Source organism: Rhododendron vialii, chromosome 8a, assembly GCF_030253575.1.
Source record: "Rhododendron vialii isolate Sample 1 chromosome 8a, ASM3025357v1".
Classification (NCBI taxonomy): Eukaryota; Viridiplantae; Streptophyta; class Magnoliopsida; order Ericales; family Ericaceae; genus Rhododendron; species Rhododendron vialii.
Genome location: NC_080564.1, coordinates 13,588,543 through 13,732,325, shown reverse-complemented (window position 1 = coordinate 13,732,325; position 143,783 = coordinate 13,588,543). Strand labels below are relative to the sequence as shown.

At 38.0% G+C, this 143,783-nt stretch overlaps 9 protein-coding genes and 2 long non-coding RNA genes across 22 annotated transcripts; 5 read left to right on the top strand and 6 right to left on the bottom strand.

Moving 5' to 3' along the window:
* The first annotated feature begins 7,671 nt into the window (after window positions 1–7,671).
* Window positions 7,672–13,403, top strand: LOC131297900 (pentatricopeptide repeat-containing protein At1g01970-like). Its single transcript, XM_058323097.1, has 2 exons — window positions 7,672–10,081; window positions 12,231–13,403. The coding sequence occupies exons 1-2, from the start codon at window positions 9,623–9,625 to the stop codon at window positions 13,008–13,010; spliced, it is 1,239 nt and encodes a 412-aa protein (XP_058179080.1). The 5' UTR covers window positions 7,672–9,622; the 3' UTR covers window positions 13,011–13,403.
* Window positions 13,404–17,479: 4,076 nt separating this feature from the next.
* Window positions 17,480–23,992, bottom strand: LOC131297899 (uncharacterized). Its single transcript, XM_058323096.1, has 4 exons — window positions 23,227–23,992; window positions 18,428–18,517; window positions 18,245–18,315; window positions 17,480–17,832 (listed from the first exon to the last, which is right to left on the bottom strand). The coding sequence occupies exons 1-4, from the start codon at window positions 23,869–23,871 to the stop codon at window positions 17,694–17,696; spliced, it is 945 nt and encodes a 314-aa protein (XP_058179079.1). The 5' UTR covers window positions 23,872–23,992; the 3' UTR covers window positions 17,480–17,693.
* Window positions 23,993–50,149: 26,157 nt separating this feature from the next.
* Window positions 50,150–56,854, bottom strand: LOC131297898 (uncharacterized). The gene is made up of 4 exons (XR_009190391.1): window positions 54,080–56,854; window positions 53,027–53,065; window positions 51,188–51,270; window positions 50,150–50,342 (listed from the first exon to the last, which is right to left on the bottom strand). It is a non-coding gene; the product is annotated as an uncharacterized LOC131297898 (long non-coding RNA).
* Window positions 56,855–62,162: 5,308 nt separating this feature from the next.
* Window positions 62,163–89,979, top strand: LOC131297895 (ADP-ribosylation factor-like protein 2). 4 transcript variants are annotated; one of them, XM_058323095.1, is made up of 7 exons: window positions 79,702–79,759; window positions 79,948–80,006; window positions 80,680–80,763; window positions 80,854–80,964; window positions 81,909–82,071; window positions 88,446–88,526; window positions 89,602–89,979. In XM_058323095.1, exons 3-7 carry the CDS (start codon window positions 80,699–80,701, stop codon window positions 89,737–89,739), a joined length of 558 nt encoding a protein of 185 aa, XP_058179078.1. In that variant the 5' UTR covers window positions 79,702–79,759; window positions 79,948–80,006; window positions 80,680–80,698; the 3' UTR covers window positions 89,740–89,979. The 4 variants fall into 4 exon arrangements, with proteins under 4 accessions (XP_058179077.1, XP_058179075.1, XP_058179078.1 ...); XM_058323094.1 differs by lacking the exons at window positions 79,702–79,759; window positions 79,948–80,006 and adding an exon at window positions 62,163–62,344 and having other exon boundaries at window positions 80,537–80,763; XM_058323092.1 differs by lacking the exons at window positions 79,702–79,759; window positions 79,948–80,006 and adding an exon at window positions 62,163–62,348 and having other exon boundaries at window positions 80,537–80,763.
* Window positions 64,534–66,412, bottom strand: LOC131297897 (uncharacterized). The gene is made up of 3 exons (XR_009190390.1): window positions 65,990–66,412; window positions 65,111–65,916; window positions 64,534–65,002 (listed from the first exon to the last, which is right to left on the bottom strand). It is a non-coding gene; the product is annotated as an uncharacterized LOC131297897 (long non-coding RNA).
* Window positions 75,451–79,639, bottom strand: LOC131297894 (uncharacterized protein At2g29880-like). The gene is made up of 3 exons (XM_058323091.1): window positions 79,309–79,639; window positions 76,374–76,726; window positions 75,451–76,303 (listed from the first exon to the last, which is right to left on the bottom strand). Exons 2-3 carry the CDS (start codon window positions 76,722–76,724, stop codon window positions 75,719–75,721), a joined length of 936 nt encoding a protein of 311 aa, XP_058179074.1. The 5' UTR covers window positions 76,725–76,726; window positions 79,309–79,639; the 3' UTR covers window positions 75,451–75,718.
* LOC131297893 (protein ALP1-like) lies at window positions 76,918–78,486 on the bottom strand. Its single transcript, XM_058323090.1, has 3 exons — window positions 77,829–78,486; window positions 77,502–77,727; window positions 76,918–77,413 (listed from the first exon to the last, which is right to left on the bottom strand). The coding sequence occupies exons 1-3, from the start codon at window positions 78,348–78,350 to the stop codon at window positions 76,935–76,937; spliced, it is 1,227 nt and encodes a 408-aa protein (XP_058179073.1). The 5' UTR covers window positions 78,351–78,486; the 3' UTR covers window positions 76,918–76,934.
* Window positions 89,980–91,605: 1,626 nt separating the features above from the next.
* LOC131297892 (large ribosomal subunit protein uL6m-like) lies at window positions 91,606–96,840 on the top strand. 6 transcript variants are annotated; one of them, XM_058323084.1, is made up of 3 exons: window positions 91,606–91,824; window positions 92,703–92,777; window positions 96,344–96,840. In XM_058323084.1, the coding sequence occupies exons 2-3, from the start codon at window positions 92,703–92,705 to the stop codon at window positions 96,662–96,664; spliced, it is 396 nt and encodes a 131-aa protein (XP_058179067.1). In that variant the 5' UTR covers window positions 91,606–91,824; the 3' UTR covers window positions 96,665–96,840. The 6 variants fall into 6 exon arrangements, with proteins under 6 accessions (XP_058179067.1, XP_058179071.1, XP_058179069.1 ...); XM_058323088.1 differs by lacking the exon at window positions 92,703–92,777 and adding an exon at window positions 94,784–95,398 and having other exon boundaries at window positions 91,610–91,824; XM_058323086.1 differs by lacking the exon at window positions 92,703–92,777 and adding an exon at window positions 94,679–95,398 and having other exon boundaries at window positions 91,610–91,824.
* Window positions 96,841–100,940: 4,100 nt separating this feature from the next.
* Window positions 100,941–108,082, top strand: LOC131297891 (uncharacterized). 2 transcript variants are annotated; one of them, XM_058323082.1, is made up of 5 exons: window positions 100,941–101,414; window positions 104,274–104,383; window positions 104,486–104,857; window positions 105,481–106,195; window positions 107,510–108,082. In XM_058323082.1, the coding sequence occupies exons 1-5, from the start codon at window positions 101,153–101,155 to the stop codon at window positions 107,593–107,595; spliced, it is 1,545 nt and encodes a 514-aa protein (XP_058179065.1). In that variant the 5' UTR covers window positions 100,941–101,152; the 3' UTR covers window positions 107,596–108,082. The 2 variants fall into 2 exon arrangements, with proteins under 2 accessions (XP_058179065.1, XP_058179066.1); XM_058323083.1 differs by having other exon boundaries at window positions 104,274–104,387; window positions 104,490–104,857.
* A 2,292-nt stretch (window positions 108,083–110,374) lies between these two features.
* Window positions 110,375–116,414, bottom strand: LOC131297889 (uncharacterized). 3 transcript variants are annotated; one of them, XM_058323081.1, is made up of 9 exons: window positions 116,295–116,414; window positions 116,064–116,135; window positions 115,712–115,786; window positions 115,002–115,085; window positions 113,292–113,361; window positions 113,120–113,211; window positions 111,083–111,124; window positions 110,929–111,009; window positions 110,375–110,648 (listed from the first exon to the last, which is right to left on the bottom strand). In XM_058323081.1, the coding sequence occupies exons 1-9, from the start codon at window positions 116,319–116,321 to the stop codon at window positions 110,577–110,579; spliced, it is 615 nt and encodes a 204-aa protein (XP_058179064.1). In that variant the 5' UTR covers window positions 116,322–116,414; the 3' UTR covers window positions 110,375–110,576. The 3 variants fall into 3 exon arrangements, 1 of the variants encoding a protein (XP_058179064.1); XR_009190389.1 differs by lacking the exon at window positions 113,120–113,211 and having other exon boundaries at window positions 110,505–110,648; XR_009190388.1 differs by lacking the exon at window positions 110,375–110,648 and having other exon boundaries at window positions 110,926–111,009; window positions 112,965–113,211.
* Window positions 116,415–125,155: 8,741 nt separating this feature from the next.
* On the top strand, window positions 125,156–126,408 carry LOC131297888 (uncharacterized). Its single transcript, XM_058323080.1, has one exon. It carries the CDS (start codon window positions 125,235–125,237, stop codon window positions 126,078–126,080), a length of 846 nt encoding a protein of 281 aa, XP_058179063.1. The 5' UTR covers window positions 125,156–125,234; the 3' UTR covers window positions 126,081–126,408.
* Window positions 126,409–143,783: the final 17,375 nt, after the last annotated feature.

The window sequence follows — 143,783 nt, the reverse complement described above, 5'->3', positions numbered from 1 at the left end:
ATTCTTGGATCCGTCAGTGCATATAGCCATCCTCATGCTTTGATAATTCAATTCGCTTGCAGCTCTTTCCTTTCGCTGGGCGAATTCAAACATGTAATTAAAGATAACATAAATAAATGGACAGAATCCCACTAAAAATCATTAAGTAGTACTAATAAACTTATATGGAGCTTATATGGAGTACTAGTGTAATAATTAATTAATGCAGGGTATGGGGCTAGATCGCCTGTAGCTTTCGTCTTCTTTTGTCTCATTGCGTGACTTGTTTATTTGCCAAATTAGGAAACAGTAATCTTAAGATTAGTGTCTTAATTAACAAACTTACACTCCTATTTACTCAACTCTTCTTGGGAATTAAAGTTGTGGTGGGGTAAGGCGTTAATAGAATAAAACAGTCTGCAGAGAACACGACAGATATTTATTCAGTTGAGTATAAAATGGGGTATCTTATCTTATAATAATAATAATTGGTCTGATCACCATGCCAGGACCTTGCCTGATTGAGGGGCCAATTACGTAGGTAGGCTACTGCTTGATCAATTGAAAAATCCTACTGATTAATCTAATCGGACAAGACATCCTCTTCTTCTTTTTTATAAATCGGGGCTGTCTGAGCCAATTTACGCAAATTTTGACTAATTTCGAATTTTAAAGTTGACAACTGAGCAAACCATTTAATGGCCCTAAGCTTTGGAATGGGTGCTCTTCGTGATATTTGAACGTGCGATCTCATTGAGAGCACGTACTTATTACTTGAGAGCACGTACTTATTACTTGTTTTCTCGTGTCCACTTAACCAAATTGTTTCGTTAACAAGACAAACTTCATTGCTGTGAACTTGTTGTGTGGATAGAACCACGTTGCTTAAGCCCAGCCATGTTCTATGTGTGTATTCTTTAAATTTTTTATTCTCTTAAATTTGGTGTCATTTTTTTTTTTTTTTTAATGAAAATTAAGTATAGTTCAAATTGAAAGGATCCAAATGCAGAGCATCACTGATTACTTTATCGAGCTTTGTTAATGCTTGGTTTCGAAATTTTGGAAGGTGAGATAGCAAAGTGGAAAAGTCCCGTTTACTCGATTTACGGCATTGTTTTTGGAAGTTGGTGCCTTCGGGACAAGCTTGTTTGTGTCTTCTCTCCCATTCATTTTAGTTATTATCTTGTAAAAAAAATAAATTTCATTTTATCTAAATTCTTTTGAAATTGGGGTTTTCACCTCGTTTTTTATTTTTTATTTTGTCTCGATGATGATACAATGTAAGTAGCGAATCCAGAGACAAATTTCATTATAAACGATAAATTAAAATACCGAATTCAAGAACTGTTACAAAATATGAGTGAATTAATTGTAATAATGATACAGATTAGTAAATTTCTTAATTAATGCATTTTTGCCGATAAGATAAAAAAATATGATGATTACACATGTAAGCTAAGTTTCGCTAAGATTTTTGAGTTTTTTCTTGTTTTGTCCCTATTTGAATTTTTTTTTTTTCGTTTTTGTGGATTATTGATTCGTCTGGTCGGAAAAGTAAAAAATTATGACTCCCCAAGTTTTTATGAAAATATCTAAGATAAAGCCCAAAAGCCGGCTTTTTGGGTTTCGGGGCCTTAATCTTGGATATTTTCATAAATATTAAAATTAAAATTTTCTACTTTTTCGATTTGTTTTGATGAGACAAATCAATAACCGGAAAAGTTAGGAACAAAACTAACAAATGCAAAAAAATATTTGAATAAAGACAAAAAAAGAGACTTAAAAATCAAAAAAAGTCCTTAGTGGAACTTGGCCTAATTTTATCTTATAATTAACAGAAAAGGCTGTGTTTGCATAGAAAGATGGTGTGAAAATTTCGCTGTCTAAAAATAAATCAAACAAATAAAATGTAGAGTACTTTTATTCGAACACTATCATAAAATATAGACTATAATTGAAATATTTAAGAATATTAATGTAATTTTAAAAAATTGAGTGGGGGCCATGCCCCCACGAGACCCCATTTGGGTCCGTCCATGATCACTTCATCGTTGTTGCTCAAACCTTCGTCCTAGTCCTACTTGCTTCCCCAGTAAAACCTTAAGAGCATCTCCAACTAACCCTTCATTTCTTTGAACCATTTTTCAAATCTAGTTCGTTCAAGATTAACATTTTTGTAAGTGATTCAAATTTCTTTAACCTCATTAAGTTTGAGCTGTCTCGATAAACATAAATATTCGTTGATACACAGAGATAACCGTATATATATTATATAAAATCAAGCTAATTCGAGCTCAACTGATGATAAAGTTGATAGAATAGGTGTAGTTTTTCAAAAGTGCTAGTAAAATACTAAAACACTTTTTTCATCACTAAATGGGCTTTTTTTCCTTCGCAAAAAACAAGGAAAAAAAAAAGCCTTTAGCACTTGTTGCACTTTTGAAAAACTGAGTTTAATTTAAATCGACATTGGGGTATATCTCTCTTTAATGAAGCATTAATTTATGGCCATTTGAAAATCAACGACAGATCCACGCTCAACTCATTTTGGTAAATATACTATTCCAATTCCTTCCCAATTTATTTGTTCACTTTTAGGATAAGTAAGGCCAACCATAGTGGTATAATCAAAAATGAATAACCAAAAGTTGACACATCAGCTTTTGATTATCCATTTAAGAGGTTGTTAAGCTTAACAATGTTGAGATCCACAATGGTCATTTCTAGTCCATAACCAAAATTAGAGGTCCACTACAATTTCACTCTATTCTTATGTTTTCCACCATTGATCACTTCCTTCCATTATGGTTTTTTTTTCGGGCAAAAATATATCGTTTACGTACCTTCCTTAATTTTGGGGAGAATTGGTGACTTCTATATATTCCTCATATTATGAATTTGGAAAAAAAAAAAATCATGTACTCAAAAAAAAAAAATTCAGATGTGTTCTTGAATTTGGAAAAGAATGCAAGGTTCTTCATGTATTCAATCACAAGGAGAGGAACGAAAAAAGAATAAAATAGAAACGGAAAAAAAAAGTGAAATACCTTAATCCGGCGACAATTAATTGAATTGTAGATGAACAAAAGATATGAGCTTTACTTTTGGAGGGAAAGAAAGAGAAACAGTTTGTGGGTAAAGAGAATGAGATATAGAGCAGGCGAAGAATAAAATACCATTTGAAACATGCGTGTATACAATTTTGGAACCAATTAACTTATATGGTGTGAGATCCACAAATTTTAATTATTGAAAAATGTTGCTAGTTTTGGTTATCCAAAGCCCAAAATTTGATTATTTCTAAGAATGTTGCTAAGTTTGATTATACCATTGTGAGCCATTTTTTACACCAACATTGTTAACTTTAAAAATAATTTGCTTTTGATTATACCACTGTGGATGGCAAGGGATCACAAAGATTATAGTTACAAAGTTTTGACTTTTCAAAAGTAGGAAAATTTTCAAAATACCCCCCAACCTTTACTCTAAATTTCAATTAGACTTCCAATCTTTTAAAAAAATTAATTTTACTCACAACGTCATCTTCCGTTAATCAAAACGCCCCCTTTCGTCCAAATGACTAATGGATTTCGTTAAAGGCTTCGCTAAATAGTGTATCGATTGAATTTTGTTGATCCGAACCGCTCAATGTGATTAGAATGTGATTTTAAGGGGAGGTGCAGATTGAAGCAAAATCCGGACGTCCTAACTTGAACAAAATCCGGATTGGTTCGCACCTCCCCTTTCCCAATAGAATTTCGATGATTCAAGCCGCTCAATGTGATTAGAACGTGACTTTAAGGATACTTGCAAGAAATCAATAAAAAAAAATTGATCGGGAAGAGCTTGATTTTAGTAGTTTTTTTTATTGAACTATTCAATAAAAAACTGTTCGGATGAAGCTTTTTCTGGTCATTTTTTTTGATGATTTCTAAAGCGTATTCTTCAAATCACGTTCTGAACACATTGAGAGGCTCAGATCATCAAAATTCGATTAGAAAATGGGAAGTGCGGACCGAAGCAAAATCCGGATGTCCTGACTTGAACAAAATCTGGATCGGTCCGCACCTCCCTTTTCCCGATCAAATTTGGATGATCCGAGCCGCTCAATGTGTTCAGAACGTGATTTCAAGGGAAATTACAAGAAATTAACAAAAGCAATGACCAGAAAGGGCTTGATTTGAGCAGTTTTTTATTGAACTGTTCGGATGAAGCCCTTCCTGATCATTATTTTTGTTAATTTCAAGCAGGAATTCTTAAAATCATGTTTTGAATACATTGAGCGGCTCAGATCATCCAAATTCGATCGTGATGCTATTTAACAGAGCCTTTAACGAAATCTGTTAGTCATTCGGACGGAAATGAGCGTTTTGATTAACGAAAGATAACGTTTGAAGTAAAATTGATTTTTTTAAAAGGTTGGGAGTCTAATTGAAATTTAGAGTAAATGTTGAGGGTATTTTGAAATTTTCCCTCAAGAATATTACCCCTAACATTTTAATAATGAATAGAGCGCACATATTGCAATGCATAAGTTTATAAAACAGTGGATATTAACGGAACTTTACTTGTATGTGATCACCCTGGAGGTCCTCTAACTAAAAGTCTAAAGAAAGGGTTTCGTTTAAAGTTACGAGAAACGTACACGTGTTAACACTATCGTATTACACTAATAGAGATAAACTTGTTTAGTATGGATTTTGAAGGAGGATTTTGGAATAATGAGCGAAGAGATAAATAGAATGATGAGAGTAATAAGTGAAGAAAAACTTATTGAAAAACTATGCACAACGGGAGTGTTTTTGAGACCCCGAGTAAACCAAGCTAATTTTTCGAAGCACCGAAAAAAGAAAAAGAGAGAACCTAGAAAATCTCCAACAGAAGTAACAAAAGCTAGTTTCAAAATTGTATTTTGCAACCGATCTATAAATTTGAAGAGTGCTTTGATTGACCTTCACTCCAACACAATCTACAAATTTAATTATCAGTATAATTTTATTAGGATTATTGTTAAATTTGAATATAATTTTAAATATTATAATACTCATCATATATTAACCATTTATTTTATTATTATATTAACTTAAATACATTTAAAGTTCATACATATTATTTAGATATTGATAGTATATACATATTATTTGATTATGTATGTGTTTGTATATGTGTGTGTGTGTGTATATAGAACAAAATACTATAGAATATTTTATTATAAATATTTTTATAATATATTATTATAATTCATATAGTATAGTAAACAATTTCTACATGTTTTTTTTTTTTTTGCGATAGTATATGTGTTTATAGATAAATAATAATATTAAAAATATAGATATATATACATAAAAAAAAAAACTACATAAATACAATGTAAATGATCATTGGTATATGCATGTTTATTAACGAGCAAGCATGATAATTCTTTTTCCCATCACTTTAAGAGTGCTTATCATTTCTATTTCTTTTAAGGGTAAAGAATCAATAACATATTATACTTTAGTATTTAAAGGTTGGTACCCATGTAGCAACTTTGTAGAGAGGGAATGAATTTGAAGGTTGAATTATTTTAGTTTGATATTTGCTACTTCTATTGAAGCACTTAAAAATCTATCAGAAGTAACAAATTTTAATTTGACGATTATATTAATTTGTCTTTTTTACTTCTGTTGGAGATGCACCAAGGAAAGAAGCAAGAGTCAATACGGTAGGCAAATGACCAAGAGTAGATCAGTTGAAGTGCGCAGAGGGATATTGGGTGTTTTTTTTTTAAATGGATAGACTAGTTTATACGCATTTCCACTGGTTCCCTCACTGATTTGATAAAAGGCCACGCCGAAATTATGAAATTTACAAAAAATTGGATGTTAAGAGTATATAGACAGGGTGCATTTAGATGCTTCCCAAATAGTACTCCCTCCGTCCCGCAATGTTTGGCACTTTTGTGCTTTTTCTTGTCTCATAATATTTGGCCGCTTTGAAAAGTCAATAGCAAAATTAGGTGAATTTTTCATTTTACCCTTTTTTTCTCACTCTAAACAACAATCTATTCAAAATTCAAAGAAACAAAAGTACGCTTTTCAATTTGAGAGCCACAATTGCCGCCAAAATTTTTTGGTATCCGGCCCAAATTTGAAAATTTTTAAATAGTGTTGAAATTACATAAGGGTAAAATTGGAAAGTTAGCTCATCAATTGTACATCAAAATTTTTCTCTTAAAAGTGAGAATTTACAAAAGTGCCAAATATTGCGGGACGGAAGGAGTACTAGTTTTGTTAGTGCATCGGAATTTCCCAAAAACTAAAGTCAAGACAAAGAAATATTGATGAGGTTATGGCAATGTCACATCCCATCCGCACGCGTACTGTTATTGATTTGTTGGTGGGGCGGGCATTTATGCAATTGGGATCTAACTACAAGCTACTCCCCCTCGTACCGTTGTGTGTTATTTTTAATTATGTATATCTCTTAATATGTACTTCATTCGTCTTAATTTATTTATCCTAATTTTATTTTGACTGGATAAAAAAATTAGTTATATTTTTAAATTGGTAATGAATTTTATATACAATATGGATATTGTTTGATAGATCTCAATTTGTTCTATAATACAATGTTTTCGAAATCACCTAAAATATTATAAATTATAAGATATAATCAATTGAAAAATAACACGAACTTCCAAAAAGGACAATAAAATTAGAATGGATGAAGTATTAATAAAAAATATAATATTGATCTGTAGACACTTCAATTTGGACCCTCTAAAATAACTTTAAATTTTCCCAATTATGATAAAAGGGCAAAACAGTCTTTGCACAGCTAGAACATTGCTTCCTTTGAATTTTAAAACACTCAAACAAAACCTTTACAAAAACTAGGGTTGGACACTCAGAACACTAACCTAGCGCTCAGGAGTGTGGTTGACCTGAGCGCTTAAGATCAGTTCTTGAGCGCTCAAGTTCTTTGTAGAGCACCCAAAAGTGTTTCCTTAAGCCTCCTAGTCATCAATACCAATATTTGACATTTTGGTTGGAGGTGCTGCGAATTTCAATTCTTCAACTTGGAATGTTATGTCGAATTTGACATTTATGATTGGAGATGCTTTAAAAAAAAAAAAATTGGAATCTATGTAACAAGGATTTAGAAATAAACGTAGGATGTGGTCTCCAATTTTAACGAAGAGGGACAAAACAATGAACTGCGAACATTTCCAACAAAATTGATCAAAAACAACAATGGACAGGCATGGCCCCGTCAATTTTTTTTTTTTTTAAGACAAAAAATTTCATTGATCATTGAAATTTCATTGAAGTTGTTACAATAACAATAAGAACAAAGAAAACGTCACATCATATTGCTAAAACTAAGTTAAAAACAATCATGTGTCTAGTATTCCGAGACCCTAACTCTCGATTGGTAAGATGCCAACCAAGAAACCCCAAAGGGTTCGATAGGCATAAGAGCACTAACCTAAGCTTTTGTGCATGCATGCACTGTCCCCTCATTATCGAAACCATTCAAAAACAGTTGTTTTCAACCTAGAAAGGCGATAGCGCTAGCTGCTGAAGGCGTGGCCGAATACCACTAACAATAGTGCAGGACATGCAGCTCACATGTCACTGTCCAACAAACCATTAAAACCTCTCTCTTTTCTTTTTCTTTTGCGGAAGGGAGCCCCTAATCGTTTCGTCTCCTGCTGCTCAACCTACCTGTGGCAGTATGGCCTATGGGGCGTGTTTGATAACCCTCTTGGAGGGTGGGATAGGGACTAAGAAGGTGGTGGGGCAATATTTTTGTTGTTTGGTTCGATTTTCGTTGATAGGATTATTAGTCCAAGGGGATTACGAATCTCCCAATTCAGTGGGATTATTCAGGGGGAGGTGTTACTAGCAATCCTATCCGGAGGGATTGGGAGTTGAAAGACACAAATACCCTCTCTTTTTGGCAATCCAGTCTACGTTGAGGGAGAAAAAGGAAAAGATAGATGGGGCATTCCTTCTTTGACCCGGACGGCACTCTCTCTCCTCCTCCTCTTCTTCCTCTTCCATAATTGATATACCCACTTCATTGCCTCTCAATTGGAACCCTCAAGATCCCAATCTCACACACAGTAATTCTCTCTTTCTATCTCTAGTGGGTATCTTCTTGTGATTTACTCCCTACGTCCAATTTTGTTTGTATTTTTTTGATATTCGTGTCTGTTTTTAACCGTTTATATCTTTTAATATGAATCTTCAAAAATATGCAATATGGATCTTGTTGATAGTTCTCGATTAGGTCTATAATACAAATTTTTTGAAATTATGAAACATATTATAGGTTGAGACATATAAACGTTTAAAAAATGACATGAATAACAAAAATAGACAAACAAAATGAGACATAGTGAGTAGTAGATTTTACTTGGACTTAGTTTATTTTTTGAATTAAAGGTGATATATAATGAGAGAATGATTGTCTTGTAAAGTAGGAAATAAGTAAGTACTTGTATAAAAAATTTAGCGAAACGGGCCTTAAACCTAGCCTACTGGCCACATCTTGTGCCTCTATTGACATCCGATAAAAATTCATATCAATTATGCAGTAAGGCTCTATTTGAAACCTAAGGAAAAGCAAAAGAAGGAAAGAAAAAGAAATAGATGAAAAATTTACTGTTCATTAAATTTAATTTTTTATTTTCTTCCCCCTTTCTCTTCTAACCAAGCAATAGAAGGGAAAATTAATTTTTTTTAATTTTCTTTTCTTTAAGTAAGTATTGACTTCTGGCTGAAAAGTCGGTTTAAATCAGTTCGGTTTTTCCAGTTCAGCCCAAAACATATGAACCGAACCGGTTCATATGCCCATTAACGGTCCCAGGAAAAAATAGGGTAAAATATTTCTCTATTGGCAAGAAAATTTTTTAGAGAATTACGCAAAGAAAAATGTATTTTGGCCCATTCTAGATTCCACAAAAATTTAAAAAAATATCAATAAGTTTTTGAAAATTATTTTATGGGGCCGTATAAAAAATCAGCTCCAACGGACATCGATAAATATTATTTTTAGATTCATACAGACGAACTGAACAGTTTCGCCGTACGAATCCAAAAAGTATATTTATCGATGCACGTTGTAACTGATTTTTTATAATATCCTATAAAATAATATTAAATATTTATAAATATTTTTTTCAATAATTGTAAGACCCGAAATGAATCCAAACGCAATTTTTTTTTTTCCAGTGATACCCTTCGAATCTTCATTGGCAGTAGAATTTCCGTTTCTCCTGCTACTCTTTATCATCAACAAAAGACGTCACGACTCTCTCTCGCTGTTTCAATTCCTTCACCAGTCACACCTAAAGAAGGTAGGTCGAAAGCGTTCTTCTTCATCTTGATTTCAAGTTTCAACCTTCAACTCGATTAGCCATTTTCTGTCCTAATGGTCCCTAGTTTGATTTTCTGTTCAAATTTAATCTGTGATGAGCCCTAATATATTTTCAGTGTTTTGTGTATCGTTAGTTTTTCTTCAATGAGAGTTTTCTAAACCTTCTCGAGATTAGGGCTTTCAAAAATTAGCCCCTAATTTTGTTTCTCTCGAAAATTAAATTTGCTTCTCATACTTTCTGTAGTCTATTTCTCTGTCAAACGAGCTCTGGTATTTAATGGGTTTCTTTGCTTCCAACATGAGCTCTTGTTCCACCTCAATTTCTCCATTTACATATGAAATCACAAGAACCTATTACTACCCTTTACATCCAAACTCCTTGCCATTACCGACAAATTTCGGATTTCGAAATTTCCATTTTGGACCAATATTAGTGTCTATGAACGTGGAGAAGACAGAAAAGGTTGAAATTGAGGAAGAAAAGAAACCTAGGTTTACGTGGGTTGAGGTAGGACCTAATATTACAGAAACCCAGAAACAGGCCATATCTCAACTCCCATATAAGATGACTAAAAGATGTAAGGCCCTCATGAGGCAGATTATCTGTTTTCCCCCTGAAAAGACTAGTTTGCCCCTGTTGTTGGCTGCTTGGGTGAGGATTATGAAGCCCAGGAGAGCTGATTGGCTTTCTGTTCTCAAGGAATTGGAAAGGTTGGATCATCCTATGTTACTTGAGGTATCAAATCTTTCCTTGAACTTCAAATCCTATTTTTATTTTCTTTCTTTTCCCACATGCTATTGTCTTCATAGTTCTTATCGAGATTCCAGGGATTTAATGTCACCAATTTTATTTATGTCCACTGTCAACAGGCTGTTGATTGTCGTTCTTTCTAGATAGCGATTCTCAGGGTTGCGCCGTATTGTTCTTGTTGCTATCTAACGACCCTCTTTTGTTATATTTGATCTTTCAATTACTAATTGGGGACAGCTTTTGTCCACTTTCATCATGTTTACTTAACTCATTGTTCCATTGAGTTCTGATCTCTCTCACAAGAAGTTATGAGCTCTGACTCTGAGAAATTCTTGTTTGCGAAGGGAATCGGGTGGGGTGGGCTAGGGATAGCAAGCAGCATGTAAGTATATTTGAATTGCCCAATGTAAACTAACAGTAATCCTTCACAAGTATTTTTGGATCTTAGATTTATGAAGGAAATTGTGCGCGGGTGGTGGTGTTTGTGGGACGAGAGGGGTTTGCGAAGCAAATGTTTTTGTTCTTTTCCAATTGCTTTTCTTTTGCCACTGCAGATCTCCACAAATTTGAGATTGAACCCTTAATCTAGAAGTCTGGAAGATGGGAGTTCTATACACATAGTTACTTTGTGGTTGCTGAAAACTCTTGTGGTTGTGTGCTGTTGTGACTGGCTAGTACTGCTACTTGGTAGCATATTGAATTGTAAAATACTATTTGCACCTAGTGGCTGCTTGCTGAGGTTCTTTAACGACATTTTCTATTACTTATTCGACAATTCGCTCTGCTAATCTTTATAACTGCAGCTCAAGTTCTTTAACAACATTTTCTGTCCAAAGTTTGACTTCTGTTTGTGGATCTACCTAGGTCAGGTTATAGAATTTCACATTGTTACGTCAGAATTAAGCTTATGCTTATAGCTAGTGGTGCTCCATGTTTCTTGTAACTGATGTCATAACCTGCACACTTTGGGAACTTTATCTTGGGTGGGCAGAGAATTTTGTCAAGAAGAATATTTGTGGCTAAATTTTTATGTTGGCACTCTCTTGTCAGTAGAGGAGGGGTTCTCTACCATGAATTTTTATTCATGTCTTTTTGTGTATAGAATCCAAATGGAAATGAGGGAACATCTTGTGAAAGCACAGGCCTTGTTTGCACGTTAGTTTCCACTACATTGAAGTATTAGTGCATTACCCACATTGCCTGAGGCTATTTTTTTGACTTACAAAAAAAGAATCTATTTCTTTTGAATGAACAGTTTGATATTTGGGTGCCCATGATATATTTCCTTCAATGTGATGTATTTTTCAATGAAATGATGGCGAAGAACTTAAGTGGGTCAGTTGAGCTCAGTCCACGAAATCATTGCCCCAAGCAGTCAGTCCAATGCCTGCGTTTAGGTAATTGCACCACTAGTGCATAGAGGAGGGCAATCTAAACTGTGCTTCTCTCGTCAAACTAACGCGTGGGTGCTTCCATGGTAAAAATAGCAAGGATAGGGAGAGAGAGGTGGTTGAATGACAGGTTAAATTGATGTTATAAATGTTAGTTTTTGTTTTTGCGTCATGCTACAAATGTTAAAGGGAGAGTTCGAGATACTCTCAATAGGCAAGTACTTGAAAAGTTACGACTCCAAACTTTTGCTCTCACTAGTCACCAGGTACCTCTTGGCCCACTCAAGAATTTCCTATTGCATACCTCCATTTTCTATGATAAAATTGATTGCATGACCGAAAAATATCTTAGCGGATATAACTTGGTTGATTACCCAATAAAGAACTGAATAGGGTACTATGTAACTAACAGAAAGAAACCATGTGTAGCTTGCCTGGGATTGATGTATCAGCATTGCTCTTATGTGAAAGTGGTCTGCTTATTCCTTGAGTTCCCTTTCAGGTAGAGTAGCTAATAACTAGAAACATTCTTTTGATGGTTCTATGTTATGCTTGAAATAGCACTCATAGATGTTTGATAGACCTACCCAAAATCGTTGAATGCATACTTCTATTTGAACTAGTTTCTCACATAGTAATGTGCATGCACCAGAGCAAATCAAATTATATGTTTGCTAAAGTTTCCTGGGATGCGGTGTGTTTGCCATTGCTAAAGAATTCTTTGGTCATTGCATTCCTCGTAGGTAGCCGAACTTGCTCTTCTAGAAGAATCATTTGAAGCCAATGTCCGTGACTATACCAAGCTAATTAATGGCTATGGAAAGCAGAACAGGCTGCATGATGCTGAAAACACTCTATTGGCCATGAAGACAAGAGGATTGCCTTGTGACCAGGTGATCCTAACTGCTTTAATTCACATGTATAGTAAGGCCGGCAATCTTAAACTGGCCGAATACACTTATGGAGAAATGAAGCTGCTAGGGGTCCCGCTGGATAACAGATCTTATGGAGCTATGGTTATGGCTTATGTAAGGGCTGGAATGCTTGACCAAGGAGAGTTTTTACTTAGAGAAATGGCAACTCAGTACATATATGCCAGAAGAGAAGTTTACAAAGCATTGCTAAGAGCATATTCCATGATTGGCGATAGTGAAGGAGCTCAAAGAGTGTTTGATGCAATTCAATTCGCAGGGATCATTCCCGATGTCAAGCTGTTTGGTCTCCTTATAAATGCTTATCTTGTGGCAGGTGAAAGTCAAAAGGCTTATCTCGCATTTGAAAGTCTGAGACGGGCTGGTTTTGAACCCAGTGATAAATGCGTGTCTTTGATTTTGACTGCTTATGAAACGGAAAACAAGCTTAACAAGGCGCTGGACCTTCTGATGGAGCTGGAGAGAGAAGGTATTGTAGTTGGGAAAGAAGCTTCGGAAGTACTAGTTAGGTGGTTTCGGAAGTTGGGGGTGGTGGAAGAAGTCGAGCTTGTGCTGAGAGAATATGCCTCAAAGCAAGTCAATTCCACATGACCTACCTTAGTAGTAGGGGGAGCTCCTAAAATGGTGCCGCTCCCACCCTGGGAGCCCACTTTTGCGCTCCCAACTAAGGAGATTGACGGGAGCTCGTTTCCATTGAGATGGGAGCTTTGGTAGGATCCTTGTACAGAAAAACAGGGATTCATCTTCATCTTCATCTGCAATTGCAACTAGTGCCTGTATCACAAACCAAAAATGCCAATTCTTGTGCCAGTTCCATGAGCAAGGAAAAAAAAACTGACAGTCCAACAAGAAGTCAGCTGTCAAAAAAAATGTACTCCCTCCGTCCCAATTTACTTGTCCCAGTTCTATTCTAACTGGATTAAAAAATTAGTTATATCTTTAAATTGGTAATGAATTTTATATCCAATATGGATCTTGTTTGATAGATCTCGATTTGTTCTATAATACTATGTTTTCAAAATCACCTAAAACATTATAACTTACAAGATATAATCAATTAAAAAGTGACACGAACTTCAAAAAGTGACAACTAAATTGGGACGGATGGAGTACTAACTAAATGCTGAAATCTGAATAGTCATAATCATTTGTTAAACAGCTCTGAGTGCAGACCATAGACGGGAACTTTTTCATGTGTTTTAAACCTCCAAGAACGTCATCCCTTGACACAATAACCATCGTAAATGCTCATGTGCATTTACTGAGCATTTACCGAAGCAACATGGGAAAATGAAATTTGATCCTTGGTTCCATTACATTAAGTACACCCGAGGAAATACCAACCTTGATGGCATCTATATTTTTCTGTTTGATGTCTGTGGGCGAGGGGAGGGAAGTAAACTTTGCAAGCGAGGTTACAAAACAGTTGTGCTACAGGTACAGTAACCCACGTACAGTAGTCGTGTACAGATTTATTTTGCGTCCATCTCGAGTCTCACAAAGATGATCGGAGCCGTTTATTTTGTTCTTAATATATTGATTATGGTCTGTAAAAAATTATCTCAATCTAATACCGGTAAAGGCGTTTAAGAATCATCCAACTTTGCTTCAGAAATTCAGGCCAAATTCAGGCCAAATTCTGAAGCAAAGTTGTATGATTCGTAAGCGCCCTTACCGGTATCGGATTGAGATAAAATTTTACAGGGACCCTAAACGATATATATTGAACAAAATGAGCAGCTCCGATCATCTTTATAAGATCCGAGACGGGCGCAAAATAGATCTGTACGCGATTGCTGTACGGGATTTGTTGTACCCTTAGCATTTCTGGTTACAAAAGCATCTCTTATGAGTCTTCATAACGTCACTGCAGTAGCATATCGGAAGCCTTGCGTACATTGGGATATTATTAATTCATTGTCACTTTGGTCGAGAGGAACGCTAAGAGCAGCCGACATAGGAGCACAGCACGCTTCAATCATGAATTTAAGGATGACAACATCTGTCGCTGCATAATATACTGACTTGCAATTGAGCAACGCAATTCAACATCAAGAACAAACAAACATTGGAGCACAGCACGCTTTTTCTTTGAATTGTTCTTCCATGTGTCTCATGAGATCGATCATCACTGGTCACAATATCCTTGTCTTCCCTTCGTTTACGGATCACAATATTCAATATATTATCTACTCCCAAAATTCTGTTCGAATTTGTTATCCACTTCTAATTCCAAAATATAGTATTTTTTTCGTTGCCAAAAGCGTAACAAAGGAGACGAAATTACCATTTGGCGACGAAATATTTTTTTTGCCACCAAATGGTTATCTTTGGCGACGAAATATTTTTCTCATCCCCAAATGGTTATCTTTCACGATGAAAAATAATTTCGTCTCATTTTTTACTCTTTCAACAACGAAAAATATATTTCTTCACTAAATTGGCATAATGAAGTTGTCTAAATAATGACGAATAGACTTAATCTCTCATCGCTCACCCAATCTTGGTTAATAAAATCTAGAGGCCACTCCACCTATTGCCAATTGGTTTTAAGTTGGAACCTCAAAGAAATCTAACATGGTATCAAAGTTAAGATTTGGGTGACCTCACCTTGCATGGTCAAGTCTCCGTCGCCCGAGTCAATCGCCTCACCTCATCAATTCATAACTCCACCTGCATTCGAGCTACACAAGAGGGGTCGCCCGAGTCAAATCTCTTGATTTCCTCAATTTGTACCTCCACGTGCATCCGGACTGCACGTGAGGGGAAGTGTTAGACTTAATCCCATATCGCTCATCTAACTCCACCTAAGCTTGGTTAATAAAATCTAAAGGCCACTCCACCTATTGTCAATTGATTTTAGGTTAGAACCTTCTAAGAAATCTAACATTTTCGTTGTCAGTATACTTTTTCTTGTAGTGACACATGCAAATGTCCCAGTTAAAGGTCTAAACTAGAATTTCGAAAGGCAATTTGAGCATAAACATCAGCTTTGAAATTAAAGTTACAAAAACCGGCCAAGGCCCCCATCACCCAACTGCCTCCAATAGAAAGACGTAGCGAAGAAGAAAATTTTAACTCAACGAGTTATTATATACTGGTTACTCCAAACTGCATTGAGTTATCAAATCTTTCCACGAACTTCACATCCTATTTTTATTTTCTTTTCTAGCATGCTATTATTGTCTTCATAGTTCATATCGAGATTCCAAGGATTTAATGTCACCAATTTTATTTATGTCCACGATCAACAGGTTGTTGATTGTCATTCTTTCTGGATAGCGATTCTCGGGGTTGCGACATATTGTTCTTGTAGCTATGTAACGACCCTCTTTTGTTATAATCGATCTTTCAATTGCTAATAAAATTGGTGACATAAATCCCTCGAATCTCGATATTGACTTAGTGAGGATATAGAGATAGTCAGATAAACCAAATTTTTAACCAAATCGGTTGTTATCTCAATCGAAGCTGCAGCGATGGCCGACGAAGAAATTTTGACAATTGCAAAAAGTTCCTCAATATATAGAAGGGAGTCTGGCGGCGTTGATATAAATCTTGAAGCAACTATCTTCGCTCTTGTGACTAGTACTCGTTTTATTTTTGGCAAAATCTGTTAAGATTACGTTGGTTTTTTAACATGGTTACTTTGCCTCAGCCTTATGCCTTGGGCAACCATCCTAAATGCCTTTCTTATGAGTTTCCACATATTCTAGCGCAGAAATTATTTTGATCTTTTATTAAAAAAGAAAATTCCTATTCTATCCTAACCTTGGGAGAAGAAGCACTGGCATGGTTACATGCGTTGAAAGTCTTTTGATTTTGACTGAATATCAGTCGGATTTTGAGTTTAAAAGTGAGTGAAACAGGTTTTTTTTTTGTACGAAGTTAAGCTTCGAGTTCTAGGCTCCATTTGTTTGGACGAAAAATATTTTTAAGTAAAATGTTTTACCCATTTTCCGTTATTTGGATAGAAAAAGAAGAGGAGAAAATATTTTCAAGGTAAAACATTTTACACCAACCGGGTGGAAATGTTTTAGTTTTGGCTGTAAATCATTTTTGCTTTTCACTCCCGATGGTCCGATATTTTTCAAAACCGCTTATTCCTATCCATTCTTCTCCCAAATCAGAGAGAGAGAGAGAGAGAGAGAGAGAGAGAGAGAGAGAGAGAGAGAGAGAGAGAGAGAGAGAGAGAGAGAGAGAGAGAGCTTACTTGATTAAAATATTTCAGAACCTACAATCTGTCATTGTTTTAAAAAATATGCCAACCAAACATTGAAAAATAAAATTTTAAAATTTATTTTCTGAAATAATATTTTACATCGAAACAAATGGAGCCCTAATTTGTGCCCTCCTGGCGAGGTCCGATCATGGTTGTGATGGTGGAGTTTGTCTACGTTTCTCCCACCGGTTTTTCTATTGGGTTTGACCGATTCTTGCTTAACGTCGTGTGGAGTCTCGCCGAGGGGAGGCCATCACAACTGGGGGCTTGTGGTTGGCAGGGGGCTGGTGCGGCTCTGGCGGTTATAGGGTTTGTGGCTGTTAGGTGCCACTTTGGGCTTCATTGTTTGGGTTTGTCCTAACATATGGGCTTTTAGGTCCTTTACTGTTTGAGTTTATTGTTTTATCTGGGTTTTTAGGCATTGGTGTAGGCTTTTTCCCAATAGATGTTTCCCATGTTTGGCTTCTCTTGCCAAACTTGGGATATTGGGTCTTAGATGAGTATATGATTATTCTTAACGTTGTATAATCGGTTGGGTCTCGGGTTAGGAATTTGATACCATCACTCCTCGTTCCTATTAATTTTTATAACAATTTCAGAGATTAATAAAAAAAAATTGCCTTCCAAGAAGAAATTGCGTCCTCCCGTCCCCATTTGATCCATTGTCACACGAGTAAAAACTAAAAAAAAGTGAAGAATAAAATACGTATCTCTCAACAGTGGCTTTAACGTTGCCGATCAGAAAGAAAGAAAAGAAACAGTGGCTTTTAACGCGCATATGTATCTAGCTAGCTAGCTATACTGTTTACTGCAAAATAGGGAAAGCCAAGAAAGAGTATATGAAAAATAGCTAGCTTCATTCAAGTTCCTTAAACCACTTCTTCGAGCTCCATATAAGCATTTATATTTAGAGAACAAACAAACAAACAAAGCACAAAAGGCTGGAAATAATTTGCAATACAAACGATTAATTAATTAGCATGCATGCGAGACCTATATATATATGCTGCTGCAAACAAGATTATATATGGCTGGCCGGGGGATGAATTTGGTCAGTTTTGGGCTTCATGAGCAGCATGCAAAGAAGCCAAGAATCGCTTGAGGCACCTGTTATAGGCGCAGGGCCGTTCCAGATGAACCAAGTGGCCTGCCTTCTTTATCCCTTCCAATGTTGCCTTTTCTCCTAGTTCCCTGCAGTATCGAAACGGATCAAAACGGCAAGCAAAAACAAGTACGTTGATTAATTATGTGCATAATTGATCGTACTATATATAGAGGAATCCAACCCGATCGATTATTAGGCCGGCGGAGCCAGGATGGTAAGGCAATAGCTTCAAATATTTTTTTAAGTAATAATAGGTAGTAAATCAAACCAATGGCAAGTCTTGGAAATTTCGGAATTTCAATGAGGCCTTTTGGACAATGTTTTAATACACGTGGGTGTCAAATTCATGAAATATAGTTAAAACGTACATACGAGCATATTTGAAGAATATTGAAAGGGTCAGTGACCCCATTTGCCATCATGCATGTGGCTCGGCATTTTTTCAAGAACTTAAAACTCTTACAAAACTCGAAAATTAAGGAGAAATATTGCACTTACTCTTTCATGTTCTTGGCAAGCTCCAACTTGAAAATCTGATCATTCTCGCCCCAAAGAAGATGTATTCTCTCCTGAAAATGAAGAAGAAAAATAACCATTAAATTAAGAGTGAAAAATATAATTTTTTTTCATGGAATTAATGTAGTAGAAAGCTAGAAGAAGGATAAATAAGCTCAAATTTACCTGTTGAAAATTGGGGATGGTGGCATCTTTGTTGCTGACCACCAAACCTTCTAGTAGCTCACCTCTCTCCTTTCTATTGGTGAAACTCACCTAGTAAATTCATTATCATCAATCAGTTCAGTTTGATTAGATCTAACACATGTTAGGGTTGGAACTTGGAAGAACAACTAATGATTACGATATCAATTGAACATGAGAAAGATAATACTTCCATTTTCCCAAAATAATCCGTCCATTATCACTATCTGGGACGTCTCAGAATATTGTATATATATTATATTTATAATACTTTACATATAAAATGAATCTTGTTTGGAAAATCTTAATTAGTTCTATTATACAAAGATTTCGAAATCATGGAGTAACTCTTTTTTTTAATAAATTGAAACTTATAGCGAATTCTATAAATGATCACATATGCAGCTGCACAAAAGGGACCATTATCTTGGGATGGAAGGAGTAGAAAAGCTCAAAGAACCATGTTGTACATGTTGGTTAAGGTATACATATCAGCACCGTGGAAGATGTACGATAAGTGTATGCGAAAGAATTACTCCACATATTTATGTTTGTCTACTTAATTGAAGTCCCTATCTAACTCATGCATGCTGAGTACTGTACAGAACACTCCCAGTTCGATTACCATAGAGTTAGACAAGTTCCAACTTCAAAGCGCGCAGGCAAAAATCAACACATATTTTTAGAGCGCGGCTCACGAGCTAGCGCTCGATCTCATTTTCTATCTGTAACATTTTATTTTTTGTTGTTTTCCCATATATACTGCTATTCAGCTAGCGTTGATCCTTCCAATCGCAAATTGCTTAAATTTCCAGTAATTAATGAAGTATCTAAATGATTATCTGCATGATAAATGGGGATCAATAAATGCATTATATATATATATATCTTTTGATTTCACATGCACATTGAAAAGTTGTATATCATAATGCTATAATGAGTCTATCATGCAACAATATCAAATTATGAAAATTCACCAAAGACCATATATAAACTTATTATATGTTTTTCAATTTTTTCGGTCGAACTATTATTAATTACAAGTGTATTAGAACGATGTTCGTATACTATTTGCTATTAGAGTTAGTAGTAGGGTTCAAATTTTTTGATGAGAAGATGTTTGTGTACGCTAGCTAATTACTTTTATCAAAGCTTAATTATGATCATGAAGCATGCATTCACACAAGTGTATCCATATGGTCGTTATTTGCAAGTGAAGTAGCTAGCTAGCTATCGTGTACCCAATACATTTGATAAAGAGTTCAAATTTCATTTAACTAGCTATAGTTAACACTGCTTGACTTAATTTCCCAGAGGAAAAAAGATTGTCGTTATTAATTTGTTGGAGTCTCTAGCTATATATGTCCATTAGGAAAAGTGACAAACAACTCATATATAGGTCCAGGTGGAAGTAAAATAGCATCGCATATCCCTATGGGCACATTAATTAATTAATTAGGTCTAGTTGGGTAAGCGAATAAGTGGAATAGTTTTGCAAATTGCGAAGATCACCTTGGAAAAAATTAATACTACATCTTACACACGTTACCCAATCCCTCTTAATAATGTACATATATAATCCACTCTTCCAAGACCACCCTGAGAATGCTGCTGTGCGGGGTGATTGACGTATTGTGCACCATTCGAGCCGTTTGTTCGACAATTCAATAATTCAGATTTTATCTCGGCATAATACCATCCCCCAATTCAAATGAACTGGCCTGGCATGGCCCATGGCCTTGCACGTTGCAAAAGACGAATCCAAATATAAGATGCCATGAATGTGTACATTGTGTAGTCTTGTTACTTATGAATCCATTTATTTAACTGGGTATGAGCTTTAGATTGGAATACATGTTTTACGTGTTTAAACATACATACACACATACATACGGTGTTTTGTTTAAAAAAACTTTATGACCCGATTCACTTGAAGTGCGTACACACATACCTCGGATATATAATATCGAAAAGCATAAAATATAGAATATATACAACGGCGAGTGTGGTATTAATATTAATCCAAACACTAGCTATCAATCTTGTAGAATTGTGTATCTGGCCGAAATGTACATATTAGTCCGCCTGTACTGGTCCTTAATTATAACGCTAGAAAAACTTAGGCTTCACCATCAATGCTAGCTATAAATTAAGCATGAGAGTTCATTGTTATTGTTCATCAAATGACCACATTTTGTCATGACTGTTTTTGCCTCCAAACTTTCCCTCTTTGACAATTAATTAAAGTACGTGGAGGTGTCATATATTCTAATTGCAAAAATTACTTACTATCTTTTATATTTTGTTGATATCCAATACTACCACTAATTAAGTACTTTTGAGCAAAGCTAATTAACATCTCAAATCTGTATTTTTGATATTAACGAATCAAATTAAGGATGAGCTGAAGTTTTCGTGAAGTTTGTTGTTTCAAGCTTCACAACTAACTAATGTCCATAATCTAATCTTCATGTAAGGAAAAGTTTTTTTAAGTTTTCATTGGTACGTACGTATGGAGAATCGATCACTCATTGATGCCATGTCAAATCATTCGGTTAAACATTGAGTGATATATATATATATATATATATATATATATATATATATATATATATATATATCAGTAATTTTCAGGTCCACTCGCCCGGATTTTCTTATGGTCGGATTTTCCCTTTCCCGATCGATTTGTGATGATCCGAGCCGCTCAATGTGTTCAGAATGTGATTTTAAGGGTACTCGTAAGAAATCAGCAAAAAAAATGATCGGGAAGGGCTTGATTCGAGCAGTTTTTTACTGAACCGTTCAATAAAAAACTGTTCGGATCAAGCCCTTCCCGATCATTTTTTTTGCTGATTTCTCGCGAGTATCCTTAAAATCACGTTCTGATAACTTTGAGCGGCTCGGATCATCAAAATTTGATCGGAAAATGCAAGGTCCGGACGGTCCGGACCATAAGGCGTCCGGACCTGAAAAGAACTCATATATATATATATATATATATATATAGCAACTATACTATTTAAACATCTTTCGGAAATAGAAATAAATAAATAAAAAAGTTAAATCAGAATTTCAAACTCTTGGTGATTATGTTTGTCTTGCTAATTATTCGATCTATTGTTTTGTTATCAACTAGCTAGCTAGCAGTAAGACTCATGGGCCAAGGCTTGTGGCCGGGCAAGACCCCCAGCCACCTCACTACTACTAGTATACTAGTAACATTAATTTATAGATAGGTAACCTACCGCATATTAAAATTAATACGTGAGTTAGACATAGTCTATACTAATTAATTATAAAAAAAAAATTGATTTAATTTAGAGAGACGACAATGGTTGATGGGGGACCGGCCAGCTGCATTACTTGTGTTTTGACTAAAGTAAAGCTTATTGACATGTAGGTGTGGTTGTACGTAGGTCATTTTCGAATCTAATGAAAACATTTCAATGCTTTTTTTTAACGTACACTCCAATTTATAGTGACGGGCCAGGCTGTTTCAACATTATAGAGAGAAATTGATGACAGAGATCACCATCTGTTCCAAATTTTGGGTTTTAACTCTTTTTCTTCTTTCTTAAGGGCAATGTATTTAGGTCTCATTCTCCCTAGATTTTTCGTGTTTTTGGTTTTGGTATTTCTATTCGTTTTTTCTAAATTTTTGTTAGATTCACATTATTTTTTTTTCCATTTATCATCTGTCTCGACGAGAATAGTCTAGAAAGTAAAAAACGATAAAATAAAAAAAATTTACAAAAGATGAAAAAAAATACCGAACTGTTGATATTTTTTTTAATATTTTTTCATTTTATATGAATTTTTTCAACTTTGTTCCACATTTTTATATATGTTCTTTTCTAATTCCTTTCATTTTTTAGATTGTCTTAAGTTATTCTCTTTTAGTTGGTTTATTTTTGTAATTAGAAAATTTTCAAACTTATGTGAAAATATTTGACTTTCCGTAGTCATCTCCATGGGAGAAATAAGAAAAGTAAAAAAAGATAAAGTTGAATTTAAAAAAAGTCCAGGCGAGAAAAAATAACCGAAAATTAAACTGTATGCTTAATTTGAATTATTTTTAGTATGGTGAATTTTTTTTTTACTTTAGGGTCCTAATTGTTTACTTTTATGATTCCTCTCATCAAGATCGATCAACAAATAATTCATTAAAGAACTTAACCCAAAACAAACAAAAGTTTAAAAAAGAAAACACAAGCGAAATTAAATATGGAGTGGTGGGATGTTAAATGGGTCTGCCCCTTTTGTGCTCACCATATGGAAACACCTAAACATTTGTTTCTACATTGTCAATTTTCATGGGCTGTGGCCTGTGTGGTCTTTAATTATGGAGTGGTGGCATGTTAAATGGGTCTACCCCTCATCGGTAGAGGCTCTTGCTAGTTGGTGGTTTGTAAACAGGCTTCAAAATTTGGAAAAAAAACATATGGGAATCATGTTTTTTTTGCAACTATATGGTTGATTTGGTTTGTGAGGAATGACTACATCTTCAATAATGCATCGACGCAAGTTTTGGAAGTGACGGATCTTATCAAAACCAGGATGGCTATGTGGATGAAGACCAAGCATGACCTCAAGCTATATATATACGGTGGAGGATTTTAAAGGCTATCTTGATAGGATTCGTAAGGTATGATTATAGTTCTCTTATGAGGTGTTCCTCATTCAACTTTTGTTGGATGAAGTTTTTCGTTTCTTTTATTTTATGTTCCATCTCGTTTTATCCCTCGATGTACCCTTTGAGATTAATAAAATTTCGTACGTACCTCAAGGAAATCCTTGTGGAGTTTATTAGGGAACCAAAGCTTTTTGTGAGCAGCAACAGATAAAAGTGCCTTGAGACCCTTAACTGAAGTAGGCAACAAAAGCTCGGAAGAAGAAGAAAACCCAAGACCGTGAAGCGTGGTACTACTTATCGAGTCAGTCATAGCCAGGATCGAACCCGATATCACCATGGCCTGAACCAGGTCCGGACACATCTCGGCCAACTTGAAAGCCACCATCCCACCATAACTGAACCCAACCACCGTGCATTTCTCCACACCCAGTTTCTTCAGCCCCTTGCTCAGGCACTCAGCCTGGAACCTCGGTGACCGGTCAGGGCTGTCGGTCATGGACCCGCCGAAGAAGAGGAGGTCAGGCACGTACACCGCATACTTCTTCGTCAGGGAGCCAATCTGGAACTGCCACGTGACGATGCCCTCCGCCGCGAAGCCGTGGACGAGCACGACCACTGGCTTGTTTTGTTTGGGCTTTTCTTTGGATTGTTTGGGCTTGGTGTTGATGGTTTCTTTGGGAACCCAAAAGTTCATGGTAGTGCCTGGCTCGATCTCCACTGTGTGGGGTACTACCCCGGCCATTTTCATTAGGCCGATTAACATTGGCCTCTGTGCTGCTACGAGGTTCACCATGGTCTCTCCGTGTGAGTGTGTGCCTGAGAGAGAGAGAGAGAGAGAGAGGTGTTTTGTGGGTGTTAATTGAAGGATCACGTTTTTAAACTAATCTGAAAGACAAGGTTGGTGATGGGTTGTTATTTGGTGTATATATTCAATAGGGGCGTTATATACAATTGACAAGATTTTATAATGGGCACCGTGGCACTTTTTAGGGAAGTTAGAATAAATTAGTCGAGGAGGTGTGTAGTAACTAGCTAGTCCAGACATTCGGTTATAAATAAAAAAAAATAAAAAATCGACATGCGTAGCTTCAGACATCCCTCTTAAACCCAAAACTTAATAAAGTGAGTTCCATGTCATATTTCGACAATATTTTAAACTATTTTTTTTATCAGACTAGCTCGATATACACATTATTCATGCAAAAAATAAGGTGAATCGAACATTGACAGCAACATTAAAAAAGTATATTTTCCAATTGAAAAACGAATCGTTAAATTCTTCTCATTAATGAATAGATTTGAATCAGGCGCTTAACAATATCTGGTCTATCATGTATTTTTGCATGAGTGACTAGAAACACGTCTATAGCTACAAAAGTTGTGGGACCCTATGCTACAAGGGTGCATGGTATATACGTTGGAGAGGTGTGTTCGAAGTAATGTGTACGAGACTCTAAGGGGCTGTTTGATAAAACTGAAAACTGAAACTGAAAGCTGAAAAATTAAGTACTGGAAACTGAATGCTGAAATTTTTAAGCTGAAAAGCTGTTTGATAAATATATTAAGTACTGAATTAAAAAAATGATGAATTAATTTTGTTCCAATTCTATCTTAATTTACTAACGGTCACAATATACTTTTGGTAATGGTGGTGGAGTGGTGGAGGTAGTAGGAGTGCTGGTAGTGGTGGTGGTGGTGGAGTAGTGATGGTAGTGGTGGTGGAGTGGCGGTGGTGGTAATGGTGGTGGAGTGGTGGAGGTGGTGGTAGGAGCGGTGGTGTGTGGTGGTGTAATGATGGTAGTCGTGGAGTGGTGGTGGTGGTGGTGATGTGGTGGTGGTGGAGTGGTGGAGCTGGTGGTGGTGGTGGTGGAGGAGTGGTGGTGGTGGTGGTGTAGTAGTGGTGGTGGTGGGGGAGTGGCGGCGGTGGTGATGGTGGTGGAGTGGTGGAGCGGTGGTGGTGGTGGTAGGAGCGGTGGTGGTGGTGGTGGTGGAGCTGGTGGAGCTGGTGGTGGTGGAGCTGGTGGTGGTGATGTGGTGGTGGTGGTGGTAGTGGAGGGAGTGGTGGTGGTGGTGATGTGGTGGAGGAGGAGTGGTGGTAGTGGAGGTGGTGGTGGTGGTGGTGGAGTGGTGGAGGTGGTGGTGGTGGAGTGGTGGAGGTGGTGGTAGTGGTGGTGGTGGTGGTGGTGGAGTGGTGGAGGTGTTGGTGGAAGTGGTTGTGGTGGTGGTATGACGGTTGAATGTAAGTACACAAAAATTCAGCCAGAATTAAGTAGCTCAAAGCTACTTAATTTTTTTCAACTTTTTAGCTTATATTTTAAGTGGTACTTAATTTGTTAAGTAATATGAAATGTGGTTATCAAACCTACTGAATCACTTATTACTTAATTGATTCAGTATTAAGTGTTGAATTTAGGTTATCAAACAAGCCCTAAGTCTAGGGTTATAGTATATATAGGGCGTTTAGACCACAATGACATCAGTTAATTTGTTTTTATATTTATTATTAAAAGTGTTTACAAATTAACAAGCTATGAAAGGAAGGGGGATTAAATTCGGAATAACTAGGGGTCTGTAGTCCGGCCATCATGCTCTAGAGCGTAGCGCAGGACAATATTCCGTTAAATTAAAATAAGAAAACGTGTAGTATTACTAAATTGATGGAACTTCTCACAAATGCCAAAAAGAAAATAGTAAAAAAGACACGTAGCTATATATATATATATATATATATATATATATATATATATATATATATAGGTTCCTCAATAAAATACTACGAAATTCCATTCCTTCTTTGAAAACGTCCGTACGTATATAACGTTGGCAGTAGCTCTTCTTAGAGTTTATGTTAAATTGTTAATGATAGATTAATTTGTCTTTTTATTTGAAGGGTAAATTATTAAGCAGTAGTACTCCTAAAACTAGCTATCCTTGAGTTTGCATTCATATATAATTAACATCATCATTGATTAACTTCTCATAAATTCGAAATTATATGAAGGTCCAATTTTACCCTTATTTAATTTGTACATGTGGATTGTATTTTTAAAATATGGGATGGAATGAGCCCTGCTCTGGTATCATATGTGAAAACTGTATATGCAATTCAAAGCCAATTGAAATTGAGTGGAGTACGTTGTCTCATCATTAATTAATATTAAGTGATCACTCATTTCATTTCTAAACAATGTGAGACTATATTTTCTTAACACCCATCGGGTCTAGGCTCCCTACGCCATTGGTCGCATCCCGTCAATCACATGCCCCACTTGGGTCCGGAGAAATAACAAAACACTACGTACTACGAGGTTGGCAAGATGCCAATTAACCAAAGCTTGCACTAATTAATCAGTTCCAACCAAAAACCATCAACTGGCCACCTAATAATACGGACTAACGACACATGAACCAAAAAAACGTACTCTGGCTGGCGTACGTACGTACGTATTTTTCTATGGAATTTGTTGCGGTGTTAAAAATCAGCTTTAAGGGTATTGATGATGAACTACTCCTCAAGATCTATCTTTTACTGCAATTTACTTGGTATTTCTTGCTTTCCAGCTGATCAATTTTCCTGAAATAAAAGGATAGATTTGTCCAAACTTTTATTAATTTCAATGGCATTTCCATTATACACAACCAAATTTTAGGACACTAAAATGGGACTTGAGAGAATGTCACAACGAATTCAATCATGAGTCACGCTCATGCACTTTTAATAGATTCAAAACTTGACTTAAAAGTTTATTTGATATCTCTGGAAAGAACCTTTTCGATACGAGTAATAGATAATTATCAATTTTTGTAATTAACATTTCTCTTCAAGTGTATATGGTGTGCACCATTTTGAAGTCACCTTAAATCTATAGTATTTGTATGGGAATTACAATAGTTATATAAAACTTCACAACATTTGGATAAAAAATTCACCGATCAAAATTTCTTATTGGGATAAAACATTCATAACATGAAGAGCAAAACTCCTAATATATATACAAATATGAGTTTAAGGTTGATCTTAGTGATTTATGAGCAAATATTACAGATCTTTATCAAAATATCGTGAATTTTTATATAGTTCAAGGGGGCAATATCATGCACACTCAAATATAGTACTTTTTATAATTTAATTAGAAGTTGTTGCAGTGTTTCAAAAATTTGTAAAAGAAATTAAGATTAGGCAATGACATAGTGTTTGAGACTATAATCATTAAATTGCTTCTCACTATTATTGGACCGATATGTCCCTCCTTCGTTACTCATCATTATATTTATGTTTGTATTATCCACTATCTGGATCTAACGCTCTGTTGTTGACTAACATGAAAAATAACCAAAATAATCTCACTTATGCAAAACGTGAAATACTTTGAAAAACATTTTCCACCAAAAATCTACTACTCGGAGTACTACTTTTTTGTCAACCATAAAAGACAGTTTCCTCGACTTTGTTTTCCGTCGCACAAAAAATGAAAAACATATATTTGAGATTTTATAATTAACTGTAGGTTCTAAGTTTTGGACTTATTTCTCTCTGAGTTTTTTCATTTATTATACCACTTGACTAGTTGACTGGTACACTGCAAACAGGCATTATTATGGGATAAATTTGCATTTTGTATTTTCCCCCCAAAGCATCATCTAATTTTCCAGAAATACAAAAGTCATAAATTCTAGTACTTCCAACTACTCATCTTTCCTTGATTTCTGTCAATTACACACAAGGCTAAGGCTTTTATTTCGTAGGATTACCAATTGAATATGTCGTCTTAATTAGGATTAATTACCAATTACCCAGAAGGCTTTGAACCTCGTGGAAGCTTCGGAGGGTAATTACTGGAGTAATTAATTAGCAACGGAGATACGCCCACCGCACACTTTCAATTCATCGCACCCCCCAATCTTACCGTTTGTCTCGGTAATCAATGGTTGAGATCGTTTTTAAACTTTGACCATTAATAAATAACTCTTACCGGGAATAATTTATTTTTAATCCGAGCCGTCCAAAATATTTTTGAATGACAAGATTAGTGCGGTGACCCATATGCAGTGGGCGTATCATTTTTGATTAATTAGAGTGTATGCACTTAGAAAGCGACCTCAACAGGGGATGGCCTTCTTGGTTGAATGGTTTCTTGCACGGAATCTTCTTTTGTTTTTCTCACGTAGTAGTTAGTACTCCATGTTTTAAAAATAAAAAAAGGAAGGTTGTTCGAATCTTTTGTTTCTCTTTTTCTTTTTTATTATTATTATGGGGTAAGTAGAGGTTGTTTGAATTTTTTTTTTTTTTTGATAATTTTTTTGGTAAGTAAAGGTTTGTTTGAATCTTGATCAACTGCACTGCCTACTCTTGACTCAGTCTTGTCTGTCGTGGAATTTGTGTTATATCGTACTAGGAATATATATGTTCGTGGAATCAAATTGAGGCATGTTCAACTCTGGCACAAACAATTAAAAGGAAAGTGAAAAACAATGTAAAATCGCCCAGGAGGTTTAGAATACAGGAAGCATCAATTGAGAAAGTTCAACCAAAACATTAGGAAAGGAGACAGTAGGTTATTCGTGTTTTTTCGTCTTTAATGATTTTATATCATTTTACTTTTTACGTTTTGGATGCATGTAGCATACAGAATTCAAGAAGAATTTATTAGAAAAACTAACTAAAAATGAAAAAATACATAAACTTATACAACTTTTTTTTTATCTCAAAACTGACAACCTGCAAATAAGGTGATTATTTCTTCAATTATGCTAGAATCACAAACACATTTGTACAAACAAATGCACAAACACTCACAATTAATTAATGGGTGTGGAACCACAAACACATTTGCACAAACAAATTCACAAACACTCACAATGGGTGCCACCCCCATTGTTATTGTTTGTGCAAATGTGTTTGTAGTCGTAGAGTTTTCCTTGTTCGCAATTTAGTGATTTTTTACCCTCCTTTAATTTGGTTTTAGTAAAGTTATGGAAAGGAGAAGAACCTATGAACAAGTATGGAGCCAGATGAGAACAAGTGGTGATGCTATAACTATATTGAAAAAAAAATATTATTCCCCCAGATTATATAGGCCCATCATCACTAAATTTTTTCATTATTTTATCTTATATAGGAGGTATTCAATCTCCTAGTTTTTTTTTTTTCAAGAAAGAAAGCCAATAAAATAGTCCAAAATCAAATTCGCTGGGTCAAGTAAAATGTTACACATAAGGTCTAGATTAAGAAAAAATAAACTTCACACTGAGTTTTTATGCAAATTCTGTGGGAAAAGATAGAATAGGAAAAAACTTAAAAATAAACAAATAGAAAGCAACATATCTTTAATTGGTTGTGATTGAGCAACGTCGAGATTTGTGAAGAAACATTCTTCAAAGTCGAGAAAGACACATACATTGAGAAGGGTACATCGCTAGAATTTTTTATGTTGATTCTATCATTGATGTTTTGTATTGACATGAAATAGCGTCACCAATTCAAGATGACTCACTTTAGTAGATAGATTAAATTAAAATTACTTTCTTGGCACTGTACGTGCATATAGCAAATGTTACTCTCTCCGTCCCTAAGTGTGCGGCCCTGTAAATCTAAGCCTTTAAAAAGATGCAGTTTTTCATAAATAAAAAATCAAATTTTTTTCACAAATCATTAGTAGATATCATTGAGTTCTTTTTGGGTTAATTTTTTTAAAAGTAAGGATGAAAACTTAACCCCAAAAAATGACCGAGATAATAACTTGTGTGAGATGAGATTTAAAAATTTCTATTTTTAAAGGCTAAGGTTGCGGGCTGAACACTTATTTACGACCAGAGAGAGTATTCATTATAGCTTTTATGTCATTTTAATTTTTTCCCAATTTTTTTAATGTTTATAATACTTAATGTTCGCCACAAATAAACTAACATCCTGCACCATCTCTGCCTACGAGGTTGTTGAAGAACAGAAGAACATTGGCAATAGGGGTGATTTTTAAAACCAGGAAACCGGCCCAGATGATTTTTTCGGTTTTCAACTTGAACCGGACTGGTCCAATTTGATAGAATTTAAAATATTTAATCCGGTCTTGTTTTCGGTTTGAGAGAAGTAGACGCCGGACCAAACCGGATTTATGCAAGTAGTTAAAAATTGCTAGAGTTAGGGCTCGAGCTCGAACTTGAGAACCACAGTGTGACAGTAGTCGCAGTACCCAGCTGCAGCACGTTTCCACTTGGCCACCAGCTGCAACACGTTTCCACTTGGCCACCATGCCCGTTGTGCTTTTTGAGTGAATTAAAAATATTTAATACATACATTTGTTATTAGATATATATATAAATACAAAGTTACAAACTCTAAAATAAAATCCAGATCTCATCCTCAAAATCCTCATACGCCGACTCATTTCTTCCTCAGCGATGGCGATTTGTGAGTGACTCTCTCTCTCCCTCTCCCTCTGAACCACCGCGGAACTCTACTCCACCACCGCAGCAACTCCGCCGCCGTCCCTTCATCCGCTACCTCCAAAGCCGCCTAATCAACGATCGGAAACTCCGGCAATATAAGAATACATCCACTGGTTGGATAGTTACATTCATGGTTCTTTTAACTGTCTTGAAGCATAAGCAATTTACCTTCCCACGCTGCATCAACGCGCATCCCAAACCCTAGTGTGAAACATTACTATAGCTAACAAAATCTCTCGCACTGAAGGGATGGTCAAAACTGGTGTTGTCACCAATCTAGCCTTCAACTCTTGGAAACCTTTTTTTACAAGCATTTGTCCACCCAAATTTCACTGCTTTTTGAGAAATCTTTAATAAATCGACGATAATATCCCGCCATACCCAAGAAACTTCAGATCTCAAAGACATTTGTTGGGCATTCCCATTTTACTACAGCTTCTACCTTCATAGAATCAACACAAATTCCATCTCCAGATATCACAAGCCCCAAGAAAATCACCCTATCCAACTAGAACTCACATTTGCTTAACTTTGCAAACAATCATTTTCTCGTAGTCTGTCATGCAATGCGTAGATGAATTACATGTTCCTCCCAGCTTCGAGAGTATATCAAGATATCATCAATAATGAACGAGTCAAGATAAGGCTGAAATACCCGATTCATTAAGTCCATAAACAAGGCTGGAGCATTAGTCAACCCAAAAGGCATAACTAGAAACTTATAAAGCCCGTATTTGGTATGAAAAGCAATCTTTGAAACATCACTATCTTTCACATTTATTTGGTGATACCCCAATCATAAATCAATTTTTTTAAAAACCATAGAACCCTGCAACTGATCAAATAAATCATCAATCTGAGGTAAGGGATACTTGTTGCGCATTGTTACATTATTGAGCTGACGGTAATCAATACACAATCTCAATGTGCCATCCTTCTTCTTAACAAATAATATTGGAGCTCCCCAAGGCAACACACTAGATTGGATAAAACTTTGGTCAAGCAAATCTTGTAGCTGAATTTTTAATTCTTTCAACTCTGTAGGAGCCATTCGGTACGGTGCAATAGATATAGGGGCAGTCTCTAGCAATAATTCAACCGAAAACTCTACCTCTCTATCCGGCACAATCCCCGGTAACTCCTCTGAAAACACATCTTTAAATTCTTGCACAATTGGAATGTCCTCCAATTTAATTTCCATTTTTGTTGTATCTATCACATGTGCCAAATACCCTTCACAACCCTTACTAAGCAATTTCCTGGCTTCAATTGCTTATATAAGACAATTATGAGTAACATTTCGCTCGTCACAAAATTTAACCTCTATGACTCATTTGGAACCCGAAATATTTCCTCATTCTAGAAACAATCTATAGAAGCATGATATGATGCCAACCAATCCACGCCCAATATTATATCAAAATCGTGTATGTTAAGAGGCACTAAATTCATAAGTAATTCTTTTTCACCTACACGTACCACACAACCCCTATATGTCTACCAACACCACCTCCCCCCAATAGGAGTAGACACAGATAAACAATGATCTAATAATACAAGGGGTTGATTTAAATGCATGCCAAATGATAGGGACACATACGAATGAGTAGAACCAGGATCAATTAAAATATGTGCATCCCTACCAGAAACATTAAGTTTACCTATAACAACATCAGGTTTCGCCTGTCGGGTCATAGTAAATACTCTGGCCTGAGTGCGAGGTCCACTAGAAGATCCTCCACCTTAGACGAAGCTGTACTACCACCAGCCAAACTACCCACCGATGGAGAAACAACAAATGTCACAAGACAATCACGAATCTTGTGCCCAGGTTGGTTTCAAAGATAACATTTCTTCTGTTGTTTTCCTTTACAATCTCGTGCCATATGCCCACTCGCTCCACAACCGTAACAAATAATATCTCGTGTACCACTACCTGAGAAAGCACTGGTTTGCTGACTAGGTTGTTTCTATGAACTCTGGCCTTTGTAACCTCCAGTTGGAACATTCTGTTGTGCCTTACCCCGAACTTTGCTTAATTGAGATCCCTGAAATCTCTGTCTAGATGATACAGCCTCAAACTGACCCCTCCTATACTATGCTTGACTTTCTTTCCTCTCATTGTCACTATTTTCCACAATCTTTGATTTGTGTATCAAGTCAGAATATCTCTTTTCTTCATGGGTAGCAACTCCAGCTTGAATGTCGAGATCTAAGCCATATTGAAATCTTCTACACCTAGCAACAGACATATTACCTTGCCTCAAACTAGAAAACCTACATTTTGATAGTCCTTGAGCAAAAGAAATAAGATAAATAAAAAGGAAAACAAATTTACTAACGACCCTTTTTCGAAGGAGTCCAATTGCATTTAGCGTATGCAACAGGTCTTTAAACCCCTAGGCCACAAAATTTCCAAAATGTTGATACTCAATCAGAACCCCATACATACTTAATGGCCTCTCCAAGTAACTAGTGTGAGTATAACGCAAGTTAGAGGCAAGATATTTCATTCATTAATAAAGTTAAACAAGTGAACATTCTAATCCGAATTAGCACAAAAACGGCTCCTCTCACATATATCTAGATAGAAAGAAATCACATGGCATGCGTGTAAGTGAAAAATCACACAAAGATGTTCATTAATCTCGAAAACAATACACACACCTTCAATGCCTCAATACTCATCAAAATGCTCATATAAAATTATAGCCCTTCCCTTTATTCATTTTTTTTTCTTTTTTTTTGCTCTATTTTTTTTCTTGTGGTCATGCAATGCCATGGTCCCTTAAGCTTTCTAATTGACCCTAGTAGCGAGCTTTAGGCCAGTGACACCCAAACGGTCTTAGGGCACTAGATGTAGAGAAAATCCCAACGGACTTAATCACTCGAGTAAAAAAGGCTACGAACGCAAGCTAACCACACATGACAATCGCGGAACTCTCCACCGTGAAAAGCCCGAAAAAGCATGCATTTTATTCATGACTTTTTTTTCTCTTCTTGTTTTCATTTTTTTATGGGAAGAGGGCATTAAACATTTTATTAAGACATTTGATTCATACTAAGGCACCAAAAATGTATGTATGGTATTCGAGGTCAAATCCAACTCTAAGTGTGACGGTGCTCGTGCAAAGGCATGTACACAAGTGATTAATCGCTATCTAAACATAGGTGATACGAACCAACTAAGTGCCTCTCATCAATACCTATGTTCACAAGTTTAACTCTGTCAATAAAATCATATCAAGACTCCAACTTGGGCAACAATCAAACTAGCAGTAATCAAAAACCAACAACCATGTCGGAAGTCCAACTCAGCATGTACACAACTTTCAATTTTTTTGAATTTGACATAAAAAAAATGCAGTAAAAAATAATAATAAAACCATAATTGCAGTAGACACAATTTTTCAAGAATAATAGTCTCTCCCCCAAACCTAAATGATGTATTGTCCTCAATGTAGCAAATAGAGATAAAAACATAAAAAGTTCAGAGAGTTACCTCACATGAAGAACAATTGTTACTAGTATTTCCTGCAATTGGTTAACGGCCCACAAGGAAAATATAATAATAAAACAAAGAACGAGATGAAGAGGGAAAAAAAATGATCGAGAAGATTTAAAACACTAATAGCATCACCCGAAAAGAACAATTACGTCATTTGCATAGCAAATGTGTCATGTACATAGCAAAAACAAAGACAAGATCATCATCATACCATGGGAATGCATGTTTGAAAATCAATGTTTTTAAACAAAACTTACGAGTAGAAGGTAAGAGATCAATTCTGAATACAAAATCCCACTCAATTCCATCGATGCCATCCCTATTGTTGTCAACTATCATTTCTTCTTTCGTATTATCACCATGTGAAGGAAAGAAATTGCGGTTGACCTTTATCAGCACTAAAAGCTCAACGCTAACATCGGGTGGTAGAGGTTTCAACTCACAATTTAAGTGACTACACATGGGAGCTCCCCATTCGATATCCATTCCTCAATACTTGACCAAGGGGCAGAGTCTACCAAAGTAACTGCTTGCTTAGTCTCATTAATATCAAAATTGCAATCAAAGTGAGCTAAGTAAGACTTTAGAGGATCTTTACAATAAAATTGGCTGAGCATAGTGTTGGCAGGACTATTTATGATACAAACAACACTTACATTTTCCTCTAAAGATTTTTCGCCTGTGTCAAAGATAGTAAGTTCAAAAGTAACATTCCTAAATGACATTTTCATCACCCCATTCCTACAATTAATTTGAGCATTGGACGTGTCTAAGAAAGGACGTCCTAAGATTACAGGAATTTGTCCACGTGAATGATGAACAAGCTGAGTATCTAAAACTATGAGGTCCGCTGGAAAATAAAATTTATCAACCTTAATTAGCACATCCTCAATGACTCCTTTTAGTATTTTAAGAGACCCATCAGCTAATTGCAGTCTTACAGAAGTGGGTTTTAGTTCCCCCAATCCTAATTGCTGGTACACTCAAAATGGCAATAGGTTGACACTGGCTCCTAAATCTAGCAAAGCTCGCTCGAGGTGATGATTACCTATTGTGCACGAAATTGTAGGACAACCAGGATCCTTATACTTGATAGGAATTTTGTGTTGAATGATGGAGCTAACTTGTTCAGTCAACAATACTTCCTTAGGGGTGTTGGTCTTTCTTTTTATGGAGACTAGGTCTTTCAAAAAATTTGCATAAGAAGGTCCCTATCGAATAGCATCTAAGAGTGGAATGTTGATCCTTACTTGCTTAAATGTCTCTAGAATATCTCCATGGTCTACACCTTTCTTAGAGGCTACTAGTCGTTCAGGATATGGAGCTTTAGGGATGAAACTCCTAGGTTTGGGTTCTTTAGGAGGTTGAGGCGAACTAGATTTCTGGGCTTTTGTGGGACTACTTTGCCTTTCTTCTTTCTCAAACTCCCCTAAGTTCTTCTCTTTTGGCATAGTTACTTGATTGTCAACCTGTTTTCCTGATCTAAGAGTGATAATGGATTGAACCTGCTCATGCTCATAGGTAGACTTAGGGGTTACTAACAACAAATTGCCCTTTCGGATTTTGTATCGGCTGACTAGGGAGCTTTCCCTTCTCTATCTCTACCAGTGATAAACCACACCTAAGAACCCAAAACATGTGTATACAGATTTGGAAATATGGAGGCCATAGATTTTCAAACATGTAAATCCCAACTCTCCATTGATATCATTTTGAGTTATTTTTTTGTCAGAGAAAGACCCGATGACCAGGAAGAACAGAAAAACTTTGTTTTGTGTACTGACATCATCATGCGCATACGTACGGAGAATTAATCTGCAAAAGGAAATCCAACTAAGTTGAACATGCTTATGATGAATGTTGAGTGGAAAATCACAAGAAAATAAGAAAACAATCAACTGAGCCAGAGCTCATGATATGGCGTATAGCTCTCCAAAAGCATGGCGAAAGTATCTGTGCATATAAGAAAGTTACTTTGGTACACAAGTGGAAAGATATGCAGGCAGGACTTAAGCCTTTTAAACACAAGGATTTTCTCGAATTCAATCATATTAGCGCGAATTCAATCCTTAACCATGATGTTGGGAACGGGGAGCAGTGCAACTAGAAAACAAATTCTAGGAGTTAAATGTTTTTTGGGTTTAAAGGACATTATCATCTAATTTAGCTACCCTTTCTCCTCTTTCTTCTACTCTTTTTTTCCTACTATCTTTCATGGAAGAAGAGAATGATTATCTATCTAGGACTTAAGCAAACTGCAAAAGGTTGATTCTCATTAGAAAGGTTATTACTTATAACTTGCCGACAAATTACAGTCCACGAAACTTGAGGCATGTAAAATTATATATATATCAATACTCACCATTTTTTATCACCGAATTTGCACCACTCTGGCTCATACCATTGAAGGGTCCTGAAGAAATTAGGAAATGCTTAGAAAACAAATGGGAAAACACCATGCCAATTTTTTAATTCACAAAACAAGAGAATTGATAGTAGACAAGACTCACTGTTCAGAGAAAACTTTGCCAGATTTCATGCACCCAATATAGACACGAGTTTTATCCAAATGATTAGAAAGCGATGCTCCAAGGGCATCTGCGTAACAGAAGACTATAATATCCAAGATATCTAAAACAACCTAGGAAAACAAAGTGTTACTTAGACTATTCTTTCTTACACATCGGAATCGGCTGCATAAATAACTTGAAAAGAAAAACATATTATACCACACATGCTAAACCATAACCACTTCGACAAAAGTTAAGGTGTTCCTAAATTTTTGTTAATTCTAAGCTCTTTTTCAATAGGCCATGTCCAATCATCAGAACCTCTGTGGCAATGACCAGCCTAGTAATGAAATAAACCAAGACAAGGAAACGATAATAGGTGTAGAAGAACACACAACCAATCTACAGATTCATATTAGGAACCCAAATCATTGGTACATTAGAATGGTAGTAACCACAACAAAAGATACTGCTATTACTTCATTTGTCTATTAGCTTGGGACGAATGTAGTTCAACTAAGTTAGTACCGTTGTGAAGAAATGCTTCAATACATTTTCTATATTCATCAGGATTTCAAGCAACAAAAGTGCAGAATAGTAGGAACATCAAATTAATGGACTACAATAGATTTCTCATCAAATGCGAACTGCCACAAAACACAAGATGCATTCATGACAAAAGACTAGGGTAAAGGCACGTGCTTCGCACGAAACTGTCATGCCCGTTAGTTTATTTTTGGTAATTTTTTCTCTTTTATATAATCTATACTTTGTATAGATTTGAATTTAAAGTTGAATGTGTACGGTTATTTCAGCCATCAAACAGTAGTCATTGGTTTTTTAGGTACTGGAATGCTTCTCATGCATAGAGATATACTCTAATTCGATGCCCAAACTTAACATTATTATCAAATCCAGAACTGACCTCAATCATGATTAAGTCTGGCATTCTTTGAGGTGGGTAGATTGATAATTATGTAAACAGAAAGCTAAAGATTCCAAAGTACACAAATTAAGTCACAAACATTAAGTCTGACATATTAACCAGCAAAGAAGTTACTTCAATTATCTACCATTGCCCCTGTCATCTTGTTCCTCTTCAGAAGCTTCAACGTCGCCTTCCTTCCCGAATCCAATTTCGGACATGCTTCACTTTGCCATCAAGTTCCTTCAAACAGCAATTTAAAATGGTTAGTGTAGCACCAAAGAACTTCTTCTCTATTAATAGGGCCTGCCACTGTTAGATACTAATTCATCCTTCCTATTTAAAATAGTCCATTGACACTGAACTTTGAAGCTAACAACCAGTCACATAACTTCGTTAAGGTATACATAAATCCAACTTCAAGGTATATACGTGTATGCCAGAACTAAGTCGCAAGAAAGGGATCACAAATCAAACCGAGAGATAACACAACGAAATCAAACTGAGAGATAACGCAAGAAAATCTAACTTTCTATCATAAGTTCAAACCCCAAGAATAGGTGACAATAATAGAACCAGGAAAACACCTCAAGCCATACGATTTCCAATAGGATACCCAGTGCAAGCATTTGGAGAGAAGAAAATCATGTTTATTTAATAAAAAGCAAATTGAGTGAAGAATGAACTCTTATATTCCTGATAAAGAGCAAGACTTCCAAAACTTACTCATTCTCCTTTAAAAGCTAGACCAGCACGAGTGCATCTATTTTAACAACCATACCAATCAGATTACGATCAGATGTCAATTGTAAACCATTCCTTAGAGCCCAGCACTCCACTGCAATGCTAGATTGAGCCAAGGTGATTTTCCTATGGAAACTTACCCATTCTCCCTTACTATCACGTATAAGGCGACCTGCAATTCCTGTCTCCAAATTCCAATCAAAGGCTCCATGCGTATTGAATTTGAAACCACTTGCCTTAGCATGGATTGAAATGCAATCAGAGGTCACCTCTATTGCTTTCTTAATTGGTTTGTTTGATAAGTCCACTCCAACAACATAGCGCTCGGGGCATGCAATTTCAATGATGTCATAACGCCATCACAAATAAAATTCATAGCTAAGCCCAAGACAATGGCAAAAACAGTTATGGAACGGAAAAAATTACCATTGGCAACCATGAGTAGGGGATGGAAAATAGAGACGGTCAAGGGATGGTGATATTCTAGCATATGTGAACACACGTTTACATAAATTTCCAAGACGTAGATATATTTTACAATTTATGTAGATACTGATTAAAAGAGTGGACCGGGTAAGCAAATTTGTAACTTATGATCAATTATCAATTACTGAGCATGCACATTGCTCCGTACCTTTATCTGTTGTCATGTGTAAGGGTTATACTATTTTGCAAAGAGCCAGATACGTGCTATTTCGTTCCTACTGGGAATTACTACCCTTTATCGGCTGTGGCTCTTATAAAGGTCATAAAAGTCTTCGGTCCCCATATCTTGTTGATGTCTCTCTCCATTAGGCATATTCTACAATAGCAATTCATGAGCAAGAAGACAAGTCATAATGCAGCAAAATGGTGAAAGAACATATGCTGCCATATCTAGGGACCAAAGTTCTGCCTTCGGGAAGAGCACCTGTCTAGTGAACTGGGGTTGGCTGCCCAAAATCGCACGGGGTCAACTTGTTCCCAACATTTCTCCTAGCCACCTGAGAGAGAATTAATGAATTATATAACCACTAACATTGACTAATGTAGAAAGTGCTGAATTTGCTCATTTTTCTCGTATCAGACCAAATTGTACATAAACTAAATCTTTCTTTGCTATTCTGCCTTTGCTTTTCTCAAAATATTTATTCAAGAATTTATTATCTTCAAAAAATGACCAAAATTCTTTACGTTTTCCCATTAAAAACATTAGATTTCTCTGTCCACACAACTCTCTGTATTTGAAGTAACCAAAATAGAACACTTAATTCTCTACTACGCCTAACAGATTAAAAAATTCAGAAACAAGCAAATTGTAATGTTTCGTCTATTTCTGGTTATCACATGATGATGCCTTAAAGTGGATTATCATCCATGTTCCCCTATTATCAACTTTAGACCAAACATAACCCAAGCTTAAACAAATGTAATCTACTTTATTCTTTCTCCTATGCTGGATTAGTTGATCTATGGGGAATGGATTAATCAGCTTTTTCCTCAAGGTGTTCGAAGAAACTTGTTTATCTAATAGTAATTTAAAAAATCCTAAGCTTGTAGTAGGTTTTTTTTTTGTTGCCTCCCAGTCCTTTTCTCCTCTTACAATATATCTTCCATGGGATTTACCTGATCTGAGATGGGATGGCTGGAAATTTTGGTTGACTATAACTGGGTACATTCCTTTAGAATATATAATCTTTATTTATATTAAACAATAACTCCTTACAAGGCTTAGCTAATCAATTTGGGACAACGTCAAAGACTAACGATATTCTAGCAAAAATTATTTTATTTCTTGTGTTGTACATGCCACTTCAACAAAATAGAGCTAAAGTTGCACTTAGTACTTTCTATTTGAAAATAAACGCTAAATTAAAAGTTTGTTTACCAAAAAGCACAAAAACTACCTACAACCCGAAATGAAAGATCAAATGGACCGATTTTCTTTCTTCTAACCTTTGCCGTTCTTCTTTGAATCCACTTTGGTACATAAGTCCTCCTCAAACTCTTCAATGACTTGGTGGATCAGCTCCAGGTAACTCGTGCGACATGGAATCTTATGTAATCGAGAATCGGAGGTTTATGAATACCCAAATTCTAGCAATTTTCCTTTCTTCGGTGATTGACGATGAAGAGGAACACGGTTTTGGCTGAGCAAAAATGCTACACAAATTATGAGCCAAATAAAATGTAACTAAATAATCGGTAAAAGTTACACTAAAGATATGCCTCTTGAAAAACAAAAGATGTCAAGAAACAAGTATCTGGGAACATGTCAAAGTGATGCAGACTTGATTGCATGTGCATACATAGATCAGCATGAGAGACAAAAGGCAAAGTAGTAATAAGATTTCGGTGGATTTTTCTAGAATTGGAATATTCTTGAAATCCTCTAAATCTTCATATATTGTCCATGATAAGAAGGATCTAATTTGCTAGTATCTTTTATTTCCATGATAGGAAGGATTTGATTTGCTAATATCTTTTAATTAGGAAGTTTCTTATTTCTGGTAATTGTTTTGTTTGGTTAGGAAGTATTAACCTTTTCTTAATTTCCTAATATGTTTAGGTTCTAGTAGCCTATAAATAAACACTGTAAGACTTAGGTTCTAGTATCTTTTGTTCTTTAGGTTGTTCTTTATTGTGTGAGTTTATTCTTTGTTTTTACGCTGCGTCAGTTGGTATCAGAGCGTAGGTTTGCTTCCTGATCCATCACCAATGCCGCCAAAAGGAGGAGGTCGAGGTGCTGGTGGTCGACATGGCGCTGCCGAGGCGTATGAGCGCAATTATGCCGCGCTTGAAGCTCAACTAGAGGCTTGCTTAGCACAACTCTTTGACGACAAGTTCAACGCCTTGACAGAGCAACTTGTCGCTTTGACTGTTGCTAGAGGAGCACCTCAACACCAGAATCCCCATTCACGTCGAGTGAATGCGGAGAGCGGTGACGATGTCGAGTGTGAAGATGGCGACAACCCGTTTGCTGTGCTCAGGCCATAAAGGAAAGAGCTTGCTGTGGTTCCAGAGATACATTCAAGCATTGGGAGTCGGGCTTCAAGCTTAACATACCAGAATTCAAGGGTTGCTCACAACCCGATGAGTTTCTGGATTGGGTTGCGGCTGTGGAGGAAATTTTGGAGTTCAAAGAGGTACCTTTGGACAAACGAGTTTCTTTTGTCGAAACAAAGTTTCGAGGGCGTGTTGCTGCATGGTGGCAACAACTTAAACAAACTCGTGAGCGATAGGGAAAAGAGAAGATTCGTTCATGGGAGAAGTTGCTGAAACATATGCGGGCATCGTTCTTGCCCCATAACTACACAAGGTCGTTGTACCGGCAGTTGCAGAACTTGCGGCAGGGCTCAAACCCAGGAGTTTTACCAACTCCTGGCCTACAATGACCTATCAAAATTGCAAGATCAGTTGGTTTCACGGTATATTGGGGGCATGAGAGAACAATTTCAGGATGCTTTGAACTTTTACGACCCCGTTTCCGTTTCAGAAGCACATCAAAAGGCCTTGACATTGGAAAAGCAAGCTGGCCGGAAGAGCGGATTCCAGTTTGGCAACATTACCGGTAGCCGCCCCATCCATCTAGTGAACAATCAGACCACTATTGGGAAGCCTCTTGCGGCTGGCCAAGCGAATCGTGCACCAATAAACAGCAACACAGCACGCTATTTTAAGTGCAGTGAACCGGGTCATAAGATGGCAGATTGCAAAAGAAACGAATGGTTCGGAAAAGGACTGTTTGTGGATGCTGGAGATAATGAAATTGAGCAACCCAGCAAGGAGCAAGCAACACAGTACGATGAGGATGGGGTCGAAGAAAAGTTTATGCCAGGAGATTATGGGCCTGTACTGGTAATTCGAAGGGCATGTTTCACCCCTTGAAAGGCCAGTGAGGATGATTGGCTTCGAAATAACATCTTCCAATCAACTTGTACAATTGGCGATAAGGTATGTTGCCTTGTCATCGATTCTGGAAGTTGTGAGAATGTGGTTTCGGAAGAGGTTGTTCGCAAATTAGGGCTAGCAACGGAGAAACATCCAAGCCCTTATAAGTTGTCGTGGCTTATGAAGGGGAATGAGGTAATTGTTTCTAAGTGTTGTTTAGTTTCCTTTTCAATTGGCTCCAAGTACAAGGATAATGCATGGTGTGATGTTATTGCAATGGATGCTTGTCACCTTTTATTGGGAAGGCCCTGGCAGTATGACAAGAATGTTTTGCACGAGGGAAAGAAGAACACATACAGCTTCATGTTTGGTAGTACAAAAATAGTCCTTGTTCCAAGTAAAGAGGTTGATCCTAGGGGAGGGTTCCAACCTTTTGGCGAGGAAGTTTATGGAAGATGCAGCAAATTCAGGACTTGTCTATGTTCTAATTGGCAAGGAGTGTGCAACAGATAGCCCGATTCCAAAATTAGTTAGACCGTTGGTTGAGGAGTTTTGGGATGTGTTTCCCGATGATTTGCCTGAAGAGTTGCCACCTCTGTGTGACATACAACATCAGATTGACTTGGTTCCGGGTTTGAATTTACCTAATCGACCACATTATCGAATGAGTCCGAAGGAGCATGAGGAGCTTCAGCGACAAGTCGAAGCATTGTTATTAAAGGGCCATATCCGAGAGAGTCTCAGCCCGTGCGCAGTGCCTGCATTGCTCACACCGAAGAAGGATGGTACATGGTGTATGTGTGTGGACAATCATGCAATTAACAAGATAACAGTGCGGTATCAGTTTTCGATACCTCGACTCGATGATCTGTTGGATCAGCTTAGCGGGGCAAAGGTGTTTAGTAAGCTGGACCTCAAAAACGGGTATCATCATATTCGAATTCGTCCAGGCGACGAGTGGAAGACAGCTTTCAAGACCCGTGAGGGCTTATATGAGTGGCTGGTCGTGCCATTCAGATTGTCCAACGCCCTCAACACTTTCATGAGGGTTATGAACCAGATTTTCAGACATTTGATTGGTCGGTTTGTTGTGGTCTATTTCAATGATATCCTTGTCTATAGCGCTACTATGGAAGAGCACCTACATCACTTGCGAGAGGTCTTTGCAATATTGTGCCGAGATAAGTTCTTTGTTGCCATGCCTAAATGCTCTTTCATGACTGATAATGTCTTATTTTTGGGTATGTGGTGTCAAAAAGATGGGTTGTCCGTGGATGGGTCCAAAGTAGAAGCTGTCAAAAATTGGCCCATCCCAACTAGTGTTCATGAAGTTCGGAGTTTTCATGGGCTTGTATCCTTTTACCGCCGTTTTATTCCAAATTTCAGTACTATTATGGCACCAATAACTGATTGCACGAGATTGGGAAGGTTCAAATGGACGGATGCAGCAACACTAGCCTTCGAAAGGATTAAGCAGAAATTGATTACAGCCCCGGTGTTTACCTTACCGGATTTCTCCCAGCCATTTGAGTTGCATTGTGATGCTTCTAAAGTGGGGATAGGAGCTGTTTTGAGCCAACATGGTAAACTGGTAGCTTACTTCAACGAGAAGTTGGGTGACTCAAAGTTAAATTACAGCACGTATGATATTGAGTTCTTCGCCATTGTTCGAGCTCTTAAGCATTGGGGTTCATACCTGGCATACAATGAGTTCATCCTGTATTCTAACCATGATGCTTTAAAGCATATTAATAGTCAGGAGAAGCTCTCTTCAAGGCATGCTACACGGGCTCCATATATTCAGCAATTCACCTTTGTTATAAAGCATAAGTTTGGTGCTTTAAACAAGGTAGCAGATGCTTTTAGTCGGCGAACACGTCACTTGGTCACCATGCGAGCTAAGGTATTGGGTTTTTATTTGTTTCGTGAATTATTGCCTAGTGATCCTTATTTTAGACCGATTATGAAAAATGTAGAGGCTGGAAATCGAGCAGATTATCAGATGCATGATGGATTTCTATTCAAAGGCAATCAGCTGTGTGTGCCGGCAAGTAGTTTACGCCTCAAAATCATAAAGGAGCTGCATGAGGAGGGACACGTTCGGAGAGACAAGACGATTCAGCTTGTAGGAGACTCTTACTATTGGCCTACAATGCACAAAGAGATTACAAGGTTTGCTAAGGGTTGCCGGGTTTGTCAAGTTTCCAAGGGAACGACGACCAATGCAGGCTTATAAATGCCACTGCCTGTACCAAATCAGCCATGGGCCAACGTTAGTATGGATTTTATCCTAGGATTGACGAGAACGCGGAAAAGGAATGATTCTATCTTTGTTGTGGTGGATCGGTTCTAAAAAATGGCACACTTTATTGCCTGCAAGAATACTACAGAGGCTGTTAATGTCGCCCAACTCTATTTCCGTGAGGTTTGTCGTTTGCATGGGCTGCCCCAATCTATTGTCTCCGATAGGGGCACAAGATTCCTTAGTCACTTTTGGCACTGTTTGTGGAAGTTGGGCCAACACAAAATTTGATTTCAGCACTGCGTATCATCCGCAAACTGACGGTCAAACCGAGGTGGTTAATCGCTCTGTGGGTAATCTGCTTCGTAGCCTTGTGGGTGATCATCTCAAGTCTTGGGACAAGCGGTTGTATCAAGCTGAGTTCACCTACAATCGCTCAATCAATCGTAGCTCTGGGTTTAGTCCCTTCTTTGTTACATATGGGTTTAATCCTCGAGCGCCCTTTGACTTGGCTCCTATTCCAGAATTGAAGCATCCCAATGGTAAAGCAAACGATCTGATTTCACGTTTGCAAGCGGTTCACAAGATGACTGTGCAACACTTGGAAGAATCTTCTGCAAAGTATAAGCAAGCTGCCGACAAAAAGCGTCGTGCCGTGGAGTTTGAAGTGGGTGACTTTGTGTGGGTTGTTTTTACAAAGGATCGCTTCCCAGCGGGTGAGTACAATAAGCTAGCAGCTCGGAAAATTGGACCGTTGGAGATCCGTGAGAAAATTAACCCCAATGCATACAAGTTGAAGCTTCCAAGTCACATCCGCACTTCTGCTACGTTCAATGTCAAACATCTCATTCCATATCTAGGTGATAGTTCCGATGAGGAGCCTACGAATTCGAGGGCGAATTCTCGCCAACTTGGGGTACATAGATCAGCATGTGCATACATAGATCAGCACAAGAGACAAAGGGCAAAGTAGTAACAAGATTTCAGTGGATTTTTCTAGAATTGAAATATTCTTGAAATCCTCTAAATCTTCATATATTGTCCATGAAAAGAAAGATCTGATTTGCTAGTATCTTTTATTTCCATGATAGGAAGGATTTGATTTACTAGCATCTTTTAATTAGGAAGTTTCTAATTTCTGGTAATTGTTTTGTTTGGTTAGGAAGTATTACCTTTTTTTAATTTCCTAATATGTTTAGGTTCTAGTAGCCTATAAATAAACACTGTAAGCCTTAGGGCAAATCAGTTGATTAATAAAAATTTGAGCTTTGCTTGAGAAGAGAGAGTATCTCTTGTTCTTTAGGTTGTTCTTTATTGCGTGAGTTTATTCTTCGCTTTTATGCTGCGTCACAAAGTTCCTCCATGTATCGACAATTCTGTTCTATATCATCATCTTTAAGTTGGATAATCAATTAGGATCAATTCATGCACTCAGAAGCGAAATCAATTAGAAAATCAGATGACCTCAAAAACAAAATCACATCACATTTCGTTGCATCAAATGCTCCAGAAAGTCAAACACTGTAACTCATCAAATAGATACAGAAACATACACATAACAATATGCGCTTCTGTTTTGTTGAGTGTGTGTGTGAATACAATCAAATACGAAGTAGGAAAAACTAAAACGTTTAGAGTTTGCCGCGGCGGGGGTTATTTTGAGAGGGGATTGGAGGAGATGATTGATGACCATCTTTCTCCTCCTCTTCTTTTTTGGTCAAAACCTAAAGTCAAAATTAGCCTCGAGGAAGAGATTTTTAATTGCGGGTGTGGATGGGAAGAAATGTGAAACCCTAGGGACAGAAAGCCTATTGTCTGTATCTATTTTGACCAAATAATGTGATTAAAATTATGAACACAATTTCAGGCCTTGAGCGACATATATCTACACGCCAAACATCGCTTCGAATTCCAATAAATCCAAAAGCAAATGAAACCCAGTAACCCAAAATTGAGAACGCGATGGAAGACACCATAAAGGGAAAACCCAAGAGAAGACATGCAAAAGTAAATAAAATCCACGAACGCAGAACGATCTCTAACAAACAACCAAAAATAGAACTCATACCCTAGATCGTGTACGGAACCACAAACTAACAACACAAATCGCAAACAAAGAGAGCTGAATTGCTCACCATGAGAGAGAACAAGAGCTAACCAGCCTAGACCAAGTAAAATCCCCCAAATCGCCCCAAGCTCTGGTTTTCCAATCAAGGCATCCTGTACTTGTGAGGAGGAAAGGATAAGCTACTAAATCCTCATCGACGCCCTAACCGCCGAAGCCTTAATTGAAAACTCCGGAGTGCTTGCCCACAGGTAATACACCATCTCACTGGCCTAATTTTGGGGATCTGAGTTCTCCGGACAGCAAATTAAAATGACTGTGAATGAAGCAGTGATAAATTAGGGTTAGCAAAATGACAGCAAACAGAGAGCAAGAGATGAGTGAAATACATACCTTTTCTTAACGTTGGCAGAGCTGATAACCTTCGTTTGATTTTGGTGGCGGTGGCCATGGCATGGTGAACATGACGATGATGATTTCTGTTTTGTAGAAACAGAGGAGAGATAGGCTTTTGAGAGAGAGAGAGAGAGTAAAGTAGGCTATGTTCCACCACTGAAAAGTAATTTGTAGAGAACTGGTGTCTGCAGGGAACAGAACAAAGTTTACCAAAATGCCCTCGCCAAAAATACCATAAGAGACAAAATACTAGCATGTAAAAAACAGGACACAAACGGAAAAACTCAAAAGTCAGAAAACCCCTTAAAGTAATTTTGAAAATAGGAGTGAACATTGAATGAACAGTGGCTCTGGCCCACCCCTGAAACCATCGAAATGACCAAAGTACCCCTACACCCGAAGCACAGCCTCCCTCAATCGAGGGGCACAATCAGAAAAATCAAGCAAAATTGTCCAATCTCGATTTAAGAGAAAACATCTTCTGAGCCTGGATTTATAGAAGACCAAAGAGATGTCAGAAAATAACCCTACCACGGATGGCCTCTTATTACATTATTTCCCACCTCGACTCTTGAGCATTTGAAAAATAGCAAAGAGGACAATGCCAGTATTTCAAGTTTCTTAACTTTGACAAAGCCGTTAGAGTTTAAAGCATTTCTCCAATAGAACTACCCAAAAAACCCAGCTCTCTTTGCATAGATTAAGATACAAAGGAAGGGTACGATCATAACTTGGCAGAGTTTCTAAACAATATTCCTCAAAATATTGAAATCACAAGAAATTGAATATATATACAAGCTAGCAAAGCACATCCTTTCCATTGTCATCTAAATAAACAACTGTGCAAACTACGGTAACAGCAAGCTTATAACATAATTGACAAATAGACATACAACAAACAAAAGCACACCGGGTTTCTTACCTTTGATGAGATGCTCTGTTGAATTTGAAAGAGTTCCTAAGGAAGCCAAAAAACTCTAGGTACCAAGTAGAATCAACAGATACTAGCGTTAGTGCATCACAAGAGCTAAGTGAAGACTACCAGTTTAGAGTTGTTTCAAAACAGAACCTCGAGTAGCTTTATTGCAAATACAATTCCACAAGATGGAATGTAAAAAGGAAAATGCTAACCTCCACCCTTAGGGTGGATGATAATAGGTAAAAAAGTGTATTGATATTTGTGAAAGTGTATTGATGATAATATGTATTAATATCCGAACTTGTTTAAAATTATTTGTAATTATCCTCCACCTAGTGGGCGGAGGTTAGCAAAACTGATGTATCATTCAAGAAAAAAAACATAGGAGAGATTCCCAACTTGAATATCGATCGGGATCCTCGTAACTATATTTGACAAGGTAGCATATCAAATGAGCGTCCTCAAAGATTATGTTCTAGTCTTGATTCCCATCAATCTAAGGTGTAGGAGTTATGTGTGATGCCTTGTCCTCAAGTTCTCATTTTATTTATCTCATTTCATTCAATCTTTCAGAGCCTTTTGCTCTCAACATCAATAAAGCACCAAAAATAATTAGTAGTATAGCGAGAAGTGAGAACACAATTAACACTTCAAATCAAAGCTTGAACATTATAGAATTCTAGAGCATCTCTAAATGCTAGTAACACTATACCACATAAAAGTACTACCTTGGGATTCAAAATTTAAGCCAAACTTTCAACAAAGGAAAAAAAAAGTAAATTGAAAACTAAATCAAATAGAGAGAAATGAGGTGAGAAAATTTCAGCGTCTGACACATTTTTGATAGACGATTGAAAGTATATATGTTCGTTTAACAAAATACATACATAGTTATAATAATATTGCAAATACACAACGTGACGGTTCAACTCCGGTTCACCTGCGGTTGAAGTGGTGACGCGTCCACCCGGTCTCTTTTCCGGTTTGCTCACCAATCCAATTTTTAAATGCTAGGGACTCTCAAGATTCACCTTAGGTCATTATAAAAGTATCCTTTAATTTTAAGTGTAATTGTTACGGTGCTTTTGTTCCTCCTGAGATGGTTTTTCAATGGTAAGAATTGGTAGAGGATACTTACAAATTTGGTGCAAAAAGAATGGTACTCTCTTTATCCATTACGAAATCGTCAAGCATATGTGGACAATCTTCCTATAAAGTTCAACCTGAATGGGGCGTCCATGCTCTAATCCCTTGACCATAAATTGAATCCATGTCTCATCTTTTAAGAAGAAAATGATGACTTCAACAAGAATACAAACACGCCTTTATAAATGAAAACCTCAAAGTAAGTCACCACCAAATGCTAGTCGCTGGAATTCAACTGTGTTACAAATGCCTTGCCACATAGCTCAAATTCTGAAAATGTTGGTATATACTCGTGAAAATTGAGTTCACAACAGAACTACAATTGTTGAAAGCCATTTTTCTACTACCAATGCAATTATTGACAGCTCTACAAACAACACATCCCCATTGACGATCAACTCAAATCAAAACAAATGAACACACAAAGCATGCCTAAACGGCACATCAGAACAAAATTTCGTCAAATCTAATCCTAGCTTTAGAAAGTTATGATTAATGTGTCCTTAGAATTTTTCACTCTTCATCATTTTATGTCTTGCTAATGTTCGTTGATGAGAGAAAAGAGCTAACTTATTTTATAAACTCATATTAGATCAAGAATGCCAAGACTTACAATCTTGTTTGCAATAACCTTGTTTACAATTATTATGTAGAGAGTAAATGATGATGAAACTTGCCTTCAACTATGTCTGCAAGATTCAATCACCCAAACTTGTACATTGCATGGAGAGTTTGACTAAGTGTGTCAGTCAAAGTGGTCTTTTTCTCTTTCAGTTTTTCCTATGTAAGAGAAACTTGTTACACAAAATAAATCAACTACTCAAACATTAAAATAAAACGTTAAACATATGACTGCAAATAGAAACTCAACATTGGGACCATTTACATTATTAAAGGCAACTCTTTCTCATATAAGCCACATATCATTCATTACAAAAAGAGACAAAGCTGGGAAGATTGCAGAGGAGTATGAAGCCCATAAAGCAAAATGGCTTTTACAAGTTTTGTCTGGTCATTCCTTGAAAGAAAATTTACATGTTTGCCCCCTTTTAACAAAGATTAGACCGCTAACTAGCACAGAGAAAGGTGTAAGCTGAGGGATAATAGCTGCTAAGAAAAGAAAAATGCCTAAAGAAAAATAAAACAAAAAGAATAACACAACACCAAAAACCGAATAAGAAAAACAAAAAACAGGTGTTTTTCTTTATAAAATCAGCATTTCAGTTTTCACACCTTACCTAAAAAGTTGGGGACTTGAATACCCAAACAAATTTAATCACGTACAACAATCAGGATGTGAACTATTAACTGGTAGAGGCACACATACAAATTGAGCTGAATTCTGTATCTATAGCTTCCCATAACATACTTACGAGTAAAATGGGTAATAAGAAGCGTGAATTTCAAGAGAAATGTGTTTGTAGGCCCCTGGCAAGATTCCCAATTGCCTGGATGGCTTCAACTGCAACAGCTATATTGACATCTATACTAAGCTGTAATAAGGGGGGGAAGGTGAAACCAAGTTAGGAGGTACAAGAAAAGTACGACTACGAAATCTAAACCACGCAATCGATAGAAGCATATTAAAGGGATGCAAAACCCACAAGCAAGCATAAACTGGAACCATGATGCACCAAAAGGCCTATTTACATGTTGACTCGACTTCCCACAACGAATGAATAAATCATTTGTCCATGCAAGTTCACAAACTTCCCACAATGAATGAATAAATCATTTGTCCATGCAAGTTCACAAAAGTTCCAACAGTCAATTCACTCATATAACTAATAGTAATCAACTGATTGAAAATTAACCCACTAAGCATAGTTAGCACTTCCAGAGCAGTTAACGAAGTACTTTAAGAGTTGCCACATCCTATGCAAAAAAAACCCTGCCACCTTCTTAAGTGTCCGGCAAATTTCAGTGAAATCACCAGGAGCTATCCTTTTGGTCGATGAGAGCTTGGTTAGCTCAGCAACAGCCCCCTTTCGCTCCCTTTCACTCTGACCGCTTGGCAGTTTTCTGAAACACACAATAATGGTAGAATAATTCTAAGCAACAATGACATACAATTGCCTAACTTGCTATCTACTGAAGAGGAGAATTGTACACAAGAAGTGCGGCAACTAAGGAGCTAAATGTCAATATATAACATGGGACAAAGAATGAGAATACTGACCACTTTCCGATGCCACAATTTTCACATACATTAATAACAAGAAGCATTGGAAGCCAAATCCAATTTCCTTGAAGCTCCTGACTTCTCCAACTTCATTCACCCATAATTGGGAGAACAAAACTGCAAAATGGAAATAGTTTCACAAAGTTGATCACATACCATCTGTAACAAATTCTTCATAAAGGCCAGAGCCCACAACTTCAGGCACAACTTCTTGCTTTGGTTCCTTGTCTTGCTCAGATCTGGGGGAGGGGGCAACAGTTACACAAGTATAAGCACCTAGATTGTGGGACTACTAATACCAGATATCTAAAAGAACTGTTAATACCCAATTAGTATTTTGCGTAGTATAGCTTTGAGTCGGTGGCAGAACTAATACCAGATGTGTTTTCTATGTACTAGTGGTGTTGCAACGTGCACGTCTCATTGCTCATTGTTGTGTGCTCATTGGGTGATTCAACTTGTTGATTAATTCTTTTAGATGGGAGATTTTAACACCGGAATTTCTATATTAGGAGTTATTTATTACAAATGTGAGTTGTTTTGGTTCTTTTTTCTATAAGATGAATCAAAGACATTGGCATCTCAAGGTGCAAGTACTAACTCTAAAACAAGGACGGACTCTAAAATGGATGGCAGGACCACAATATAAACCATTTCGAGTTCACGAACAAGGCAAGCATATTAGCATCCATAAGAGAATAAACATGGTGCACCTTGACTTGTGTTAGCAGTGGCCATGTATCAAAAGAGGATGTATTAGGCCTAAAAAGATCAGCTATACAAATGACCAAAAGCCGTTGATGGCAAACCATCGCAGGAAGGTCTAACACCAATTAGGTTATTAAATTCAAAAGAGTATAATATCATAATCACCGATAGTGAATGCTTCACCTTGTTTTGACATGAAACAAGACACATTAAGAGTAGAACAGTGGAATAGCAACGAAGGATGAGATATTATTCTTTGGCTAAGAGCAATGCACGATGATTAGCTGTTTCCTAAACACCACTCCATAAAACTGCCTTTTTCTAACCCGACACCCATGTCTACTTATTAAAACGCCATCTTTAACTACTACTTCACACAAACACACACACATATAATATATCTATATATATATGTAGAGAGAGAGAGAGAGAGAGAGAGAGAGAGAGAGAGAGAGTGGGGGTGTCACAGCCCAACTCAGCCTACAAAGTTTCTATACGTTGGAATGTGATAATGTCAAATTAATATTTTCCTAGTCATTATTTTATCAAAAGGACATGATTACTACAAACCGACGACATTCATCAAAAGAGTATTACACATGTACAAAATGGTTTCATTCATTTACTTGACACTATCTATCTACAACTTTGCTATATTTATTTCCTTCACCGTGACGCTTCCTTCTTGCTAGACACGCTCGTAGTGGGCCTTCTTATCTCTATCACTTGGGAAAGACAGTGAGTATTTTTGTACAAAGACATTTTTTTAAAAAGGACCATTCCCATAATAGCTAACTCTCTCAGAATATTAAAGAATGAAAATGTCAAGCGTATCATTTGTCACACATTAGCATTCTCTCTTAAAAATTGAAACTATATCTACACCATATAAATAATCATATTGTCACATTCGACCATTGTGGCCATAGCGACACTGTTGGTCATTTTCGACCCTTTCGATGATTCGCGAACCCTACTGGCCATTTCGACCCTCTTGGCCATAGCAACCTTACAGCCACAGTGACCCTTATGGGCATACATGACCCTTTGTGGTCAATAATACTTTTGTAATATCAGACTTAACAAAATACTACTCTACTCATAACGCAACACAAACACCTTATTTCATATTCCAATCATACTATCAAGTACATGTAAAGGAAAAAAATTCAACGTTGTACCAAAACCAAATGAATCTGTACACTTACCTCGAGGTCCAGCAAAACGATACTAAGTTTATATACCCATACAGATAAATGATACTAAGTTTATACTAAGTTTATATACCTATACATGGAGTCGGGGTACTTGTCGTCGCTTCCCAACCTGGCATAGAGCACATCAATCCACGCATCACATACTAAGTTTATATACCCATACAGATAAACAATTGCTCAATTCCTTCCACTTAGCAAGCAAAAAAAATTATTGCTCTATTCCTTCACAAAATTTCATTACTAAAACAGCTAATTTAGTCAAATTCAGCATCTGTCTTTTATTTCCAGCAACTACGAACTCATAATCAACCGCTTACGGTCACACATTCTGCTAAATAAAACCATTCCATGCATATATATATATATATATATATATATATACACACACACACACACACACAGTTCCAGCCAATTTTAATTATAAATGTCAGCAATTAATTTACAAAAATCAGGTTTTTATATTTCAGCAGAAAGGTTATGGAGCTTTTGGTAATTGTGCTATAGCTTGAGAACTGATTTATGCACGCTGTATATTACAAATTTTGTCCTCTACTCGATTAAATCTAAGAAAATAGCCGTCTCTACATAAACTAATCTCATTACTCTGGGAATTACCAAGTAGAGCATTTTCAAGGTTATTGTTCTAGATATTCTTAGGAGTTCCTTCCATACAACAGCCAATCCGTTCAACAAGGATTGGACATAGGATGGTTGAAATCATATTAACCTCTATCAAAAATTCAGTGGTCCATTGCTTTGATTCAGCAAAAAGACACTTGAAGGTTGCATGAGTACCATGACACATTCAAATCAATACCTAAAAGCAAAGATCAGTATTAAAACCTTAGCAAAGATTCAGCAAAGAGCACTGCTAGCAGAGTACATGCCCAATCTAATAGATCCATCGAAAGACAACCAATATGCTTTCAATTACCAAGTTCCTAACACAGTTGTTTGAGCCTAAGTTGGACAAAGAATTCAAAGAGACACTCATAAAAGGCCAATCTTGAGGGAAATTAAGGATAATATAACCACACCATTGAACACGGGAACATCTGACGTTACACTTGCATATACAATAAAAGAAAAGGAAAGAGGGAAAAACAGTAAGCTAGGCATTTACCTGAAAGCTTTGGGAGGAAATGTTGTCCCGAGGAGCATTTGATATTAGCCTTCCATCTATAGCAACATGTTGACTATTACACTGAACAATTCCAAAAACAGAGCAAACAATGAATTAGCAAAAGGAAAAGAAATGTCATTCATTTGACCCTCTCTGTTTTCTTTTTTTTGTAAGTACATTTGACCATATTTTGTAGTCAAGTGATGAAAAACATTAGTGACACTGGTTCAAATGACTAAATGAAGACAACATTGCAAATGCATTATTATTACCTCATGGGGATTAAGTCAGAGAGTGTTCCACTTTTTCAAAAAGTGGGTTTTTGAAAAGGAAGGTAAATTTCAAGCCCAAAAATTATGTGTTTACGCAAATAATTTTTCTACCAATATGAATCTAGTTTGATAGATTTCATTGAGATCTTTTATACGGTGCAAAAAAAATCAAAAAATTATTTTTCATTTTCATTATATTTGAGTTGAAAAATTGAAGAAAAAGAACTTTTATAAAAAGAAGGGTTAGTGGAACACCCTCTCATTGTGCCATGCTAAACTGAAGGAATACAAGATTCAAATGGTCATTGGAGGATGCTAAAGAAATTTCTTGTAAAACACAAGGTTGAATGACCTGGAATCCATATGAGACAACAAATAAGCAAACACTTTAAAGTTCATATAATATTACTTCATATAAAAGGAAAAACCAATTGTAAATAATATATTTTTTGGTTTCCCATGTATGCCTTCAAATACGTGCAACGCCGCTTCTACATTTCTCTTTAATATGGATTGAACACCAAATTTGCTCTTTAACAGTTTCACATCGAATCATGAAAGATCAGACGAATGGGGCATCAATTATGGGAATTGGATATCATGATAGTGAGTTCTCAACCTTGCTAGCACCAACGAATCTTCCAACCAACCTTGAAATATAGCAACGAAGCATGAATCAAGTAGGTCTTAAAAATAAAAACAAAGGTTTCATAGAAATCATAACACACGCAAAGAGAGAGGAAGTTGATTTACCATTTAATCCAGTTTCTCTTAATTGTGTGTGATCAATCGGGTAGAAAGGAAAATCAACAATCTTCTTAATCTACCACAAGACAAACACAATTCTAAATGACCAGAAAAACAACATATGCAAAATATAAATGTAAACCCATTAATGATGCATTAATCAGAGAAAGAGAGGAGACCATAGGTGATGAATCATTTAAGGTCTCCAACTTCAGCTACTCTGATCCATCCCTCTTTCTCTTGGCCATTTACGACTTACTAAACAATCATAATCCAAACCGAATGCTTAACAAAAAATGCTCAATCAATCATCTGATAATGTTATTCACTAATCATAAAATAGTTAATAAAAAATAGGATTGAATGGACCTTAGTTGTTTGCCGGAAAACTTAACACGGGATTCAAAAAAGCCAAAAAAATATATAATAATTTAGCAAATAAATGGAACGGGACAAGAAAAAACACTAATTTACCAGTAGCGCCAAATGTAATTAAGACTTCTCATATCTCCATTGCGGCCGTTCAAAAAAAAACATATCTCCATTCTGCATCGGACTCCTATTTCTTTTCACTCCAAAAACATAAAACAAAGTTTTGGTTTACGATAATCACTAAATAACCATGGTATTCTGGACTCCTTGCTTCAATTCTCGAACTCTAAAAAATGAAAAAATAACAATAAATGCCCAATTAGCCACTGCAAAGATCGATTTTGAGTCCAACAAACGAACAATACAAACTTAAATCCAATTGGCCAAAAAAAAGAAACAAACGTAAATTACCAAAAAATAATACCCTTAACCTATATATACAAACCCACCTGAATCGATTTTATTCGTGCATTGATCCACAATGGTGCATTTATTTCTATGGATAGTTCCCAAAACCTCCATAATAATTTGTACTCGTACATACTATTACCGAATACCGGAAAAAAGGAGAAAAATAACAGCAGTATACTTTCACTAATTTTTGTAAGCTATGAACGGAACAAACACAACATAGCAATTGGGTGGAGCCTAGGAACTCCTAACCCCTCGTTAAAGTAGATACAATTACCAAAAAAAATGACAATTATACCAACAATAGTTTCAAAACTACCCTGCTGACATATCAAAGAGCTTGAATCTCTCGCAAAATGAATTGTTCCCTGACATGTGGTGGATCCATATATCAAGCAACTGAAAACCATGTATCACGATAGCCTAGAAAGAAATTTTCTATCTGTTAATGAATGTTTATCCACTATGAAACTGAAACCCCTTCCAGGCAAGAGTACCTGTGACGTCTCAGAACTCAGAAGTAATATTGAGAGGCTCAAAGAATAGCAACAGAAACATACATGTTCCTAATGTTTGAGTAAAAGTAAACCAAGTTTTATTCAGTAAGCAGCAAAATACGAGACCAATGAGAAGAGTAACAACACAGATAAAATGGTAGAAAAGCAGAGGAAACCCTAACTCACCGAACTCACGGAGGCGGGGGGTCCTTGGGATCGGAGATGGAATCGCAGAGAGCGGCAAGGTCGACTTGGCATTGTTCCTCACCTTCCAGTTCTTGTGCATCAATCGATCCTCCCACGGCAGTTTCTTCGCCTCCTTCAACAACTTCTCGTCCTCCGTCGACATTATGGTAATCTATCCGTGTATTCCTACAGAAGATCTGATTGAAGGAAGGCTGTCGGGGGGGGGGGGGGGGGGGGGGGGGGGGGGGGGGGTCGGGGAGAGGTCGTGTATTTTTCTCAGTGTTTTATCTGCGGCAAGGAGCGGGGGGGGGGGGGGGAAGAGATTAGGGCGAAACGTGATCTAGTAACGATAACTATTGAACTTTTTTCTCACTCTTCAAGAGAGAGAGACGGTTGTATGTTTGGAGTAATTACCGAAAATCACGGGTGCGTTTAATGGCCTCAGGCTCCGTTTCGAAAATTTTATTAAAAAATAAATACTTATTTTTCTATTTTTTATTAAAAAATAAGAAGCGTCATTTTACAAAATTCAAATAAAAAATTTCTTTCACATTTTCAAACTAAAAAATAATGTAAATGAAAAAAAAATTGAAATTTTTTTTGCACCGTATTAAAAATCTCAATAAGATCTATCAAACAAGATCTATAGTGATAGGAAAATTATTTGCGTAAACACATGATTTTTGAGCTTGAATTGTATACAAAAAATAAGACTGTTGCTATGATAATGGGCGCCGGGTAGAAAAATCGTACCGACGGCCGCGCCGAACCGTCTTCAGTCATCAAACTGCCGATCCGAGTCGTCCAAAAATTCTAAAATAAAAAACCGAGGGGGCCAATGCAGGAATCAACGGCATCCGAGATGTGTAGGGTGCTTGATCCGAGTATTTCTTTTTCGTGTATATATGATCCGAGATGTGTAGGGTGTTTGATCCGAGCACTCCTTTTCTCTTAAGAGAGAGACAGAGAGAGAGGGTTGTATGTTTAGAGTAATTACCGAAAATCACGGGTGCGTTTAATGGCCTCAGGCTCTGTTCCGAAAACCTTCTTAAAATTAAATATTTATTTTGCCACTTCTCATTCAAAAATAAGAAGGGTCATTTCACAAAACCCAAATAAAAAGTTCCTTTCACATTTTCAAACTCAAAAATAATGTAAATGAAAAAAAAAATTAAATTTTTTTCACCGTATTAAAGATCTCAATGAGATCTATCAAACAAGATCCATAGTGATAGGAAAATTATTTGCGTAAACACATGATTTTTAAACTTGAAGTTGCATTATACAAAAAATAAGACTGTTGCTATGATAATGGGCGTTAGGGAGGGAAATCGTACCCACGGCCGCGCCGAGCAGTCTCCGGACACCGGACGGCCGATCCGAGCCGTCCAAAAATTCTTTAAAAACAAATCGAGGGGGCCAACGCGGAAATCAACGGCATATAAGGTGTGTAGGATGCTTGATCCGAGCACCCATTTTCTCTCTCTCTCTCTCTCTCTCTCTCTCTCTCTCATCTCGAGAGAGAGAGAGAGAGAGAGGGGGGATTGTATGTTTGGAGTAATTACCGAAAATCACGGGTGCGTTTAATGGCCTCAGACTCCGATCCGAAAACCTTCTTAAAAAATAAATATTTATTTTGCCACTTTTCATTAAAAAATAAGAAGGGTCATTCCACAAAACCCAAATAAAAAATTCCTTTCACACTTTCAAACTCAAAAATAATGTAAATGAAAATTTCACCGTATTAAATATCTCAATGGGATCTATCAAATAAAATCTATAGTGATAGGAAAATTATTTGCGTAAACACATGATTTTTGAGCTTAAAATTGCATTATACAAAAAATAAGACTGTTGCTATGATAATGGGCGCCGGGGAGGGAAATCGTACCGACTGCCGCGTCGGGCTGTCTTCGGCCACCGGACGGCCGATCCGAGCCGTCCAAAAATTCTTTAAAAAAAAAATCGAGGGGGGCCGACGCGGGAATCAACGACATCCGAGGTGTGTAGGGTGCTTGATCCGAGCACCCATTTTCCGTATATATATAATCCGAGGTGTGTAGGGTGCTTGATCCAAACACCTATTTTTCTCAAGAGAGAAAGAGAGAGAGGGTTGTATGTTTGGAGAAATTACCGAAAATCACGGGTACGTTTAATGGCCTCATGCTCTGTTTCGAAAACCTTCTTAAAAAATAAATACTTATTTTGTCACTTCTCATTCAAAAATAAGAAGGGTCATTTCACAAAACCCAAATAAAAAGTTCTTTTCACATTTTCAAACTCAAAAATAATGTAAATGAAAAAAAAAATTCAAATTTTTTTGCATCGTATTAAAGATTTCAATGAGATCTATTAAACAAAATCTATAGTGATAGGAAAATTATTTACGTAAACACATGATTTTTGAGCCTAAAGTTGCGTTATACAAAAAATAAGACTGTTGCTATGATAATGGGCGCCGGGGAGGGAAATCGTACTGACGGCCGCGCCGGGCCGTCTCTGGCCACCAGACGGCCGATCCGAGCCGTCCACAAATTCTAAAAAAAAAATTCTAATTGGGCCAACTCGGGAATCAACGGCATCCGAGGTGTATAGGGTTCTTGATCCGAGCACCCTACACACCTCGGATCATATATTGATATACACGAAAAGGAGTGCTCGGATCAAGCACCCTACGCTCCTCGGATCATATATACACGGAAAAGAAGTGCTCGAATCAAGCACCCTACACATCTCGAATGCCGTTGATTCCCGTGTTGGCCCCGTCGGGTTTTTTTTTAGAATTTTTGGACGGTTCGGATTGGCCGTCCGGTGGCCAGAAACGGCCTGGAGCGGCCGTCGGTACGATTTCCCTCCCCGGCGCCTATTGATACCCATATAAATTCTTCAAAAATAAGCACCTCATTCTCATCTTTGTGGAACAAGCCTTATTATTAAACAAAAAATAAGTTCTTATTTCATTTATGGAACGGAGCCTCAGTACCATTTAAACTTTTTGAATTTTTTGTTTAGCTTGGTATAGTCGGTGGTCTACTCATTTGCCTTAAAAATTATCGTGTTCCACTCAACCTTTAGCAAAATAAATTATTTTTATTTTTATTTGAATTTTTTTTTCATTTTATTAATTTTGCGTCAAATTATTGTATCGTCTCGACGAGACGAATTCGAAAAGTCAAGATGAATCAATAGTGTGGATTACCACACAATCATTATGTTTATCAAAAAATGTATTGTAAAGGTGAGACTTATACCATTTCAATCAATAAGAGTGAATGTAACGTTCGCCTCTTTTAAGGAGGGTAAACAAAATTGAACTATCTTTTTATTGGTCCCTCCACTTTCTTTCACTCGTGAAAATTAGGCTTGCTTTGGCTAAGCCATTGGCGAGAGGAATCGGAAAAATAAAATATTGTTATTCAAACTCAAATTTTTTTGAATAAAGCTAAAAAATCCGACTTTGGGCCGATTTTTGTCTTCATTAAAAAAATGTAAGTTTGGACCATAATTTTTTACTATTCTGATTTCTCTCATCAAGAAAAACGCTTATTTTTTATTTTTATTCAAAAAAAATGTAAGTTTGGACCATAATTTTTTACTTTTGTAATTTTCCTCGTCAAGAAAAACCAATAATTCGCAAAATTTGACACAAAGCTAACAAATATATATATATATATATATATATATATATATATATATTTGAATAAAGACATAAAAGGAATCCAATTGGCTTATGCAGCCAAAACACCCCTTAATATTGATACAAATTCACTTGAATGAAAACAAAAAAAATAATATTACAAATCTGTAAATTTTGAGCGTTGAATGACGATTCTGAAGGCACGTAGGGGTGTTTTGGGGTTGAGAGATGTGCAGTTTGTGGGGACACACTGTGGGGGCCCATGCTAGAGCGGAGGCGTTCACGTAAAATATATGTCTATTTAAGAAATCAAATTTGTTGGAAAAGAAATACGGCGCAACTTGATCAAATTTTGGTCACATCAATGATCTAAAAAATAGTTTCAACAAATGTTCGTCATTCTAGTATTAATTTTCCTTGGCATAGTATGTTAATTTGATGGAAAAGAAATGGTTTGTTTGATAACCTAAATTCAGCACTTAAAACTGAATCAATTAAGTAATAAATGATTTAGTAGGTTTGATAACGACATTATACATTGCTTAACAAATTAAGTGTTACTTAAAATATAAGTTAAACAGTTGAAAAAAAATAAGTAGTTTTGAGCTACTTAATTTTGGCTGAATTCTTATGTAATTGCATTTAATCTCCATACCACCACCATCACTCCTACAACCACTTTACCATCACCACCACTCCACCACCACCATTACACCACCACCACCATTCCCCTATCACTCCATCACCACCACTACCATTAGTACACCGTTGTCGCCGCCACCCCCACAATGCCACCACTGTACAACTATCACTCTACCGACACCACTCACTGTCACCATTACACCATCACTCTACCGCCGCTACCACCACCACCGCCACCATTACACCACCACCACTCACTGTCACCGTTACATCACCATCATCATTACACCACTATCGCCAGCACTTTACCACCACCACTGCTACCACCACTCCATCACCACTACCACGACAATCACCATTCCACCATTATTATAAGTACATTGTGACCATTAATAAATTAAAAAAGAATTGAAACTAAAATTAATTTATATTTTTTAAATTCAGTACTTAATATATTTACCAAACAGCTTTTCAGTTTAAAAAATTCAGCATTGAGTTTTCAGTACTTAATTTTTAAGCATTCAGTTTCAATTTTAGTTTTATCAAACAGGCTCAAAGTCTATGTTTATTTGAGAAAATAGTGTTTTCAAAACTCTTTTTAAGAAAGTAATTTTGTAAACACCAACATTATTTTTGCCTTTTCGGTAATGTAGGAGTCTTAGATCAGTTTGTATGGACCAGGGGATCCTGCAGGGCTGTAGGGTGGTTGATCTTGCCGTTCATTAATCACCGAAAGGGACGACTGGATCGCCGCCCTATAGCCCCCTGTAGTGGGGGCTGCATTGCAGAATTTTTCCATTCCAATTTGCACGCACTTTGAACTGATTCAGACGGCTCCTCCGTGGCTTACAAATGACTCTAATTTATAAAATTTGTCACAAAATAAACAAACGCGAAAAAAATATAGATAAAGACAAAACGAGAAAATTCAAAAAATCCAAATCCCAATGTCCTACCTTACCCTGTTTACTCAGGGTGGATTTGACTTCATAAGTGAAATAATAACTTTTTTTTGTTTTTATTCAAAAAAAATCGCATTTGTTAGTTTTGCGTCAAATTTTTGTGAATTATTGATTCGTCTCGGCGAAAGAATCGAAAAAGTATAAAATTTTGATCGAAACTTATAATTTTTTGAAAAAGACAAAAATAAGTACAAAAAGTTATCTTATTGGCTTATTTCTGTCTTTATTAAAAAATTATGAGTTTCGATCAAATTTTTCTACTTATAAATAATAAAAATCAACCGCAAAATTAATAAATACAAAAAATCAAATAAAATGAAAAATAAGTTAATATCCAAACCTCCCCTCGCTGCTCTTTCTTCCCCCTCCTTTTTCTTCAATCTACCATTTCTCTCTGACGACTTCACCCAATTCAGAGTACCGTCTCTTCCGCCATTCCTCACCTGCACGCTCTCCTCCGAGCAAGAATTTTCAGATCACACAACCTCAAGCTTTCTCCTCTCCGAAAAGAAGATAGAACTCTGAAATCCAAGTCCGAAGTAGGTACGAAACCTAGTCTGTTGTCTCGCACTTCCATGTTGATTTTCGTGGTTATTTCCTACCATTATATAAAAGAAGGAGTCTTTCGGTTGCCAATTTTCAATTTGGGACGATTTTACCCTTTAATTTCACCCATTGCCTAGGGCATGCCAGATTCTCCTTTACAACCATTACAACCATTATATATATATATATATATATATATATATATATATATCTAACCTGTTAATAAAAAAATATTGAAAGGGTGTGGACATTTTTCAATTTGGGACCAATATGCCTCTTGATTTTGCCCTATTGCCCTCCAGCTCTCAAGCCAGTAAGCCACGATGTCAAGCCACGTCTCCCACTCCACTGCTTCCTTCCTTCACAGAGAGAAAGAGAGAGAGAGCGAGAAAGAGGAGGACGACCCCACCAACGAACACCACCATTGCGTCCGCCACCGCCACCGCCACCGCCGACCAGACCACCACAACCACCACCGCGACCGCCGGCAACCGCCACCTCCTTTAGCGCCTTCCATCCGCCGACAAGGTCTCTCTCTCTCTCTCTCTCTCTCTCTCTCTCTCTCTCTCTCTCTCTCTCTCTCCATTGTTCCAATTTTTGTCAGATTAGGGTTGTGGCTAAACTCAAATCGATTGTTTATAACTTGTTCGTTCGATTGTTTGGAATTCGAATTAGGGTTTGGGTTAACTGGAATTGGGGATTTTGAGCCAATTTGGTAGCTACGGTGAAGGGTATAGATATTCTATTATATGTGATTTCTGGTACTCAGTTGATTGAACGGTTCTACGTAGTTCAGCGAATGTTTCCCCCTAATCATGTTTTCGATGGTGATGTGCTTTCTGGAACGACATCAAGTGTAGTGCACCATGCTAGTGTTTTAGAAGGCTGGTTTGGAGTCCACTGGTGGGCGATTTGGCCGATAAAGATTAAAAAAGAAAAGAAAAGAAAAGAAAAGAGGTGAATGAGAATGCAAAATAATATTAGACCAGCTCTATCCCACTTTTGCTATCTCTTTTCCACAAAGTGAATGTAGTTATGTAGCAGTAGCACTTTACATGTTTGATGAAATGTTTGAATGGTTTTCTTTGCATGGTCAGAAAAATACAAGATTCTTCCCACAAGAAACTTTTGCTATCTCTTTTCTACAAAGTGAATGTAGTTATGTAGCATTAGCACTTTGCATGTTTGTTGAAATGTTTGAATGGTTTTCTTTGCATGGTTAGAAAAATACAAGATTCTTCCAACAAGAAGGTCGTGCATACAATACAAAAAATTGATGATAAAGATTCATTTGAAAGCACAATAATCAAAGTAGCTATTTCAACTGCTTACGTTTTCGGCTATATTGAGTATTTGCCATTCTCTTATTTTTGATTTGGTAGCATGCATTTGAATTTGTGAATTCTGAATTTAATTTTTTGGGTGGTTGTGGTTGTTTTTACATGAGAGAGCTACTCTTTTGTGTTTAACTTGGCGTCAAGTATCATCGTATGAATTTCAGTTACACATTTGAATCGATTTGTTGAGATGTCAAATTTCCCGGTAGAAAGTCCAATTGACAATACTAATAAAAGATTTGGCTATTGTCCCATGGATGCTTTCCAGTGGGACTCTCCGACTCGGCGACATACATCGAACTACTTGGTTAAGGGAATACCCATTTGGAGTTTGCTTCAAAATGAAGCTTTGAAGATTTACCACTTTCCAAAATCGTCCTACAAAAAAATTCGTACTTTCTATTATCAAACTGAGAAAATTGCGCAGGCAATTCTCCTCGCAGTTTTCAAATGCCCTGGGAATTTGACAATGGAGACAACCAGACAATCAACTCTCATTTTGGACAGTTTGACTCTTGATTTCCCAATCACCTAACCCGTCTTAATACTATAGTCATGCTGGCATTTTCTTTACATTGCACAACAACTATGTTTTTTCGGAACTTTTTCCATATGTTCGGTTGGATGCCCTGACATCGCATCAGTTCAATGGATGGCAGAAACTTTGGCTTTGGAATTATTAAGCACTTGTAAATTTATGTAAATTACTTTTGCCCACAGTTCTCCCTCCAATTATTTTAGTTTAGTTATTTCATATCATGCCAATTTATTCACCAACAAAGAAGCTCACGGGCACGAAATCCTCGTGCGAGCACGCCGGCATGCACCTAGTATTATATAAAAGAAGGAGTCTTTCGGTTGCCAATTTTCAATTTGGGACGATTTTACCCTTTAATTTCACCCATTTTACCAATTGCCCAGGGCATGCCAGATTCTCCTTTACAATTTTACCCCTCGATTTCGGACAATTTATGGTTTAACTGGGTTTTAATAAAGGGCCAGATTTTTTCTCTCCTCTGCCGCTTCAATCCAAGCCGTAATTCCTTCCACAGACCCAGCCATGGACGACAACAACGGCGGCCAACAACCCGACCTCCTCGCCGCCGCCCCCCTAACTCACCCTCGATGATGCCCGCTCTCTCCTCTCCTCCTTCACCCACGACCAGCTCCTCTCCATCGTCCAATCCGCCGTCCTACGCCACCCCGACGTCCTCTTCGCCTTCCGCACGAACGGCCATCCGAGACCAGATCGCGTCTCTCTTCTGCTCTCTCTCTCTCTCTCCGTAGATCTCTCGAAGCTGCAAGTAAGAAGCCCTAATTTCGACCCAAACCCTTGTTCTTGGTTATGTACTGAGTTAATTCATACAAAGATCTAATTATTATTTGTGATTTTTTTTATTTGGTATATATGGATTGTTGAACTCTGTATCTCGAAGTTGCGAAAGAGATGAAGATCGATCTTTGAGCCTCTGCTTGTAGCAACAGATTTCATCTGTTTTTGGGTCTTTTTCAGAATCACTGATTGTGCAAGTAAGAAGCCCTAATTTTGACCCAAACCCTTGACTCTGGTTACGTACTGAGTTAATTCATGTAAAGATCTAATTTTTATTTGTGATTTTTTTTACTTCGTGTATATGGATTGTTGTACTCTTTTATATAGTTCCTAGGTGATCAGCCGATGCTAGCACGAGGTGTTTCATGCCTGTTGTCTTTTTAGGATAGTAGAATTTGTAAATTTAAGCAGCTTATAATGGGATATGGTTTGAAAGCAGTCTGCATATATTTCCATACACTTACAAGTCATAGTGGAGTTAGTTACATAAGGGTAGGAGTTCCAAAGCAAATCATGCTAACCAAAAGATTTGCTTTAATAGTTAAAAGAGCTTGAAGTGAGAACAATAGACACTGTTGCAAATCATGCACACCAAAAGATTTTGTTACAATGTCTATTCTTTTGGGATCTGACAAAAGGATTGATTGATAGATCTATGCTTTCCTGTGCTTGTTCATCTTCTTCCATGTCACTCTCAATTGCTGCTGAGGTTGTTGCAAAAATTGTTTTGGTCATGCTTCTTTAGGGTGTTTGGTTCTAGAATCTGGAGTCGTGCTTGCTTGGGTGCTTGTACACATTGGTTGATTCCCCCATAACTGTATATATAGGTTTTCAAGATGACAACACATGTTTTTGGAGAGGATAGCTTTTGAATCAAATCCATTGATAGATTACCCTGCATAGTATTTTATATTAGCTGTGTTTATTCTATTTACTTAATGTAATCAACTAAAGCTATTGTAACCTACATCGTTTGTATTGTCAACCAATTTTGCTGCAGTAATTTTGTAAAGCTCCTCTGCCTTTTCTTCAAATAGTGTTGCAACAATGGATCCTGTAGCATTTTTGATTTCTTCATTAAATTTGATCTTACATTGAGAAACATAATGTGAAATTTTATATGTTGGAGAAAACTGGATATGACCACAGAAAAATAACAATAATAAAAGCGAGGAGTTTGTAAATAATTTAACCTTAAGTATGAATGAAATATATAAGGGAAGTTGAAACCAGTAGCATTTATAGACTATTCTTTAGACATTGGACTGAAAACAGTATAAAAAAAGGAAATATATGAAAGACATCAGAGATAGAATTTTGTTGATAAGGCATGAAGGTTAGTGTTTTGTATTCTTACTTTGCACAATCAGTTGTATTTATCATACCTTGGAGGGAGAGCTCTTATTTGACATAGAGTAATACGGCTTCCTAGGGGCACAAAAGGATTTTTAAAAAACTCTTATTTGACCTCTTCTTGTGGTTACTTTGTGTTTCTTTACGAAGAGAGCTAATTTAATCATGTTGGTAAGTTAATTATAGTGTGCAAATGGAAAATATTCTCTGTCATGCTAAGTGGGAAATCAGTTGATGGCAGCTGGAAACGATAGTTTTTGCCTGGGCAGTGGTGAGACCTTTTTATCACAAAAGTTACACCAAAAATCGCCATTTCCATATTATTGGTAGCTCTATTGCAGTTTGAACAAGTCAGATATATGAAATTCTGATTGAAATCAACGACTTTGATGAGGCCCTGTACACTTGGATATTCAGCCTGAGATGGGTAATTTATTAAGGATCAGCATGAGGCTATAATTTTATTTTATTTAAAAATGTGTATATGAGCAGATTTTAGTAAATGTGCATTATGTTATTATTAAGGCTAAATAACCTGATCAACTGAGATAGCTAAGTTGATAATCTTGACTATTTCATCAGCATTTGGTTCTTTCTGAATGGCTCTTTGTGGATTTGCTGGTGTAATCCATGGGAGCTTGTTGATTTTGTTGGTGTTTGCCACACACCTTAAGGGGTTGGAATTAATACTGAAATTAAGACTGATATAATTGAATTGAATTAATTATGTATGCATATGGATAGTTGTTACCATGTGTGGAGTGGCGCTGCTTCTGGAATAGGTGGATTGAAAATGAAAGTAGATGGACCACGTATTGCAAGACGTCCACCTGTGTTTTTGATTTCAGGATGTAATTGTTAGAAGTAAATATGAGATATGATTTAGGTATAAAGTTTATAATTACCGTAGTATGATGATTGCTTCAGCCGCAAACCAATTGCAATAGGAAAAACACCTGGTACTCACTGAACTGATCCCATAGGGAAATTGTTGTAGGTATCCATATCATGCTGTTTAGTATTGATCAGAGTCGATATTAGATAAATTTTGGTGATAACTACATAAAATAAATGGTTTATGTTTGGATTTTACCCTGTATCTATGATATTCGTAAATCACCCACGTATGATGTTTTTGGCTTTCTGCGTGGGCCCACATTAAGGACGGCAAATAGAACATCTGCATAGAGATTGTGGTGATTATACAATATTCTATAGATAGGATAAGATCAACGTCAATGAACCAAAAGCTAGCCAAATTCGTAAGCCCACTTTCTTCGAGTGAACTGTGTCATAACAAGGCACCATAATAGCATTCATTGGTCCCCTCTCAATGGGGCAACTGTTTTTGCAGCCATTGTGGGAAACACCTTTTCTTGTGCTATATCTGAGCCGCAACCTCTTTGTTGTTGAGAAAATGGGACCATTGTATGTTTGCTTTTGTTGCTTTCTTCTTAAATTCCAGAGCTATTTTTTGGAAGTCAAAAGTTACAAGTAGTATAGACTTTTGGGTTTGCATATTCAACTACTATTAGGCATTATTCTTCAATGATCACTGTTGCTGATTAGGATTTCTTAAAAGTAAGCATTCTACATGTTACACAAAATGAGGAAGACACGCGCGCGTATGGATAACCCATCTTACCAAATGATTTTGTGCAATCTATAGAGCCTTAAATGCCTCATTACACAGTGTATTTGTGAAATGCTAATTGCTTTTATTTTCATCCTGTCATAATGCCTGCTCTTTGTTTTGTCCCTTTCTCTCTCTCGCTCTCTCTTGGCAGCTTCGAAACGCCATTCAAAGTCTGAGATTTGCCTTCCTTATGCCGCACCCGTTTTCCTGGCGAGATTCAGTAAGCATACAACTTTTATAGAATCTTCATGTTTCAAAAAAAGGGTGGTTGTTTTATAGTCTAAAATAACTTCCTCAAGATTCAGGTAGTTATAGTCATAAATAGGGCTTTTGGCTTTTTCATAGTTCTATTACTGTGTTGCGAAAGCAAAAGAGAGCGGCTTTGTTTTAGAGCGGGAAGAAGATATTGGGATATGTAAGATTCTACGTCCCTTTTTTCCTCACCTGATCCTGCAATCCAATGGGCTCTCTGACAAATGACCTATATTGTTGAGCTCTTAAGTTTCTTACAAGTTTTCTTCTTACATTTCCCATATTCTATTCATTGTGTTCTTTTTAAACTACCGCTTCCATCATTGTGTTCTTATCCTCTGCAATTTGCATATGCTTACACACCGCAGGTCTCATTCAATCAGGTTCTATCCTAATTTACGCTAACTTAGTCATATTTGTTAGTTAATTTACTACATTACCAAATGAGAACTATATCGCAGGTTTTCACACATCATTTCAAGAGTTTCTTCCATGATCAGACCATTGCTGAAATTATTTTCTGCATGAATAATTTTGAGTGGAAAGTACCGCAACAAAAGGGCCGTCTCTAGCCTATTCGTATGGAAATTTTACAGAATAGATTGAGGTTACAGGACTCTGACATGGTCTTCGTTGCTGATAAAGACTATTACTATAGATCTCAGTTCTAAGAATCATGTCTTGTGTATATATTTCTAGGCTGATCTTGCTACACAGGCAGTGCACTAGATTTCTTTCTTAAGGTCGTTTTCAGTTACTGAACTCTATAGTTTGGAGAACAACATTGCTCGAAGATTTTATTAAGCTATTTTGCAGTACCAACATGCTCCGTGCTTCGGATAAAAAAAAAAGGGTGCTCTGTGCTTTGTCCATTTTGTCTTTATTGCTCACTGTATCATGAATTTACGCATGGTTCGTACATAATGGGAGTAGTACTGTGCACACTTGCATGAGTGTCTTCCTACTTCGGTTAGCTATTGTGTGTCTTCCTGTTTAGTGTCTCCCTGTTATGGAGACAAGATGTGCTGAATTTATCATCTTTGCACGCCTATATTAATATCTATTTTCCAACTATTTTCCTCTTCCAGCGCCCTTCAAACCAGCATGGAAAAAGAATCTAAAGTCTAGAGTTATTGCCAACAAAACCTTTACCAGAAAGCCCCCAAAACAGTTGCCTCAACTTTTAGGCCATCTGCTCACATAATGCCTGATCATTTTGTGTCAATACTTAACCTAGCAAATCTTTTAGTGTCAATACTTTGCTTTCCTTCCAAACGTTCATCTTGCAATACTTTCCAATGGCTAAGAAATCTGGTTATGTGTCTTCTCCAACAATTTCAAGCCTTTAGTTACTACCATTTTCTACCGCTGCTCTTCCCTTGGTTAATACTACCATTTACCAACATCTAATGCCAAACCTGATGTACAGCTCCTGCCAAATACGCTATACTTCTTGATATGCTCATATGCCATTTCCAATCATTTTCCAAACCCAATGTGAGCTTCAACATGCTAACAAAGAAAAACAACATTCATTTCAGCCACAAACCGCAAAAAAACATCATCTTCAACGGGCATGATTCTTGTGCTTTGCACGAGGCCGGACCTAGTTTATGAAAAAATAGGGCTTCATTGGAGTTATACGATGACAAAATTAGGGCTTCATTCAGTTTAATTAAGGCTTGAAATCTTAATCTTCGCGCTGTTTCTTTCTTAAACATGGAAATTGAACCTTATCTGCTTAGTTTGTGCTTTTCTTTGAAAAAACCGTTGTTCAAGCATTCAACCATCCACCGCTGTTATCTCTCATTACCCTCGGCTTTCACCCGTAGCCTTTCTGTGTTGATTTCATCTGAACTTGCTAATTTATACGCCAGTAGCCTTTCTGTGTTGATTTCATCTGAACTTGCTAATTTGTACGCCAGAAGCCATATGGTGACTTGATTCTTTGTTGCCATTAAAAATAAGTTATGATTAATGAATTGCAAACAAGAGCAAGATGGTATGCTGTTTGAGATTCTTGAGAATTTATATATATATATATATATATATAGAGAGAGAGAAAGAGAGAGAGAGAGAGAGAGAGAGAGAGAGAGAGAGGTTCCGGTGAGAGATCCCTCATTTTATTAAAATGCGGGACTCCCTTTCCTGATTGAATTTCGATGATCCGAGCCACTCAAAGTGATCAGAACGTGATTTTAAGGGTCCTTGTGAGAAATCAGCAAAAAAAATGACCGGGAAGGGCTTCACCCGAGCAGTTTTCATTGAACGGTTCAAAAAAAAAACTGCTCGGATGACGCCCTTCCCGGTCATTTTTTTTGCTGATTTCTCGTGGGGACCCTTAAAATCACGTTCTGCACACATTGAACGGTTCGGATTTTCAAAATTTGATCGGAAAATGAAAGTCCCTCATTTTTTAACAAAATGAGGGATCCGTCACTTGAAAATTCCTATATATATATATATATATATATATAGACACACGCACTTAACTACACAATTATTCACTGTAAGTCATTATTTGTTTGACATACACTCTTCTTCGCCCTTTCTTTCTTTTCCCTTAATAACTAGTGGCCTAGGACCCTAGGGGCCCGTTTGGATGCGGGAAAAAAATTGGGGGTAAAAAATATGAAGGGGGGATAAGATAATATGGGGTATTAATTTTGATGGGTTGGCCCACATTGATTTGATGTATATGAAGGGGGGATAAAATAATACGTGGTTTGGATGGGGTATTAAAAATGGGGATAAAATTTAACTTCGTTTGGATGGTTTATAGAATTGGGGGATAAGAAGGGGTGGATGATGGAAAAAAATGTCAAATTACTATTTTGCCCATGTGCAGAGTTATATTTGATTATGTATTAAAACCAGTATATAAATTTAAAAATTAATATATTTAAGCAAGTTTGCACAATTGGAAGTATTAGAAAATGAATTTATTAAAAAACGTATATTCTATAAAATTTATATTAAAAAACGTTTTTAATATAAATTGTTCATATTTATGTATGATTTTTTTTTTTTTGGAAATTGTTTTTGTTTGTTTTAATGAAAAGACAAATTAGGATAGAATTGAATGGAATGTATGATTTTAGATTGAATGGAAAGTGAAAGTTGGTTGAATGGTGAATGGTGGATATATTTTTGAATGGTGGATATATTATTGAATGGTAGATATGTAGTTGAATAGTTGTTGAATTTTTGGTTATAAATAGCAAGCAAACTTGGTTCAAACTCATTCAATAATTTCAATTAGAAGAACTTCTTTCATATTTCTTTTTTGTTGTATGGCTGGTCGTCCGCCTCCTCGTCACAATTGGGTCCAGGCTGAGGAGATGCTATTGATTTCGGAACTGAAATCAATGGCGGTGTCCCGATTGTGGACCACCAGCAGTGGACACTTTCGTCCAAGTTACACGAGCTACTTGAAACGTTTCATGAACAATGATTTTCCCGATGCTAGCATTGAGGAATGGCATATTGAAGCGAAGATAAAGAAGTGGCGCCGTACTTGCTTCATCATTGTCAGCCTGCTTGATCGTCCTGGGTTTGAATGGGATGCAAGTCAAAACATGGTGGTGGCTGAAGACGACGTTTGGGATGCATTCGTCCAAGTAAGACTTAATAAAGTGTTATAAATTTTTGTGAAATGTCAAGATATTTTTTGTTCTTAATTTTTTCATTTTGACTTAGGTTAACAAACAAGCTAGGGAGGCAAGAAATGTTCAATTTCCACTGTTTGAAGATTGGCGTGTTTGCTTCATTCCTCCTCCTGAAGGGCCCGAGGAGTAGGTCAAGATGGCGGAAAAATAAATAGCATTATTCATGGATGTCATGTCATTTGTTATCTCTATTCATGATGTTCGAATATAATGTTAAAACGTCTTCATTTAAAATAAATTACAACTTGTCTCCGTTCATAACACGTGAATTTTACATAATATTGGAACGTCCAACTTCATTCGGAATGGAGAACAAGTGCCAACAAAATACAACCTACGAAACCTAAAAAAAAACATAGAACAAACGACCAGCATCCATTGATTTCATGTTGAAGTCCCACCGCACTTGCAGATGTGGAACTTTTGGCTTCCAACTTTGTGAGCTCGTATCTCTTCTCGTGAAACTTGAGCAATGCTTCTTCGGCTCCATCGAATGTCTTGTATCTTTTCGCCATGCTTCCTGAGTATCCATTAACTTGGAGTTGAGCTTCTCCCCAAGTTGTATAGATGCCTGGCTTACGCCCAACGAAAACCACCCAATAATAGTCTTTTTCTTCACCTGTCATTGAATAATCTATTCGAAAATAACATTATAAGTCACCACAAACGCATGAACCAAAATGCCTCTTAATCAGTAATAAATAGTTGGAAAAAAAAAACCGCATTTGGCTCAAATTTCATCATCGCCAATTGACACATTTAGGACACAAACTACGACACAAGTAACAATGGTACCATATATAAAAGGACTTTTGTAGTCAAATAGTTGCAAACATGTAGCTCAGATTTGTAGACATCTTTTGCAAGGACTAGGCTGCAACATGAGTTGCCAAATGACCCTCTCAAACATTGCCCCGCCTAAGTCCCCAACGTGTCTTGTTAAATTTTCATCATAGCCACATACATAGATACACACACACAAAGGTTTTGGCCTCTGTTTGTGGGTCAAAGTTGCAGGTTTTGGCTCAGTATGTGGCTGCTTGTTCATTGAGTATATACATGCAGGTTTCAGTTCAGTTCGTGGCTCAGAAAACTTTCATCATAACCACACAAAAATCTGAGCAAAAACCCCCAGTTTTAACTCAGGAATGCAGGCACAAAACTTAAGCAAAGCCCCACAGTTTTCACACATACACAGAAGGCCACAAACCTGCACGTATATACCCATAAACTGAGTCACAATATAAACCAACACCACCTCACCAAAACTGAACCAAAGGCACATAACAGAACCAACCAATGCAGTTTTCAAGCACAAATAGAACCACAATACTAAACCAAAACCTGCAGGTTTTACTGAACCACAATCTGTGTGCAGGAAACTGAACCAAAACCATGGCAGAAACTTGAGCAAAACATAACCATAGGCCACAAAACTGAACGAAATAGATAATGAAGAGAAGAAACTAAAGGAAAACTGAACCAAACAGACAAGCAGAACCAAAATTGAACCAAAAGTGTAGCAGACAGATGACGAGAGCCAAAACTGAACCAAAACTGTACTAGACAGACAAGGCCAACCAAAACACAACCAAAACAGATAAGCACAACGAAAACTCAACAAAAACTGATCCAAAACAGAGAAGGATAACCAAAACTGAACCAAAACTATAGCAAACAGATGAGCATAGCCAAAACTGAACCAAAATAGATAAGTACCGCTTAAATTGAACAAAAACAGATAAGCACATCCTAAATTAAACCAAAACTGAAGCAGACAGATGAGCAGAGCCAACACTAAACAAAAACTGAACCAAACAGACAAGCACAGCCCTCTGTCATTAGTCATGCATGAACCAATAGTGGCCAAAACCAGTAGTTTTAACCCACCTATAGTGGCCAAAACTTGCAGCTTTAACCCACAAATAGAGGCACAAAACCAGAACCAAAACTTGCTGCCATTGCCACACACACACACCCCCTGATATACTTTTAAACCTGCAACTTTAACCCTCAAATAGAGGCACAAGGAACTGATAAACAGAGGCCAAAAAACCAAAATATGTACTGATAAAGAGGCCACAACTTCCAGCATATAAATAGAGGGCAGAACCACAAGCATAACCCAAAACTTCAAGTCTACACACACGTCACGATTGTCTTGTTAAATGTACATCAGAGCCATAACATAACCCACAAACAAGTTTTGGCCTTTGGTTATGGGTTAAAACTGCAGGTTTTGGCTCCACTTTGTGGCTGCATTCTTGTGAGGTTATGGGGGAGGTTTTGGCTTAGTTTGTGGCTCAGAAAGCCTTCATCATAACGACCCAAAATCATGAACCAAAACCTACAGTATAAACTCAGAAATGGAGGCACAAAACAGGACAAAATCCCTGCAGTTTTAACACCTTAACAGAGGCCATAAACCTGTAGTTTTGACACATATACGTAGGGCAAAAACCTGCAGAAACCAAGCTCATTGCATAAACAGCAGCACTAACAAACCAAGCTAATAGAAAACTGCAGAAACCCACTTGGAGCATTTCCCAAATTTCCATAACAGAAACCAACCAACTAGGAAAACATCATGCTATTTTCTGCAATCATCTATCCACAACACTGCCTCAAAAATAGGTCAGAAAACATCATGCCCTGCAGTTTGCACACACACACACACACACATAGCAGCACAGAAAACTGCAGAAACCAACTTGGTAGTGGACAACAGGTGTTGGCTCAGTTGATGGCTACATTTTCGTTCAAAATACACATGCAAGTTTTGATTCAATTCGTGGCTCAGAAAACTTTCATCATAGCCACCAAAATATCTGAACGATAACCCGCAGTTTTAACTCAGAAATGCAAGCACCAAACATAACCAATCCCCAATTTTAAAGAACCAGAATCTGTGTGCAGGAAATAACCCAAAAATGCAGCAACAAAACATAAACAAACCCTGCAGTTTCATCCACAGAACAGAACCAAATGATAGCCAAAAACATAGCCAACTATTTGAAAGGGTACTAACTAACAGAGGCCAAAGCTTGCAGCATATAAACGGAGGCCACAACCACAACCATAACCCTAAACTTGATAAAACACACACATATCACCTGCAACAGATAAAAAGAACAAAAAGTAACAATCCCCGTCTCCAACAATGGCCAAAACCTGATAAATATAGGCCAAAACATACACAGGTAACCTGCAGTTCAAATGGTACTAATGCCTGGATTGGGCTCAGACAATACATATTAATCATAAGGGTACTCATGGCTGCAACTAATGTTACCCCGCCAAGGTATCTACCTTAATTAATGTTCGAATTATTTTCATCATTGCCCATAAACATAAGTAGAATGCATAGATAACCCATATACCTGCATTAGACATCACATTAACAAATCAAACTACATCCTCAAATACACGATTGTTTATGTTCAGTTTAATATAAGTACACCATCGTTTCATAACTACAAACCATATTAAAAAGAAGAGCTTATGAACAAAAGGCTCTAACTGTTACAAAATAAGGGACCACATGCATATGAGTGATTTTCCGGCCACGTCAAAAAATGGGCCATATATGGTTAGGAGTTATAGATCGGCCAATTCAAAAACTTCAAGTCTACTTCCTCCCCGTCATGCCTACACGGGACCAAAGACTATACCATCTAGGACGGCCTCAGCCCAAGCTTGTTTCAAGTGATCACGAATGCCATAGAATTGGTCCAACCTGTCTTCAGCTGCACAAATGATGGCACCTAACTTAAATCTTTGGGTATCTGTCAAGTTAAGCTTTTCAAGCTCCTGCGGCACTTGCGTGCGGCGAGCGGATACGTCTTTCGAATACCCCATTGCATTGGTGATTTTCTCCATATGACTATCACTCTTCTCGAGCCATACCTCCATGCTAGCAGCAAGGGATCCCACATCACCCATTCGTGTCCTCTTTTTCCCCCTTGAGTTCCAGCATTAGCCGGAGGTGTGGAGGTCCGAGGAGTGGACGTCGGGAGTGACGTACGACGTGCGGAGTGTGAAGACGTAGAGAGCGAAGGTGTGGAGGTCGGAGGTGTGGAGGCCGGAGGTGTGGAGGCCGGAGGTGTCGAGCCCAAAGGAATCTCATTGGGCATTCCCGTGAGTCCACTTGTGGGGGTGCCATGAAATTCTTCACCGAAGTATGGATAGTAGCAATCCTCATTCTCCTCAATGTCTTCATTATGGGCTGCATTTTCATTTGTTTGCGATCGCGCCATTTCCGAAGGAACCTCCGCCCCTTCTCCATTGGCCCTATCCTTTCCGAATAGGAATTCCCAATCCTCAAAATAAGGGAAACGTTTCCCACCAACCTCTTTGGCCTTCCTAGGGTACGCCTAATCGAAGATTACAATCTTAGTATATCATCCCATGCCATAACATATGAATTAAAATATTGGAAGTTACCTCTTCGTAGATTTTCCAAACTTCATCATCCACTTCAATCCTTTTGTTAACATGGTCCCACCCAAACCCACTAAGTTTTAGAATGTCCGTTATTTTGGCATAAGTTTGTCTCCAATACTTCACTTTGGAGTCAATGTGGGGGGAGGCCTTCAGTTTGCTCTCCGGCATGACCTTGTCCATCTCTTTCTCAAGTACGGTGAAGAACCCAGGTTTGAACCCATTCTCCGCCCTCCATTTGTCATCGATTTCTGTGACCATGCATTTCATGAGGGCATCCTCTTCGGATTTCCTCCACACCCTACGCGTCTTTGCAGCCTTTCTTGTAGGCATATGACCTTCTTGGGTATCCATTGCTGAAAATATATTTTAAGGTCGACAACGAATGATTATATCACAAGTCTATTATGAACTACAAACCGAAAATTGAATTACAATGAACTTACTACAATGTTTTTGAATTATAATGTTTACATCATAAAAGTTCTTCGAAACGCAATTAGAATGTTTACATCATAAAAAGTTCTTCAAATACTTGAACACAAATACACTAAAGAAACTTCGTCATGGTGGGAAAACCTCTTGTCCCCCACCATTTCCTAGCCAATGGTTGTACATGGCTGTAGCCAACGCATCCCTCTCCCCGGTCCATTGATTGGAAGTTTCTATGGTAGTGATGTGATCATCTGCCTCGACATCGTGTATGTGATCATGTTCCCATGCCGTGTATTCGTTCTCAATGGGATCGTTGGGCATCTCTTTTTTGATGAGGTTGTGGAGAAGACAACATGCTGTCACGATACGTGTTTGAGTCCTAATGGGGTAATAGGAGTGAGATCTCAATATTGCAAATCGCATCTTCAACACACCAAAGCTTCTCTCAATCACATTCCTAGCAGCGGAGTGCTTCATGTTGAAGTACTCCTCTTTCGTAGTAGGCATGTGACCTTGCCTCCAAATGTTAATGTGATATCGCTGGCCGCGGTACGGTGCTAGGAAACCCTCAGCATTTTGGTATCCGGCATCCACAAGGTAGTATTGTCCTGTTCCAAATGGAAGTTATGGCATTAAAGGAATGGTTCATACTAGGAATAGAGGGAAAGGAAGGTGAACTTAGGAATTGACACATACCACGGGGGACTCTCAAACCATCGGGTCTTGAAATGGCGTTCGCCAAGATCCTAGAGTCAGTGGCCGACCCTTCCCAACCAGACAAGACAAAGACAAACTTTAGGTCTCGACTACAAACACCTAAAACATTTGTGGCAATCTCACCCTTCCTTGACCTATAGCGTGGCCTGTCAACTGCCGGGGGATTAACTGGCACGTACGTCCCGTCCAATGCCCCGAGACAATTCTACGACAACATTTTAATACGACAAAATCAATACTACGTCCATATGGTAAGAGTAGAGAAAACCAAATAGGAGATTTACAAACAATTCAAATGAACTTTACCTGAAACCAACTCCATCTACTGTCATCGTAGTTAGGAGGTACGGGCTCGGGCCTGACTAGGAGCATGTCGAAAAGGCGCAACACACCTTGGAGTATGACATTGAAATGTCTGCTTACAGTTTCAGTCGATCTCCAAAAGTGCAATTTCGTACGCCTCTGTTTTGTATGGTGACCGAGGATGAACAAAAAAATGGCTACCCTCTCCTCAAGACAAACATTTCGCGAGTCTCCTAACCCAACACCTCGAAGTAGACAGCACAACCTAAAAAATGTATGTCTATTTACCCTTAACTGCTCGTGGCAATCTACTTCATTACCATTGACAAGCCTATTGACGGCATCTACTTGGGTCTGGTAGTAGTTTGGATTAGGAGACAACTCAGGACGGGGATAATGTGCCGTTGACACAATGAAGCAATACATCCGAAACACACCCATTGCAGCACGAATGTACATATTTAACGCAATAAATGCCTCTTCCTCTTCTCTTCTCCTTATTTCTGTTCTGTTTAATCTTGCCATCGTAAAAAAAACCTAAAAAAGGCCTTCATGCAATTTAGAATACACCAAAAGTATAACTTGTAATGTTATGTAATGGCGTTATTTATGAACTTTATGCTTTCAAATTTACTCCAAATGTCAAGTATCGAAAAGTCACTGCTTCTTTGTTTTGAAATGCCAACTTGTTTTATAATTGCAATAAAACTTGTTACGCACTACCACAACACAAAAAACCTGATAAATACACATAACGAACCTACAAAAAGTATTCCTCATCTACAACCTGCACAAATACAAGTGGGCTTACACAACCTGCTAACAACAAAAAAAGGGCTTACACTACGCGAAAAAGAAACCCTAATTACAAAGGTTCAGAAAATTATCTACACAAATAAACCTTTACTACTCTTTTACAACAATATGCACAAATAATCTGCACAAATAATGATTCAATAAACCCTAATCAGTTTGCAAATTTAACACATTTCTCAAATCCTAATCAGAACAAATCTGTTCGCAAAACCCTAATCAAAATGATCACCTCACAAAACCCTAATCAGAATAATCTGTTCGTAAAACCCTAATCAGAATAACAAGTTCGCAAAACCCTAATCAAAAAAATCTGTTCGCAAAACCCTTATCAGAAAAATCTGTTTGACAAACGCTGGTCACAAAAATCAGTTTGCACAACCCTAATCTGAATAATCAATTCGTAATCAGAAAAATCTGTTTGCAAATCCGTAATCAAAAAATTCTGTTCCAAAAATCCTAATCACAAAAATCACTATAAACCGTATATCCCGTACGAAATATACACACAAACACAAACAGAGATAATGGCGTGATGAAGATGAGGGCTTGACAACCAAATCTCGTACACACAGTCACACACATAAAAACAGATCTGAGAATCGATATATAGATCGTGTGACGAAGATGAGGGCGTGAGAAACATTACAGCACGAATTTTATGCCATACCTGAGTTCGCAGAAGGAGAAATCGACCAAATCGCCACCAAATCGCCACCAAACCCTCTCCTCCACAGACCAGAAAAGGGCAGCAACAGAAATGGTAAAGCGACGAGGCCTGGGGGTGGGAAAAGGGGATAACGAGGGGTATCTTCGTCCACAAAACCCCCCTCCACAGCCGGATTAAATTTGGGGACCTCAGGAGGAGCCCAAAAGTAAGACCGAAGAAACCCTAGAACTCGCGAAAACGAAGAGGGGGTGGAAAATAAGAGGGTCTGGTAATTGGCATGCCAAACGAAGGAAAAGGCATGGGCCCCTCTCCATTTACCCCTTCTAATATTACCCCTTCCTCCAAGCAGGGCCTAGGTCTTCCAAGAGGAACTTTTTTCAAGAGGTGTCCATGACGCTTTCCCCTGCATAGGTGTAAAGAACGAAAGATATATTCTTATATGGAATGAGAGGTAAAATAGATAGGATTGTTGGAGCTTTTTGAAAGAGATGTGACCAGCTAGAGGAGAAAATGTACACTGTTCACAAGGTGATACAGCTATTTGCTGTTTTACATGCTTATGTCTCCTTGGCGAAGTAGAATATCTACTGCTAGCCATTTTCCATCAGACTAGGGCATATTTTAGTATGTTTTGGGTAGTGGGTCTGATTCTCTCATCTCTCTCGTGCATTTTCCTTTGTTGTGCCATCGACTATCAGGTTCTCTTACCCTCATCAGCTCAAGTTATATATGTCTCTGCAGGAATAAAATTTTCAATCTGTGAACCCTACAATTTCTGGATTTTGTACAGTTATTCTCTTGTTAATTTATGGTGTGATTTGTCCAATTGGCTATGCATTTTGTTAATTTTTGGTGTGATTTGTCGTGTCTATCTCATTCCCTGTATCTCTCTTTCTACTCCTCTCTCAATTAGCTATTTCCGGTTCTCTTTGCCACATGCACATTTGTCCTTGCATTTACTTTATTTGATAAAAAGCCTCAGTCAAGTTTTGTCAAAATTATGATTGAACTGAGGGCTAGATCTGTTCAAGATTGATTATTTGCTGCATGAGAATGATGAATTTTTATGATATTCCCATCCCAGTGTTGCGTGTGCAACCAGTTATATGAGAAGAGAATGATTGAAGGTAAAAATGATGGATGGGATAAAGAAACAATATTAGAGAAATGAGGTTGGGTCAAAAAGTCTGATGGAGTGTGTATGCTAAAAATGAACTATGGATTGTAGGTTATAATTTGGCCCATGATGTGCTGAGGGTGAACGGATGCTCTAAAAGATGAGAGGATATTTCAGAAACAAATAATTTCTGAGTCAGATGATCACAGGTTCAAATACAATCAATATCAATTGTTTCCCTTGATTTGGGGTAGAGTGTAGACAGTTGTGACGATGGGGCTGCTTAGCATCATTCGAAAGATCAAGCGGAAAGAGAAAGAAATGCGAATACTGATGGTGTATGCTCAGAAATCACTCTCTACATGATTACATCACATGCATTGATATCCATAGATATGTAGAGTTATGCATTTTAACTGTTGCTGCAGGGGACTTGATAACTCAGGGAAGACGACAATTGTGCTGAAAATCAATGGTGAGGACACAAGCGTTATCAGTCCTACGCTGGGATTCAACATCAAGACCATCACTTACGACAAGTTAGCTTCATCTTCCCTCTCTGTTTCCCCCTCCTCTCCCCTTCCATTACATTCCCATAGAGGCACACGTCTTTTATTCAATACTTTTCAATTTAGTTGTTGCTAATACTTTAACTAATGGGTGTATCAGGGACAAAGGGATGGGGGTGCCAGGGATTACCATGGCCCCCCTCCAAAAAAAATGCCCTCAAGTTCTTAAATATTATTGTCTTCTCTCCGTATTTTCTGAGTTTTCCTAAAAAATTGGCATCACTTCAGTTGTTCTTATGAGACGCAAGCGCAACAGTTTCACTTTTTATTAAAACATAATATTCATACTATCTTACGTATGAATATCATTTTTTAGAAGTTAATTACTTTGTAACCTTGGGCGCCCCAAAGTCTGTACCCTGCTTGTTCCCCGGGGTGAAGTATAGTTCTTCAACACAGTGCGTCAAACATGTATGGCTATAGAGTGTGGAGACCAATGTACTGTTCAGCGCAGGTACCAACTTTCACAACTTGTAAGTTTGTCACCCTAGCTGTAGATTGTTGGGTAGGGACACTCTATTGTATATTCTTTCATCATCATAGTAAAAACTGTAGCTTGACGTAGCCCACAGGAGTTTAATTATTTGTTTGTGGTTATGATTTCCTCTTTTATTTTTTTGCGTTCATATCCTCTAGATCCCCTGTTAGGGTTGTGCCTACTCCTAACTGCTTATCCTAGTACTTGAATTGTATGATTTTCATAGTTGGGTTCACAAGTACTGGATCCCTTGTTAGCTTTAATTGGAAAATTTTGAGGTTTAGAATCCCTCTTTTCCCCTCTATGTAGAAGCTTTGATATTTATTCTCCATTTAACATATTTATTTAATATGCAACACAATTGGTAAGTGTTTAACAGTTTTAGGCAAGTTGTTACAGAGGGGGATGGGAATTAAACTTATTATGTTATTGGCAGGTATACCCTGAATATATGGGATGTTGGGGGCCAAAGGACAATCAGATCATACTGGAGGAACTACTTCGAGCAAACTGACGGTTTGGTGTGGGTTGTTGATAGTTCAGATCTAAGAAGGCTTGATGACTGCAAATTTGAACTTCACAATCTGTTGAAGGAAGAGGTCACTTTCTTTTTTTCTTGTGCTTTTTTTTCATTGAAGTTGCAGTTAATCTCTCTAGACAATAAACTTACATATTTATGTATCCCTCTTTCTCAATCAGTGTAGATGCATTTGTCTGTTAGGAATTGTTTTGTTTTTGGAAACTTGAGTTTGTTTTATACCAAAAGTAGAATTAACGGAGGAGCTCAATGCAGTCATCCTAACGTGCAACACCATTACACAAACTATCCTTGCCAAACTCTAGGCTAAGTATGATAACACATTCCTCATGCCGTAAAGTGATGAAGCACGTACATGATATGAAAGAAGATATAAGGTTGAAAACCACGTTAGTGTACTTGTTGGGGGCTTAGACAAAAGTGACTTATTGGGGCATGGGGTACCTATGTACGAGGCTACGAGCTATCAACTTTATTGTTAACTCTTATTATTGAGAATCTGAGTCCCGCACTTCCTAGGGCAATATAGGTTTTTGGAAGGCTTTCAAAAGGGGAGAGTGGATTGAATGGGGGATAGGGTGACCCATTTATGGTAGGCTGATTATGCCATTGTCTGTTGTGGGGCCGATGCTACTCAAATGAGTTATGTCAGGTGTGTTTTGTTTTGTTGTGATTGAGGTTGTGTCAGGTCTTAAAACTAATTTATGAGAAATCTGAGATTTTTCCAGTGGAGGAGGTAGTAAAATTTGACACATTTAGCTTTTCTGATGGGTTGTAAAGGGGGGACTTTCCCTTCTACCCATTTGGGTTTACCTCTGGGATCTACTTTTGAGGTCAAGGTGGTGTGTGATTCAGTTGTTGGGAATATAAGAAGAGTGTGATGGGGTGGAAGGTACAATACATGTAGATATTATTTTCCAGGGCCCAGGGGGCATTTGGGTTGTATGTGTCAAGAGTAAATTGTCGACCTTTCTTACATATTTCCTTTCTTTATATTCCGTTCTCAATTTCTAAGAGGTTAGAAAAGATTCAGAGAGATTTGTTGTGGATTGGGAAGGAATTTAAAGTATCATTTACTGGATGGGGAGAGGGTGCGCAACCAATTAGACGGGAAGGTTTTTGGAGAGGATGGTGGGTCAATAATGTCCCCAACTCTCAATCTTGTAACTCCCTATATTTTCAGAGAGGGTGTGCAACCAAAATTTCCTTGTCATTTACTCAATAAACCCACCCAATGTTACTCTCAATAAACATACTAAATGTACTGTAGGACAATCGACTACATTGGGAGTTACAAGATTAAGAGTTGGGGAAACTTGTGGAGCTGTTGTAGTGGCTTGTCAAATCATGTTCAAGGAGAGGATGGCTTTATAGTTCTTTCTGGTGGCCGCGACTCTGCTTTTCCTTGGAAGGCTATGCGGGGACAGTACCCCCTTTGAAAGAGTAGCCATTTTGTGGTGTGCTGCCTAAGACAAGAATTATATTGCGGCCAATCTAATTTAGAGGAGGAAGATCATTGCTATTTGTGTTGTATCTGTAAAGCGATGGTGGGTCTGTGTCACATCTCCTTACGCGTTGTTTAGAGGCTTGGAATCTTTGGGCATCAGTCTTATGTTGGTTGGGAGTGGTTTGGAAGGGGTTATGGATCTACTTTTTTTATTGGAAGTGGTGTTAGTCCGTGTCATCAAAGCAAGATTTGGTAGATGGTTCATTTTTTATATTTATATTTTTTGTAACGTGCTTAATTTAAAGAAGAAGGGAGCACCGTCGATTTGTTGAAATTGAGTGCCAGACATTTGGTTGAAACTATTAAGTGCACTTTTCATATAAAGACTTATTTCATTAGGATTTTTCTTTTAATTTGAGTCTACCTAGGGCCATCCCTTTGTAGACCTATTTTTTGGAATTTGTGCAGCCCATGTATTGTATACGACCTTGTTAGTTAGCACCCTCGTCATCTTTTTATACAGGCTTCATTCTCTTGAATTTCTTGCTGTCTTTGTTGTTTTTTTTTTTTTTTTTTGATAAGTAAATATTTATATTAAAGAAGACATTAAGGGAATGCCACCCGTATACAAAAAAAAGGCCATCAAGACAAAAAGGCCCTATACACCACCAGTAGAAAAGAACAACTCAAACCACTCTAAAAAATGATCAAGGGAGGGATTACAATCTCCCTTGTCCCAACTATACAAACTACCACAAAACATTTAATTTTAAATAAAGGCTTCTCGACCCCTTCGAAACATCTCGAATTCCTCTCACGCCAAATAGTCCACATCAAACAAAGAGGGATCATAGCCCGTATGCGCTTTCTCTGCTTGCCCACTCTAGCACCCCTCCAAGCTATTAAAAGCTCCAAAACATTTCTCGACATAACCCATTGTAATCCAAACTAAGATAACACCGTGGACCAAAGTTCCCATGCCACCGAACAATGGATGAGGAGGTGATTCACCGATTCTGCATCCCTTTTACACATACAACACCAGTTAACAATTATTCTCCGTCTACGAATCAGATTATCGATTGTAAGAATTTTGCCTTGAGCCGCGCACCAAACAAAAAAACCACTTTCAACGGAGCTTTTGTTTTCCAAATCGCTTGCCACGGAAGGGTTGAGTTACCACTCCCCCGTAATGCTTGATAATAAGATTTCACCTCAAAAAGACCCGATTTGGTTAGTTTCCAACGCATCTCATCCTCTCCTTCTCCTATTCCTTGCAAACCGTACAATCTAGAAAATAAAGCCATCAAGGCTTCCTCCTCCCCTTCTTTAACATTTCTATGCAAACAGATATCCCAAACCGTAGCCCCATCGTTGTGAAGAAGATAATCTGAGATGGTTGCATCCCTTTCGCAAGCCAAGCGATAAATACACGGAAAGGCCACATGCAAGCTCACTTCCCCACACCACACATCGTCCCAAAATTTCACCCTCTTCCTCCGCCAACTGCCAAATGAGTATAGATTACAAAGGCTTCCCAACCTTTCATGATACCCCTCCACAATCCCATCCCATAAGGCAAGTTCACGAAACGGGAAGACCATCCTCCCCATTCACATCCATACTTCGCAACAACCACTTTTGGCCACCATCTCTCTCTTTCACAAACAAACCTCCAAAGCCATGTTCCCAACAGAGCTTCATTAAACAATTTTAACCTTCTCACTCCCAATCCTCCTTCATGAATAGGAGTGCACACCGTATCCCAATCAACAAGATGATCCTTAAACTCTTCCCCCACTCCTCCCCAAAGAAAATCCCTTTAAATCTTCTCCAAACGTTTAACAACCGAAACTGGAATAACAAACAAAGACATAAAATAAGTAGGCAAGTAGGCAGGCTGGATAGCGTACTATTGATAAGTGTCAATCTACCTCCTTTTGGAATATATTGACACTTCCATCCCGCTAACCTCTTTTGAAAACGTTCCACAACTGAATCCCAAACTGCCTTTGATTTGAAAGAGTAGCCCAACGGCATGCCCAAATACATCGCCGGCAATGACGCCACTCTACAACCCAAAATCTGAGCAAGAGCACCAATATCATCGACTACCCCTACCAGAATCATTTCTGACTTCCCTAGATTCACTTTAAGGCCAGAGACCGCCTCAAAGCACAAAAGAACACAACGAAGGTAACCCACCTGTGTTGGCTCCGCATTGCAAACAAAATAGTGTCATCGGCATATAGAATGTGAGAAACCATCATCCCCAAACCATCTGTTCTTCCCACCTCAAAACCTTGCAAAAAACCACCTTGCACTGGTTTCTTTATTAGCCGACTAAGAACCTCCATAACTAAAATAAACAGGAGTGAGGAGAGAGGGTCACCCTGACGCAAGCCTCTAGAGGTCTGAAAAAACCCTGTTGGAGTACCATTCACCAAAACAGACATTCTAACTGAAGATATGCAAGCTTTTATCTATTTCCTCCAAAGTCCTCCAAAACCCATTCTTTCCATAATATAAAGCAAAAAATCCCAATTAACATGATCATATGTCTTCTCAATGTCCAACTTACACACTAACCCCGGAATGCCAGCCTTTAGTCTCGAATCCACACATTCGTTTGCAACTAAAACCGCATCAAGAATTTGCCTACCGTGGACAAAAGCATTTTGAGATTCCGACACAACCTTCCCCACTACCTTCTTCATACGAGATGCTAACACTTTAGCCAGCAATTTGTAAGCTCCACCCAATAAACTGATAGGTCTGAAATCCCGAATATCCTCCGCACCTCCCTTTTTAGGAATCAAAGCCACAAAAGATGCATTTAGGCTTCTTTCAAACTCACCATGCTCCCAAAAATAGTGAAACATTCCCATCACTTCCCCCCTCACCGTCCCCCAACAATGTTGAAAAAAGGCCATTGACATACCATCTGGACCGGGTGCCTTGTTGTTTTGATATTTATGAACTGTTATCTCTAAAGAAAAAAACTATGCAGTTGCCAACAGAAAGTTAGCATTCCGTAGTCTGAGTGTCATGACTCTTCTATTTATGTTCAGCACCCACTTTGACATTTTGATCAAGTTATGAGATCTATCTCAGCCATATTCAGTTGGACATTCCTTCAGCAACCATATTTTGTAAGTTTGAATTTACCTTGAACTGTGAGTACACCAAATTTTCCCTAAGGCTGTAAGGCACCTTGTAAATCCAAATAGCTTAGAAAATAAAATGTATCCACTAGCAAATATGAAGATTTGGCATGTCTTTGTGTTCCTGAGATGGGAATTTGAGGAATTCTAACTCAAACATGCACGCAACGCCTTGACCCGAGTTCTCTTTCCCAATGTCAGTCACCAAAACGAGAGTGTCACCATAGAGGATGCAATCACCACTCTCAGGGATCGTCAAAATTTCTGTTTACTCTTCCTTGAAGAATCGGAGTCACCATGAAGGGATCTCTCTCTCTCTCTCTCTCTCTCTCTCTCTCTCTCTCTCTCTCTCTCTAATGGGTGATTAGTTGTTTATGGAAACGATTTTGATTTTTTCTTTGATCGCAGAGAAGATTTGGATCAGAACAAATTAAATCCAAGTTCTTTTCTTGCCACTGACATTTATTCAATATGTATTGCAGTAATCAATGTAAACACGGGCTTACTTTGTATATGTTGTGTAGGAAGATGGTTAAGGATCCTCTACAGCTTTCTATTTCGAATCTCAAGTCGGAAGATAGATGCAATAATGGTCATGTATCCTTCAATAAAAGAATAAAATACAAAGTAGTTGGAATTTGTTGCCAAAATATCTATGAGATCTCCATTTTTTATTCTGATAATCTCATACTTATCTTCCATTGGACAATTACAGTGTAGTGAAGAAGTCTTGGGTGATGGTAAACTCTCTGTCTTTTTCAATGTGCATCACTTTTGTTAGTCATGTTTGACCTTGAACATGTAAGTTCTTTATGACCTTACTAAATTTGTTGGCAACTTGGCTTCCCAACTTTGCATGTTACTTTCTAGACTGGCCTGGAGATAGAATGTCTTGACTTGTTGAGTCTAGCTTTTGTCACCGTGTTAAGACTATCTCCATGTTATGCAAATTCTTCGATAATGATAGGTGAAGTATATAGGAAAGTGCTATGTCTTGGAATGATTGTTTTAGGATACCTTCGACTTGGTATCTGGGGTTTTCTCTTCTTGAAAGGTTGAATGTGGATATACTGCCAAAGAAAAGTCGCAACTGCCTAGTTGTTGGCCTGAAAGGGGAGAAAGGAAAAGATTGCTGGATCGTTAAATAACTTTAATTGTAGTCAATCTGTAACCTCCTAGATCTGTTAATTGTGAAAAAAACTTTTGTGATATTTTTCTTTCAGTATAACTTAATCATAAACTTGTGAAAAAAACCTTATCTTGCCTAATCAAAGTTGAAGCAGTAAAAGTTCAATTGTTCCCTTATGGCTCAACGTAACCCGTTTCTTCATTATCTCTCTAGGACAACTTATGTAGCCAGAGAAACACTCGCAAGCCGGGAGACTGGATTGCTACCTTGCATAGTTATCTATCTAATGGGATTGCTCAAAAATCCTATTATTACTAATGGGATTGCTCATATGCATTCAATGGGCAATATTATTCTACATTCACGAAGTTTACCTTGTGATATGTTCAAAGATCTGTCTTAATTTGAATAACTTGAATTTATGGTCCATGATCTGATTACTTTTCGGAAGAGGGGTAACGGGTTTAGTTTGAAGCACATATTTGCCCTCTTCAACCAAAAAATAAATCCATCTTCCGTTTTGAGCATCTTCCATCATTTCCCTTCATTTTCTTGTTTAGTGCGGCTAGTGCCTCATAAAATAGTGCAGTTGGGTATCAATATCACCTACATGTACTGATATGTGGTGCTGTCAGTTTCATGGTCGATGTTAATGTAGAGCTTACCCTTGTCTCCCTCTTTCTCTCTTGTGACAGAGGCTATCAGGAGCATCACTACTAATTCTAGCCAATAAACAAGACATACAAGGTGCTCTATCGCCACATGAAATAGCTAAGGTAAGGGGGGCATGCTTACAATTTTTAATTGGACTATGTTTATGGTTGAATGCTTGAACTTTATGCACTCAATCCATTTTGACAACCCATATTTGTCAGTGAAATGAGAAGACTAAGCTAGAGATTACAGTGAGAGACTTTCTCAAATAATCTGTGTTGATCATGGTTGATTTAAAGCTTTTCGAGTTGCCTAAGTTTGGCTATGTGGATATTTGAACTTGAGAGGGAACCCCTTGCTCAGTTGCTCATTCAAAGGCAAGGCGCTCGGAGGTAACCTCACTCATTTGGAGGCGTAGTGCTCGAAGGCAGGCTTACTTGGAGATGGGAGTGCGCCTGTGGTACTGTATGGAGTTGCTTAGGGATGTACCTCGCAGTGGAGGCCTAACAGATACCACAGGCTATAGACTTGAATAGTGACGATGAACTATCGACTAAAAACTTTTGAACAAGTTAAGCAGATCAAATGTACACGTAAAGTTCGATTTTTCGACATGTAGGAGCAGTTCATGCCTTAAGGCTTGTTCTCTGACAAAGACAAGCATGTCTAACTGGAACTTAATATCTAGCCCATGATTAGCAGCCACCTAACGATTCCTTCATCGGGCAACCCTTATCAGAATTGTAACCATCGGACTCATCCGGTAATGAGGGTTGCAGTAGTTTTGTGCTGGATGGTTGCAGGATGATGATCTTCAGCACTGGTAGTTACTTATGAACTATACAGTATATGCAACTCTTTCCAGTTCACACATGAAAGTTGATGATTGGCCTTTTACTAGGGAAGCTTGTGTATGAGTTCCCAGATGATGCCCCGTGCAATGACTTTGCCTCTCCCTGCTTGTCGGATCTTCTGCAGTGTGTAGATAAATGACCGCGGCAAACCAACAACTTTTTCCCATTCTCTGCCAGAGGATGACTGCTTTTGTTTCTACTTCTTGTTTTTGTTCTCTTTCTTTGTCACGGACCCACGGGGAGAAGTGGGTTTGTGGTGGGGAGATGAATCAAGCAACATATCCACGGATTTCAACTTTAAGTTCTTTGAGCTGAATCTTTGTCTCGTATTTACAAAATGCAGGTGCTCAACCTTGAAGGGCTGGATAAAACTCGACACTGGGAAATTGTGGGCTGTAGCGCATACACTGGGGCTGGCTTACTTGAAGGGTTCGACTGGTTGGTTCAAGACATTGCCTCTCGAATCTATATGCTTGATTAATTCATGTTAAGATCTCTCTTGATGTCCTTGGGTATTCTGAAGCATGTTTATGGCACAGCTAATTTATTTGTTCATTGCTTTATGTATCCACATCTTATCTTCACTGTGGGCGCTAAATGTTGTGAACAATGTATCACGGGTTTTTGGGTAGACAAAAATGCTTAGTTCTGTTGACCTCTGTGACTACTCTTTGATGTGACCATTCAATAGTAAGGAGTGAAGTAGAATGATTCTGACAAAGTTGATTGGGAGAAATTTCCTTTGGCTTGGTAGGATCTTTTCATCAAAAGTCGGTAGCTTTATAATTCTAAAAAAAAGGTCAGTAGCTTGGGGTTGGTTACATGACTTTGTTGTTTCAATTGAATACTGTCGAGTTCATTGTATTTCATGATATCCAAAAAACTCATTCGTAGTCTGATTTATGTAATAATGATTTAGAGGGGTTTATTACGCATAAAGTGTCAGCTACGTAACGTACAATTTTCCTTTTCTTACTGGGGTTTGGGACCCTCTCAGACAGATCAAACTCGAAGCATGACGCTAGTGATTAACAACTATCCTGTACGATGAAGAAAGTCTCGGAGTATTTGATGTCATTACTAATTTACCCAAGACCTCATCCCTCAGCTCCCTTTTCTCAGCTTCCATTGTCACATTGCAGCATAGGTTACAAGAACAAATAGTCGAATCTAAGTTAAAACAAGTCAATTCTTTAGCACATGATCCACGACAGTTGCGTTATTGGGATTCTGGAGATTCAAATTTAATTGAGTCAATGAATTAAAAGAGGCTTTTTTTTTAGTGAAATTGTGTAGGCTTCTTGTAACTGCAGTTTTATCCCGCAGTAAATTTCCTCAAGAACGTAAGACCATATCCTCCCCCCCCCCCCCCCCCCTGCAGATGGGTGTGTTCTAAATTGGGCACAAACGCAAGTGAGGTCTTTGTTTTGTGTTAAGACTTTGTGTCAACGCAAGTGTAAGAAGATTTGACACAAACACCAGTTGAGGTAGGCGTAAACTGGCCCGGACATCTGGTCGTAAAAAACAAGATTTGACAAGAGACAAGTTAACAAGTTTATTAACTTGTACCAAAGGAAAAACGCTGTGATTCCAGAATTTGGATAAATAAACTCTTTAATTGAAATTGAAAGGTCATGATTACTTATGTGTATGGGGCTACAAATTCAAGTGAATCTGACCTTTGATTGTTAATTCGGGGAGAGTTCAATTCTAGAAGTGTTCTAGAACCAAAAAGATAAAATTCCGCAAAACTTTGAGTCTCAATTCAAAATTTTTGCGTACGTATGAGTGAACGGAAACACAACCGCAAGCGTAAAAGAGTGCATGTTTGGAACATATCATAAACTACTACTTAAAATTCACGAAAGCGAGAATTGAGAGTGATAGTGCATGACATTTTGAAATATTAATGTGACTAACGGTAGGAGTCAAATGTGCGAGCCAAAGTTTAAGATTAACCTTGGCTATTCTATTAGAGGCAAAAACAAATAAAAAAACTTCGAAGTTCGTTAACTGCCCAACGAATTTTAGGGGATTGGAGGCTTTGGACTTTGGAGCACTCATGCACTACAGTAGTGTGGTGGTATAGACCGTAGACGATGTAGTTTCGTTCCATTTTAAAAACGTTTAAAGTGAATTATTGTATAATTTTGATATTCGCGCTTTATTTTTATTAATTTATTTTGTTCATAAAAAAATGAAACACCGTCAATAAAAAGTAAAGCACAAAAATAAATTTCTTATTGTATTTAACTTCAACTGCAACATCCATACACCAGTAATTGTTTGAGCACTGCTGTACGTAAAGATTTCTACGAACAGACTGCACAGATGAGATTTAGACCCGTCTCAATCCACAAAAATAACCGTGGAGCCGCTTATTTAACCGAATCGGAAAATAAAAGAGGCAGAGCGTGGGCCGTGGATTGTGTACGAGGTTCTAAACACAGGAAAACCCATTTCACTTCACTTATCGACCATCTTTCTCACGCGTCGGTCGATCATCTCAATCACGATTGGGGCTCCCCAATCTCCTCAAATCTTGTTGCTCTCTGAATTTTTCCAGGTAATCCCTCTCCCAAGACTTCTCCTTCTTTGGGTCATTGACCTTGGGGCTTTTCAAATGTCATCATGTAAGACCTGAATTTTGTCTCGTCTAAAAAAGATCTGCATTAGAAGAAGTTTCTCGTTTATCAAGATTTGCTGGTGGTATAATATGCGGTTGATTTCGAGCACTGCTTTTTGTATGTGGTTGTGAATGATTATGCATTTTCTGGGTATTTGTAAATTCTCTCTCATTTATGCTTTTGATCGTGTTCCAGACTTCCAGTGATACGTAAAGAACAAGCTTGGAAATTTAGGCCGTCCCTCAGAAATGGGGGCCCTATATATGTTACAGAAAAAAACCTTATATTGGTAAAACTAAGTGCAAAATGATATTACTTTATTATCTATGATGTATGCATGATATTTCTGTTAATTCATATATAGTCTATTGAGTTTAATAACCTGATGTTGAAGATTTTGATAATTTAGTTGAAACTATTGGAACCGAATTCGTTAACTACCCTATTTGTAAAATAAGCACAAGGTTATTTGATCCGAGAACTTAACAAACTTAAAATATCTACTCCATAATACATGTATAACTTTAACCTAATTGTGGGCCCTAGTTTCAGGCAAGATTTTGGGAGTTTGAAGCCACCGCCATGCTTGCCTTGCCTCAGGGACGGCCCTGGCCTTAGGAATTGCACAGCTGGTTTGGGAGTTATTTGACTGTTTGTTGCTAGATCCTGTCATTTGTTCCTTTAGAACATGTTTATCTTTTGTTTTGTGCGCAAGTCATCACTTCATCTGGCTGAACTGTGCTTGTCCACTGTCAGTAGCTGTCATCTGTTTGGATGCATCCCCCTAACTTTTTTTCTCCTTAGTATAATTGAGCAGATGAGTTATTTAGAAAGGATGTGGTACAATCTAGGAAGCACCCATACGGGTGTGGCCTACAGCTATTTGCTACGGGTATGACACGATAAAAGTGAACATCAAAAGATACTTTACAAGTACAGCTAGTCTTTAATTTACAGTGGTAATTATTAAGAATGTTTTATATATGAATTAAAATTTAAAAGTTTAGAGGCAAATTCAAGAGTACTTCATGGTGGTCTAGTTAATGTCAAACCTCTAGCGATCATCTACCTTCGTAGGCACAGTTTTATGCAATTTCTAAAAGGTTTAAGTAAATTAAGCAATGTGTCTAAACTTTGTACTGGAGATCATGTTTTCTTATTTAAATTCTAATCTCTTGTGTTATTGTTTAATAAATTTGGTAAGTCATACTTGTTAATGTTTTTAGTATAGTGTAATGTAACTCTAAAGAGCAGCATTGTCTTTTTCATTCGTGGATGTCCACCTCCACTGATTAAACTTAACTGTCCATACCCTAATTTTATTTTTCTGTGGGTAGTTTAGATTAGTTTGTTCTTTTGGAACCTTAGAAAATAGAGGAAGGACAAATGAAAATATGAATAAGAATTGAAAGGGGAAAAAAGTTAGTAATATTGAGCATCTAGTACGTAAGAAAACACAAGACTTAAGCTGCAGCCATCCCATACCCATGGCCTACATGTGCCGTACCCGGATACCACATTGTACTCAATTGTTTTTGCGTGCCGGGTATGTGCTTTGCCATACACGTACCATACCAGACCCAGTACTCGTACCCCACCATTTTTGGAGTACCCGTGCTTCGTGCTTCATAGGTTACAATTGATAGGATACTTAGAACGGAAGAAAGGTAGCAAGATGCTGTGTGTAGGTTACCTACACAAAATTGAACAGTGCCTGTAGAGACTTTTAGCATGATGGAAGTGTGATCTATAGACCTGGAATTTGGGTTTTTTAGTGAAACACAAGGAATAGGTGTCTTTTTCGTTGGGGATTTCCCTGAAAAAATCGTCTTGTCTTCCTCCAATTCTTATGAAAGATATTCAGTCCGTCAGAATAGGAGTTAAAGACGGTATTTATGCTCGTCGTGTTCTTTATATGGAAATCCGAGGCCAAGTGGCCATTCCCTTGACTCGTACTATTGAGAATTTTACTCCACGCGAAGTTAAACAATGCTTTCCTCCTTTTCCAAAGTAATACTACTGACATCAGTTTTGAAACCCTGGTGGTTTTCGTTGTTTTGCGCTTAATTGACTTATGACTCTAACTTTCTCTTCCTTTCATGGTTTTTGATCGGAGGTGGTTAATCTCAATACTGCAGACTTACCCTTTTCTGTCACACCCGCCCTGGCAGAGCTCAGGCTCCATACGGGACGTGGTGTCAACAAGGACATGAAATTTGACGAATACAAACAGCAAATAGTAAAACAGTATAAACAAAGAGAAGATACTCTAACGTGTATGGCTTCTTTTTTACTCAAAACTTAAACTAGCTGACTGGTAATAGGTGGACCAAGGACCTCAAGCAGGATCGATCTTGAATTCAAAATAGAATTTCAAGAGCTTCTGAGAGAGTTGAGACACTGAATAGACTGGCCAATTTTTCAATCCATGTGAATAAGAGCTTTAGTGTAAGCTATATAGCATTATGCATATAATTTCAGCTCAAAACAACTCAGCTCCTGATACGGACCAAATGTCATTTTCTCTCTACTTGTATGTCAGGAAGTCTTCAACCTCACCCTTTGTCGACTGGAAAAATTTAATGATAGCTATATGGGGCTGTAAAATATGTCTCCCATGGTAGTAGTCCTTTATTTCTCTATTGGAAGCCATAAGTTCGACCTTGCGATTTCTCTTGTAAGTTGAATGCTCTAAATTACTACAAAGGTAATTCCACTCTAATTTGCTTGCAACTCTTTTTGCAAGATGCAAGATGGATATTTGCGATTAACACAAACGTAGTTTCTTTGCAGATGTTACACTTTATTTATACCAAAACTACATTTGTACAGCTGTCTACATATGTTACAACCCTGGGTTCTTTGCAAACATACACTTTATTTATACCAAAATTACAGATGTACAGCTGTCTACATATGTTACAACCTTGGGTACTGCCACCCCCAAACTATCAAACCAGTCAAAAAGTCAGGAGCCATGAAGTAGTCAGCAAACGTATGTTGCTCCTCTGCAGCCTTCTTTGCCTACCATCAGCAACCGTGTTGGCCTCCCAATAGCAAAAACTGAGCTTGAGAAACTCAAACTCCTGTACAAGCTGAAGACAGTCCCGGATCAGCGCTCGCAGTCAACCCGGACGGACGCCTTCCTGCACAAAACAGAAAAAGAAACTTGAAATCAGTATCCAAATATAATTTTTTTATAACCAAAATGTAAAGCAAGCCTAATCCTTCCCTCGCTGCCCAAAGCTCTGCTACTGCATTTGAATTAAGGCTAATGGACTGTTGAAAAGCCTGACAAAAAATCCGCCGTGGTTTTTGAAAATCCCTTCAATACCAGCCCTCCGCGGATTACAAATTGAGGATCCATCCACATTAAGTTTCCAATACCCAACAGGAGGGTGCCATTTGATCCAAAGAGTGTGGCATAAACGAGGAATGGGGGTAGATGTAGCTGTGGCTGTGGTAGTGTACCTGATGTACTTGCAACCTCCCTTCTAAAGTAGTACACAAAAGGTAACTAAATTCAGCTTTGCCTAAAAGCAAGATAAATCTCTTTACTTACAGTAAAGAACTAACAAACTCTCAGTTGTTGAATATTTACAAATATCATGCGCTTCCTATTTTTGTCGACATCTCTGCAAAATACTCCCAAATAATAAACCTTAGTTCCATGCTTTTCAGATAACAATATAGCATCTATCATAATACATAATCTAAGAAATGTATGCACGGCTTAGTTGCCCATCCTTCTATGGGCGACTGTTTTGTGCTGTCAAGAATCGAATTCTGGGGATTCCATCTGGTCGGGAAGCGTAAGCTTATTCGATCATAAGAAGAGGAAGCGACACCGCTTAGCATGTGTTTTTCAATTCCTAATTATGGTATCCTCCTATATCTTATTTGATTCCGGACAGTCAAAGGCCATTATGCCCAGCACAGAGTGTCAACACCTGCGGGTAAAAGGCTTATTATCTACACACCATGTTTGATACTCCCTCCATCTTTTTTTTATCGTCCAGTATTCCATTTTGGATTGTCCCTTAGTAAGTATCCATTTTAAAAAGCCAGTGGGTAGAAGTTGTTACATTTTCCATTTTGCCCTTAAAAAAGATATTCTATTTTGAATAGTTAGTAGGTAAAAGGGTAATGATGGTGCCTTTATAGGGGCAAATATAGAATGTTATAACTTTTTTTTTGCCTTTCACAAAAAACAACCACCCCCCTCAAGAAGTGAGTACCAAATTATAATTCCTAATTCACAGGCGCGTGCGTTTTCATGCCTCTTAAGTGCTATATGCTGCCTTGTTTCTGTGTAATAACTTTTAACATCACTGCCCTCCTTGTTCTCTTACCTTCCTTGCTACCCTTCATGGGCAAAGGAGTTCATTATTTTTACCATAACCTTTAATCTGAGTTTTACTTTCTGATATATTGTCTTTCGATCTTGCTTCATTGTAGGCAATTTCCATACCTATCATTATGGAAGCTAAGTTCTTCCGTTTTCTTAAGATTGTGGGTGTTGGTTTCAAGGCTAGGGCTGAGTCAGAAGGCCGTCTCTTGTACCTAAAACTGGGATACAGCCATGAGGTTGAGTTGACAGTGCCTCCAGCTGTCCGTGTGTTTTGCTTCAAACCCAATATAGTTTGCTGCACTGGGATTGACAAGCAAAGAGTGCATCAATTTGCTGCTGCTGTTCATAGTTGTAAGCCTCCTGAAGTTTACAAAGGGAAGGGTATAATGTATGTTGATGAAGTCATAAAAAAGAAACAAGGAAAGTAGTCAAAATGATTGCACAATTGCATGGTTTTCTTCTGCTTGGAGTGCTTTACCTTCAATGTTGAGCATCCACAACCACATTCTCGCAATTTAAGCTCCCTTTATGTACTTCTATTACTGCATTTTCTTTTCATTAGAGGCTTTGGATTAAATTTAATTCAAGCTATTAGTTTCAATAAGCTGGGTTTTTTTGAGCTTCTATTTCAGCTCGTTACGTTATTGTCATCATCTACGGTAGGATCTCGACTATCCATTTCATTGTGATTTTAGTTATCGCTGTTGTGTCGGTATGATCTGGAGTGGAGGCTGGAGCTTCCATAATAGGTGTGGTCTTGTTCAAGTTCTATGTAGGTCTTGTCACCATGGTGAATTTTTTTACCGTGCATCAGCTGGTGTGCAGGTGAAGTGGTAAATATTCCAAATTTTGTGGCAAAAATAGTGTAACAAAATGGTAACTATGCTCATGTTGAATACTAAGTAGTTAGTAAAATATTACGAAACAACCTCGTTTTATGTGAAACTACTTCGTTGCAAATCTAATGATCAGATTGACCAAAAGTTGATCCAATGGCTCAAGTAAAGTATGGTACACTAAAACCATTCCTTAGTACCATACACCAAAACAACTTTGAGTGTACCTTAGAAAAATCCGATGTGCTAGGTTAGAGCTGACCCAATTGAATTAAAAAAATCGATAAACAAGAACTTCAATATAAAGCAACAATTAGCCTGGTTCTCGCCTAACGGCATGGTGTAGCTTCCGCAACTTTTTGGTGTGTGTGGGTTCCGGATGCATCTCTGTTGGGGAGGCCAGTGGTGGCTAGGAGGAGTTCTGCGGTGGCTGACCGATGGTGGAGGTTTTTCTGTCTGATTTGGGTGGGCGGCGACGTCTTTCTTAGGGCTAGATTTTCAATTTTCTTTGGGCTAGGCTTTATTGTTTGGTTTGGACTTTTTAGGCCTTTTGGGTTATTTGAGTTGTATTTGTTTTTATTTAGACACTTTAGACCCTTAGTAATAAGTGCCCCTGGGGCATTACTTTAACCATAATAAATGGAGTAAATTTATGGGTGGTGATAATGTCATGAAGAGTTCCATTAGTGCCACGATATGTTGTGTTTATTGACTGCTATACACTATAGGCCCTCAGTAATAAGTGCTCCGGGGTGTGAGCGTGCAATTCTGTTCTTTCGACTTTGGTGGCTGCAGATGGAGGTGGAATGTGGTTGTGGGCTCTTGGTCGACGACGGTTGGTTTTTGGCCGAAGTTGTTGGTGATGTTTTCCAGTAGTTATGGTTTCTTTTTGCTGTTGGGTTCGAGTGTTTGGGCCTAGCTCGTTTGTTTGGGCTGGGTTCCTTTCGGTTGTGGGTTGGTTTCTTACCAACTTTTAGGTGTTTTTTTGTTCTTTTTTCTTTTTTTTTTTTAAAAAAAAATTGTGAGGTAAGGTGCAGTGATAGGTAAGATACTACCGTCTGTGCATGATGCTCCCTGGTGTATCACTACAGAATTTCTGTTTTGTATCATTTTTATTAATGATACGAAAACCTTTCTTTGCTGATAAAAAAAATAAACGTTTTTTTTTCTTTTTATTTAGAATAGAACTACACTTTCCCTCTTAGGTTTTAATCTATATAAAACCAATAAGTGAGTATATTGATAACTAAAATTATATATTAAATATTACATACATACAAAATCACCACGGATCCAGTGAGGGATCCCTTACAAGTCTACCGTGCGGACTTTCCCTTTCCCGATCGAATTGCGACGATCCGAGCCGCTCAATGTGTTCAGAACGTGATTTTAAGGGTACCCGCGAGAAATCAGTAAAAAAAATGATCGGGAAGGGCTTGATCCGAGTAGTTTTTGCTAAACCGTTCAATAAAAAACTGCTCGGATCAAGCCCTTCCTGATCATTTTTTTTGCTGATTTCTCACGGGTACCCTTAAAATCAAGTTTTGATCACTTTGAGCGGCTCGGATCGTCTCAATTCGATCGGGAAATGGGAGTCCCGCACGGTAAGCCCGTGCGGGATCCCTTAAGGGAACCGGACTACATACATAATTACATATATATGAACAAATATGAACGTCTCATTGTTCGGTTTGGTTAATCCACAGTTCTAAAATAAAAAACCGTGGATCAAACCATATCTCACAGTTTTCTATCTTTTGAATTAGTGTCTGGACCATTCACAGTTTAGGATCAAGACGCATGGTTCGAGATTCGATCCGACCTCATAGTTCACTGAAATTTTTGTGCAGCCGTAGTACAAATAGGGTGCATTCTTGTAAACTTATTGTCTAAAACTTTTTTCTGTATTTGTTTACTTTTGTAACTTTTATTGAGCTTTTTGTCGTAATTTTTTGGATTAACCATTCGTCTCGACAAGAGGAATCAGAAAAATTAAAAAATGTGAAGCAATGTTGAAAACAATTCATATAAGACGCCACTTTAAAAAAAAAAAGCCAGTTATTTCATAATTTTTCAGTATTTAGTGTTTTTTTTTTCTTTTTGGTCATAATTTATTACTCTTTTTTTTAGACTCCTCTCGTCAAGACCATTGATTAATTCAAAAAATATAACACAAATTTAACAAAGAATAGAAAGAGACTAATAAAACACACGAAACAAAGAAGGGAGAATTAGGCATAAGGACAGTAAAATAGTTTTCATTTGGGGGAAGGACGCCAGCAAAATAGTTTTTAGTGGAGATTTTTCAACTTTTTGAGTTTTTTAGCTATAAGGCAAAAACATGTTTAGGTACTTTTATAGGATTTTAGGGTGCACTTTCCTATTTTAGGATTTTAGTGTTTTAGACAATTTCATTGGATACCCTAAGGTTTTAGGTACTTTCATATATAGGGTACCCTAGGATTTAAGGTACTTTCATAGGATACCTTAGGGTTTTAGGCACTTTGGTGGAGCCGAGATTTTCGATAAGTGAGAGGAAAATTTTGAACTATGTGTACTGTGTAATTCACTTTTCTAGTTGCTAATTGAAAGACACAATTAGGATTAACAAGTTAATCAAAAAGTAGATATATATTAATAACAAAATGTAGTTTCGATTTACAATTGACCTCAACGATTTTTCATACTATGGAAACGATGGATGTTAGCCTCGTTTTTAATGGTTTCAAAAACATATTTCTCTATATATACAACCAAACTATCATGCATCCATTGGTCACACATACGATTTCCAAGCCTACTCTTTACAATCTTCACAGTAAAAAATGCTCTCTCAACTGTGACAGTAGCGACCGGTAAAATAAGGGTCAAAGTAAGAAGCTTATAAATCGAGAAATATGTCATATCTCTTCAAGTCTCAAGACTCTCAACCATCTTCTGCGCGGTCACTAATTCCTTTAAAATTGGAAAACTCATCGTTAGAATGCACATCCATGATGGAATTTTGTGGGTGGAGATTCTATTTTGACTCTTCTTTTTTTTCCTAAGTACAAAATCTTTATATGGGCTGGGGCAAAAATAAATTTCAAAGTGTGGTCAAATTAGTAAAAATTGTGTAAAAATTATATCTATTTCTATGAAAATTTGGCAGCCAGTGAGGTCGGCTGTCCATCTTTGTCTCTATGTCCCATCACCTATGGGCATATTTGTTCTTATATTTGATTGCAAAATGTGTTTGTTATTGAGCTCAAAAAATATAAATATGAGATTTTTGGCCAAGGCTCTCTAACAAAGGAAAAGTTTATAAGAATGAAGCATTTGAATTTGGAATGTGATTGGCGCAACTATGCGAATCCCATATGTGAATCCCATTAACCAAAACAGAAATTCTAAACCCACAGCGTATGTGCACAAATGGTTCGCTCCGGATCTCATATAAACAATTTAATCCGTTCATTAAATATAAAACACTTTTTCGAAGGCCCTCTAAAAATCTTTTTACGTTTAATGAACGATTCGGATCATTTTTAAGAAACGTAGAATGAGCCTCACACTATGATCTTTGCATAATTGCTGTGCACATATGCTGTGCGTGTAGTCGGGTTGTAACCAAAACCAAAAATGGTCCCCACCCCACCCCACTCTTTTGTGTTTTTTTAATTTGAACATTCCACCCTCCCATCCCACCCTCTCCTCATGTTCCTCCACACACACACTTTCTCTCTCCTACTTTCTTTTTCACCTTTGCTTCTGCTCAACGTTCGGTAGCCAAATCATCGCCAATAAATTCTACATTAAACCCTAATAATTACCTTATCAGCAATTACTCCAACTAAACACTATACAAACTCCCTCAAAAAAAAAACTCCCTCAAAACACATCTTAGAGAGAGAGAGAGAGAGAGAGAGAGAGAGAAGGAAACGTCCTCGGATTGCCTCCCAGAATCTATAATTTTCTAGAGAGAGAGAGAGAGTGTGTGTGTGTGTGGACACCATGAACACTTGTCTCTCATCATAATCACCTTCGGCGTGTTGAGTCACCCCGTCGCCTCTGTATCCCTTCACAGATGCTGCTGTGGAAATGGGTAAATCGGAAAAACACCGATTACATCTGCAGCAGCGACAGCAGACTCTTCAACGGAATAATCGATCGCAAACCGGTTCGACCATCCTGTGCGAGAGATGTTCGGTGGCCCTGCGTAGAATCGGCCGTGAGTTCAATCTCAAATGCCTAGTCGTTTTGATTTTCAGCTTCTCCGTGTTCCTATCGGCCGTTTTCTGGATCCTCCCTCTTCGCTCCACCGCTCCTGGGTTCGATGCGAAAAACGCAATCCAGCTCGCTGGTAAGGTCTTTTCTCTACCTTGATCTTTTTTCCTCACTGTGGAGTGTTGATCTGTAGTTAGGTTTCTCTAGTCGAGGGTATTTATCGTCGCCTTTCTTTGTGATTAGGGTTTCTGTTGATATGAGAAAATTGGGTGTTAGGCCATCTCCAGTCCTTCCCCATTTTAAGACCCAAACTCATATTCTGGGTAAAATCATCAAAAACCCATCTCCAATGCTTATCCAAATGTGTACCCATCTTGGGGTTTTATCCATTTGTATCCCCAAATGGGGACAGCCCAAATCTTTACCCAAATTTCCAACGCCTATGAATGTGTTCCATTGGTCATTTGATTTTTTATCTGATGATATTGCTTTGAGATGTTTTTTTTGTTGTTGAAATATTGATTGAGCAGATGGGTATGTCATATTGCAAGTTCTTTTTTGAGTTTGATGTAATTAGGGTTTCTTTTGATGAACATGTACAATTACAGATTCTGACAGCACATGGTGGTGCTTCACCTATTTCTCTGTTCTTCTGTGTTTGTGTATTCTAATTAGATATGTAATTTTTAGTATAATTAGTTCAGTGCTCTGCAAATGTGTTTTTTGATATTCTTAGCTCATAAGCTTCACATTCTCTTGAAATTTAGGGGGTTGATCTCGTGGTTGCTTCTTCAGGTCTCGAGTATTAAGTATAATGATGTGCCTATCATCACCACACATATTGCGTATCAAGAACAAAAAAAATGTGGATATGGTCGAATGGTAAAAATGTCTTTTCCGAGGAGAAGACTAAACCTCTAAAGGATAAATATCATATATGTTTAGATTTTTAGTCAGCTCAGAGTTTGATTTTCTGAGTTTTCTATTTTGTTTTACTGTCAATATTAACTTCCTCTATACCGGCCTTGACTTGAGGACCCATTTTAGGTGCTATAAGTTTGTAGTTTGCACTGTTTGAAGATTTTGCGGAGTTTTATGGTACTATTTGATTCAGAAAACTGGCAATGTAAGAAGTGGGATTCTATTCTATTTTCTTGGTTCAATGTATCTTAGTAACCAAGCTGTTGAACTTTGGTGTTTTCTGACTGATTAGGTGCACAATTATTTCAGTATGGTCCTGTTTCCTTTCCATTTTGCATTGTAGTATTACTTCGTCTGTTGGGAAATTTAAGAGGCAGAAAATTTCTACGGTAATCCAGAAACAGGGTATTAGTTGCTCAAATGGTTAGGGGACTTAGGCTGGTGATCTATAAGTAGGAAAACCACTCAGACTTAGGCTTCTTTGTTGTTTATTGATCCCTTTAGAGTTCAGACTGCTCATAAATTCCCCGGTGCAGGTTAAGGTAAGCGGATATGCATTTTGGTTTGAGGTACTTAATGGGTTGTCTAAAATGCTTTGGATTCTTGTAAACAGGTTGAAATTTTGGACCCTAGTTGTAGTATGCAATATCATTACATCTAAAGCTGAATAGTCCAATTGGTATTACCTGGAATATAAAATTACATATGCATCATCTAAGACGGGTGATTATTGAGACGAGAGCCACTAGAACATGAAGCTGTAACATCAGTGGCAGGAATTATGCAATAAAACAATGCTTCCTCTTTTAAAGATTTTTTTTTTTTTTTTTTAGTTGGGCCACCGTTCAGTGCTGGTTCATTCTAGTTCTCGGAACGTGTATCTTTAGATGTGTGAATGAAAGCAGAACATTTATTACCCAAGAAGATAGAAATCACCCAACCCTATTGATGTGTCCGGGAACTGAAGTCTGTTGGATGGGTTAGATGCCTTTGCACTCCAACTGGTGGCTCAACTGTTAGGTTGTTCAATCAATTATCTCTATAAACAGATTCACCTCAGATGCAATCTTCAAATAGATTCACCTTCATGTTGTTCTACTTCTTCTTGCTGTCCAATGACTAAGCAACCGTATTTTGTTATTGGAATTTGGCATAACTCTTGTGCCATTTTGGTGTTTTGAATTTGATTTCATGATGATATTTTGAATAGACAGCAACAGTAGTATGACATTGAATTCAACTGCAGTGGCCTAGGTCTTTCTAGATGTTCATCTCATTAATGTCTTTGTTTTTAATTTTGCACCATCTGGAGTGAGTTATTTGTAACCCAACCACTGAGAAATCATACCCTTTGTGAATAAGGTTTTAGAGTACGCATGGAACTGATGGAATAGATGCCAGCAAATAAATTGTGACCCCAGTCCTTCACATGCAATTGTTTTCATCAATGGATGTTGGTTCAAGCTGGTGGATGTAATCTACTCCGTTTGTTGATGCTCACTCTATTTCATGGCTAGTATGCATACTGAGAGATAAAAAACCTTAATCATTTTGTAGGAATCCATTGGTCTGGAAAATTAAGAAGCTATACTTTCTTTATCTTTCTATCAGGGTGGCTTGGGTTGTCTAATGGCTCTTTCCAAAGCCAGCTCGAAATTAATAGGAAAAATTCAGGCCAATCCCAAAAACCTACAGGCTATGTTCGGGTTGCCTGGGTTGTAGACACACTTGGCTTTCTGTGGTCACATCGGCCTGATGTGGAAATTTGCTTTCCCTCATTCAAGTGTCGAACAGAATTGAAACTGTTAAGAAATATAAGGCTCATTTGCCACAAGTGAAACCTCTAGGCTCAAAGTGAAATTCGATAGTGAACTTTTCCCAATTGACAAGAGAGATGGACTGAAAGGAAAACCATGGAACCCTATGAAATTGAAGCATGGAGTCTGATTTTATAGTAGTGTAAAGGACTGATCTTGTGATTATTTCTGCTCTTATGCTGAAGCAGCTTCTTTCGTTCGTTATTGATGTTTGGACTTCCCTTTTTTTTCTCTTTTTTTTCTTCTTTTCTCTTCAGCTACTGTTCAGGCTTCATTCAGACTGCAAAAGTCAGTTTCAATGCTTATACCGCAAATTGGAAGATTAGAGTATGATATATATAGCGAAATAGGTGTCCCTTATACAAAGGTTTGTTTTCAAACTCTGCTTTGAATGTGTTATCTTTCTTGTTAGATTTTATTTGTTTTGAAATAAAGAGCAAATAATCTCAAATGAAGTTCTTTACAACAGGTAGCTATCCTATCCATGCATCAGGCGGATGAATCTGACTGGACCAACGTGGTGTTTGGTGTTCTTTCTGATCCAGTTGATGTTGCCATTAACCCAGTGTCCCTAAGCGTGCTGAGATCCTCTTTAATAGAGTTGTTCCTTCAGCAGTCCAATTTGACTTTGACAAATTCAATTTTCGGGGAGCCTTCTTCTCTAGAAATTTTGAAATCTCCAGGGGGAATCACTGTGATCCCTGACCAGTCTGCTTCCATTTGGCAGATATCCCAAACCCTTTTTAATTTTACTCTACACAATTCTATATGTGAAGTAATCGAAAATCTTTCAGACTTGAAGAAACAGCTGAAATCAGGGTTGCGTCTGAGGTCTTACGAGGTATTCTATTTAACTTTTTTGTTTTTGTCCTGTATATGTAATATGTAGTACCATTAAAGAACCCAGAAGGGTTGCAAAATTGTACAAACGGAGTAACCAAGAACAAAAGAAAATAGAAGCCCCAGACCCTCCAGATATCACAAGGTTATACGGCTTTCCGAAGAACTCTACAAAAAATCTAATGGAAGATCATCTACACCAAAAATACTTAGTAGGGAGCATCACCCCTTTGTGGCATTAGTAGATCGCTCTAACCGTTTTACATGTTCGTGTTTAGGAAAGATGGTTTGTATACTTCCTTTAACTGACTACTAAGATGTTAACTGGGTTTGTAATTTTGAGACCAAAAACGTATGGGCACAGAACCTTGTGCATTGTTTTGGTCCGTTGGAAAGGAATAAACATTCCAAGCGAATCATTCTGATGTTTGATTCGCTTAAAAAATGCCTGGCTGTGCATTTCGTGTGGAAGCATCATTCACCAGTTTAGATCAATGGCCATGCCCTTGGGACGCTAAGAGAACCTTCCCTTCCTTCCCTATTCCCCATATAGCAAATACTACCTTATGGTACCCAATTGACATACTACCGTGCTGGATTTGAACTATATAATTTTGCATGCAGAATATTTACGTGCAGTTAACAAACAGAAACGGCTCAACGAGAGATCCTCCGGTTACGGTTCAGGCTGCTATTATGTCCAATTTTGGGAGCCTTTTGCCCCAGAGATTAAAGCAATTGGCTCAAACAATAGAAGGGTCTCCTCCTTCAAATAATCTGGGCCTTAATAACACAGTCTTTGGTAAAGTTAAGGAAGTCAGGTTATCCTCTTTCCTAAATTGTACCGTTCTTGCAACCTCACCAACCCCTTCTCCGGCCCCAGCTCCGGAGAATAATGATTACTATGATTCCCCAATTTCTCCATTGTACTCTCCCGCTCCCGGGCCAAATTTTCAGCGTCACTTACCACCATGTGTAAACTGTGATGCGTCTTCACCATCTACTGATGATAACTACCCGTATTCACCAAGCCCTGAAAGTTATCCCCACCGTTCCTTACCTCCCATTTCAAGTTCTTCTGCACCTTCAATCGCAAGGAATCAGCCCCCTCGCTCTAGTCCCCATCATGGTTCAACAATTCCACCAAGACCCTCAGCCTTTCCTCCGCGTGCTCCTCATTCGTATCCACCTCATGCGGGTCCCACACCATTGTTGTCCCCGGATCTTTCTCCTTTACCTGTTGTATCCTACGGATCCACGCCAAGACGGGAGAAGGGGAATGCAAAAGGGCCAGTGTCTCCACCACTTGTCTCGCCTTCAGTCTCGCCATCTCCATCATGTAAGTTATTACAGCATATCTGCAAATGTTTTATCTTTTGATTCTTGAAAGCTAGTTCAATGATGTATGTGTGTTTACCTTTTTCTCTCGTTCAAATTTAAGGCCCAGACAAACTGAAAGCAACTTCTTGTTGTACTGCATTTTTGTCAAAATTTCGTTGCTTAATCTTACGTGGAATCTGTCTGTCTCCATTTATGATCTTCCGGTAGTGTGATCTTAAATGCTAAAAAGCTCTCTCTGTTTTTTCTGAAAATATGTTTCTTTATTAGAGTCTGTGTTAAGGCGGATACAGCAGTGAAACTAACCACTTGAGGTTCCATGTAAGAGAACTTCTCTTAGAGAATGTTGACTTATAGTCAATGTTACTACAACCTCATAGTTGGTAGTTGCTAGGGCAATCAAGATCTGTTAAGGAAACAATGTGTGATTGTCATTTGTTGAAATAACTAGCATAACTTTCTACAAGGAGGAATTAGCAGTACAGGGTGCTTAAACTTGTCCAGCTACATGTATGATAGTAGCAGCTCAAATTTTTTCTCCTTGCTCGGCATCAACTACAGTGTGAGTTGTGAGAACATCTGGATAGGCATCCTATATGTGAATCGAATTCTTAACTGCTGGGACAGATTACAAGTCCCTAGAGTATAGGAAAAGAGCACAACGAGAAACCTGAAGGACCGTAATACTATTGTCAAGTGTCAACTACAAACTTTCAGAACTCAAGCCTTCACATTGTGGTTGTAATGTTCTTTGAATTCTAAATGCCCTTGTTTCTTCTTCCATGGCCCAGATCAGAGATTACATGTTTCACCTCTCTTTCTCTCTGCATTAACTTTTTTGGGGGCTTGGGTGGGCGCTTGAATTCTTCTTTGGGAAAGAAGAATTTATTTTATATCACAAATTACAAATATGAGACCCATTGCCTTTGTGTAGGAGTCGTTGACAAACTGATATCCCAGTTCGAATCCGACGCATACATTAGGTCTTATTCTCTGGACAAGCAGCAATCTAGGTTAAGGGTGCGTTTCCGCTATATTATTGGACTACTAGCTAATGACAATGTCAAGTTATTTCTGCTAAATGATATTTGAGTTGATGTGTGTGAGGAGAATGACCTGCCTAGAAATTCATGAAAACATGAGTTTTAGTCCATTTAGTTTAGCGGAAATGCCCCCTAATTGTTTAAAGTGCATATGTATGCATTTGATCTATTGTTGCTTGATTTTGATGACTGCTTATCTTGCTTTTTACTACTTGACTTTGTTGATGGCGACATTAGTCAGGCAAGTCATAACATCCCTTGTACTTTTGCAGCTTCCAATACAGGTCCTAATCTTAACTACAAAGAGATCTGGTTATTTGGTTTCTTTGGACTCCTGACATTCCATCTCCTATGCTGATCATACAAATCGTTCACTGGTGATGGTATCCCGACCTAGTTTTCCAAGCAAGCAACATATGGCCGGTTTTGCATTTTTGCCTGGGTTAATGGATGATAGAAGAGAGGGTGGGCAGGTGGTGTTTAAATGACCAAACATATACACAAATCAACTGGCAGGTCAAAGCCGAAAAGATGGCAGGCCTACGATGCCTAAGTTGCGAAGTGGCATTAAAGTGCCGAGTTTTATCCCGGAAGGTGGGTTACTCCTAAGAATTGGTAACTTGTCGAGAACCAAATTTACGAGCAGTATTTCAAGGAGAACCGCTGTGCTTAGTAGCAATTGTAAATAGCATTGGTTCTTTTTGAGCTTCTGCAATGTGGGGGTGACACCATATATGAGCTGAAGGAACAAATTTTTAACCTATGTTAAAAATACCTAGTGCAGTTATATCACATGGTTTACAGAAAGTTAATATATGCTGGCTTCGAGGCCTAGTTAGATATCAGTGGTGAGAGGTGGTTTAGTTCTTTGCGAAATCTGTTTTTGTTTGTGTTCTTTGTTTTGTTTTCCCTTAACTTTACCTGAGGGAGATACCCACCTCACTTGCAGAGATGGATCTTCCGTGAGTGTCGCCGCGTAGGGGTTAGATTTGTAAAAATCTGATTAAAAGAGAGAAGCAAACTGATGGAGAGAATTTTTTTAGTACAGAAACCCTGGCATTCCTCTTTCCTTCCTTTGGTCATTCTCCCGCAATTTTCTTCGGAAATTGGTGGTGAATTTTTTATAGAATTTTTGAGCATAAAAGAAGCAAAATTGGTAGGAAGTATCTAGGAACGATGACAGATGTCTTCCCGAGTACGCTTGGAACCGGTCGATTGATGAAAGATGTCTTCCTGAGTCCGCTTGGAACTGGTCGATTCGGGAGCCATTCGTTCTACCTGAGTTATGAATACCACAATATCTTCAGTTTGTGAAGAGAAAATTTTTTTTTTGATCATTAATTTGTGAAGAGAATTTGCTACGATTTTTATTTATTTTTTCTCCCAACCACAAATCACTCTAAAAATCCTTGCTCCAAATAGAGCCTTGGTGTTCAAGCCCATTACTTGTCATTTGCAAAAATGAACTCAGGGAAACCCATTTGGTTGCTCAATTCTAATCAGATACGGATGTATAGACAATACATCTACATTTTTTTTTCTTTAAAGAACAAGATACATAAATGGAATTCGCCATCTCAGCAGTGTGGGTTTGGACGGCAGACGGCAGTCCCTTGAATTGCAGCTACCTAAAAGAAATTTTAATGGTGCCTATCAAAAAAAAATAAAAAATTAATGGGTCGGATTTGTCGAAGGATTCTTACCGGTAAGAAAATTAAGTATCTTACCGATAAGAATATTCCACAAATCAAGACCATTGATCCAATAAGAATCTTCTACAAATCTAGACCATTGATCATAGAGATGGACGGTTGAGATGCGATTGAACGGGGTTGTGTCCTAATTATGAAATGGGTAATATTCTTCCACCTATTAGGCGAGTGGGATAAATTTGAACCCAAGAACTTGCGACTTATACGTGAGAAGATCCTCACTTGCAACTTCATAAGTTTGTGAAAAGAAAAGAATAAACCCTGTTAGGGCACCGAGAATATTTAACAGCCCAAAAAGTTGCCAGAAAAATCACTGAAATTTTGATAAAGTTGGACCCACGCACAATGAACCCAGGGGATGCGAAATTGCGAACCCACCCACCTGAAAGAGCTGTCACTTGTAGGACAAGATGTCGCTAATGGGAGTCGAACACAAGACCTCTCGTCTAGATTTATAATGGATCATCCGGTGATGACTACACCCCGTTGGTTTCAGGTGGCTTTCAAATAATTTTAGGCCTCTGAACCAAATTTAATAATTGAAGCTGATAAACAAACATTACATATCATCACAGATGCTTCATGTAGGGCCTGTCAAAGAAATTTCTGATATCTTGAGGTAAACATCAATTATGCTAAACATCAATTACTATGTTGTTTTCTTCCTCCTCCAATTCAACGCAAAGATCTCTGACAGATAACAGTTCAATTCACTCCTATACTATAACAATTTTTCTTCAAGTCCAGAGTCGGTTTTTCCACCCTTGTGAACCTTACCTCCCACGCGGAATGCAAACTAAGAAACAATGAGTAATATGAACTCTCACGTATTCAGATACTTTGCAACTGTAAACTTGAAGTCCAGTCCTCAAAAACCTTAAATAAACGACTTAGTCATCACGCCAAATATGAATCATGGCAGTACTAGAATCAGTTAGGCTGATGCACTCTCTCTCTTTTACACCAAATACATTCAAAACGTGTATTTCTTTCCTCCAATTTTCTCGATGACCAAACAGAGGTTTGTGGGGCTTTAACTGAATTCTCAAAGATGTTGAGTCAAAGGGGGTTCATGGGTCTATGGACCCGTATCCAACCCGCCTGTATCGAATCCATTCACTCTTGACCCAACTCTGTTCTGTTCTGTTTGTGACTTCTGTTCAGGTACTTTCTAAACTATTTCAATGAAAGATGTACTTCCTTTGCAAAACTATAAGAAACATTTCTTTGCAGAAGGGTAAATACTTAGACTGAGGCTAAATAACAGAGAATGGCTACAACCAAGTACCACAACATAAGATGAAATGCTAAGAAAAAAAGTAAAGACAGTAGGCTAAAAGATGAAGAGGCATGTCGCATTGTCAGTTCAATCCCACCAAGAGTTTGCAAGAACCAAGCACCAGATGCCCAAAGGAAGGATTGACAGACAGTAACGTCGTACTATATATAAGCACTTGTATTTGGAAAACACACTAACATAGATTCAGTGTGCTGCAGTAGATTAATAAGCTATTTGTCATGTAAACTTCACTACGCTACAAAACACATCACATAGCGTCCAATTTCACAAAAAAAAGTCTGTTGATGAAGTTTAACAAGATCCAAACATTAGCAGTACTAACAGCAGCTAAAGGGCTTCCTGAATAAGCTTTTCCGTCAAAGTTTTTGAAAGACCCATAACACAATCAACTGTCCCTACCTGCAGGAGGAAAAACAATAGATGCAGATGTCGGGTAAGGCAGAATGGTACTTGTAATCCACTCAAATAAGCTATACTTTTCCAGCCAATGCAGTCTTGATCAGAAAAAGAATTTGCCTCAATAAAATGTTCCGAATCATCTACATAACTGCTCATACAAATTGGAAGCCAAGACTATTTTCATTTCAGCCTATAGACTGGAAAGTAACAAGGACACGCTTCTAGACGGAAACATTGAAAAGAGCAGGAGTGGTGATTATGTTGGAGGGGGAGAGCTTACCACCGTGTCAACAAAAGGCAATGTCAGTGGATGTTCAAGCATCAAGCCTCCAGCAACATTGAGCATAACTCCCTCCTCGACCTGAGCATATCCAGCCACATAAAGCAGGTAAAAAAATATACGAAATGAAGTTTACATATTTATGAAACTGTACCAGGCTATCAATGACTTCATCTGGTATGTCATGGAAATAAACCTGCACAAAAGACAAATGACAATCAGTTTCCACAGGCTACCATAAAACTATCAAAGCCACGTGATCTAATAGGTATGTTTTGCCTAATTATTTCAAGTAATGCACAAGTCAATAAAAAAGTAGCTTAAGAACTGGGAGTATTATGGCTTCATTTCACGTAACAAGAATGCACTATCACATTATGGTCGATGGTCCAACATAAACAACTTTATGGAGAATGTCCATTATTGGGTAAACTACTTTGTGGAGATTATCCACTATAGTCAAGTCTCTATACGGCAATCATGTCAAGTGAACAGCTGTCTCCAAGGCAAAGTGACTGGTCTAAGTGACAAACAAAATAGAAAACTGATGATGCCAGTTAAATGTTGCAATGTTATTGATAGTCACAGCTCAAGATAGGAAAGTAACTCTAGATTACAGACTCTACGCTGTCTCCCTTTCAGCACCACAAATGAAGCATGATGTGCTGTTTATCGACAACCAGCCTCCTCTTTAGCGCTGGGAAACCAATGCATTTAAAGCAGTACCATCACTTTTTGTATCCTCTTCTTTGATGCAAGGGCATTAACATTTTTTTTTTCTGCAAAGGTATCTGAATTGCTATAGGCATGTCATGTCAAACACAAGGTTGCAACCTCGTATTGTCCCAGCCGGTATGGTCTGAGATGTACCATTTTGCCAGAGATCTGGTACAGTGAAGAGTCAGCTCCTTTCCGCTTAGAATACCAGCTTGCTCCGTCTGTTCCCTGCCATTCCGGTGATTTTTCGGATCCACTGGCCCTCCAAACCTTTCTGTCTCACATCATCAGACTTCTTCACCCATGACATCATCAAACTTTTCTCTCTTTCTACCTTTTTTCTGAGATCCTTATTACAAAGTTACAAACGTTGTTTCTTTTACTTTCTCTGGCATACATATAGCCTACTAGCTTACATGGCTACACCCGCTCTCTCATCACTTCTCTTGAATTACGAACCAATTACTTCATCATCATCATTATGTTTGATCGCAAAATATCATCATTATGACTCATCGTGGGGGAAAAAAAAACTACAACACATAGCCATCAAATATGGGGGTGGGGGGAGAATTGAAATGATTATTTTGTATGGTAATAAACAAATAACACTATTTTTAGTAGTAAATGATGTTTCATAACATTCATTTATGTTTATCAACCTGACCTTCACTTACAAATTATTTTTCTGTGATAAATCCGAAACAGTATGCTGAACACTCCAGTACCGGCACGTACAATTAATATTAAAAATGGGACACTCGCTGGTATGAGATTGAAAACCAATACTCCTTGGACACTCCTCAAAGTGTGTCTGACACTTACGATGTTGTATGACGGTTTTGCAATTGTTATGTGAATGAGAGCCTGATTAAGTTATCAATTATGTGGGTTTATTTAATTCATTCATTTTACAGAGTATTTTTCATTGCCTTCAAAAAAAATTGCTTACCATAGAAGAATACAAATCTCCAACGTATCTTGGTCATGTTGTGTCATGCATATTGTAAATCAATACATCAGTATGTCTGTGTAATGCTTATGTTGTGTCGCATGTTCATGTCTATGCTAATTAGTTTCTTTCTTTCCTCCTGAATGATGAGAGTCCTTATCATTTGTCTAACAGACAAATGGTAAGGACTCTGCAAATCTGACTATGAAGAAAAAGATCAAGGAGATAGGGCGACAATGTATAACCTAACCACACAAAGCGAGCCCTAAGTCTCAATGAATTGAGCTTTTGACAGTTCATGAATGACAAGAAATCGGTAGAAGTATAATTGGATGGCCTAAGGCCTTATGATTGGCATGTATGAAACCTTATGATTGGCATAAATGAAGCCACAAAGCCTCCAATAAGTAAGAATGCTGGAGATAAAAGATAGTCTTCAACTTTCCAATTTACAAGATGCTGATTTGAGCTTCAGCCATGTCGATAACATCGTTCCTGAAGAATACAGATTGGAAACAATACCTCTGCCCTGTCCCATTCTCCCTTTCTGGTACCTGTAACAAGGTTAGTTACTAGTACAGATCCCACCACTGTAACATGACCACCAGAATAGTCTGCAAACATATGAGAATGTGATCACAGGTATCCACCTCAAGGCAATGGAGACAGTTAAAAGAAAAGTCTATTAGAAAACCTTTAATAAATTGGCGCGCTTCTTCCTTGCTTGATGGTTTTTCTCTGATCACCCCTTCATATACGACCACCTCAAATCAATTAGGTGCAGAAGTAAGATGTAACCTCTAACAAGCTCATTTCCAACCAAGGGAGAATATAAACATAGGAACAGACAAACAGTCTTTTTTCTCTTTGCGTATAACAAGAATAAGTATTTAGGATAAATCTAGAAGAAATGCAATAAAACGCTCTCACTAACTAATCCGTACTAACGACTAAAACAACAAAGATTCCACCAAGATTTTGGCGCAGAAAAAAATAGATTACTTAGCGGGAATGCCATCAAACTGTTGTTTTTCTTCTCCTTTTTCCCACTTTCTTTCTTCTTCTTTTTTCCATTGAAAAAGATCTAGATAATATTTATTCTCGCATTAAGTTTTCTAGTTTAGTATCACCTGACTATGTTGCATGGACTCGGATATGAGTGTTTGGTGCAGGTACATGTCTAAGTGCCAGTTCATAATATGTTACATGGACACGGGAAATTTAATTTCATAGGTTCACAAAAAAATGGTGTTTTAGAAGGTTCCATATAGCATTCGATGCATGATATGAGTCTTTTCCAGACTTGGGTGTGAATCTGATAGGCATCGGTCCTTATATTGATTTGCACTTTGGTGGAGAAAGTCAAATGTATGTTGTCTAATGCCGGGCTTTGCAAGGCGTTCTGGGGCAAGGCTGTCAAATATGCCAGTCATCTTGTCAACCCTTACCATCAGTAGCAATCAGAGAGAAGTCTCCGATGGAGATTTGGTTTGGAAAACTTGCTGCCGTTACATTCACTATGTTCTTGGCCAATCCAATACAAAAAATTCTTGTTGATAACCACCCAAGGCTTAGAACAAGACGTGGAGTGTATAGTCCAGTATTTTGGTCCTTAAAACTGGGCTGCACTGGGATTTCTGACCTTGGCAATTAGTTAGATGTGTAGTAACAAAACAGCTTTAGGGCAAATTCGAATATATTACTAAGATTCTTTTTAGTTGTACCAAATCACCAAATTTCTACAGTTCATACTTCAATGCGTAAGGTTTAAATCATAAATTGACTAATGATCTGCTGGCTTGAGTTATTAAAGGAAAAAAAAAAAGGTCCTCGTCACTTTTTATATCCTTCTATATTTCTACTAAGTGGCAGTGTTCATGCTGTATGGGTAGCCATCAATTATATTGAGTCAAGATGATTAGACTGTAACATAAGTAACCTAGCGCTAAATTCAATTCAAAGAAAAGGAAATGAAAGTAGAATTTGTTCGGATCCTCTCGCATGTCCAATCTTTTTTTCTTATAGCGTATATTTACTCCATCGTGGTTCTCTTTTCTTCGGATTGCATTTCTTTTATCCCATTTTATGTAAATATGTGTTAAAATAGGATTCCCTTTCTTTCATTGGAACTTTTGTGTGTTCTGCCTACTGAGAGCCAACTTCTACACTTGCATCTGGATCTTCCTAGACAAGAATCCGAGTGGGTTCATATTGTTCACGAAAGCCTCTTCAATGGTCCGCCCACTGAATTAGAATCAAGATTTAAGTAGTTTCTTAATATAGAGTTATCATCATCTACTCGTGAGATGATCATTTCTCCCTACCAAACCCTTTCTTTTGGACGAGAAGATGATGATAAACAACAACACAAGAAAACAAAAGAGATGATGAAATGAAAACATACTGTGTCGGCAGTAATCAACAGTGTAGAGTAAGCATCATCCTCCACTTGACTTGTAATTTTGAGCTTTGATATGATGGCATCTGCCTAAGAAACTTAAGAGCCTCCATCAAACTCATTCCTCATAAACATATAGGAGGGTCATAGGATAGGACCAAAAGGAGCTGACGCACTTAGGGTGAGTTCACGCTACATTTTTTGTCTTGAGACTAATGCCAAAATACCTTTTGTTTCCACTAAAAATACAATTGTCCATTTATTTAAGGGAAATGAGTTGTCTTGAATAGTAGGTATTTTTTGACTAAATAATGAAAATACAGTTTCGTCAATCGCATAACTAACCCTTATTTTCGAAAAATATAGGCATGACAGGATAGGAACTAACCCTAGTAGTAATTTGAAACCACCCACATGATTAAACCCTAATAAGTTCATAAAGATAATACTTCCTCTGTACCAAATTGCTCACCCCTTCTTGGAGACCGTGCGCCAAAAAGAATGTATTAACATGATTTTTTCCCCAAAATTTTTTACACCATTTTAAAGATTTTTTTCAAAAACAAATCTCATAAGTACATTATCTTTTGTGTGCACGGTTTCCTAAAAAGGGCGAGCAATTTGTGACGGGGGAGTAGCAGGAAATTCACCTTTTAGCAGAATGAGAGATAACAAGAAACAGAAAAAATAAAATTCGGGTTCAATGGGTACTGTACCTTTGCCTCAGCTAGAGCCATTACCAATTCTTCTGGTTTTTCCCTTCTGATGCTTTTCTCATCGATGTCTGCAGTCTAAAACACACCACCAAATTAATCTTCTAAGTCCCTTTACCAAGAATGAGGATTTTTTTTTTTTTGGATAAGCAGAATGAGGCATTGTTTGGATGTAGGAGTTGTGGAGAGACAAGAAACAGTAGATATATTTTTCTCCACACATAGCAAAAGACAATGAACAAGACTCTTGTTTTTATTTTTTCCTTTTCCAATCACAAATTCTCCCCACAAACTCAATGCCGAAAGACATTGACAACATCGCGTAACAGCAAGAGTATATGGCTTGGGAAAATACCAGGATTTCGAACTTGTACCCCATCTCGGCTAGAATTTGTCGACGAGCCATTGAAGATGAACCCAGTATTATCTTTCATTAATCATTCCGTAACACAAGATTAGCAACATTAAATCAAGCCATGACGAGAGAGTTTCATCCAACTAATTAATACTATATATATATATATATATATATATATATCAGAAAGGAAACCAATTAGGCCAATGTAGCTTCAAAGCTGCACCAAACCTTAAATGACGAGTTCTTTGCGGCCATCTCTCTCTCTCTCTGTGAGAGACTCAAGAAGATAGCTTAAGAGATAAGTTGTGCCTGCCTCCAATGACTTTGGTTGTGGTGTCGGTTTTTTTTCAAATTATGATCTGGTTCCGTCTTCAATATAATTTTTAAATTGCTAATATCTTTTAATCTATAATATCTTTAAAGATTTTAAAAATTTTGTACTGTGTAATAGAACTAATTGAGATCTATCATCTAAGATCTATATTGCACATAAAATTTATTGTAAATTGAAAGATATTAACAATTTTAAAATTTGTATTGGAGACCAAACCGGACCATCAATTTGGAATTATCTTTGTTCTAAAAAGATTGTTGGGCCGGCCAAACGAAAATTTAAAATAATGCTTGTTTTTTTTTGAAAATTTTTTAACCTTTTGCCAAAAGTTAATAAATATCAATAAGCTTTTTAATTTAAAGAACTGAATAATTTGTAATAAAAATATTGTCACAAAATTCTCATTTTGCAAATTAAACAATCTTTTTGAGACAGATGTAACAACTGACGTTTTAAAAGCATTTCCAATGGGGTCTCCAAAATTAGCTCACAAACTCAATTCTAACCCAACCTCAAGCTCAATGCTGGTAAAATCAAACTGGAGGAGGAGGAGGAGGAGGAGGAGGAGGAGGAGGAGAGAGAGAGAGAGAGAGAGAGAGAGAGAGAGAGAGAGAGAGAACCGTGGAGGAGGAGGAGGAGGAGGAGGAGAGAGAGAGAGAACCGTGGCAAATGAGCTACAAAAACCTCGCCACACTAAGCGAGGCACTGTAGCTCTTAAGCAAAATGGCGAGATTGGAGCAAGTCTGCTGGGAATGGGATTTTAGGGTTTCACCTTAGGGAAGAAGCAAAACGGAAGCATATGACGGACTACTTTATCCGAAATTAAGAAGGATTGTGTTGGACTTTTGGGGTGCTCTTCCATACAAAAAATGACAGTTGCAATATGTATACTTGCTTATGGATCATCGTCGCATATTGGGACGAGAATCTAAAAATGAAAGAGAGTGTTGCAATCAAGAACTTGAATCGCTTTTGTGTTGCTATTATTGCGTTATAGTATAAGGGGCTATCTTTGCTCACCTCACAAATGTGATATTGCACGTCTACTTCAAGGAGTGGCAAAAAGAGGTTTCCTAGGCATGCTTGAGCAAAAAGATATTGACTTTATTTTGTCAAAAAATATAGTAATTAAAAAGTCACGGTAAGTAAAATAACACGACAATATTTTTTTTATATAAAATTGAAATATAAAATATTAAAAATTTGAATGATACGTTACATGGATTTCTTTCGTAAAAAATAAATAAAAACCAAGACAAATTTTTTTTTTTTGGGAGTTGATGAGTTTGGAATATACAAGTGCATTTACCTTGAAAAACATATAGAAAACAAAAAGAAAAAGATATATGAAGCAAAAAGTAATAATATTACCTTTATAAAAAAATTCTCCGTAACTATTATTACAATATAAGACGTATTGGTAATTACCTAAAGTTGATAAAAAATAAGTAACTAAATTTATTTTAACATTAAAATCCAATTTGAAGAAAAATAACAAGAAGGCTTAATTGTTTTATTCATATAATATTTCAGAGCCTTTTAGTCATTTACTACGAAACTTAACTAAACATATTGGGAGAATCTAAGATACGGAAATCCTATGTGTACCGACCAAAAGTGTAGGGAAACCGTACCGACCGCCGCGCGCGGCCGTCTCCATATACATATATACACGAAAAATAGGGTGTCTAGATCAAGCACCCTACACACATCGGATGCCGTTTATTCCCGCGTTGGGCCCCTCGGTTTTTTTTTTATAAATTTTTGGACGGCGGCTCGGATCGGCCGTCCGGTGGCCGGAGACGGCTGCGCGCGGCCGTCGGTAGGTTGGTGTCGGTGCAAATAGCACGACATCTAGATAATAGGAGTAGTTTGTAAAACAAGAGAGGTCAGTGTATTAGAATTTCATGGGAGATTCCTGCATTTGTCAGAAAACATTTCATGGGAGATTCCTGCATTTGTCAGAAAACCTCAGGAGTGGTAAGTGAAATTTACCCAATTTTCTTATTTCCATGCTTATCCTCGATTGCGGTATCACTTAGGAAATTTACGAAATGGGAGAATCTAGACAATATAATTTGTATGGAGATTAATTTGGTAATAGATCCACTATAGAAATTTCATAAGCCCATAAGTCCACCTATTAGTTTCGTAAGCCCACAAGCTAGTGTATCTTATGAAAGTACCTAAATCTTAAGGTACCCTATGAAAGTGTTTAAAACCCTAAACTCTATAAAAGTGTTTAAACCACTAAAATCCTCTAATAGAAAAGTGCATCATAAAACTTTATGAAAGTGCCTATATCCTAGAGTACCTTACTCTACCTATAACACCTTACCCTATAATAAGAAAGTGCACCATAAAATTCCATGAAAGTGTCTAAATCCTAGATTACCCTACTAGCTATGAACTTTTTAGATTGGACTTGACACCTTACAAAACTAATAGATGGATTTGTGAGCTTATAAAATTTACATAATAGACCTAAGACCAATTTTATTTTATTTTATTTTATAATTTTGTAAAGTAAAATGGGCCAGTGTAATTATTAAAACCTCATGGGAGATTCCTGGAATTGTCAGAAACCTCAGGGGTGGTCTTACCCAATTTTCTTAATTCCATGCTTAAATCCTGGATTGCCGCACCGCTTAGCTAAATACTCTGTTTAGGCTTTTAGATAAGTTTGGCTTCGGCCTCAAGCCATGCTATTTTCTGAAGCCTTTTCTTGCGAAACAAGCTGAATCCGAAGCACCAAACACAATATATATACACACACAGACAGAGAAACCCACAACTGCAACAACTATCAAATCACAATTTCCTTCCAGCTCTCCGTTCGCCTTCGCCCTAATCTTCCTCTGCCTGTTTCGGTCCCCAAGGGTAAGCTTCTTCGCCGTCTTCTACAACACCGACTCTTTAATTTCCTTCTCTCAATTTCTTTTGCTTCTAACGCGGACCAAATTTCTTGGCAGTCTTGGCAGCGATGGAGATCCAAAAACAAACTGGTTCTGAAGCAAAGCAATCGTCGCCCGAACCCACTTCAACTCTCGTGACTCCTTGTCGAAGGAATAAGTCTGCTGAAGCTGGCCTTGTGACCAACTTGAGGGATAGCTTTCACGAGTTCATCAATACTCCCATGGCTGATCACAAGGTTTGCTGGAAAAACACCATGAAAACCAACTTTGACAAGGTAATTAATGTTTCTGATCACCTTACGTTGTAGTAGTAATGAAGATTTTATTTTCTGTTGGGCTTGATGGTAGTAGTGTTTATCGTTCACTCACTTAGTAAGGAAATTTTTGGTATTCATAGAACTGCATGTTAGGCTAAGTATAATTTATTAATGTAGGAGTAGGGCAATTTTGATGTCTCTCACACTAAGGGAAAATCAATGAATAGTATTCAATCACTTGGGAAAAATTACAGCTAGGGTTTATATGGGGGCAGGTACGTAGCATATTGGCCGTTATGTACCAAGTTTTTGGCCTCTCAGATATGCTACGTTCGTTACGATGAATATGAATATTTTATATTTGTGTTGAGACTGATGGTAGTGTTTATCATTCATGTTGCGGACTCACTTGTAAGGATATTTTTGGTACTCATAGGATGGTTAGGCTGAGTTATTTATTGCAGCAATAGGGCAATTTTGATGTATCTCTCACAGAGGGAAAATCGATAAATAGAGTATCACTAGTGAAAAAATTGCAGCAACCGTGGATTTAGCCCTGTTTTTCGGTAGCAGCGGCTACGTAGCGTATTGTCCCTTGTGTGTGGACCTTTTGGCCTTGATACCTATTTTTTATCGATCGTCCGGACCAGCATATATATGCACGCGCACCAGGCCTTTCTGGTAAGATTACACGCCGGTATACCCAAAATTCGCATCCATATCAACCCGATTAAAGCTACCTATCTGTTCGCGTCCGGTTATTGTTTGATTCGGCTGATCGGCTGATAGTTGACTGCTACGGCAGCTTTAAGTGTTCTAGTACTAAATATATTTGTAAGAGATTAATGGCCCGTAAACACGATTCCCACTACTTATCAATCGATACTCCTGTCACTGTTACACCCCTACCTTTAATATTACGCGGGCTGCTATGCTATTTAAAATCTCGATGTAGCCCCGTGGACTCAATTCCAAAGGGCTTTTGTTAGTTCCTGACCGCTAATTGATTTTGTTTTGCTATGAAACAGATGATGGCAGTGTTGCCTTCAAGAAATTCCAGCCCCAAAGAAGGTGAAAGTTCAATGCCCGCACAAGCTTCTGTGGAGAACTAGAAGCTTCGAAGAAATTTTGGGAGTGCAATTACCTTTTATGTTGATAGATTTAAAGCTTTTTAAGTATTTGGCTCATTGGATAATGTCAATTTCCACTTTGGGTATTCAAGTCGTAGAGCTAAGTTGAATTTACCATTTATCCGTTTAGCAAGCATAGGGTGTGTGTGATAAAACCGGTATGGAATTCTGATTTGACTGATTGGTTTTCGGAACCACTTTTTTTGCCTTTTAATTTCCAGAATATGTGCAGACTACTTGTTAATCCGTTAGTGCTATGATCTTGGGTAGTTTGGTTGGTATCAGAGATGCTAGTTTCCTTTGTTTTATGACATTTTCTTCTTTGCATAGATATGCATGTGCGGCTGTAGATGGTTGTTTGGATGCCATGTTTAGAACATGTTAGCCTTGTGTTGAGTAGGAAGTGGCTGTCTTGTGGTTGAAATTGCATCTCCTCCATTGTTGTTCAGGTGTTTTCCATGATTGGATATGGTACAAAATGCATGATTCAAAATTGTGCATTATATTGATTCCGATCATCTTGTATTTCTTTGTTTTAAGTTTGCAACTCAAAACCTCTATCACTTGATGTGGATGTCAGCCTATGAAAGTTTGGCAGTTCAAACCACTTTCTTGAACAATATGCGTATGTGTGGTGATGTACAGTCTGTAGTTTCTGCAAATCAAATTGCAAGAAATATTATACTCCCTGTGTTTCTAAGATTTTCTTTTGATTGGCGAAAGTTTTAGTATTGTTAGAATAGTTAGATTAGCACCTCGTAAGGAGTTGAAGTGTTGAACTCTTGACCTCCTTTCTCCTGACACCTAAGTGCACCTTTGATGCCTTTGGGCCAAAAGCCCCTTGGCTTGTTGCTGAAGATTATTAATCATATGTTTAGGAGCTAAAGTATGAAGTGGTACACTTATTGGTGCGCGCATGCACACACACACGCAACCAAATTAGAGGAAACAGTTTCCGCTTTCGCAATTGGATATTCTTCATCAGCCGAGTTTAGAAAGTTAAGCATGAATGGGCAATTACTGAACAAAAGTTAGCTAACAGAAGCCCTAGAGTATCGAAGGTTAAATTCTATGCTTAGAAAGTTAAGCATGAATGGGCAATTACTGAACAAAAGTTAGCTAACAGAAGCCCTAGAGTATTGAAGGTTAAATTCTATATCTGTTTATCAACCTTCATTTGAGCTCTAGGTTCTTCCTGCATATGAAATAAGGAACAGTCTTAGCAAGCGGGAGCCTCTTTTTTTGTTTAAAGGATGTTTGCAGCATAATATCAGTCTATTTGAGGGTTGAATCAGGTTAAACACAGGAAAACAAAGGAGGGAATACTTGTAAAGCTAGTTTACTCTGTATGTCGTGTGTTGCCATTCAGAAAGTGCTTCTCCAGCCATCTTATGACACAAGGTATACTACATTATCAAAATCAAATGATCTATCTGTTCACTGAGAAAGGCAGATCTTTACAAGAGAAAAAAAGTCAAGCCATGCAGGGGATCCGCCTAAAAAGAAGCTGGAGACAGGACAAGACTTAGAGCATTGCTTTGTCCATCTAGCTATGCTAAGATAGGATTGTAAGTTACCTATGTTATTCCCAGCAATTATTGGTTTCTTCATTGCTCCATCCGTTGCTTCTGCAATTTGGAAACGGAACTTTGCCCGACTCCATGAGTCCGATGTCATGTCACCTAAGAGGATCTCATAGTTCTTTACCTGCACTAGAGTTTTGCATTGGATATGTTACGCAATCGATCTGGGCATCCTCGTCATATGTGGCAAGAGAGTTTTCAAAGAAATTGTTTTGCTTGGTGGCCATAGTAGAGCTGTGGCTGCCGGACAGAGCAGGTATGGTTCTAGCTGCAAAAGCAAGTGTAGGGTTCTGAACATGAAAATGTTGGGATCGAAGTTTTTTATTCTAGAATTTACAACAGGTACTTAGGATTGTTAGACAGTATTCATTGTGTAAAGTGAAATCCCAACCGAAAGAGTCGAGGGAAATCTCAACAGAGTGTGAAAGAGGAGGATGGTTAGGAAAGAGAGGTTCTGTGGGATGAAGGAGGTGTGAAGTTGGTTTGCAAGTCGGCAAACTGAAACTGCAAAACTGCAGGTTGTCACTAAAAATCTGATGAACCGTCCAAATGAAATTGGACTAGCGAAATTTTGGTCAGGTTTTTACTAGTTTCAGTCTATTCGCTTTGAAATGCTAACTAAATAAATTTTCGATTGGTTTCGGTTCATTGGATTTGTACAACGAATAAAATGAAACGGGCCGATTCGTTGATTTAACTTAACATCTAGTATAGGAATAGATTTGACTCTCTCCCCTTTTATACACTTACGTGATTAGTTGATTACCAAGGGATGAAATTTCTCCTCAACTTATTAGAGTTCTTTTTCCCGATCATATAGAATACAGTAATAATTTTGGTACTGTACCTGTATTGAACTTTAAAAATCAAACAGATCACATTGAATCGAACCGAATCGCTCAATACAAAATTATTCAGGTCGATTGATTATAATTGTCGATCGCCTTCGGTTCATAAAGTTACAGACACCACTGTAATTGATTCAGTGCAAAATTACTCTAAAATGCCGACAAAATCAAACCATTTATATCCCTTTTTTTTTAATGGCAAAGAAAATTGTATTAACCACAGTAAAGTTACAAGTAGTAAGTTACAGTGATTAAAAGGATAGAATGACTAGGCATCATATATAACAAACAAAACGCATCCCAATCGACAATCAATCCGTCTGCTAATTCTATGCCGCTAACTACCCTAAGAGCCAACCATAATAAGCGAAACAACATGCACAAACCACTTGAAATTGACAATCATCGAAAAAACCCGCCTTAAAAAACAGCCCCAAACGCCACTCCACCCCGCCCTACCGCCCACCCACCATCGCCAAGCGACGCCACCCGACGGAAACTTTGCACCAACAAAACCGGAAACAACCCGCCAAGATGGATCAAGTCGGATGACACCGAGGTAAGGATCCTATCCAATTCTTGAAAGGGGAGTGGAGAGTTCTCTTCGAGGCATTTTGTGGATCCCTTTTTTTTTTTTTGGAAAAGCCATTTTGTGGATCCTTATCAGACCTATTTCAATGATCGATAATATCAAATACAACTGGTATAAGAATTGATATGTATTTATGGAGCACACTTGTGTTAAAAAATAAGATTTGGAACACTGTCTCAGAACTCATTTTTCAGACCACAAATGTATTTTGAAAAATAAAGATGACGATATTCCATAAACAAGGATTTTTAATGTGTTTGATGTTTTTTGACGAATTTAAAGGTGAACAATTTTGATGATTGAAGTGGGCTGTAGGCGACCAGGGCTATAGCCAAAGTGGTCGTGAGGGGCACTTAAGTACCAAGAGGTGAGGTCTCAGGTTTGAGTTGATGGAGCAATATCGATTTGTCGTAGTAAAAAAAAAAAAAAAGTAGGCCAAAGCCAACAAGCTTGTAGTCTAATGGCACTTCCACACCTCTCCCATATGAAAGGTGAGTATTTGATTCTCGTCAAGAGCGTGATTGCTTGGTGTGATAGTTGATACCCTTTGGGCTTGCCCCACCCGTATGCTGCTTAGCGGTATCCCTTCCTCATCCCCTTAGAAGTAGGTTAGACATCTGTCGTGTGACAAAAAAGAAAAGAAAGAAGTAGGCTGAAAATATCTCACAAATATCTTGAATGGTGTATTGATATCGACTACGAATTATTACTAATGTAGTTTTTCTAATTTGTTTGACAACAAATTAGATTATTTTGGATTTCAGTTTATATACAGTTATTTTGCTCACTTAAGCTGAAAAAAATACACATTTTATGAAAAAACACACTTACTTCAAGAGTATCTTTATAGAATTATTAAGGTCAACTAGGCATTTAATTGATAACTAGCTATTTTATAACTTATTGAACTTACCCCGTTCCAGAACACTTTTTAAAAAAAAAATAAAATACTTATTTCACATTTTTAAACTCAAAAAATAATGTAAATGAAAAATAATTTTGCAAATAATTTTGCATCTTTCAAAAGATATCAATGAGATCTTTCAAATAAGATCCATATTGCATATTTTTAGATTTCAATAAGTCCATTATTTTTGAACTCGAAATTATCTTCTTAAAAAATAAGTACTTAAAAATGAGTGCTGAAAGACAGTTTAAACATTTGTTCTAATTTATAAAAAGTTTCACCAAACATTTTTAAAATATGATATACAATACCATTTTTACATGAATTAAAGTAGTTATGAACAATTTTTAGGGAGGCCAAAGCACTGAATAATCTTCCACGCCATTTACTTTACTACAGTACTTTTCCAGTTTTCCTCATCCGCTGCCTTGTCCGCGTGTGGAGTGTAAGTTGCCGCCAAAACGACGTCGTTTTGTGAGGATGTAGATTTGCCCACCGGTGGGATCCCCTTTTATCTCCTCCTCCACTACAATTACGAGCAAGCCCTAGACCAACTACTCAGAAAACCCTCGTCGGGCGGCTACTGTACTGTACTGTAATCAATGGCCACTCAAGATAACGACGAGGACGACGACGACATCGACATAGACATTAACCCCTTCACAATGCTCCTCCTAACCGACCAACCACAACCCAACCCCCACGACGACGACGATCCCAATCCCAACCTCAACAACAACTCACCAATCGAAAAACACTACTCACCAAATCAACAGCACCAGTTCCACTACCTCCCTTCTCTCTACTCCACGGTAGTCATCCGCCAGCTCCCTTCCGAAGGCCTTTCCTTCCAGCTCTGGCCCGCCGCCACCTCCCTCTTCTCCCTCCTCGACCTCCACCGCTCCCACCCCTCCACCAGCCCCCTCTCCCCCTCTCTCTCCTCCCCATCCCCCCGCCGCCGCCTCCGCATCCTCGAGCTCGGCTCCGGCACCGGCCTCGTCGGAATCACGGCAGCCCTGACCCTCTCCGCCGACGTCACCGTCACGGACCTCCCCCACGTGCTCCCGAACCTCGAGTTCAACGCCCGAGCCAACTCTGACGTATTAGCCCGTCACGGGGGGAGCGTCGAGGTGGCGGCGCTGTCTTGGGGCGAGGTGGAGCAGATGGAGGGGTTGATTGGGCGGGAGTACGATCTGGTGTTGGGGTCGGATGTGGTGTATCACGATCACCTGTACGATCCTCTGCTTCGCACGCTGGGTTTTTTCTTGGTGAGGGGGCCGAGAAGGACGGTGTTTGTGATGGCGCATTTGAGGAGGTGGAAGAAGGAGGCTGTGTTCTTCAAGAGGGCTAGGAAGATGTTTGATGTTGAGGTGATACATAGAGATGGTCCGTCCCATGGGTCTAGGGTTGGTGTGGTTGTGTATTGTTTTTCACCTAAAAAACCATAGCACCATCACTGTGATTAATGCTGGTACTAACTGCTAAAAGTTGTTTGTAGTATTTCTGTACGGGTGCAATTTCAGCCGCAAGAATGTCTTGGCACAAGTTGTTTGTAGTATTTCTGTTCAGGTGCAATTTCAGCTGCAAGAATGTCTTGGCACGAGTTGTTTGTAGTATTTCTGTTCAGGTGCAATTTCAGCCCCAAGAATGTCTGGGCACAATTGGTTTTGGATGTTAGTGAATGTGGGTAGTTCGATAATGTCATACCTGAATGTGTCTTGTTACCTTTTTCAAGAAGGAACTGAGGTATGCTTTTTAGTATGTGAATTTTACTTACGGGGGCCTTGGGAGTATTTGAATTAGAGCAACTGCTGGATTTACATCCTGACAATGTGGATTGGTTGTGAAGCTGTGACTGGCTTTTCTCATTCCTTCTATAAATAAGTGAACACTGAATCGGGTGGCTTGACTTCTCTGTCTTTAAAAAAAACGGTTTCTTTACCTGCTCCTTGCACTCATGAATTCTTGGAGAGGAATCGCTTGAAGTTGAGGATTCATAGCAACGAATCAAACCCTAGGGCTTGCAATTTAGATAAGAGAATTGGTGAAGAAAACTTCTAATTCAAGCCTTTGGGTGTTTCAATCAAAGGGTTAGTCCATTGGACTGCTGATATGTTGGACCTTATCAAGCGGATGGCTTGGCCCCCTACAAATAGCCCCTCTATCTGCTCTAGAACGCATCACTCTAGAATATGTCATGACCCAATCCAGAGGGTTGGAGGACATGACCGGCCAATGAAACAAAATCACCCAAGGCATTTAAAACTTCACGTTTGTAATCTGGTTCTAAAATATCAAGGTTTTGTTACAAATTGAAGAGAAGAAGCATGTGAATAAATGAAAATATATTCAGAGCTAACAACGTGCAAGAATAATACATATGTATTCACCCATTCGCATCAATTAAAACAAGTGTGGGTTTCACTACTCCTAGCTACGACAACAAGATTGCCAAATAATTAACCAACAATAATGATAGAGCCAGCTTAACTTATGGTATCCTGAAATAGTCAAAACCATTTTAGTGAGAATTACAATATATGAAGGTAACACAATTATGATCATGGGAATAATCTGCTATTAGAAAACATATATAATGAAACATATAATTACTCACAAGGAATTTTCAACAAGCATTGCTTGTTTTCATTAGGCTTACTGTGGAGAGAGAGAGAGAGAGAGAGAGAGAGAGAGAGAGAGAGAGAGAGAGAGAGAGAGAGAGAGAGAGAGAGAGAGAGAGAGAGAGAGAGATTACAAAACCATATCAATAGTAATAATACTGATTAAACCATATCAATAGTAATAATACTGATTTTAGGCTCGAAATTGTAAAATCATAGTTATGCTGAACATATCTCAACATGTATAAAACGAATTAAACATCTTTAAGGGGTCGGATGCCGGCAACTGTTTTGGGGCTCTCTCTCTCTCTCTCTCTCTCTCTCCTCTTCGCAATATATAGTTGCTCAATCTATTTTCCAATAAATGAAACCATAAATTGAGGTCTATGTTCACAGTTGAAGTTCTAGGGATTGACCTTGTAAATATAAATTATTAGAAGGATTTAAGTTGTTATTTGATCCACAGCTTTAACTATTTTTTTGGTCAGACATTAGAAATTGGGCACCGCTATTCGCAGCCCTCTATTTACTCCCGTAGCCCACTAAATTTCGGTAAATGATTGTTGAAAATCATAAATAACATTTCGGTAAATTGCTGTTGAAAACAAGATTATATTTCGGTAACTACATGTCGAAAATATGTTTAACTTTCGGTAAACAACTGCCGAACATGCATTTTCGGTAAACATCTGTTGAAAAAAATATTATATTTCGGTAATTGGACGCTGAAAATATATCTCAATTTCGGTAACTAACTGTCGAGTATAATTGAAAATTTTTAACGGGCTATGGGAGTAAATAGAAAGGCTGCGAATAGCAGCGCCCTCGAAATTTTATACTACTACTTAAGCCTAATTTTTTTACAACCCATTTGCAAGAGTATCTACTTTATATTAGTGGAGTTGAATCCACTACCTGCACTATATATACTTGGATGGAGTTATATTAACTGTTATACTCGGCACGCGATCGCCTCAATCATTCAGTCACATCATCTATTGATGAATGCGGTTCATCACCATGACATCATTGGAATTCCTTTTTTTTTTTTTGGGTGTGGTACATACACAAAGCATCTTTCGAACAAATAGGAGTAGCAACTATTATTTTTTATGTATAATAAAACATTTGATACAAAAATAGTCGGAACACCACGCAAATAATCGGAAACTGTTCAATTTGTTTAAAACATGTTTTTAATAGTTATTGTGAAAAATCTACTCATTCAGTTATCGGCAATGGCTTTATTGGTTCATTCAATTTTATCCTGTCAAATTTGACAAGAATTAACTAGATGAACCGATCAAGCCTTTACCGATATTTGAATGAGTTGATTTTTACGCGAAACTTTAAAAATATATTTTAAATAAATTGAAATTCTCCTAATATTAGCGTGGAGCTCTAATTTATTGAGTGTTATTTTATGTGTCAAAATATGTCTTAGCGGAACAGCTCATATATATCACAGAAGCATACTGTTCTTCTTTTCATCGATCGTAGGTGCATCTACATATCAGATCTTCAATTTGGCTTTCTTCACTTTATTACAGTAATAATCTGCGTGGATCTCATATTCTCATGAGGAACCAACTTGTGATTTTAAAATACCAACTCTTCCCACCATAACACATACTTTATTATTATGAGAGTGATTCAGAAAATAGAAAATAAAAAACCATTGAACTTGTGAACTTCCTTTTCCCAAGGTGCAGCAGTGTTACTGTAAAGCCATGCAACCTCCGCCCCCGTTACATAATTCTTCAAAATATATACGCTGCGCTCCCGCTCCTAAACTTCGCATTGTCCTAGTGCTCAATCCTCGCTTTCACAAATTTTAATTTGAGATGAATTTGAAAGAAGCTTTTAAGCTCGCGTTCGCGCTCCTGCATGTACACCGCTACTCCCTCCTTTTCCACACACCCCACCAGGCCACCATGCATAAACAAATACACCATCAACAAATGTTGCATCAGTATATACGAATATGCTATTGAATTAGTTTACAGGTTTCTAGCATAAATCAAAATAAAGTGAGCATATGGAAGGGGTGAACTTTTGCTCTCGGTGGTGGTGTATCCGTTCGAGCGACTTCATTTCCTCCGTCAAATTCACAACTTCTTACAACGATGGACGATGGGGTCGAGGTATTGCGTTTTTAGATGTTTTCTTGATAACTAACGTGTCCGGCCAGCTTACGAGTACCTCGACTAAGGACAGCTATATACATATTCATACTGAAATTTTGCAGATTTGAATGTTTTTACAGCCAGGAAAACCTTTAGTTTGTCTCAGTTTATGTATATGTTCATTATGTATTCTGCAAAAGGAATATGTGTAAGGTGAATGGAAGGAGATGGAGCAACTCTGTAATCTTAAATAATACACCCACAATTTTATTTATCATCAAAATTGCCTCTCTATCCCAACTTTTAAAAATCGTTCATACCCATTTGTAAAGGGTATCTAATGAACCAGTTTTTGGTCACCTCCGGAGGTGTGATTCCTCAACCGTCCATCTGACCCTTCAATTGATGAAGTGGCTTCCGGGGAGCTCGATTTACGACCTGCAATACAGAACAAAAAAGCTATGGGCACCAGCGTGGCTTTTGCCATCACCCCTCCGATGCCTAAGTCAGTCGATCTACTTTAGAATAGAGTATGGACTGAGTATGAGTTTTGTAGTATTTGCATACCTTTGTGAAGTGGAGATGTGATCTTTATATAGGCATATTGGGAGGAATTCTTTGGGACCGGGACTCTTAAGTCTCATCCGCTCATGGTAGATATAGATCGGTGTTGGAGTGTCCTCCTCACCTTAGGACTCCCCTGATCCTTATCAGGTTTGAGGAGTCCCTTCACCTTTGGACTCTGCAAATAAATCGGTGTTGGAGTGTCCTCCTCACCTTAGGACTTCCCTGATCCTTATTAGGTTTGAGGAGTCCCTTCACATTTGGACTCTGCAATTGCTATCAAGATTGAGAGTCCTTACGGTGCAGAGGTCTCCATTGACACTGGGAACTATTGGGCTCATCCGTTCATGACGGGAATAGGTTGGTGATGGAGTGTCTTCCTTACCCAGAACTTCTTTGGTCTTTATCAGGTTTTGGAGTTCTCCTCTCCTTTGGATTTTGTGATTGTCATCAAGGTTAGGAGTCTTCATGGTGTCCTCTAAGACTCGTGGCCTAATCTACCGAGCTCACTAGGTGAGCTGAGCTCGGTATTCTTCTATGAGTTGTGCTTGTGAGCTGGCCTCCGTCCTTAGGCTAGTTTAATAGAGGCTAGATCTTATAGGCTAGATTTCATACTCTTGGGACTCTAGCTTGAGCCTTTAAGGTTGTACTTGTGAGCACTTTGATTTGGGCTGACCTCTACCCCTGGGCTGATCCATTGAGCTCAGCTCTTCAAGCTAAGCTCCGCGTCACTAGGTTCTCTACATGGCCTTTCGTGTTGTGCTAGGCTTCCTGGTTTGGGCTGACCTTAGGAGATTATTTCCTACTTAACAGTATCTTTTGAAAAACTACCAAAATCTTGGCTGTACATTTTTTTTTTGGTGGACATGTATTTTGTGAGGTTGGGGGACTGATCGGCCATGGGAGTACTCCACATCTCAAAATAAAAAGGGGGACAAAAAAAAGGGGCAGTTATGCATGGTCCATCTATGTTGAAAGCTTGTGAAAAAAATTAAACTAAACATTTCTCTCGTAGTTATGGGCACAGGACACACACAATCCGACATTTGATGATAGCAAGTACATATTTCCCGTATCAATCAATGGGTTCTCAAACAGCATAAGGCGCAAGCCGTGCAACAATCGATAAGTGGTCATGAATTAAGCATCAATTGTAACTTTGACCTGGGGTTCACATTTCCGTTTGTACGACCAACTAATGAGTCCCTTATGTGTCTGAGTAATAATAAGTAAAAAGCGGACACATATTTTGGCATTCCGACACATGTGGGACACAGATACGCAAGGCCAGGAGATGTATAGTTCTTAGTCTTGAAGGATTGGTACATCTCTCTACAATTGAATATTCTTAATAGTCATTTGATATCCTCTCGTTGCTCCCTTGAATATATCAGCTACATTTGACCAGCAAGAGCAGATAGGAAAATAAATGAGAGCTTGAATTTATTTAGCATCTCAACTTCATTTGGAGGTCCCATTTTCACTTTCCACATCTTATCGCTGAAATCCTTATTTGTTTTAATATGAGCACTCTATGCTTTTGAGAACTTGACATGCTGTGTTGCTCAATATTTTGCATAAAAAGAGATTTAGAAGGTAACGTTTTCAGCTCAAAAGCATGACATTTTTCAGGAATGGTAAAGGAGCTACATTCCTGTATTAAAGAGTTATAGACATGTCAATAACAAACTTTTGATATTCTTAACTGTAGACCTACTCCTAAGGTGTCTTTCTTAAGAAATACAACTACGCACTGTCTCTGGAAACTTCTATATTCTCCAACAGGAGACACAGTCCTAAGGTGTTTTTTGTTGGAATATTTAAGTAGTTCTTATGAGTCTTGTCCCACATTGGTTAAATAAGTCTTGTAACAAATTATCTCTTAATATAAATAATAGTTATTTGTGTTAGGGTTCATTAACACCCTATACACTTTTTCTCATCTCTGACAACATGGTATCAAAGCTTACCCCTAACCTACCACCATAGCCACTGCCGCCCTACGCCACCCACCTTACCTCCGCCTTCATCTTGACGCCACAAAAAAAAAAAAGAAGCAAAAAGACAAAAAAAAAAAAAAACCCTAAAACGACCTACCCAAACCTTTTGGAATCCTATCTACTCATCAAAACCCTAAAACGACACTGTTCATTGCAACACTGTTCATCGGGCACTATTCACACGGCACTATTCATCGGGTACTGTTCAAGCGACACTGTTCATTGCAGCATCTATTGGCGTCGATCTTGCCATTTTCGATTAGAAACCCCTATTCAATCTGCTTGTCCCTTGGCGATATAATTTAAGGTGATTTTTTGAGATACAATCTGTTTCTCCTTCATCCTTGGTTGTGCCAAGTTGTTCTCGATGCGGATTGGTGTTCATAGATGGTCTGCGGTACCGTTTAGTTGTGTTGATTTAGTGTTTGGTTCAGTATTTGTTTGGTATTGCTGTTGGTATTAGTCTTGAGTTTTTTTGCATTGGCAGTATAGTAGTTATTGTTGCGGTCTTTCTTGAGTTGATTATTTCGTTCATATTGGAGGTTGGTTACTGATTCGTTGTTGGGTTGTTGTTTCTCTCGACTTTGATGCTATCGGATCCTGTTTATTTGGCCCATCATCTTGTCTTGTGAGTTGATGATGTTCATTGCTTATTAGTTGTTCGGTGGTTCTTCGTTGGTTGCTAGATTGGTGGGTTGATTATTTATTGGTCGGTAGTTGGTGACATATTTGGTTGGTTGATCTATCGATAGTTGACTAGTTGCCTCTTAGTGTATGAGATATTTTTGCAATGAAATCTGATTCTACTTCCGCTGTTTCTGGTGCTTTTAGTTCTTCATTCAGTCGTGGCCGTGGTCGCGGTCGTGATTCTGGATATAGTGATCGGGTTTTTGACAATGTTTTTGGTGGTCCTGATTCTAGTCATGGTGGTTGTGGCTTTCGTCCTAGGGGCCGCATGTCAGGGGGAGGTGGCCATAGTCGAGGTCGTGTTTTCAGACTGTGTACTCATTGTGGGGAAACAAATCATACAGTGAAGTACTGCTATGACCTACATGGTTTTCCTCAGGCTCATCGGGTTACTCCTTTCAAAGATGTTCGGCAGGTTACTCACTCTACTGGTATGGTGACTATTTCTGCGGAGGAATACCAACGCCTTGTGTCACGTCAGACAAGTTCCTCCATTGCTACGCTATCTCAGATAGGTTCTTCTAGTACTTGTATTGCAACTTCCCGTTTTTCTATTCCTTGGGTTGTTGATTCTGGTGCATCTGATCATATGACGGGTACTTCTACTATTTTTTCTGACCATCAGTCTATTGATAAACCATCTCATGTTACCTTAGCCGATGGGTCTACCACTGATAGTATTGGTTTGGGTTATGTTTCTGTTACTTCCTCTCTGACTTTGAATTTCGTATTGCATGTTCCTCGTTTTCCATTAAATCTTATGTCTGTCAATAAACTTACCAAATCTTTAAATTGCTCTGTCACATTTCTTCCCAATGGTTGTGTGTTTCAGGATCTTAAGACGGGGCGGAAAATTGGTAGCGGTACTGAACGTGGTGGCCTGTATTACTTTACCGACAATGTTCACCCTAGCTTTGTTGCCCTACAGTCTTCGGTGTCACCCTATCAACATCATTGTCGTCTTGGTCATCCATCCCTTCAGAACCTTAAACGGCTAGTACCTTCATGTAGCCGTGTTGATGTTTTGTCTTGTGAAGTCTGTGAGTTTAGTAAACATCATAGAGTGTCTTTTTATCCTAGGGTTGAGAGTCGCGTGTCTCGTTCTTTTCAATTAGTTTATTCTGATATTTGGGGCCTAATGCGTGTCTCTAATGTTTTTGGCTTCCAATATTATGTTATCTTTGTCGATGATTACTCTCGTGTCACGTATCTTTATCTCATGAAAGAGAGGTCAGAGTTGTCTTCTATTTTTAATTCATTTTATACGGAGATTAAAACTCAGTTTGATACTTGCATTCGTATATTTCGTTCTGACAATGCGGGTGAATATTTTCATAATTCTCTTTCTAAGTTTTTTGATGATCATGGTATAATTCACCAATCTTCTTGTGCTCGGACTCCACAACAAAATGAAGTTGCCAAACGTAAGATTAGACATTTATCAGAGGTTATGCGTGCTCTGTTATTCCAAATGCAAGTTCCTAAGTCTTACTAGAGTTATGCTGTTCTTACAGCATGTTATTTGATCAATCATATGCCATCTAGAGTCCTAGGCGGTCAGATACCCCATACGGTTTTATTTCCTGATCGGCCTCTCCACTCATTACCCCTACTAGTGTTCGGGTGCACCTGTTATGTTCATACTCTTGATCCTGACCGGGACAAACTTGATCCACGGTCAATTCGATGTATTTTCCTAGGATACTCGCGCACTCAGAAAGGGTATAAGTGTTACTCACCGACTTTACGTCGTCATTTTGTTTGTGCTGATGTCACGTTTAATGAGTCATTACCCTTTTACTCGGGTCACCGTACTCCAGTTGACCTTCCTGAGACTGAGTCTGTGTTTCCTATTTGTGTACCATCTGTGCCGTCCTTGTAGGTGTATGTTCGTTGGCAGAAAGTATTAACAGCCCCACCAGTGCCTTCCGCCGCGCCTCCTTCGTCTCAAAATCTAGTTCCACAACCACCTCCACCACCGTCACCACCACCTCCACCTCCACGTCCACCTTTATCATCACCTGGTCTTCCTATAGCTCTTCGCAAAGGTATTCGGTCTTGCACTTCTCACCCTATTGATCGTTTTGTTTCTTATGCTCACTTGTCTCCGTCCCTTCGTGCTTTTACTACTTCTGTTTCGTCTATTTTTGTTCCTAACATTGTTTAGGAGGCCTTATCTATTTCTGAGTGGCAGACAGCTATGGAGGCTGAAATGTCTGCTCTACATGACAATGGCACTTGGGAGTTGGTTCTTCTTCCGCCAGGAAAGTCTACTGTTGGTTGTAGGTGGGTCTTTATGGTCAAATATCATCCCGATGGGTCTGTTGAGCGTTACAAAAGCTCGTCTTGTTGCTAAGGGATATACTCAGACTTATGGTGTTGATTATGCTGAGACTTTTTCTCCAGTTGCCAAACTTGGTTCTGTCCGCCTTCTTATCTCCCTTGCAGCCAATCTTGGTTGGCCTTTATTCCAGTTGGATGTTAAAAATGCCTTTCTTCATGGGGATCTCCAGGAGGAAGTTTATATGGAGCAACCACCTGGGTTTGTTGCTCAGGGGGCGCGTAATTAGGTGTGTCGTCTTCGGAAAGCACTATATGGTCTTAAGCAGTCTCCTCGGGCCTGGTTTGGCAAGTTCAGTGATGCAGTTTTGAAATTTGGGATGAGTCGCTGTCAGTCTAATCATTCGGTTTTCTCTCTCTCATCTGACCGAGGGAAAGTATTATTGATTGTTTATGTGGATGATATTATTATTACGGGCGATGATCAAAAAGGTATTGATGAGTTGAAGGTATTTCTACAGAGTCAGTTTCATACCAAAGATCTTGGAAGGTTGCGATATTTTTTGGGTATTGAGATTACACGATCTAAAGATGGCATTAGTTTATCACAGAGAAAATATGTGCTAGATATTCTAGATGAGACTGGTTTATTGGGGTCGAAGCCTGTTGATACTCCTATGGATCCTAATATCAAACTGTGTGTTGATCAAGGGGAGCTGTTTTCTAGCCCTGACCAATATCGTCGCTTGGTTGGTAAATTGAACTATCTTACTATTACACGTCCAGATATCTCGTTCGCAGTTAGTATTGTGAGTCAGTTTATGTCTGCTCCTCGTTTTCCACATCGGGAGGCTGTTCTTAGAATTGTAAAGTATCTCAAGGCTCATCCAGGACGTGGTTTGTTTTATCGAGCTAATAATCACTTATGTATTGAGGCTTATACTGATTCTGATTGGGCAGGAGGAACTTCTGACAAGAGATCCACTACAGGATATTGTGTTTTTCTCGGTGGAAACCTTGTCAACTGGAAGAGTAAGAAACAAACAGTGGTTGCACGGTCTAGTGCAGATGCAGAATATAGAGCTATGGCCCACACGACATGTGAGATTGTATGGGTGCGATCTTTTCTTGAGGAGATAGGATTTAGCGTGCAATTGCCAATGAATTTGTATTGTGATAATCAGGCAGCAATTCACATTGCATCCAATCCGGTATTTCATGAGAGGACTAAGCATATTGAAGTTGATTGTCATCTGGTGCGTGAGAAGTTAGTTGGTGGTGTGATAGCTACTCCCTTTGTGTCTACAAGTGCTCAGTTAGCCGACATGTTTACTAAGTCATTGTTCAAGCCCCGGTTAGAGTTGTTATGTAGCAAGCTGGGATTTTGTGATATCTATTCTCCAACTTGAGGGGGAGTGTTGGAATATTTAAGTAGTTCTTATGAGTCTTGTCCCGCATTGGTTAAACAAGTCTTGTAACAAATTATCTCTTAATATAAATAATAGTTATTTGTGTTAGGGTTCATTAACACCCTATACACTTTTTCTCATCTCTGACAACATTTTTCTTCAGAAAAAAAGTTATGCACTCTGTTGGAAGCTATCATGGAACTGAGAGGGGATCAATGTAGAAATCATGAATTTCACCTACCATATATGACATAATACCAGTTTGGTTGCTTTATTTGCTGGCCGAAATAATTTTCTTGAAACTTTCGACGTATGCTGTAAAATGAAGGGAACAAGGTTCCTCTAAGAAGTTGGATACCCATTACAATATTGGGTTCAACTTGGAATTTTTCATACTGTTGTCTTTATTGTGCAAGGTCATTGGCTGTCCATTTATTGTTTGACGTAGGAGAGCTCAAACTATGAATGTTTGATAGTATTAAAAGGGACACCAATTAAGATTACTTGGCCCAGTTTATGGGCTATGATCACCACTCAGTACTCATGTTTAGATGTTACCGAAAAGGCTTAGAGAAGGATGATTGACAGCTGCTGTTTAGAAATTTTAAGCTTTCTTTTTGAAAATGTTGGTTTGAAAAGTTATGGGTTTCAGGATCTTTGGTATTCTTTGCATGGTTTCCCATAGGTTAACTGGGGCTTGATCTTCAAAAGTTTGGGGTGACGGTCTTTGTAATGGATCAAAGAATTTGTATTTTTAGGATTTTTCCAGATCTGCTGGTAGTTTATCGTGTAGTTCACTGCTTTGGCTTACAAATGGCCTTAAAATGATCTATGCTAGTTGGACACACTAATTGCATACTTCCAAAACATGAGGTTGTATGGTCTTAACTATATTTGCTTCCCTAGGTATCAGAGCCCAGCCCTGTGTACACAATTGATCAAGCTCTTTCTGCCATAGGGTTTGGGAAATTCCAAGGCTTTGTGCTTGCTTATGCTGAGCTTGGTTGGGTTGCAGAGGCTATGGAAATGATGATTCTCTCTTTCGTAGGACCCGCAGTCAAGTACGAGTGGGCACTCTCACCTAGTGAAGAGAGTCTGATAACCATGGCGGTTTTTGTTGGCATGCTACTGGGAGCATACTCGTGGGGCCTTATATCAGACCACTTTGGAAGAAGGCAGGTTTTCTTACCACTTTCCTGTCCTCTATTTTGCCTCTACCTTCGCAATGCCTTTTCTGTTTCTGTCTTGTAAGAATATTCTATCCAACACAATGTGGTATGATATAGCATCAACTTACTGTAACCGAACCTATGTCAAAATTGTATTCAAGATTTTTGATCAGATGCTTTGCTTGTTACCCTGACAACCCTAAATGTTTTCTTGCCATTGTTTTTTCAGCAAGTATCGTTGACATTATCTTAATGTCTGTAGACATAAATTTTGAACCGTAGAATTTATCCACGCTTCGAAATCCATATCTCAAATATCCACTGTTCAAGCGAACAGTGTTGATTTTTTTTATATGCAGGCTCCTATTTCCGATTTGGATTTCAAATCGTTAATTACATACTTAAAAATAAAACCTCCGATTAATAAAGAATAAAGAACAGGAAATAGACTGGAATAATTTAACTTTATTGATGATTGGGGTTTAAAACCCTTGTTTACATCAAAACAGAGAATACTGGATACATTTAGAGGGATTGGAACTCTTTACCTATCGCTTGATATGCTTACTCTTACTGGTCTTCGAAATTTGTTGAAGATTGCAGGTGGTAGTGAGCGAGTAGGTTGCTTTGATGGTTGTAGATCGTAGTGGTTTTGCGTGAATGGGGTATATCTTCTCTCGCTCTCCGTATATTTTCTACGTTGAGGGAAAAGAGGTGATGGTGAAGAGTTGAGAGATGAAGTATGAGATCTGAGGTTTGATCTTGGGGTCGATGAGAGATAGATGAGAGATGTTAGGTCTGATCTCAGATTGAGGTCCCCTCCCTTTGATGACGGACCTCATATTTATAGGAGCTTCATTCATCATCAGATGCTTGGCCGCCAAATAATTCATTTGAATTTGAATAGTTGTTGCCAGAGAATAGATGATATCATATCTTCTCAGCCTCTTCAAATTTTGAATATTGGTTGCGTCAGATGACATCTATCTTATAATATCCTTCTGCTTGCACAGAAGTATTTTCTTGGACTCTAAGTTCCAATTTGAGACTACGTGAACCCATATTTGGTTTGTAGGCCCCGTGAAATGCGGGCCTACATGGTTCAACCGAATATTTGATTTGTAGGCCTGCTACTTCTTCCGCAGGCTCATATATTCGTTAGGCTTGTCGGGCCAACACGTGTTTGTTGATTCGCGGGCTCGTCGGGCCAACATGTATTCGCGGGCTCGTTGGGCCAACATGTGTTCTTTGATTCGCAGGCTCGCTGGGTCAACACTTATTCCGTAGGCTCATATATTCGTTAGGCTTGTCGGGTCAACACATGTTTGTTGATTCGCGGGCTCGCTGGGTCAACATGCTTTTAGACTCTTTACATGCCTTTTAGTCCGCAAGCCCAACATAAGATATTCATCAATCTTTGGTTGAAATTTATGTGCCAACAAATGCCCTTCGTGAGTCGTGCAAGCAAGTTTTGACTTGCACGAGTCACGATCTCTTGGCACTTCTTGTAGTAAGATGGTCTCCATATCTTGAATGTGCTGCATTTTTGCGAGTCCTTCTTTACTTGAACTCGAGCTTTTGGTGGCCTTGTCTTTTGACTTTGCAAGGTCTACACCTTTCCTTTTTTTTGTTTACCCTAATTTTTGCCTAGGTCGGTTTTTTTTTTTTTTTTTTTTTTTTTTTTTTTTTTTTTTTTTTTTGACCTAGCGGGAATTTTAAATTTTTTTTTTATCCCCTAGTTTATCCTCGGCTGCCCTTGCAGGTTTTCAACCTAGCAGGGCTTTTTTTTTTTTTTTTTTAACAAGCACTTTATTTTTTGTATGGACCCCCCCTTTTTTTTTTTTTTTTTTTATCACAGACTTTTATATGGCCTCACCTTTATGGGGTTTTGAATGGGCGACCCTTTCCCATGTAGTATTTCCATATATCATGGATATTGTGTGTAGATTTTTTTGTAAGCCTCGTAGGCCTTTTCTTTTTGTATAACTTCTTTGAGGGTTTTGCATCTGCAGGCTACCCCTTTTTTTTTGTTGATATTTTGGTGTGGACCAAGCCCAGTATTTCACTGCAGCTAACAGCTATTCTTTTTTTTTTTTTTGTGTACGTGTGTGCGCGCGCGCACATCTTTACTAAGAATCCAAGTCTGAGTAGGACTTCTTCTCAGGTTCCCTTCTTTGCAGTAGAACTTTAGCAACTTCTTCTTCTTTTTTTTTTTTTTTTTACTGGTTCTTTTTTGTATAAATCCATATCATAATAGGATTCCAAAATCTGCATACTCTTGTTTCCAATAGAGTTTGAAAAGGACACTTGTTTCTCTTGTCTTGTCCCGTTCTTGGACTCTTGCCTTGGCCTATCAGATTGATGCCAAGATTTTTTTTAAATAAGAAAGCTCCAACAACTCCAATAAAAGCTGCGAATTTTCCCCTTATAGAAGTCTTTGACCAGAAGGTTTGGAAAGAACTCTTTCATTAAGGCTTCTTGAGAGGCCTGACTCATTTAGAAGTCAAAAGATATGCACTGGCTTCCCAAATTTTATCCCATGTAGAGTTGTTTTGATGACGACTTCTCTTTACCCAATAAGTCGTATTGGCTTCTTATATATAGAGCTGCCTCTGTAAAAAAAAACTTCTGCACATCTACAGATTTCGTCTTTTGCAGTAAGGAGTTTTCTTCTTTCCTCAAACTTCAATTTCTTTTCTTTTCACGGCACTTCTTTCTTCTTTGCTGATGCTTTTCCTTTTTTCTTTTTTTTTTCATCAAGCAAATACCAGGTCTTTCCTCTTCTAGCTTTAACAGATTCTTTGCTCAGGTAAGTTGGTTTTTTTTTCTTTTCTTTTCTTCTTCTTTTTTTTTTTTTGCCATAGTAATATCGTTTTTTTTTGCTACAGTAATTCGTTTTTTTTTTTTTTTTTTTTTGCTACAGATTTTTTTTTTTTTTTTGCAACAAGTCTTTTTCTTTGACTTTGTAGCTGTGCAAAGCTTTTCAGTAAGATGTCAAACATCTTTTTTTTTTTTTTTACTTGGTTAAAATCCAAACATCATTCTTTTTTCTAATCTCCAGCAAGTCACCTTAACTTTTCCTTGTTTGAATAATAATGTCCCACGGCCTGCATGGTATATTGTACTGAAACATATTTTTTCCACAAAAAGCTAGGCCCAAAACTCAAGCTAAAAGGCCGAGTCTCACTTTTTTTATTATTGCCATAAGACTCTTTTTTTTTTTTTAACGCCCTTATTTTTGCTCCTCTTCTTGATTTTCAGGGCCTATTTGCGCAATTCTATTTGCCGTTGCTTGCAAGGTAACAAATTTGTTGTTACTCGGTTCAATTCATGTATTTATGCTCCTTATCTGGCTCTAATTCCTTTCGGGGAATTTTTTGTCACTTTTGGCTTTAGTCTCTTATAAGAGGCTTTTGTCAGGCTCATCTCCAAACCCATTTGGACTCTTCTCTGATTCCTTTGTGGTTGAGGATTTGTCAACTGGTCCTTGAATTTTCTAACAGATTCTCCTCTCATTTTCGTCTTTATTAAGGCCTTTGAGAGGTTTGATCATGTTATTGAACTTGGGGATTCTACTGGCTCGTTCTCCTTCAAAGGTTTTGCAGAAGATTCCTGGGAAAGGGTCAACATCTGTCTTGAAGAAGGTTTTGCTGAAAGGGAATTTTCCTTTATTTGTCTCTCTTAGACTTTTGAGATTTCTCTTAATGGCTTTATCTTTGCATTGCCAAGATTCTGTCGGAGAGAATATTCTTCATTTGTCTTTAGAGGCTCTCAAAGGAATTTCCTCTTGGCTTTAGCTCCTAAAGGCTTGTGTAGATCTCCCTTTCTATGGGTTTGAAGTTGTTCCTGACTTCTGCTTCCTTACAGGGGCTTTTGTTGAGATCCAATTATATTTAGGGCTTTTGAGGGTTTTCATCCTCTTTTGTCCTCCTTGTTGAAAGTCTTTTGAGGATATTCATCTTTATTTGTCTTTTGCTCCACATAGGCTATGCAGATTGAATTGATTCCCAATTCTCTTTTTTTTTTTTTTTTTTTTCAGCATTATGGATTTTACTTCGAAAACAATCGAATACCTTCGACGTGATCAGGAAGATGTTCTAGATAAATCTGGCCCCAAAGTTGCCAGGCACCGATCTATTTATGACAGTTTGAGCTCAACACAAAGATTCCCATATATTCCTCCTGACAATATTGAGGACTTAGTCTATAATGGGGTGCGAAAATGCTCCGAGATAGATGGAAGAGGATTTTCCAAAGACCGAGGCTCATCTCCTATTTCCTTGCTCCGTCCCTTTTCTAAGAGCGAAGTAGATGATTCAGTTCCTGGCTCTAATTTTAATCTTCTTATCAAGAAGATGAAGAACGAAGGTGTTGTGTGGGATTCTTCTTTTAACATTCGTGGCACCTCCTCGCATCTTCAAGAGCCCATATGGCTTTTCTGGTTAAGAGACGTACTTTCTTCCTTTGCTCCCATCTTAGAAAAGGCTGGCATTTATTCCGCTATTTATATTTCCCAGTTTCCGTATACAAGAAATATAAATGTGTTCAAAGCTTTTCTTGAACGTTGGTCACCGGATACGAATACTTTTCATGCAACATATGGGGAGGTTGGCTTTTCTTTATGGGATCTTCATCGCATTAGTGGCCTACCCATTTTAGGAGGACTTTATGAAGAGTATACTCCAACGAATGATATCCTCTATTCTGATCGGACTCGTTCTACATGCCGTGCTTTATTTGATATATATGCCAATCAGGAAAAATCCAAAAACCTAAGTCTTTGGTCCTCCCACTTCGTAGAGCCTCACGCGGATTCCTTTCAACGAAAGCAAAATATTTCTAACGAAGTGTATCTTGCTGGTTTTCTTTCCAGTTGGCTCAGCGGTTTTGTGCTTCCGCATTCTTCCAACGAAGTGCGTTCTTCCACTTTCGTGATGGCAAGCAAAATGGCAAGGGGTTTATTACTTAGCTTGGCTATACCCGTCCTTGCATATCTCTATCACTGTTTTAATAGAGTTGCTAACTCTTCTATCCCAGGAAAGAAAGCTGTTTATGGGCCCTTTCAATATTTCTTTGGATGGATGTCTATTTACTTTCCAAAGACTTATTCTCATGGCAATCCTTCAAATGGTGAGCTCATTGACAAGCTCATTCCATATCTTGGGTTTATAGGCACTCAGGCTACTGGTGACTTCCATCTGACTAAGGAGCCCTTTGCGCAACAATTTTTAGTTTCCCAGGATAACTATTTTTCCAGGGCTCTCACTCATGATGATAAAAACATTTCTCCATTCCTCCTTAGCTATCTAGTATGTCTCCGTCCGGGAATCCTAACATTCAAGGTGGGCTCTTCTTTTCTTAGTGAGCCTTATGCCCCAAGTCGATATGCTCGTCAGTTCGGATTTTATCAAGCTTGCCCGAGAAGTTTAGATACATCTTGCCGCGGACAATCCAACCCTGCCACATTTTTCTATTATTGGTACGAAATGTTGCGTGAAGGTACGAATATTATTATTGAGCTCCCGTCAACTCGACATCTCGCATTTGTAACAGAGCCATATGCTCGTTGGTGGATAGCTTCTTCCTTTGTTGTTCTTCAGTTTTCCTCAGATTTGAAAAGAAAACAAAGTAACCAGCCTAAGACTTCAAAGAAGAGAATAAAGAAGACTGCTGCTCCAATCATTCTTGATACTCCTTCATCATCTCGACCAGATGTTTCAACTTTGAGACGTTCTTCTTCTGGTAGATCCTCGAAGTCTTCTGGTATGTTACTTGGTCCTGACAAAGCAGCGAGATCTTCTCCAAGAAGATACCCTCAAGGATATCTTCTTAAGATCTTGGAGTCCAAGTGTCGCCATTTATGTGGTACACCCGTTCATTTTAAGTTTGAGAATCCTGAGGCTGTGCTTTGCCCATTGGAGACGATGTTTCCTGAGAATTTTGATCATTCCTCAGGAGAGTTTGTTTCCTCTTTGGACCAATTTAGAGCTTACATTGATTCTCTCTTTGAGGGCAAAGATTCCATTCTCGAAGGAAAAGATGTACAAGCTATCTTAAACATATTTGAGAAGGGACGTGAATTGCTTGTCTTGGGTAGAGTTAAAGCAAGCATAGAGGCCCCTAGCCTTTCTTTATCTTCAGAATATTCAAATTCAGCATCTAATCGTTCGCGAGGGGAATCAAAGCATGACTCGCAAGGAGAAACGAAGGATGAGGATGATGAGAGTGAGGATGAAACTGATGAGTTCTATAATTATACCCCATTGTCAGATTGTTCTCCTAAGAGTGCTTTTAA

Bases quoted from the DNA above. Each gene is read 5' to 3' on its own strand.
- LOC131297893 (XM_058323090.1), bottom strand. From the start codon at position 78,350: ATGGCAAGATTAAACAGAACAGAAATAAGGAGAAGAGAAGAGGAAGAG. The intron at 77,728-77,828 runs GTAAAGTTCATT...ATGTTGTCGTAG, and splicing joins GTAGATGGAGTTGGTTTCAG to AATTGTCTCGGGGCATTGGA. The intron at 77,414-77,501 runs GTATGTGTCAAT...CATTTGGAACAG, and splicing joins TGGTTTGAGAGTCCCCCGTG to GACAATACTACCTTGTGGAT.
- LOC131297892 (XM_058323084.1), top strand. From the start codon at position 92,703: ATGAGTTATTTAGAAAGGATGTGGTACAATCTAGGAAGCACCCATACG. The intron at 92,778-96,343 runs GTATGACACGAT...GCTTCATTGTAG, and splicing joins CCTACAGCTATTTGCTACGG to GCAATTTCCATACCTATCAT.
- LOC131297899 (XM_058323096.1), bottom strand. From the start codon at position 23,871: ATGGTGAACCTCGTAGCAGCACAGAGGCCAATGTTAATCGGCCTAATG. The intron at 18,518-23,226 runs GTACGTACGAAA...TGAATTTACTAG, and splicing joins TCCACAAGGATTTCCTTGAG to GTGAGTTTCACCAATAGAAA. The intron at 18,316-18,427 runs GTAAATTTGAGC...CTTCATTTTCAG, and splicing joins CCATCCCCAATTTTCAACAG to GAGAGAATACATCTTCTTTG.
- LOC131297895 (XM_058323094.1), top strand. From the start codon at position 80,699: ATGGGGCTGCTTAGCATCATTCGAAAGATCAAGCGGAAAGAGAAAGAA. The intron at 80,965-81,908 runs GTTAGCTTCATC...TGTTATTGGCAG, and splicing joins AAGACCATCACTTACGACAA to GTATACCCTGAATATATGGG. The intron at 82,072-88,445 runs GTCACTTTCTTT...CTCTTGTGACAG, and splicing joins ACAATCTGTTGAAGGAAGAG to AGGCTATCAGGAGCATCACT.
- LOC131297889 (XM_058323081.1), bottom strand. From the start codon at position 116,321: ATGGCCGCAAAGAACTCGTCATTTAAG. The intron at 115,787-116,063 runs GTATTTTCCCAA...GGTGTGTTTTAG, and splicing joins GGTACAAGTTCGAAATCCTG to ACTGCAGACATCGATGAGAA. The intron at 113,212-113,291 runs GTTTTCTAATAG...ATATGTTTGCAG, and splicing joins AGCGCGCCAATTTATTAAAG to ACTATTCTGGTGGTCATGTT.
- LOC131297888 (XM_058323080.1), top strand. From the start codon at position 125,235: ATGGCCACTCAAGATAACGACGAGGACGACGACGACATCGACATAGAC.
- LOC131297891 (XM_058323082.1), top strand. From the start codon at position 101,153: ATGGGTAAATCGGAAAAACACCGATTACATCTGCAGCAGCGACAGCAG. The intron at 104,384-104,485 runs GTTTGTTTTCAA...TCTTTACAACAG, and splicing joins TAGGTGTCCCTTATACAAAG to GTAGCTATCCTATCCATGCA. The intron at 104,858-105,480 runs GTATTCTATTTA...TTTTGCATGCAG, and splicing joins TGCGTCTGAGGTCTTACGAG to AATATTTACGTGCAGTTAAC.
- LOC131297894 (XM_058323091.1), bottom strand. From the start codon at position 76,724: ATGGATACCCAAGAAGGTCATATGCCTACAAGAAAGGCTGCAAAGACG. The intron at 76,304-76,373 runs GTAACTTCCAAT...ATCTTCGATTAG, and splicing joins TTTGGAAAATCTACGAAGAG to GCGTACCCTAGGAAGGCCAA.
- LOC131297900 (XM_058323097.1), top strand. From the start codon at position 9,623: ATGGGTTTCTTTGCTTCCAACATGAGCTCTTGTTCCACCTCAATTTCT. The intron at 10,082-12,230 runs GTATCAAATCTT...CATTCCTCGTAG, and splicing joins ATCATCCTATGTTACTTGAG to GTAGCCGAACTTGCTCTTCT.